General features: G+C 48.2%; 3 protein-coding genes across 14 annotated transcripts; 2 read left to right on the top strand and 1 right to left on the bottom strand.

Moving 5' to 3' along the window:
- The first annotated feature begins 35,064 nt into the window (after nt 1-35,064).
- Nucleotides 35,065-40,333, top strand: ISLR2 (immunoglobulin superfamily containing leucine rich repeat 2). Of its 3 annotated transcripts, none has more exons than XM_007059904.3 (2): nt 35,065-35,157; nt 37,076-40,333. In XM_007059904.3, the coding sequence occupies exons 1-2, from the start codon at nt 35,120-35,122 to the stop codon at nt 39,117-39,119; spliced, it is 2,082 nt and encodes a 693-aa protein (XP_007059966.1). In that variant the 5' UTR covers nt 35,065-35,119; the 3' UTR covers nt 39,120-40,333. The 3 variants fall into 3 exon arrangements, with proteins under 3 accessions (XP_007059966.1, XP_037767522.1, XP_037767521.1); XM_037911594.2 differs by lacking the exon at nt 35,065-35,157 and adding an exon at nt 35,556-35,832; XM_037911593.2 differs by lacking the exon at nt 35,065-35,157 and adding an exon at nt 36,248-36,270.
- A 6,376-nt stretch (nt 40,334-46,709) lies between these two features.
- On the top strand, nt 46,710-59,547 carry ISLR (immunoglobulin superfamily containing leucine rich repeat). 4 transcript variants are annotated; one of them, XM_027822366.3, is made up of 4 exons: nt 46,710-46,867; nt 47,229-47,269; nt 50,948-51,441; nt 55,054-59,547. In XM_027822366.3, the coding sequence occupies exon 4, from the start codon at nt 55,059-55,061 to the stop codon at nt 56,325-56,327; it is 1,269 nt and encodes a 422-aa protein (XP_027678167.1). In that variant the 5' UTR covers nt 46,710-46,867; nt 47,229-47,269; nt 50,948-51,441; nt 55,054-55,058; the 3' UTR covers nt 56,328-59,547. The 4 variants fall into 4 exon arrangements, 3 of the variants coding, with proteins under 3 accessions (XP_027678167.1, XP_043379687.1, XP_043379686.1); XR_006284219.1 differs by lacking the exon at nt 55,054-59,547 and adding an exon at nt 51,524-53,177 and having other exon boundaries at nt 46,853-46,867; XM_043523751.1 differs by having other exon boundaries at nt 46,853-46,867; nt 50,948-51,119.
- Nucleotides 59,548-70,466: 10,919 nt separating this feature from the next.
- STRA6 (signaling receptor and transporter of retinol STRA6) lies at nt 70,467-125,048 on the bottom strand. 7 transcript variants are annotated; one of them, XM_043523749.1, is made up of 20 exons: nt 124,445-124,553; nt 124,036-124,116; nt 115,288-115,416; nt 100,749-100,827; nt 99,344-99,429; nt 96,332-96,471; nt 95,151-95,317; nt 94,587-94,709; nt 90,409-90,476; nt 88,450-88,520; nt 87,798-87,859; nt 86,887-87,070; nt 82,905-83,003; nt 82,433-82,508; nt 81,983-82,116; nt 75,926-76,043; nt 74,568-74,669; nt 73,516-73,679; nt 72,449-72,586; nt 70,467-71,838 (listed from the first exon to the last, which is right to left on the bottom strand). In XM_043523749.1, exons 3-20 carry the CDS (start codon nt 115,395-115,397, stop codon nt 71,660-71,662), a joined length of 2,100 nt encoding a protein of 699 aa, XP_043379684.1. In that variant the 5' UTR covers nt 115,398-115,416; nt 124,036-124,116; nt 124,445-124,553; the 3' UTR covers nt 70,467-71,659. The 7 variants fall into 7 exon arrangements, with proteins under 7 accessions (XP_043379684.1, XP_043379682.1, XP_043379685.1 ...); XM_043523747.1 differs by lacking the exon at nt 124,445-124,553 and adding an exon at nt 124,197-124,369 and having other exon boundaries at nt 115,288-115,418; XM_043523750.1 differs by lacking the exon at nt 82,905-83,003 and having other exon boundaries at nt 115,288-115,418; nt 124,445-125,048.
- Nucleotides 125,049-129,802: the final 4,754 nt, after the last annotated feature.

The following is a 129,802-nucleotide window of genomic DNA, read 5'->3' as shown; positions in this document are numbered from 1 at the left end:
CATGGAACAAGCAATGTAAGTCCCCTCTCCCTTCCCAGTACAACCAGCACAGGCAGCCCTCACCCGTGCTTTGGTAATCTCCAACTGTTGGCAAACCCCCTCTTAGAATCATAGAATATCAGGGTTGGAAGGGACCTCAGGAGGTCATCTAGTCCAACCCCCTGCTCAAAGCAGGACCAATCCCCAATCAAATCATCCCAGCCAAGGTTTTGTCAAGCCTGACCTTAAAAACTTCCAAGGAAGGAGATTCTACCACCTCCCTAGGTAACGCATTCCAGTGTTTCACCACCCTCTTAGTGAAAAAGTTTTTCCTAATATCCAACCTAAACCTCCCCCACTGCAACTTGAGACCATTACTCCTTGTCCTGTCCTCTTCTACCACTGAGAATAGTCTAGAACCATCCTCTCTGGAACCACCTCTCAGGTAGTTGAAAGCAGCTATCAAATCCCCCCTCATTCTTCTCTTCCGCAGACTAAACAATCCCAGTTCCCTCAGCCTCTCCTCATAAGTCATGTGTTCCAGACCCCTAATCATTTTTGTTGCCCTTCGCTGGACTCTCTCCAATTTATCCACATCCTTCTTGTAGTGTGGGGCCCAAAACTGGACACAGTACTCCAGATGAGGCCTCACCAATGTCGAATAGAGGGGAACGATCACGTCCCTCGATCTGCTCGCTATGCCCCTACTTATACATCCCAAAATGCCATTGGCCTTCTTGGCAACAAGGGCACACTGCTGACTCATATCCAGCTTCTCGTCCACTGTAACCCCTAGGTCCTTTTCCGCAGAACTGCTGCCTAGCCATTCGGTCCCTAGTCTGTAGCTGTGCATTGGGTTCTTCCGTCCTAAGTGCAGGACCCTGCACTTGTCCTTGTTGAACCGCATCAGGTTTCTTTTGGCCCAATCCTCCAATTTGTCTAGGTCCCTCTGTATCCTATCCCTGCCCTCCAGCGTATCTACCACTCCTCCCAGTTTAGTATCATCCGCAAATTTGCTGAGAGTGCAATCCACACCACCTTCCAGATCATTTATGAAGATATTGAACAAAACCGGCCCCAGGACCGACCCCTGGGGCACTCCACTTGACACCGGCTGCCAACTAGACATGGAGCCATTGATCACTACCCGTTGAGCCCGACAATCTAGCCAGCTTTCTACCCACCTTATAGTGCATTCATCCAGCCCATACTTCTTTAACTTGCTGACAAGAATACTGTGGGAGACCGGGTCAAAAGCTTTGCTAAAGTCAAGAAACAATACATCCACTGCTTTCCCTTCATCCACAGAATCAGTAATCTCATCATAGAAGGCTATTAGATTAGTCAGGCATGACCTACCCTTGGTGAATCCATGCTGACTGTTCCTGATCACTTTCCTCTCGTGTAAGTGCTTCAGGATTGATTCCTTGAGGGCCTGCTTCATGATTTTTCCGGGGACTGAGGTGAGGCTGACTGGCCTGTAGTTCCCAGGATCCTCCTTCTTCCCTTTTTTAAAGATTGGCACTACATTAGCCTTTTTCCAGTCATCTGGGACTTCCCCCGTTCGCCACGAGTTTTCAAAGATAATGGCCAATGGCTCTGCAATCACATCCGCCAATTCCTTTAGCACTCTCGGATGCAACTCGTCCGGCCCCATAGACTTGTGCACGTCCAGCTTTTCTAAATAGTCCCTAACCACCTCTTTCTCCACAGAGGGCTGGCCATCTACTCCCCATGTTGTGATGCCCAGCGCAGCAGTCTGGGAGCTGTCCTTGTTAGTGAAGACAGAGGCAAAAAAAGCATTGAGCACATTAGCTTTTTCCACATCCTCTGTCACTAGGTTGCCTCCCTCATTCAGTAACGGGCCCACACTTTCCTTGGCTTTCTTCTTGTTGCCAACATACCTGAAGAAACCCTTCTTGTTACTCTTGACATCTCTTGCTAGCTGCAGCTCCAGGTGCGATTTGGCCCTCCTGATTTCATTCCTACATGCCCGAGCAATATTTTTATACTCTTCCCTGGTCATATGTCCAACCGTCCACTTCTTGTAAGCTTCTTTTTTATGTTTAAGATCCTCTAGGATTTCACCGTTAAGCCAAGCTGGTCGCCTGCCATATTTACTATTCTTTCGACTCATCGGGATGGTTTGTCCCTGTATCCTCAACAGGGATTCCTTGAAATACAGCCAGCTCTCCTGGACTCCTTTCCCCTTCATGTTAGTCCCCCAGGGGATCCTACCCATCCGCTCCCTGAGGGAGTCGAAGTCTGCTTTCCTGAAGTCCAGGGTCCGTATCCTGCTGCTTACCTTTCTTCCCTGCGTCAGGATCCTGAACTCAACCAACTCATGGTCACTGCCTCCCAGATTCCCGTCCACTTTTGCTTCCCCCACTAATTCTTCCCTGTTTGTGAGCAGCAGGTCAAGAAAAGCTCCCCCCCTAGTTGGCTCTTCTAGCACTTGTACCAGGAAATTGTCCCCTACGCTTTCCAAAAACTTCCTGGATTGTCTATGCACCGCTGTATTGCTCTCCCAGCAAATATCAGGAAAATTAAAGTCACCCATGAGAACCAGGGCGTGCGATCTAGTAGCTTCTGCGAGTTGCCGGAAGAAAGCCTCATCCACCTCATCCCCCTGGTCCGGTGGTCTATAGCAGACTCCCACCACTACATCACTCTTGTTGCTCACACTTCTAAACTTAATCCATAGACACTCAGGTTTTTCTGCAGTTTCATACCGGAGCTCTGAGCAGTCATACTGCTCCCTTACATACAGTGCTACTCCACCACCTTTTCTGCCCTGCCTGTCCTTCCTGAAGAGTTTATAACCATCCATGACAGTACTCCAGTCATGTGAGTTATCCCACCAAGTCTCTGTTATTCCAATGACATCATAATTCCTTGACATCACCAGGACCTCCAGTTCTCCTTGCTTGTTTCCAAGGCTTTGTGCATTTGTGTACAAGCACTTGAGATAACCTGCTGATCGCCCCTCCTTCTCAGTATGAGGCAGGAGCCCGCCCCTCACAGACATTCCTGCCTGTGTTTCCTCCCGGTATCCTGCTTTCCCACTTACCTCAGGGCTTTGGTCTCCTTCCCCCAGTGAACCTAGTTTAAAGCCCTCCTCACTAGGTTAGCCAGCCTGCTCGCAAAGATGCTCTTCCCTCTCTTCGTAAGATGGAGCCCATCTCTGCCCAGCACTCCTCCTTCATGGAACACCATCTCATGGTCAAAGAATCCAAAGCCTTCTCTCCGACACCACCTGCGTAGCCATTCGTTGACTTCCACGATCCGACGGTCCCTGCCCCGTCCTTTTCCTTCCACGGGGAGGATGGACGATAACACCACTTGCGCCTCAAACTGCTTTATCCTTCTTCCCAGAGCCACGTAGTCCGCAGTGATCCGCTCAAGGTCATCCTTGGCAGTATCATTGGTGCCCACGTGGAGAAGCAGGAAGGGGTAGCGGTCCGAGGGCTTGATGAGTCTCGGCAGTCTCTCCATCACATCACAAATCTTAGCCCCTGGCAAGCAGCAGACTTCTCGGTTTTCCCGGTCAGGGCGGCAGATAGATGACTCAGTCCCCCGGAGGAGAGAGTCCCCGACCACCACCACCCGCCTCCTTCTCTTGGGAGTGGTGGTCGTGGAACCCCCCATCTCAGGACAGTGCATCTCATGCCTTCCAATCGGTAGAGTCTCCTTCTGCTCCCTTCCCTCAGACGTATCATCTGGTCCACTCTCCGCATTAGTACCTGTGGAGAGAACATGAAAGCGGTTAGTTACCTGTGTCTGCGTTGCTGAAACCCGGACATCCCTCCTTCTTCTTCTGGAGGTCACATGTTGCCAAGCCTCTTCACTGGCCTCTTGGCTCCGCTGTGCAACCTGCTCTAAATTTTTAGAGCTTTGTGCCCATAGAAGCATATCCTGACTTTTGTCCAGGAAATCCTCAGTTTCTCGTATGCAACGCAGGGTCGTTATCTGTTGCTCCAGACCTTCAATCTTCTCTTCCAATATGGAGACCAGCTTGCACTTTGTACAGACAAAGTCGCTTCTGTCCTGTGGAAGAAAGACAAACATGGCACATCCAGTGCAGGTCACAATAGCTGAACCCCCCCCTTCCATATCACCTTCCTACTATGAGCTTCCTCAGAGAAGTTGGCAAGATGTAAGCCTCACTGGGTTCACTCCAGGCGAACTCCCAGGCAAACTCCTGCTGTGTGCTGCTCTGCTGTCCCCCGCTGCTCAGCTGGTTCGCCGCTCTTGACCCAGATCATAGAATCATAGAATACCAGGGTTGGAAGGGACCTCAGGAGGTCATCTAGTCCAACCTCCTGCTCAAAGCAGGACCAATCCCCAAATAAATCATCCCAGCCAGGACTTTGTCAAGCCTGACCTTAAAAACCTCAAAGGAAGGTGATTCCACCACCTCCCTAGGTAATGTATTCCAGTGCTTCTCCTTGTGAAAAAGTTTTTCCCAATGTCCAACCTAAAGTTCCCCCACTGCAACTTGAGACCATTACTCCTTGTTCTGTCATCTGCTACCACTGAGAACAGTCTAGAGCCATCCTCTTTGGAACCCCCTTTCAGGTAGTTGAAAGCAGCTATCAAATCCCCCCTCATTTTTCTCTTCCACAGACTGAACAATCCCAGTTCCCTCAGCCTCTCCTCATAAGTCGTGTTCCAGTCCCCTAATCATTTTTGTTGCCCTCCACTGGACGCTTTCCAATTTTTCCACATCCTTTTTGTAGTGTGGGGCCCAAAACTTGTCACAGTACTCCAGATGAGGCCTCACCAATGTCGAATAGAGTGGAACAATCACGTCCCTCGATCTGCTGGCAATGCCCCTACTTATATAGCCCAAAATGCCGTTAGCCTTCTTGGCAACAAGGGCACACTGTTGACTCATATCCAGCTTCTCATCCACTGTAACCCCTATGTCCTTTTCTGCAGAAATGTTGATAGCCATTCGGTCCCTAGTCTGTAGCGGTGCATGGGATTCTTCCATCCTAAGTGCAGGACTCTGCACTTGTCCTTGTTGAAGCTCAGAGTTCTTTTGGCCCAATCCTCCAATTTGTCTAGGTCCCTCTGTATCCTATCCCTACCCTCCAGCGTATCTACCACTCCTCCCAGTTTAGTGTCATCTGCAAACTTGCTGAGGGTGCAGTCCACACCATCCTCCAGATCATTTATGAAGATATTGAACAAAACCAGCCCCAGGACTGACCCTTGGGGCACTCCACTTGGTACCGGCTGCCAACTAGACATGGAGCCATAGATCACTACCCATTGAGCCAGCTGATCTAGCCAGCTTTCTATCCACCGTATAGTCCATTCATCCAGCCCATACTTCTTTAACTTGCTGGCAAGAATACTGTGGGAGACCGTATCAAAAGCTTTGCTAAAGTCAAGGAATAGCACGCCCACTGCTTTCCCCTCATCCACAGAGCCAGTTATCTCATCATAGAAGACAATTAGATTAGTCAGGCATGACTTGCCCTTGGTGAATCCATGCTGACTGTTCCCTACCCCTTAGCCCAATCACTGCAACTCCAATGTGGTGAGCCAAGTGGCTCCACCAGGGGCCAGATTTGCCACTGTGTCTTGTGATGTCACTAACACCTGTGCAAAGTGGGCGTGAACCAATACCATTCGGATCTGCTCTGCTCACTCTGCCTCAGTGTAATTGACTATCAGGTACAGGGCAGCAGGGAACCTGGACCCACATGTTTCGTGAATGCTGCTGTAACTGTCTCAGACATTTTATCTTTCAGGGGATGTGCCAGCAAGTACTTTGAAATGGTCTCACATCACATGGAAATACAGCTTTGCAGCTGGCGCTGCAGAAGTGGCCCTCTCAAGTCAATCTGTGTGAATGTCCCCCTCTCTCAGGGAGTTCATTTCCTCCTTTGTGGGTGTTTTCTTTTCCTGGTTTGTAAGAAACGTAAGTGACCAGCGCTTAATTAGAGATAGCCCAAAAAAAGTTAAGATCTGGATTCAGGTCCAAACTTTGCATCTTTCCTGGGATTTCCAAAGGAGTCTAAGGGAACTGACCCAATATGGCCGTTCTGAGGTTCTTTTAAAAAGTTAAAAATTTAAAAGATTGAAATCAAACCAAAACATTTCAAAAGATGGTCAAAATAAAACGTTTCAATTGACCTGCCCTGAAACCATTGTCAGAATATCGGGTCATGGAAAAATGTGAGTTTTCAGCTTTTATCCCAATTTGGGATGGGAACATTTGTTTTTTAAATCTCAGAGAGCTCACAGGGTTGGAGAGAACAATTTCCCACCCAGCTCTAGAATGAGGTGCACTGGCCGAGCTGGGGTTAGGGGGGAGTCCAGTACTAGGATAGCAGGCGGGCCTTCAGGTCAGCACTAATCGGAAAAGGTGTGGAAGGGAGAAGACGGCAGACCTCATTTGCAGTGCATTAAAGCCCAAGATAAATCATTAGCAGGCCCAGCCCAGCCTTCCTAGGGCTGGTTAAAATGAATATCGAACCAAAATCAAAGCTGTCAAGAGTCACACATAGGCTGGTAGAAGATTAATTATTTCCCCCCCTATCAATTTCACTCTTCTGTTTCCCCAGTCTTTTGTAGGTGTTGAAATCTCAACACAGACAAAGACAGATTTAACAACACATATCATAGCCATTTAATAACCCTGACAAGTTAATGTTCAGGTGGTTGACTTGCAGGAAGAAATGTTAGATGGGGTGGGATCTGAGTTACTACAGAGAATTCTTTCCTGGTTATCTGGCTGGTGAATCTTGCCCATATGCTCAGGGTTTAGCTGATCGCCATATTTGGGGTCGGGAAGGGCAGGGGAGATTGGAAGAGGCCCTGGGGGTTTTTTGCCTTCCTCTGTAGCTTGGGGCAGGGGTCACTTGCTGGAGGATTCTCTGCACCTTGAAGTCTTTAAACCATGATTTGAGAACTTCAATAGCTCAGACATAGGTGAGAGGCTTATCACAGGAGTGGGTGGGTGAGTGAGATTCTGTGGCCTGCATTGTGCAGGAGGTCAGACTAGATGATCATAATGGTCCCTTCTGACCTTAATATCTATGAATCTATGAATCCAGAACTATGTCACTGCGAGAAACAAATAAATACACCTGCATTCATGACTTCTGCCTGTGATAAATAAAGCAGGGGGATAGCTCTCTTTGTTGGACACCCAGCCAGCCAGTTAGCTGTAAAATCCCTCTTGGTAGCTGTTCTTTACTTGCTTTACCTGTAAAGGGTTAAAAAGTCCCCCAGGTAAAGAAAAAAAAGTGGGCACCTGACCAAAAGAGCCAATGGGAAGGCTAGAACTTTTTAAAATTGGGAAAGAAACTTTGCCTTTGTCCATTGTTCTCTTGGCTGCAGGGATGGAGCAGCAATGCTATAAGCAGAAATGCTGTGTAAAGTTTGAACCAGGTATGAAAAAGTATTTTCCATACCTAGAAGGAATAATTTGGATAGGCAATGTTTAGTTAGAATTGGTTAAACAGAATTAATTACATACAGTAATGGCAAAGTTCTTGATTCAGGCTTGTAGCAGTGATGGAATAAACTGCAGGCACAAATCAAGTCTCTGGAGTAGATCTGCAGTTGGGAAGGTCAGCTCCCAGACTGTTGCACTGGGCAACACAGTATGGGGAGGAGGTGAGCAGCCCTCAGTGGTGAAAGAACAGGTGAAGGACAATTTAGAAAAACTGGATGTGCACAAGTCCATGAGTCCAGATCCAATGCATCCAAGGGTGCTGAGGGAGTTGGCTGATGTGATTGCAGAGCCATTGGCCATTATCTCTGAAAATTCATGATGATCGGGGAGGTTCCAGACGATTGGAAAAAGGCAAATATAGTGCCCATATTTAAAAAAGGGAAGAAAGAGAACCCAGGGAACTACAGGCCAGTCAGTCTCACCTCAGTCCCTGGAAAAATCATGGAGCAGGTCCTCAAGGAATCCATTTTGAAGCACTTGGAGGAGAGGAAGGTGAGCAGGAACAGTCAACATGGATTCACCAAGGACAAATCATGCCTGACCAACCTGATTGCCTTCTATGATGAGATAACTGGCTCCGTGGATATGGGGAAAGCAGTGGATGTGATAAATCTTGACTTTAGCAAAGCTTTTGATACGGTCTCCCACAATATTCTTGCCAGCAAGTTAAAGTATGGATTGGATGAATGGACTGTAAGGTGGATAGAAAGCTGACTAGATTGTCGGGCTCAACAGGTAGTGAAACGGCTCAATGTCTAGTTGGCAGGCGGTATCAAGCAGAGTGCCCCAGGGGTAGGTCTTGAGGCTGGTTTCGTTCAACATCTTTATAAATGATCTGGGTGATGGGATTAATTGCACCCTCAGCAAGTCCGCAGATGACACTAAGATAGGGGGAGAGGTAGATACACTGGAGGGTAGGGATAGGGTCCAGAGTGACCAAGACAAATTGGAGGATTGGGCCAAAAGAAATCTGATGAGGTTCAACAAGGACAAGTGCAGAGTCCTGTATTTAGGAAGGAAGAATCCCATGCACTGCAACAGGCTGGGGACCGACTGGCTAAGCAGCAGTTCTACAGAAAAGGACATGGGTATGGAAATTGTTGAAATCATGGTGGAATTCCACACCCCTGAAACCCCGACCTGGGATATTCTATCTACTACCCAAGATCCATAAACCTGGAAATCCTGGGAGCCCCATCATCTTAGGAATTGGCACCCTGACAGCAGGATTGTCTGGCTATGTAGACTCCCTCCTCAGGCCCTATGCTACCAGCACTCCCAGCTGCCTTCGAGACACCACTGACTTCCTGAGGAAACTACAATCCATCGGTGATCTTCCTGATAACACCATCCTGGCCACGATGGATGTAGAAGCCCTCTACACCAACATTCCACACGAAGATGGACTACGAGCCGTCAAGAACACTATCCCCGATAATGTCACAGCTAACCTGGTGGCTGAACTTTGTGACTTTGTCCTTACCCATAACTATTTTACATTTGGGGACAATGTATACCTTCAGATCAGTGGCACTGCTATGGGTACCCGCACGGCCCCACAGTATGCCAACATTTTTATGGTTGACTTAGAACAACGCTTCCTCAGCTCTCGTCCCCTAACGCCCCTACTCTACTTGCGCTATATTGATGACATCTTCATCATCTGGACCCATGGAAAAGAAGCCCTTGAGGAATTCCAGCATGATTTCAACAATTTCCATCCCACCATCAACCTCAGCCTGGTCCAGTCCACACAAGAGATCCACTTCCTGGACACTACGGTGCTAATAAACGATGGTCACATCAACACCACCCTATACCGGAAACCTACTGACCGCTATTCCTACCTACATGCCTCCAGCTTTCACCCTGACCACACCACACCACACGATCCATCGTCTACAGCCAAGCTCTGCGATACAACCGCATTTGCTCCAACCCCTCAGACAGAGACAAACACCTACAAGATCTCTATCAAGCATTCTTACAACTACAATACCCATCTGCGGAAGTGAAGAAACAGATTGATAGAGCCAGAAGAGTTCCCAGAAGTCACCTACTACAGGACAGGCCTAACAAAGAAAATAACAGAACGCCACTAGCCGTCACCTTCAGCCCCCAACTAAAACCCCTCCAACGCATTATTAAGGATCTACAACCTATCCTGAAGGATGACCCAACACTCTCACAAATCTTGGGAGACAGGCCAGTCCTTGCCTACAGACAGCCCCCCAACCTGAAGCAAATACTCACCAGCAACCACATACCACACAACAGAACCACTAACCCAGGAACCTATCCTTGCAACAAAGCCCGTTGCCAACTGTGCCCACATATCTATTCAGGGGACACCATCACAGGGCCTAATAACCATCAGCCACACTATCAGAGGCTCGTTCACCTGCACATCCACCAATGTGATATATGCCATCATGTGCCAGCAATGCCCCTCTGCCATGTACATTGGTCAAACTGGACAGTCTCTACGTAAAAGAATAAATGGACACAAATCAGATGTCAAGAATTATAACATTCATAAACCAGTCGGAGAACACTTCAATCTCTCTGGTCACGTGATTACAGACATGAAAGTTGCGATATTACAACAAAAAAACTTCAAATCCAGACTCCAGGGAGAGACTGCTGAATTGGAATTCATTTGCAAACTGGATACAATTAACTTAGGCTTGAATAGAGACTGGGAGTGGCAAAGTCATTATGCAAGTTAACCTATTTCCCCTTGTTTTTTCCTACTCCCCCCACCCCCCAGACATTCTTGTTAAACCCTGGATTTGTGCTGGAAATGGCCCAACTTGATTATCATGCACATTGTAAGGAGAGTGATCACTTTAGATAAGCTATTACCAGCAGGAGAGTGGGGTGGGGGGAGGTATTTTTTCATGCTTTGTGTGTATAAAAAGATCTTCTACACTTTCCACAGTATGCATCCGATGAAGTGAGCTGTAGCTCACGAAAGCTTATGCTCAGATAAATTGGTTAGTCTCTAAGGTGCCACAAGTACTCCTTTTCTTTTTGCGAATACAGACTAACACGGCTGTTACTCTGAAACCAAGCAAGGTTGAGCAGTTCCTCTGGTGTGGCCTCATGCAGGTGAGTCATTGCATTGCAGCTCCTTTGCTGGACAATGGCTGTTGATGGGTTGTTTCACACCCTGCCTGGGCGTCAGTTACTTTCCTTGTTGTTGCCTCTGGGGAGCTAATATCTGGCTGATTCCCCCAACTTACAACATGTTTTAGTGACAACCATACTACACAATTCTCATAACATCATATGCATTAATTATATATATTATGATATATAATACCTTTCCCTGATACCTTACAAGGCATGCTTTATACTGCGACAAAGTTCCTCCTCTGCCTTGGTGGGTCCTGCGCTTATTGGTAGATTTGCTTGCCTCAGAGATTCACAGCAGCCCTCAGTTTGGCCACATTTGCTAGTGGCTCAAATCTGCTGCTCACTCAGCTAACTTCATCACTGGCCAGCATGGGAAAAAGGAAGAACAATCCCCGCAGTCTCTGCTGATCCACCACGTGTGTCAGGGAACAGCCCAGAGATCTTCCCCTCTTGTGGAACCCACAGTCCAGGTCAACTCCTCCTGTGTCTGATCAGGAGTTGGGAGGTTTGCGAGGGGGACCCAGGCCCACCCTCTACTCCAGGTTCCAGCCAGGACCCTGTGGACTGCAGCTGTCTAGAGTGCCTCCTGGAGCAGCTGTGTGACAGGTACAACTCCCTGGGCTACTTCCCCATGGCCTCCTCCCAACACCTTCCTTATTCTCACCACAGGATCTTCCTCCTGGTATCTGATAACACTTGTACTCCTCAGTCCTCTGGCAGTACGCCTTCTCACTCTCAGCTCCTAGTGCCTCTTGCTCCCAGCTCCTCACACACACACCACAAACTGAAGTGAGGTCCTTTTTAAACTTAGGTGCCCTGATTAGCCAGCCTGCCCTAATTGAGTCTAGCAGCTTCTTAATTGGCTCCAGGTGTCCTAATTAGCCTGCCTGCCTGAATTTGTTCCAGCAAGTTCCTTCTTGTTCTGGAACCTTCCCTGTTACCTTACCCAGGGAAAAGGGACCTACTTAGCCTGGGGCTAATATATCTGCCTTCTATTACTCTCCTATAGCCATCTGGCCCAACCCTGTCACAGTATGCTCTCTATACCTACATCCAGGTAATTAATAAAGATTTTAAACAACAAAAAAAAACCTTCCCTGTTACCTTACCCAGGGAAAAGGGACCTACTTAGCCTGCTCTCCTGCTGCTACCCTCTGGCCTGGGCTTTCCTTACTTTTTGCCCCTGCTTTCGGCTTCCCTCCCGACCGGGCCAGACGCTCCCCCCCTTCTCCTCCCTTTCTTTTTTTTGTTGTTTTTTTTTCTTTCCTGCCGTTGCTAGAGTTCTGGCCGCCTGCCAGCCAGCTGTTAGCGCCCCCCCCAACCCGCCCGCCCTCGGACGCTGCTGCCGCTTCAGCTGAAACCCCTCCCTGAGAGTGGGGGGGCCTGCCGGCCCGCTCCCCAGAAGGGGGGAGTGGAAGGACCCAGCCGCCAGACCCAGCCACTTGCTGTTTGTCTGCGGACCCGTTTTCAGTCGAGAGGATTCTTATAACTTACTCCGGCATTTCTGGAATGCTGTTGCTGAAAAAAAGAAAACCCGGAATAGACGGAAAAAAAGCCATCCACCAGAGGAACACTGCTCGGGGAATCTACAAATCGCCGTGGAGGGGGCCTAAGACTGAGTAACTTTCAAACTGTGCTCTTGTGTGGGGGGAGGCTTTGACTGTGTCTTAATTGTGTTTGCAGGGACATGGGGGGTGTGGCACGGAGCTGTCCCCTGATCCATCTGTGTCCTCCCAACCCCCACACTACGACTTTCTTCACTGCCCCCCCCCCCCGCCATCTTTGCTGGCTATCTAATATCTGCCTCTGGTCTCAGTTGCTCGCCCTGATTCCACCGCGTGGAGCAGAAGCACCAGCCAACCAAACAGGACTCTCTGGACAAGCGTATGGTGGTTTATGTGCGCCCCCCCCCCCCGAATTGTCCACCCCACAGTTTGTCCCTTTCTATCTGACCCCAACTCCTGTTAACCACCTGCCACCGCCCCCGCTGGGGCATCAGCAATGGAGGGCACCAGGGTGACCTCCACTGCTGCCATGCCCATCTCCTCCCCAGACTCTAGGGAAGCCCCTCCAGCCGGTGGGAAATGCCAGGGCAAGAAGAAGGGGAAGGGCCCCGCTAAAACCACCGGGCCCTCCATGGCAAGGGACACCCCCACTGCTGCGACCCCGCCACCGATCCCGGCAGGTAACTCGAGGGGGGAGCCAGGTAACTCAAGGGGGTGGAAGACCACGGGAGTCGATGAAGCCCCCTCGCTCTGGGCCACCAGGTAACTCGGAAGGGTGGAAGATCACGAGAGTCGAGGAAGCCCCCCCGCTCTGGGCCCAGGCAAGCTTGAACACTTCCCTCCCCTAAAGCTAATGAGAAAACAATTGTGATTGATTGCTGTGTTACACATTGCATATGCTGCTGTTTTTACTTTCTAAGTGTGTTATGCAAATAAAAAAACCATCTTTTGCTTAAAAAAAACCAAAAAAACACTCTCCTCTAGCCCTCTGGCCTGGAGGCAGAAGGAGGGAGAGAACTGCTGCTCCTGTTGCTGATACTGCTGCTGTTAGGCCCTGGGCTCTCCCTGCTGCTCCAGCTGCTCCTTTGGCTGGGCCAGATACCATCCCCCCCTTCTCTGCTGCTACCTGGTTGCTGGCCGGCTGCTGGACCCCCCACCTTTGGGTGCTGCTACTGCTCCAACTGCAGCCCCTTGAAGGGGAGCCTGCTAGCCCACTCCCCAGAGGGGGCAAGTGAGAGACCCCAGCCCCAGCCATTGCTGCTGTGGACACCACCAACACCTCCACCACCTGAGAGGGGTCCTTTCTGCCTGCCTGGACCACCACCTGGAGTTCCTGGAGCTGCTGCTGCAGAGTTTACTGCCTGGAGCCACTGAAGCCCCGAGGAGGAGAAGAAGAGGACCGTCTACCAGTGGGGGAGCACCTAGAGACTTTGCAGACCACCGTGGAGGGGGCCTTAAGACTGAGTAACTTTTGAACTGTGCTCTTGTGGTGGGGGTCTTGATTGTGTTTGTGGGGACACAGGGGGTGTGGTGTGGAGCTGCCCCCCGATCCATCTGTGTGTCCCCCAACCCCCACCACAACTACCACCACTGCTGCCCCCTCCACCACCCCCACTGGCTGTATACCATCTGCCTCAGCTCCCGCCTCTGGACTCAGCTGCTTGCTTGGCTTGCCATGCCCTGATTCCACCATTTGGGCCAGAAGCAGCAGCCAGCCTAAACAGACATTGTGCAAGCACACGTGGGTGCATGTGCCCCCACCCCGGACTGCCCACCCCACAGCTTTGCCCTTTGCTACCTGCCCTGTTTGCAACTTGCAGCCTTTTGCCCCCCCTTTTGCCCCAGCCCCCCCACCAGCTTCAGTTTGTTTGCCTGCCCCCCCATTTTCCCTCTACAGCCTTTGTTTGTTTGCCCCGCCCCAGCCTCTGAATCTAGCCCCTTGGTTTCCCTGCCCTAACTCCAGCCCGCTCAGCGCCTTGCTCCGTGTGCCCATGCCCCCTCCCATGCGCTTGTGCCACTCCCTATTTTAGTTTCAACCCTCTTCACTGCACCCCCAATGTTGTATCCCCCCCACCCCTAGTGCAGCTAGAGGAGCTGGAATTCCACCCCATGTTGGCAACTGACCCCTAACCCCTGTTTTGTCCCCCCACCCAGCCCACCCCTTTTGGTGCCCTCATCCCCTGCCTGCAGCCTAGCGGGGAGGAGTGGTGGACCTGCTTCCCCTTTTCCTTCCTCCTTCTGGTGTCTCCCCTTCCCTCCCTGCTCATGATGGCAGGAGACGAGATGGGTGGGGCCCCTCCAGCAGCCCCAGCTGCCTCTCCCCCGCCTGCCCCTCTGTCACCCCCTCAAGCCTCTACCTTCGCTGCCGCTGCCGAACCACCTGCCACCCGTGCTGACCTCCGCTGCCGCCATGTCCCTACCCCCCTCAGATTCAGGGGGAGCTCCCCCAGCCAGGGGGAAGGACCAGGGTAAGAAGAAGGGGAAGGGCTCCACAAAAAAGACCAGGCCCTCCACGGCAGGGGCTGCCCCCACTGCCACGGACCCACCACCGGCCGCGGCGACTCTCCCCGCTGTTCCCTCCACTAGCTCTGCGGGTGTCCCTCCCCCAACCCCCAGGGCGTATGCCCAGGTGGCAGCAGCCCCCCCGCCTGCTGCTACATCATCTCTCCCGCCCACTGCCTCCGCTACCATCTATAGCGGCCAGGGCCCCTTTCCCACCATGACCAGGAAGCACAGCATCCATTGCCTCTTGTTGCCCACCTTGCCCCACGTGGACACCTACGTGAGGGTGTTGGCGAGGGTGGTGGGGCCCACGGCCATTGTGGCGGCCTCCAAAATGTATGGCAAGGTCGTCTTCTTCTTAGCATCAGAGGCCGCTGCCCAGGAAGCGGTGGAAAAGGGCCTGGCAGTTGGGGGGGGTGTTCGTCCCCCTGGAGCCGCTAGAGGACCTGGGCATCCTCCTGGTCCTGATCTCCATCCCTCCCTTTCTTCCCAATGCTGCCCTGTTACCCACCCTCTCCACCCTGGGGAAACCCATCTCTGTGATCAGCCCTCTCCCGTTGGGCTGCAAAGACCCCACCCTCCGTCACGTCCTCTCGTTCTGCTGGCAAGTGCAGCTTCAACTGCCGCCGCTGGCGCGTGATGGAGAGGCGCTCGAGGGGTCCTTCCTGGTCCCCTACCAGGGGGCCCATTACCGGGTGCATTACTCTACGGGGGAGGCCCGGTGCTACCTCTGCTGGGTGATGGGGCACGTCCGGAGGGACTGCCCCTTGGCCCGGCAAGGAGGGGCGTCCAGGACCCCCAAGACCCGGCAGGGCACCGGCCCCATCATCGCCCGCGTCCCTAGCTGCCCGGCCCCCGAAGCCACCCTTCCTCCTTCCCAGTCCACCACTGCTCACGCTCGGGCCCAAGGGGCACCTCCCCCATTATGCCCAGATGAGTGGGAGAGCCCCGCCCCCGCTGCTTGCAATCTGATGGGGCCTGTGGAGGAGGGTGCAGCAGGGACACCGCCAGGCATGGGAGAGGGTCTGCCCCAGGGGGAATCCTCCCTCCCTCATGCTGCCCCACCATTACCCTCCCCGAGTCCCTGAGCCATAGCCTCTGCCCCCTGACACGACCCCTGCTAGCCAGCCCCCGGATGATGTCATGGAGGGCTGGGCCCTAGTACAGGGGAAGTGGGGCAAGCGGAAGCCTCGAGCTCCGCTCCTCCCATCTGATGTGGAGGTCCCCGGAAGACCAGGAAGGGGGGCACTGATGCCAAGCCTTCCACTTTGCCCACGGGTGTATTCCATCCACCAGTGCTGGTTGGGGAAAACGTGGCAGCACTGGAAGGCAGTATCTCCCCTCCACGGGAGTCCCTCCCCTCCGAGACCCCCGAGGGAGCCCCTTCTTCCCTGTTACCATCTGAAGCCTCTATGAGCCCTGAGGCAACCGTTGCGTCAGGTGCCAGCGGGGAGAACCCCGGGGTGGCAGGAAGCAATCTCTTCTCCATATACGAGGAGATCGAGGCCCTGGGTCTGACCCCAGTCACCCAGGAGGAGGACGACCCTATGCCAGCGGGCCTCGATCTGGGCGACCTCACTCCAGCCCCCCTTTTCCCATGCTCCCTCCCCCTAACCATTGCTTCCGCTCCCACCTCCGAGGAGCCCCTGGACTCCTCCATCAACCCGGCCCCAGAAGGCACCCCACTGACGGCCACTGAACCTGTTCAGGCGACAGCCAGTGCCATGTGGCCGGGACCCGAGCCACCAGGGGCACTCCTCGTTGGTGTGGAGCAATCGACTTCCTTCCCGGGTGGGGGCCCTACAGAAGATAGTACACCTCCTGATGCCATGGCTGCCAAACCCACCATAGAGCCTGCGCCCGGCATCGCTGAGAGCCCCCTCCCCACCCCCTCAACCCTTGAGCCTGATTGGGAGGTGCCACCATCCATCTGCTTGGCTCCTGAAGCCCAGAATCTCGCCTCTGCTCCTGCCCCTGCCCCATCCCTCATTCCAGCCCTCCCCTTGATGCTGACCTGTCCCTATCCCGTCCACCTGCCGTGATATTATTGCCGCCCCTGGAGCTGTCTCCTTCCCTTTTCCAGCAGATGACCCCCAGGGAGCGGCCTTTGTGTTTCCCTGTCCCGACCCACTAGGGGCTGCCATCTTCCCTCCGCTATCCGCTATTGCCCCAGGATTCGAGGCGGGCCTAGAGATGCCAGCCCATCTGGTGCCCCGTCGGGGGTCCGCACCCTGTCTGCCCGTCTTGGTGAGCCATGGGGCTGTACCAAGGGCCCCGTTGTGGAATAACTAGGAGACCGTAACCCCACCCCCCCATGCTCTGCGAGAGAAGTTGCGGGAGTTTTTAGAAGACGTCCGTGGCTCCCACAACAAGGTACAGCTTGCTCTCCAGTGATGGGGGGACTTTCATCAAATCCTCCGAGCTGCGAGGGCCCTCATGGGGGAGGGTAAAAGGACCGGGAAGCAGGCCGCCGCAGCCTACCAGTGGGTCCGCCTCTTCCGTGACTCCTTACTCACCTACGGGGTAGGTCATGGACTGTTGTGCTGCCCATCGGGAGCCACAAGCATCCCTGCCGGCGAGGATCCCCCCCAGACCTCCTCATGGCACCTCTTACCATCGCAACATTGAACACCCGGGGATGTAGGATGAGTCTCTGCAGGTCCCAGGTGCTCTCCTTCCTTCGGGAGGGGGGTACTCTGTGGTTTTTCTGCAGGAGACCCATACGGATCCAACTGCCGAAGACAGCTGGCGGCTGGAGTGGGGGGACAGGGTCTACTTTAGCCATCTCACAGTTCGTACGGCTGGAGTGGTGACCCTGTTCTCCCCGACCTATGGCCCGAGGTGCTGAGGGTCGCCGAGGCTGTGCCTGGCCGCCTGCTGCACCTCCGGCTCCATATGGAGGGTCTCGTGGTCAACCTCGTTAACATCTATGCCCCAACATCAGGCCTGGAGCGGCTGCATTTCTATCAGCAGGCATCTGCCTTCCTCGGCTCCTTGGATCCTCGTGAGTGCCTGGTCCTGGGCGGGGACTTCAACACCACCCTTGAGGAGTGGGACTGCTCAGGGACCGAGCAGTGCCCAGCCGCCATGGAAGTCCTCCAGGAGATAGTGGAACATCACTCCCTAGTGGACGTCTGGCACGACCACCACCCAGATGACATTTCCACGTCGCGCCACTCCCAGTTGGACCGCATTTATTTATCACGTTTCCACCTTTCACGAGACCACTCCTCCAGGATCCGGCCGGCCCCATTTTCTGACCATCATTTAGCCATCGTGACGGCCTCCCTCTGCACAGAGAGGCTGGGGCTGGCCTATTGGCATTTCAGCAACAGCTTGTTGGAGGATGTGGGCTTCGTCACATCCTTCTGGGAGTTCTGGCTGGCCTGGCGAGGGCAGCGGCGTGCCTTTCCCTCAGCGCGGTGGTGGTGGGACCTGGGGAAGGTGCGCGCCTGGCTTTTCTACCGTGAATACATCCGGGGCGCCAGCCAAAGGAGGGATGCGGTGCTAGAGCAGTTGGAACGGGAGGTCTTAGAGCTGGAGAGGCATCTGGCCGCCAGCCCCGAGGATCCGCCCCTCTGCAGAGTGTGCCGGGAGAAGCAGGAGGAGCTCCGGGCCCTCAAAGATCATCAGGCCCGGGGTGCCTTTGTTCGATCCTGCATCCATCTCCTTCAGGAGATGGATCACGGCTCCCGCTTCTTCTGCACCCTGGAGAAAAGGAGGGGGGCCAAGAAACACGTCACCTGCCTTCTGGCAGAAGATGGCACCCCCCTCATGGATCCGGTGGAGATGTGCAGGAGGGCGAGAGCCTTTTACGCAAACCTTTTCTCCCCGGATTCGACCGATCCTAACGCTTGCAGAGTGCTCTGGGAGGAGCTCCCTACGGTCAGTGTGGGCAACCGAGACTGGCTAGAGCTGCCTCTCACTCTGGCCAAGTTCTCGGAAGCCCTCCGTCACATGCCCACCAATAAATCTCCAGGCATGGATGGGCTGACCGTGGAGTTCTACCGCATGTTCTGGGATGTCCTCGGCCCAGACCTAGTCACCATCTGGGCCGAGTCTTTGCAGAGCAGGGTCCTCCCTCTTTTTTGCAGGCAAGTCGTGCTCGCCTTATTGCTGAAGAAGGGGGACCTCCATGATTTATGAAATTGGTGTACCGTCTGTCTCCTCAGCATGGACTACAAAGTCGTGGCAAAAGCCATCTCGCTGCAGCTAGGGTCCGTGCTGATGGACATGGTCTGCCCAGACCAGACCTACACCTTCCTGGGCTGCAGCATCTTTGACAACCTATATCTGGTCCGGGACCTTTTGGAACTCGGGTGTAGGGATGGTCTGTCATTCACCCTCCTGTCCTTGGATCAGGAGAAGGTGTTCTACAGGGTGGACCATGGGTATCTCCTGAGCACTCTGCAAGCGTTTGGCTTCGGACCCCAGTTTGTGGGTTTTTTCTGGGTACTGTACGCCTCCGCAGAGTGTCTGGTCAGGCTCATCTGGACCCTGACCGAACCGGTCAACTTCGGGCGAGGAGTACGGCAGGGGTGCCCCCTCTCAGGCCAGCTGTACGCTCTGGTGATCAAGCCCTTCCTCTGTCTCCTCCAAAGGAGGTTGATGGGTTTGGTGCTGTGGGAGCTGGAGCTGCGGCTGGTCCTGTCGGCGTACACTGATGCCATGCTCCTCGTGGTCCAGGACCCCGCCGACTTGGCGTGAGTGGAGGCTTGCCAGGCCATCTATTCGGCAGCCTCCTCCGCCCAGGTCAACTGGGTCAAGAGCTCTGGCCTGATGGTTGGGGACGGCTGGCAGGCTAGCTCCCTCCCACCCACACTTCAGGCCATACGGTGGAGCGCGGGTCCGCTGCTCTATCTCGGCATTTACCTTTCTGCCACGCATCCCTCTCCGCTGGAGAACTGGCACGATTTAGAGGGCAGGGTTATAGAGCGGCTCCGGAAATGGACAGGACTACTCCGGTGCCTCTCCCTTCGAGGGAGAGCACTGGTGCTTAATCAACTAGTCCTGTCCATGCTCTGGTACTGGCTCAACACCCTGTCCCGCCTCCGGCTTTCCTGGTCAACCTCCGGACATCAGTTCTGGAGTTCTTTTGGTCAGGACTGCACTGGGTCCCTGCAGGGGTTCTCCATCTACCCCTGGAGGAGGGAGGGCACGGCCTGAAGTGTCTGCACACTCAGGTCCATGTCTTCCGCCTCCAGGCCCTGCAGAGGCTCCTTTATGGTGCAGGTAGTCTGGCGTGCAAAGTACTGGCGCACACCTTCCTGTGCCGCTTCTGAGGGCTCCGATACAACCGGCAACTCCTTTATCTCCATCCAAGAGTCTTCCGCGAGACCGCTCTGGGCTGCCAGTCTTCTACCAGGACCTCCTCCGGACCTGGAAACTGTTCTCAGCGACCAGGTCCGTGGTGGCCACCGTGGGGGCAGATCTCCTCTTGGACCCCCTGCTACACAACCCCCAGCTCTGCATGCAGGTGGCGGAGTCCCCCTTGGTGCGCCAGAGGTTGATCCTGGCAGAAGTCACAAGAGTCCAAGACCTCCTGGACTACGACCGGGGAGACTGGCTGGATCCCCTGACGCTCGCTCAGAGCATGGGGTTCTCCAGTCCTCGTACTCCCCGGTGCATACTTCAGGAGGTGAGGGCTGCTTTGCCGTCCGCTGCTCGGGTTTACCTCGACTGGGTCCTGCACGAGGGCATGCCCTGCTCACCCTCCACCCCAGACCCTCCACACCTTTTAATTGGGCCCCTGCCCCATGGACCCAACCGACACCCTCCCCCCCCGCCCCTTCACCATGAGCCGGCTGCACGATCTGCAGCCGGTCTGCTTCCGGACCGCGCCAAGGAAAATCTATACATGCTCGTGCTCCACACCCTTGACGTCCTCACCCTCGCGTCCCACCCCAATACAAAATGGCAGGACCTCCTGCCACCTCTGGAGTGTGAGGAGCTCCGGTGGGCCAGCCTATACTCCACCTTGGTCCCGAGGCCTGCCAGGGATATCAGTTGGCAGCTCCTTCATGGAGCCGTGAGCACGGGCTTGTACTTGGCGTGGTTCACCCCTATCCCAGACACCTGCCCCTTTTGCGGTATGAGGGAAACCCTGGCACACATATACTTGGAGTGTGCCAGGTTGCAGCCCCTAGTCCAGCTCCTCACCAATATTTTGTTACATTTCTGGTTGCACTTTTCCCCTCACCTCCTTCTCTATGCACTCCCTATCCATGGCCCCACAAAGTCATGAGATCTCCTGGTCAACCTCCTCCTAGCCCTGGCTAAAGTGGCCATCTGTAAAACCAGGGTGAGGAGGTTGGCTGATGGAGTCTTCTGTGACTGAGTGGCCTATTTCCGATCCTCCATCCGTTCAATTGTCTGGGCAGAGTTCCTCTGGGCAGCGTCCACTGACTCCCTTGATGCCTTTGAGGAGCAGTACTGTCCGGGGTTCTCTGCTCGGTGTCCCCACCTCATTCCCTTCATTTGACCCTTTGACCACACTCCTGTCCCTGTTATTTCATTAGTTGTCCCCCGTACTCATTTGGTTTCCAGGTCCTGTGGATCCCCTTCTTAGGCTGTGGGGGGATCCTTTAGCAGTAGATCCCAATAGGATCCCAACAGGAACACTTCCTGGATCCCAATAGGAACACTCTCCTGTAGCCATCTGGCCTGACTCTGTCACAATACATAAGATCATGATTATGTGAAAATGAGGTATATGGGAGTTACAACATGCTCCCCCAAGGTATAGAATGTCACAAGGCTCCAATATTATCCACTTAAGATGGGTTGTTTCCATGCACAGTAAATGCACTAAGACAGTGGTTTGTCCACTTTTTTTATTTGCGGACCCCTAAACAATTTCAAATGGAGGTGCGGACCCCTCCGGAAATCTTAAACAGTCTGCAGACCCCCAGGCATCTGCAGAGCCCAGGCTGAAAAATCACTGCATTAAAATACGCATGAAAAGCAAAAGCACACATTCTCCTGCCCATGACAAAGACTGTGCAATCATGCACAGCCATACAAAGGTGCAGAGTTAAGATTACATGCACAAAAATGAAAATTGGGTGCTGCTGGATTCTGAATGCTTAACTGAGGAACCTTACGTTGCGCTGATGCAGGATTTTTCACTGAATATTGCATATATGAAATAAATAATATTCAAAGCTACAGAACTTAAGGCACTCTTTGGTAGGGAGCTAACAAAGGACTGTGGACCAAAGCCTCAACCAATGGAAATAAGCATAGCTCTGTAGAACTACAGCAGTTTACACTAACTGAGTAGCTGGACCTACATTTTTTCCCCAAGTCATCACAATGAGAAATGTGCACAAATTCACAATTATCTTAGAAATAACAGAAGGAGTCACCTTGGCTTTTTAGATCAATGAATAGCTTTGCTGCATTAAATTAGTCTCATGAAATCACATGTAATATGCTTCTCATCTGATTGGTTATTAATAATGCATTGCTTAATTTAAACCATTCATAAAATACCTCTGTGTTAGCCCAGAGCAAAGTACTATGGGAGCCTCAGTAAGAAAGCTCAAATCCTCTGTACTTATGAAAGTGGATTTTTCAAAAAAATAATTAGAGCCAAAGGGCCAGATTTTGTGCTAATTTACACGCCGTGACTTTGATGGGATTGGACGCCGGGACGTGTCAATCACCCATAATCACCCATGTCTCAATTACAAGAATCTGGCTCACACAGCCCAATAAATGTTTAACTGGAAGGATTATATTTCTAATAAAAATTATGCTGATACCCGACTAGAATTCGCTACCAAACATAATTCTGAGCAGACGCCCCGTCAGCTGCAGGATATCTGGAGGAGGTGAGTGTGACAAGATGTATCCCCTGGGGTAAAACCTGGAAGCTGTGGGAACCACTGTACCCCCAAACCATTCAGCTGGGCTGGCCTCTCCCACCCTGCTCTACTGGTGTGCCTCACAACAGGGCCTGGAGGGGACTGGCTATCACCCAGCGCAACAGCAGGTGGTGCCACACACCCAACTGAGTCACCTGAGTGCTTTACCTAAGCCACTCATGGATTCACAATGGAGGCACCAGCAAAGTTCCCAGCTCCCTAGCCTTGCACCCCTACTGGAGTATAAACCCAGAATTATACCACCTTGTACTGCACAGAGATCTGTATGATGCAATCTCATTAAATAGTCTGCTCCTCCCTCAGTGTGGGGAAGATATGCAACAGCCTTTGTTACCAGAGCTAAGATTCCCTAATACTTCATTCAATAACACACTGAGTAAGATAAAACATAAAACAAGTTTATTAATTACAGAAAAATAGATTTTAAGTGATTATAAGTGATAGCAAACAGATCAAAACAGGTTACCTAGGAAATTAAACAAAATCACAATGTAAGACTTAAACACATTAGACAGGATTTGAATCAGCAATATCTCAGCCCAACTGATGATACAAGCAGGCTTTAGCTTCCTTACACAGGAAGAGCTTTCTTCTTTCCCATCCGGGACCCTCTTCCCCAGTTCAGTCTTTGTTCCGCAAATGTTTCCAGGTGTTGTCTTGAAGGGGAGTTAGTCCTAGTCATGATGTCACTTCTTCCTTCTGTAGTTTTTCCATGGGGCGGGAACCCCTTTGTTCCTAGCCCAGTTTGTGGAAAAGTGCAGGTACAAAAATGGAGTTCAGTGTCATGTGATCTCGTCACAAGCCCTTGCAGGCTCCCGATGAATCATGGCAGCCATTGCCCATAGGCTGACTTAAGCATCCATAAGATCTTCCATGGTCCATTGTCTTAGTTGATGGACCATTAGCACTATCTAGCTTCTTCATTGTTGTACTTGAAAGGCTAGTTGTGGGTGTTTCCAACTTCATAGAATCATAGAAGATTAGGGTTGGAAGAGACCTTAGGAGGTCATCTAGTCCAACCCCCTGCTCAAAGCAGGACCAACACTAACTAAGTCATCCCAACCAGAGCTTTGTCAAGCTGGGCCTTAAAAACTTCTCAGGATGGCGATTCCACCACCTCCCTAGGTAACCCATTCCAGTGTTCTACCACCCTCCTAGTGAAATAGTGTTTCCTAATATCCAACCTAGACCTCCCCTACTGCAACTTGAGACCACTGCTCCTTGTTCTGTCATCTGCCACCACTGAGAACAGCCTAGCTTCATCTGCTTTGGAACCCCCCTTCAGATAGTTGAAAGCTGCTATCAAATCCCCCCTCACTCTTCTCTTCTGCAAACTAAATAACCCCAGTTCCCCAAATCATTTTTGTTGCCCTCCACTGGAATCTCTCCAATTTGTCCACATCCTTTCTGCAGTGGGGGGCCCAAAATTGAACGCAATACTCCAGGTGTTGCCTCACCAGTGCCAAATAGATGGGAATAATCACTTCCCTCGATCTGCTGGCAACACTCCTACTAATGCAGCCCAACATGCCATTAGCCTTCTTGGCAACAAGGGCACACTATTGACTCATATCCAGCTTCTTGTCCACTCTAATCCCCAGGTCCTTTTCTGCAGAACTGCTGCTTAGCCAGTTGGTCCTAAGCCAGTAGCAGTGCATGGGATTCTTCCTTCCTAAGTGGAGGACTCTGCACTTGTCCCTGTTGAACCTCATCAGATTTCTTTTAGCCCAATCCTCCAATTTGTATAGGTCACTCTGGACCCTATCTACCTCTCCCCCCAGCTTAGTGTCATCCACAAACTTGCTGAGGGTGCAATCCATCCTGTTATCCAGATCATTAATGAAGATGTTGTACAAAACCAGCCTCAGGACAGACCCCTGGAGCATTCCGCTTGATACCTCCTGCCAACTAGACATCGAGCCGTTGATCACTACCCGTTAAGCCTGATGATTGAGCCAGCTTTCTATCCACCTTATCCATTCATCCAGTCCATACTTCTTTAACTTGCTGGCAAGAATACTGTGGGAGACCATATCAAAAGCTTTCCTAAAGTCATGGTATGTGATGTCCACCGCTTTCCCCATATCCACAGTCAGTTACCTCATCATAGAAGGCAATCAGGTTGTTAGGCATGACTTGCCATTGGTGAATCCAAGTTGACTGTTCCTGATCACCTTCCTTTTCTCCAAGTGGATGGCACAGCCTGTGGCTCATGACCTGTTAAGTGTTTCTACTGCTAAAGGCCTTAGCTGGCTGTGTGGAAGCAGGCCCCATCTGGAGACTCATCACACCCAGGTTCTAGCCCTGACGTTCCTCACAGTTATGCTGATTTATACCCACTATAGCTCTGGCTCATTGACTCTAGCAGGGACACAGTGATTTACACAGTTGGGGATCTAGCCTGCTTATTTCATTAGAGCTACACCATTCACACCAGCTGGATATCTGGCCCACAGTCCATCTTCCCCTTGGTGTGCATCAAAATCAGTGGTTCTCAACCTATTTACCATTGTGGGCCCCATCCACACAATATATGTACTATCTTTACAGCCCTGAGGATGTCACATGGGCTGCAGCTGTGTGCTGATTGGGCCGCAAGCAGCCCTCAAGCCCCAGGTTGAGAACCACTGGTCTAACCACATTTCTAAAGCTTCCAAGTGATGAGAACTCTAGGGCGCTCCCAGAGGTGAGGCAGTAGGTGACTGCCAGAAGCAGGACATGTTTCCAGCAAGAGGGTCCATGAGCTGTCAGTGCATCCTCTTTAATTATCACATGTGGCACTTCTCCAGAGTTTTCCATCCCAGGAGCTTGTAAAATGGCCCAAAGCAGGACCTCGTGATCCTTATTTTACAAATGGGGAAACTGAGGCACAGGTTAGCAATGTGAATTCCCCAAGGTGAGCCCATGGCAGAATCATGAATAGCAGCTAGGTCTCCTGACTCCCAGGCTAATGTTCTGTTCACCACACCACACTGCCAGCAAACATTCACCTTTTGACCTTCTGTATGGGTTGACAGCTTGAACACACATGTTTTCATACTTATAGTTTCACTGCATCAAGGATTTTCTTTCCCCTCCCATAAAATACCAGGGTCAGCTGAAGGTGCAGCTAGGAAAATATGGAAGCAATTGCACAGTCCATCCACCAGGAGGAGCTTTTGCCATAGGTCAGTATAGAACTGAAATAAAGAAATAAGAGTATCAGGATTAGAGAAACAGGAAAAATCACCCTGCTATCTGCACTTGGAGAGTTCAAGAGGTCTTTTCCATGACCTGTTTCTAGCATCAAGACACCTCGCCCCATGCACACAGTCACCGGAACATGTCTTGAAAAACACAGAGGCAGTATTTCAGCACCTTGTCTCTGGTCACTTGATGGACTAATTTCAGAGTAACAGCCGTGTTAGTCTGTATTCGCAAAAAGAAAAGGAGTACTTGTGGCACCTTAGAGACTAACCAATTTATTTGAGCATGAGCTTTCGTGAGCTACAGCTCACTTCATCGGGTGCATACTGTGCATAGGCAGTTTCCACAGTATGCATCCGATGAAGTGAGCTGTAGCTCACGAAAGCTCATGCTCAAATAAATTGGTTAGTCTCTAAGGTGCCACAAGTACTCGTTTTCTTTTTGATGGACTAAGAAGTCTTAGTAGGAGGTAGAAAAGGGGTCAATGAATTACGGTAACTATCATCTTGGTCAGAGCTCATCCTCTAGAAAGTCCCATACAAAATTGCTGAGGATCCAATCAGCGGGGCATGGTGTCACCTTTCCAAGTCCTGGCCCAATGTACTTGGTAAAAAGTTGCACATGGTAATATATGTACTGCTAGCAATAGGTGTCTGGGTCTAGTGCTGGCTTTCCATACAGGGGTGAATTTCATCCCAAAGAAATACAGGTGGGGTCTTGGTCAGGAGTTCCGTAGAGGGGATCTGGTAACCTCATATGCCTGGGCAACCTCTGCACTGTTTACATAGATAAAACTGCCTTGGACTCCTAGGCTGGGTTTTGCCTGAGCAAAGACTGCAGGATTGGGCCACAAAAGGAGGAGGCATCGATAATCAGAGTGGAATTCAGTTCTTCATTTGTGTGTTTAGGGGTGGTGTTGGGATATATATATATATATATATATTTCAGCATTACCCCCTCTTGATACATGATTATGCCCTTAATTATTATATCACTTTATAATTTTGCAAGCAATTCAATTTTATATATCACTTGCTCCAAAACTTCTTGTCGCTTTCTTATTCAGCAGTATAAATATAGCATAATAAAGGTTAACAAAATCATTAATGCAAATAATATCACGATAGGATTTAGCATTAAATTTAGAAGAGCTGTGACACTGGGAGACCATCCTTTAAAAACATCATACCAATGAGAAATTACCAATTCTCCTTCTTTCCCCAATTTTAATATTTGACCATTGTGGATCAAAATGTTTATTTTTCCCAGCTGAGCAGACTTAGATATATCTTATGTATATTGCCTGATTTTTTCACTTTCATCCATCAGTTTTTCCCAATGTATTCCCAATGTATCCCCAAATCAAAGGACCAGTCCACATCTTTTGGTTCCCAAACAATTTCCTTTTTTTTTAAATAGAGGACCTTGGTAAATAATTCCATTAACAATGACCTCTGTTACTATACATTTACATGACTCAATTGGCCTTTTTCTGTCATAGTTCCCCAAAATAAATGTTTTTCAGTGGTTAATACACAAATACACCCATTGCCTAAACCAAACATTCTTGTGCCATTAGAGGCTAAATATTGCATGGTACATTGTCCGCTTGAATGGTTCAAATGACATCCCTCTAAGGACCAAGTTAGTTGTGGGCACACCTATTTGCTTCTTCCCCACTCTTCATGATATTTTGTTAATTCTACAAATTTATAATCCCCTTCTTCTTGAATCAAGCATGTCCCACTTATTTCTATTTCCCATAACTCTTCATTAATAATTTTTGGCAACACCCAGGCCATTGCTGCTTTTCTTTGCTTCCCTGTGTTGTATAACAGCATTCTGCCTTTCCATTCTCCCCTCAGAGTGGCTTGATCCCATTAAACTCCATATATTTCTTCCATCCTGTAATTCGTTGATTCCATGTATGAGGATCTTTGAACCATTCAAAAGGCCATTGTCCATTACTTAACAGATTAACCATTCTCTGTATGTATTGTAACCCATAGGTTTGTATCTGTACTATATTGCTAATACAGTTTTATTTTCAATTTCAGCTACATCAAACAGATTTACATTTAGAGATGTTTTCAAGGCTTGGGCTTGTTTCAATTGGAGTTCCACACTTATTCCTTGTTCCGATAATGCACCAAAATTCTGTGGCACATGTCTGTATAGCCCCCAAAATCTTACCCAAAGCTGATATTTTCCCTTGTAATGTCTCAATATCAAATTAGTTTAAAACTCCAGCTCCAATACTATCTACGATATATTCACCTACACCTCTCTTATTTCATATAGTCCCATCTCCCCATCGTTGTTGCCACGCTTGTAACAGAGGCAAGGCATATGGCATACACTCTGGATGTTGTGCACTTATGTTTACTTGCGCTCCTTCCAATCAGATTGTTAGATCCACAATAGTTGGGGCTTCCCTCCTATATGGGTGTTCATCTGCCTTGATTCTTGGTGAATCTTGTTTACTCATATCTGATTAATAAACAATAAAAACCCAACCATATCCCCAAAACTGTATTCCCCAAATATTCAAAAAACATAAAAGCCATAAACCATATTTCCACCCTTTTCTCTTGACTCCCTTGCAGGTCCTCTCCGTAACAAATATCATTGGAATCCAAATCCAAATCACTCTCTTTTTGACACACAGCCGCAACTTGCAGCTCCTGTATTTTCATTTGCTTTTTCACTGCTGCTATAGTTTTCTGGCAGAGGCTGTGAGAAAAGCTTGTGATTTCCTCTTCCTTTTCCTTAGTCAAATCTCAAATTAACTGTTTTATTCCTATCACTTGGTCTAATTTATCTTTGTGTGCTTTAATCTTTTCCCAACCCATCATTCTTTTCTCTAATTCCCTATTTTGTTTCCCCATTTGTTCTCAGTTTGTATTATCTGTGCCTTGCTCACTTCCCATTACAAATTTTCCTGGCAAGTTTTAAAATTCTCTTGTAATGTTTGTAACTCTGCACAGACTTCCCCCTTACATGCAATTGCCTTTTTTACAGCTTGCCACAACAGCCATACTATGGCCATTTGCTTTTTACGGGCATTAGGCTTGTACAGCTGTACATATTTCTCAAACGTGTTTTCTAAGGTATCAAGTGTTACATCCAGTTCCACCACACCTTCCATCCAAGGGCATGTCCCAAATGGAATAATCTCCTTCTCTAACAGACTTTGGGATCTGGTATAGGAGGGTGGTGAAGCACTGGAATGTGTTACCTAGGGAGGTGGTGGAATCTCCTTCCTTTGAGGTTTTTAAGGTCAGGCTTGACAAAGCCCTGGCTGGGATGATTTAGTTGGGGATTGGTCCTGCTTTGAGAAGGGGATTGGACTAGATGACCTCCTTTCCAACCCTGATATTCTATAAGTCTATAGTATGTTTGGGGTGTGAAAGTGGAATGAGTAAGGTTTGTTTTGTAATCAATAAAGAGCATTTAGCGTATTATATACCAACACTGTGTCCAGTGTCTGCTTGGTCCCCATCCCATAGGGAGGCCTCTATTGCAGGTCTATATTAAATTCCAACTGTCCCACCAGCCCACAAATCCATGTGTTGGTCATCTTCTATCCCACCTCCCCCCACGCCTCATCCATCTAGGTACCCATTTGTATATAATATGGGGATTCTGGTGGTACCTAAGGGCCAGCCAAGAGTGGGAAACCATTGTGCTTGGTACTGTACAAACACCCAGTAATAGATGGTCCCTGCCCCAAAGAGCTTGCAGTCAAAATAGATAAGACCATAACACATAGGGGACATCTGCGGGGAGATACAAGAAGGAGAGAGGGGGCCAGGAATGTAAGCTAGGTCTCCTCAGTGACAGGACAGAGCCTTATCCACTAGGCCTTTCTTCCTCCCCACCCCCTTTTGTCCTCCTCCCCCAACCCAACGTGGACCGAGCCCAAGCTTCTGACATGAGTGAAAAACCTCCCATTGGCTTCAGTGGGCTTTGGATTGGGCCCTTTGCCTCTGCCTGCCCCAAGCCCAGCAGTTGGAAGGACAGGGCCATGTCTGTTCCAGGAGGTGCAGCGGCGTTTTCCGCAGACACCTGTGGAATTGCTGGAGTGGGTCAGAGCCATGGGCCAGCTCCCTTAATGTCCTGTCTCTAGCATCGTGGGATGTGATCATTAACACTAACGAACGCCCCTGCTTCCCCTTGTGAAATGGGTCCCTGCCGACTGGACACAAACTGCACTCCTTCTCAAGCAGGTCACTCGTTAGCCGAAAACCGCCCACCGCCTCTATTATGAGTAACAGCAGGTACCAGGCTGCGATCATAGAATCATAGAATCATAGAATCATAGAATATCAGGGTTGGAAGGGACCCCAGAAGGTCATCTAGTCCAACCCCCTGCTCAAAGCAGGACCAAGTCCCAGTTAAATCATCCCAGCCAGGGCTTTGTCAAGCCTGACCTTAAAAACCTGTAAGGAAGGAGATTCTACCACCTCCCTAGGTAACGCATTCCAGTGTTTCACCACCCTCTTAGTGAAAAAGTTTTTCCTAATATCCAATCTAAACCTCCCCCATTGCAACTTGAGACCATTACTCCTCGTTCTGTCATCTGCTACCATTGAGAACAGTCTAGAGCCATCCTCTTTGGAACCCCCTTTCAGGTAGTTGAAAGCAGCTATCAAATCCCCCCTCATTCTTCTCTTCTGCAGACTAAACAATCCCAGCTCCCTCAGCCTCTCCTCATAAGTCATGTGCTCTAGACCCCTAATCATTTTTGTTGCCCTTCGCTGGACTCTTTCCAATTTATCCACATCCTTCTTGTAGTGTGGGGCCCAAAACTGGACACAGTACTCCAGATGAGGCCTCACCAGTGTCAAATAGAGGGGAACGATCACGTCCCTCGATCTGCTCGCTATGCCCCTACTTATACATCCCAAAATGCCATTGGCCTTCTTGGCAACAAGGGCACACTGCTGACTCATATCCAGCTTCTCGTCCACTGTCACCCCTAGGTCCTTTTCCGCAGAACTGCTGCCTAGCCATTCGGTCCCTAGTCTGTAGCGGTGCATTGGGTTCTTCCGTCCTAAGTGCAGGACCCTGCACTTATCCTTATTGAACCTCATCAGATTTCTTTTGGCCCAATCCTCCAATTTGTCTAGGTCCTTCTGTATCCTATCCCTCCCCTCCAGCGTATCTACCACTCCTCCCAGTTTAGTATCATCCGCAAATTTGCTGAGAGTGCAATCCACACCATCCTCCAGATCATTTATGAAGATATTGAACAAAACCGGCCCCAGGACCGACCCCTGGAGCACTCCACTTGACACCGGCTGCCAACTAGACATGGAGCCATTGATCACTACCCGTTGAGCCCGACAATCTAGCCAGCTTTCTACCCACCTTATAGTGCATTCATCCAGCCCATACTTCCTTAACTTGCTGACAAGAATGCTGTGGGAGACCGTGTCAAAAGCTTTGCTAAAGTCAAGAAACAATACATCCACTGCTTTCCCTTCATCCACAGAACCAGTAATCTCATCATAAAAGGCGATTAGATTAGTCAGGCATGACCTTCCCTTGGTGAATCCATGCTGACTGTTCCTGATCACTTTCCTCTCCTCTAAGTGCTTCAGGATTGATTCTTTGAGGACCTGCTCCATGATTTTTCCAGGGACTGAGGTGAGGCTGACTGGCCTGTAGTTCCCAGGATCCTCCTTCTTCCCTTTTTTAAAGATGGGCACTACATTAGCCTTTTTCCAGTCATCCGGGACTTCCCCCGTTCGCCACGAGTTTTCAAAGATAATGGCCAAGGGCTCTGCAATCACAGCCGCCAATTCCTTCAGCACTCTCGGATGCAATTCGTCCGGCCCCATGGACTTGTGCACGTCCAGCTTTTCTAAATAGTCCCTAACCACCTCTATCTCTACAGAGGGCTGGCCATCTCTTCCCCATTTTGTGATGCCCAGCGCAGCAGTCTGGGAGCTGACCTTGTTAGTGAAAACAGAGGCAAAAAAAGCATTGAGTACATTAGCTTTTTCCACATCCTCTGTCACTAGGTTGCCTCCCTCATTCAGTAAGGGGCCCACACTTTCCTTGGCTTTCTTCTTGTTGCCAACATACCTGAAGAAACCCTTCTTGTTACTCTTGACATCTCTTGCTAGCTGCAGCTCCAGGTGCGATTTGGCCCTCCTGATATCTTTCCTACATGCCCGAGCAATATTTTTATACTCTTCCCTGGTCATATGTCCAACCTTCCACTTCTTGTAAGCTTCTTTTTTATGTTTAAGATCCGCTAGGATTTCACCATTAAGCCAAGCTGGTCGCCTGCCATATTTACTATTCTTTCGACTCATCGGGATGGTTTGTCCCTGTAACCTCAACAGGGATTCCTTGAAATACAGCCAGCTCTCCTGGACTCCCTTCCCCTTCATGTTAGTCCCCCAGGGGATCCTGGCCATCTGTTCCCTGAGGGAGTCGAAGTCTGCTTTCCTGAAGTCCAGGGTCCGTATCCTGCTGCTCGCTGTTCTCTGATCGCAGAGAACCAAGCATTGTAACGCGGACTCTTTCATCCCCTCCTTCCCACTTGGGTACCAGTCCAAGACAAAACAAAGACAATCAGGTCTTCAAGCTGCTGGGGATAATGAGGAGTCTCTCTCGGAGAGACAGGTCAACCACCGGCCCATCAGGGTGAGGAAAGAAGCCCTGAGGTCACCCCTAAACTGCTTGTGTTGTGGCGGGCGGGAGCTGTCTGCTGATTCCTTTGGTGCAGCCTGCTTTAAGCAGCAGCAACAGGAGACACAGTTTGTAAAAGCTTGTAACACAGCCCGGAGAGCTTCCTTTATTAAGCTGTTTTCAAAAATAAATTGCAGGTCCCTTAATGCTGACAGAGCTCGGGGGGCTAGGAACTGTCTGACTGGCACCGCGGAACAGCTGAGAGACGGAGGCATTTCGCTGTTTAGTGTTAAAGAAAAAGTGATGTCCTCAGCACCAGAGGAACTGAAAGCAACCCTTGTCTAACTAGCTGCTAATCAGCCCTAGTTTTGCCTTTCTAATCCTGACCGACCTGCAGTTCTCCTACAAGAAAGCACTGCACTATTAAGGAAAGCAACGTCCGAGCTGGAGCCACCTTAGCTCTAGACTCCATCATACGCAAGTGTAGATTTCCCTGAGTGATTAGGGGAGGCTGGGACTTTGGAGCCCAGAGGCAATTAAATTATTAGACTAGTCTTTCAGCTGTAAAGTAAGTTTCTTCACCTGCTTTTCCAGTCTATTGCATCTTTTCTACCGCCTCACCCCAGATGAGATCCCAAAAGGCAGATCCGGTAATAGGCAGGGCAAACTGTTGAATCCATCATCTCCATCTCGCCCTAAAGTCCTCAGAGTGTACTATAGCATCTGGATCAACATCATGCTAAGCAAATGCATCTCTAAGCTCTAAATCCTCTTATTCATGTTGTTAGTGGGCTCACTTCGGTCGGTGCTGTACAAGCACATCGGACATGATCCAAGCCAATAGGAATCTTTCCATCAGTTTCGGTGGGCATTGGATCAGGCCCATAGAAACAGACAGTTCCTGTGATAAAGGATTTACACTCTAAATAGGCAAGACAGAATTATTACCCTCTTTGTACAGATGGGGAAACTGAGACCAAGGGGAATTAAATAACTTGCCCAAGGTCACACAGGGAGTCAGTGGCAGAGCCAAGAACTGAGCACAGCTCTTCTGAGTCTTTATGCAGCACCTTTACTTAACCACAGGACCATGCACAATCCTCAGGGCAAAAGCTCATCTTCTTTCCAAAAGTTACAGGCTTGCTCAGGAGACAATAACGGATTTTGCTTCACCAGATTTTTGAGATCTTCACGGAAAGGCAGCAGCGCGCCAGGACCAATACTTCCTTTATGTTGCCAAAGATTATTTTACTGTTGTCGAGCTGACGTTAATCCCACCCTAGCCACTGCAGCTCTCTCTGCTCTGCTCTCCCCAAACTCCAGCCAATGACAGATGTCCTTGGCAGTGGCTTTATACGGTTTAATTTGCATGATCACGCCAGATAGCGTTCACCTTTGTACAGGCTGATTTGTTCCTCCAGGAGATGCATGCAAATAAACCTGGCGAGTTGGGACACTATGCTGAGCATTTTAGCACAGCAGACCCTCCGAGTGGGATCAGAGCAGGTAGGCAAATTTGGATTTGCCTACACAGGATGACACCAGTTTAACTAAAGGTCTGATTTTAATCTGTTTTATTAAACCAGTGCAAAAAATCAGGTGGAATGGTGGATCTTATTTCAGTTTAAACCAGGCTCATTTCGGTTTAGTTTACTGCAATTAGAAACAGGTTTAAACTAAACCAAGATAACCAATTTAAGAAGGCATTTATGTCAGATGAATTAAACTGGTTTAAGTAAATCAGCTTAACTAAAGTAGTGCAAATGTCTGTGTAGATGAGGCAAAGAAAGAAAGATGAGTTTTAGAACAGTTTCAGGGCACGCTGTTTGTTTAACAAAGCACTGTGCTCTGTGGATGTTAATATTTAATTTTAAAAGCTTCTTCCGAAGCAGAGTACCCTTTTCAGAGGTTCTTTTCAGATACCCCACCCCCTTTTGGGGGGCATTCATTTAAATCCTGGCCATTCAAATATGTATGAGCATGACAGAGGGTATTGATCTTATTAGAGACACCAGGCAAAACTGGATAAACTCTTATTCATTCACAGAGGGTCCCTCCGCACCCAAACGTGTGTGGCTGAATATGTAGACACATGTCGCACATATTCTATATACAATGTGTGTATATTCCCTGCACATGAGTGTGTGTGTGTGTGTGTGTGTGTATAATGTTTATGTATATAGATGTACAAACATGTAATGAATGTACCTGTATGTGTTCATAAGTGAGTGTATAAAATATTATAGTGGGTTTACCTGTGCACATCCACGTCTGATGGATGGATGTATTTGTACACACATCTAGTTAAGAATACACACCCGCACGTGAAAGGAGTCTACACCTACTACTATACAGTAACATTATATGGACTTACTGTACACCAAAATGTATATTTCTATCCTGCATGTGGGTTTTCCTTCATCAGGTCATTTCTCCCTTAACATAATAAATCTGAGAGTATATGTACAGAGTATATCTCTGATTACATATGTAAAATGGTGATTCAAACCATTTTAGATGATTTCGGGTTGATTTTTCAAACATCCATTTGTGTACATGCTGAATGGTTAAAACTTAACAATCGTTTTATTGTTTTCCCTGTTGCCTCGTTGAATTAGAAAACGTGCTCGGCGGAGGTAGCATCATTTCCTTCTTGTTTTCAGATGCTGCCGGTGCCTCCAGAACTACTTGGAGAAGGGGGATCAATTCTACTGATAAAATCAATTATGTATTTTGTTTAATATAGTTCAAAACCCAACGAGCTCTGGGCGGAAAGGACTAGCAGCCGCAGGTCGAGAGAGATGGAGCTAAAAGACTTTATGCAAACACATGCTTGGAGGTGAGGTTGATCACGATCTGTTCTCACTGAGGCTGCATCAAATCATCTGCATGTTTATTTTTCTTTCAAAAGAGTTTAAACCCTTCAAAAGAGCAGACTCGTCCCAGATAATCTAGTCCAGCCCCCTCCTTTGTTTCTCCCCACACTGAAGTGCTTAGAAGCTATTTGCATTCAATTAGTGCACAACAAATAGATTCACTAAATATGGAATGTGGGGGAGGAGGGCGGAGAGTTGAAAGATGGCACATGTACGGGGAAACATATTGACATGATAAATATTGCATTGGATTTGGTGAGAGTCCCTGCGGCTTTAACACACTCAGAATATGCAGGAGGTGGGAGAGGCTAGGCGCGCTCCCTGGCGCATCGGGCGCGCGCACCGACTCTCCAACCCAGCAGCAATTAAAAAAAGGGAGGGGGCCAAGGGGGGATCAGTCATCAGGATAGTGGGACTTGCAGCCTGGGCAGCTCAAAGCTCCAAAAATGTGTGCTGCCTCTGCGACTGCAAAATTAAAGCCAGCCACCACCAGGAGCAACAGATCCACAGCAGCCCACCCATCTCTGGGGCTCCCTGTACTTCCCAACTAAATGCCTGGAGTTCAGACTGGTTTCTGCAGCTGGGTGCTTCCCTGGAAGCTGCCCCCATAGAGACACTCCAGTTCCCAAGCTGAGCAGGTAAGGCTGGGCAAACTTCACCTGCGCATAGGACGTTAGCTGGAGGGGATCCCTTTCCTTTTTGGCTTTGGGAGGTGCTTGCAGTTATCCAGATTGTGGTAGCTTTTGTGTGCCACGCGTGGCATGGTTGTAAAGGCATGGCAGGATGGACTAACAGTGTGTATTTCAAAGAAGGGACCTCAGGTACAAACAGCTTTGCTATCGGAAAAAGGACAAGATCTCTTCTGATGCTATGGTAGATAGGATCCGTGCTCCCTTGCAGTCAATGGGAGTTGTGCCATTGGCTCCAGTGGGGCCCGGGTTTAGCCCCAAATGTTAGATCTGTCTGTTTCTAGAGGGGTGTTTGTCTTCGCATCTGAAGCAGGGAAGCAGCAGGGGTACATGTCAGAAATGCTAATGTTTCCCTAGCTTTCTGATCTGCAGCCTCTACATGGCACGGTTTGTCTTCAAATTAATACCAGCGAAACTACAGGTTATTAGGGTAAATCTGACCGTGGTTTTACACAGGAGGTTTTTTTATATACATATACATTTATATTTCCATATTCATGTATTTGTGGTCAGCAAAAGACAGACCTAGCTACATGCTTTTTATTGTCAAAGTTTGTAATCATTGCTTTATCAATTGTTCTGTTATCAATCTAAGACAGCACTTTTGGGGGAATGTATTTCTTCTCCTGTGAGCTTTCTCATGGTGTTCAGTGCCACGCAGCTTCAGGACCAATTCAACTGGAAAGTCTAAGAAAGGGATACCGGGGCTTTTAAAAGGAAAGACTGGATAATGTATATTTTTCACGCAATATGAAAACTGCACGGTGCTGTCTGAGTTTCGGGTGTGCCGGAAACGTGGTTCAATGACGTGTTATATAGAGTCCTTGCAACTTCCAAACGGCATGCGATCCGATGAAAGAAAGGCAGACAGAGAAACAGACAGGCAGGAAGAAAACGAATTGAAACAATGATTTGTTGGCTCTGATCTCTGGTTTGGGTGTGTTACTGCTTAGGCTGATGTTATCTTGCGCATCACACGTGTCCGGGGGTCCGCGTGCGCAGCGCGCTGTCCCCTGAGCAGGGAGCTCTAGCTAACTTGGATTTTCCGTCGGGGGCAGAGCGCTGCTCTCTGTTCTCCCTGGGCTAAGGGAAAAGCGGAGGGACCAGGCTGCTCCCAGCCGGAGAGCGCAGCGGTGTCTCCGAGTCTAGGAGCGGGTGGGGTAATCGTGCATGTCTCTGTCTCTGGCTGCAGGAGGAAGATGGACCCGTTGCTCTGGCTGTGGATCGCAGCTTTCCTGGGGGTGAGCCAGGGCTGCCCGGAGCCCTGCTCCTGTGTGGACAAATACGCCCATCAGTTCGCAGACTGCGCTTACAAAGATCTGCAGGCGGTCCCCGTGGGGCTGCCCTCCAACGTGACCACCCTCAGCCTGTCCGCCAACAAGATCACCTCCCTGCAGAAGAGCTCCTTCGTGGAGGTCACCCAGGTCACCTCGCTGTGGCTGGCTCACAACGAGATCAGCGCCATCGAGCAGGGCACCTTCGCCATCCTAGTGCAGCTGAAGAACCTGGACATCAGCCGCAACCAGATCGTAGACTTCCCCTGGCGGGATCTGTACAACCTCAGCGCCCTGCAGCTGCTCAAGATGAACAACAACCACATGGTGAAGCTGCCCTGGGAGGCCTTCCACACCCTGAAAGACCTGAGGTCCCTGCGCATCAACAACAACAAGTTCACCACCATCGCCGAGGGCACCTTCGATTCGCTGACTTCCCTGTCTCACTTGCAGATCTACAACAACCCCTTCAACTGCACCTGCAGGCTCCTGTGGCTAAAGAGCTGGGCTGAGAACACCCTGATCTCCATCCCCGAGAAGGACTCCATCAGCTGTGCAGCCCCGGACAGCCTCCGAGGCGTCCCACTGAGGAGAATCCCAGACCTGCAGTGCGCGCCTCCCTCAGTGCAGCTGACCTACCACCCCAACCTGGACAACACCGAGCTCTACGACGGCTTCACGCTCCTGCTGCACTGCAGAGTCAGGGGCAGCCCCCAGCCGGAGGTCAGCTGGAAGGTGCAAACCGCCAGCCAAGCCCTGGAGATAAAGGGGCCCGGCGTGGAGAGGGCTGGGAACGAGCTACCCGCTGGCAGCTCCAAGCAGAGTGAAGAGCGCTTTGTGGTCTACGGGAACGGCACCCTGGTCATCCCTCACCTGAGCAAGCGAGAGGAAGGGACCTACACCTGCCTGGCCACCAACGAGCTGGGCAGCAACCAGACCTCTGTCAACGTGGCTGTGGCCGGTGCCCAGAAATACCCCGCCCGCCCCATGGAGGATCCCCTGGCAGGCAAAGCGCAGCCGGGGGAGAGGAAGCCGGGCCCCAAGGGCTCCAAGAACAGCGTCCTCAGCCCCGAAGAGAGGCCCAAACCCCTCAGCCCCACCCGGCACAGCTCCCACTCGCCGGGGCTGGAACAGGTCCCCTCCAAGCGGCCCCCCTTCGAGAAGAATTGCGGCTCCAGCGCGGACACCCAGTACGTCTCCAACCATGCCTTCAACCAGAGTGGCCAGCTGAAGCAGCACACCTTCGACCTGGGCGTCATCGCGCTGGACGTGTCGGAGAACGAGGCCAAGGTGCAGCTCACCCCCTTCTACGGACAACCGGAAAAAGCCCACCTGCGGGCGCTCTACCTGTGCGCGGAGAGCGGCCACGGCCACTCCATGGTGCAGTGGTCCAGGATCGAGGAAGGTGTGAACTCCTACTGGTTCCAGGGCTTGACCCCCGGCACCAACTACTCGGTCTGCCTGACTTACCTGGGGGAGGATTGCCAGGTGCAAGTGGTCTTCACCACCAAGAAGGAGATCCCCTCCCTCATCATCATCGTGGTGGTCAGCATCTTCCTGCTGGCCCTGGCCACCGTCCCCCTGCTGGGGGCCACCTGCTGCCACTTGCTCGCCAAGTATCAGGGCAAAACCTACAAACTCATCATGAAGGCCCAGAACCCAGATCAGATGGAGAAGCACATGGAGGCCGACTTCGACCCGCGGGCCTCTTACCTGGAGTCGGAGAAGAACTACAACCCAAGTGAGGCAGGAGAAGGTGAGGCAGAGCGGGAGGCGGAGGGGCAGAGGGAGCTGGAGCGAGACGAGAGCCTAGTGGCCGAATCCATCGCCGAGTCCCAATCCAAAACCAACCCAGAGGAGTTTGAGGTGGGGTCCGAATACAGCGACAGGCTGCCCCTGGGGGCCGAGGCTGTGAACATCTCCCAAGAGATCAATGGGAACTACAGGCAGCCAGCTCGCTGATCCGACCCCTGGCCACCCCCCAGCCACCGCCCCAACCTGTATATTGTATAATACAGTAAGATACAAACTCGATGGGGGACCTGAGACATTCACTGGTTGATCAGCTACATCCTTCCAAAGACACTTCTGCCAACAGCCCAGCGTGGGGGAAACCCAACAGAATTCAGATCCCAACCCGTTTTTCTGGCCTCACTAAGTACTTCAGGGTGGGGTCGAGTTTTTAAACAAAATAAGTGGAATGAATTGGCCTTTAAAAAAGTATTTAACACACTATTTGAAATACAAAGTTTTTAAAAAAAAACACACCATCTGCTCCCAACATATTAATCCTAAACGGAGGCTCTGGTCTTTTTTAAAAGCTATGTTGGTTTTTTATAATTAAAATACAATGGATTGACTATTTCTCCCTCTTTTACATAAGAAAATCTGAAGATATCCTGATTTAATTTAATCAAGGCCAGTTGTCAATTTCAAGCGTGAGTGTTGTCAATTTCAGCAAGTTTTTGTGCTGGACAGCTCCCAACCCCGTCCAATGCAAACAGCTGTGCCCTTCCCACGCTGGGATGTACAAATCCCTGTATGGGGAGGATGGGCGAGTGGGTAACTGAAACCCACACCGGTCCTGACAATCCGATCAAAGATACGCAAGGTGATCTAGCGGGTCACCTGTACCTAGACAGTGTTAATAGAGCCGTGCTGTAGAATTTGAGATGTGTGTGTGACTTGGTCCTCTCTTAACTTGTGGGTGCTTCTCATTTCTTTAGAGGTAGGGGAAGGAGTGTGGAAATAACCCCAACTCTGATCTTTGTTGTCCCTTTTTCCCAGACCTTCTGGGAGGCATGTGACTCACTGAGATTTCCTAGATGTTTATTGAATAGAGTAGCGTGCTTATAGAGAAATGTATGTACCCTTGATGTGAGTCTGTGATGTTTAAAGGGGAACGGGAAATGATAGGTAACTTTTGCCGTGGAACTGAGAAAAATCTGAAATGTATATGCAGCAGGTGCATCTGTGAGTTTTTTATTTTTTGCCTCTGTATTAAAAAAGCACCAAAAATCAAAATGAAATCAGCACAACTGTCCCCAAGGCGCAGAAAGGTTGTTTGTTAATTGATTGTTAAATACTTTCAAAAGCAATCTTAAAAACAAACCGAACCGTAACCTTTTCTAAGCGCTTATGTATGTGAAGAGTCAATAAAACAGATTTAAAATGGAGTTTTTGTTCATTATTTATGGGGGGATATGGGTAGATTAATGGAAAATCAAATCCATATTTCAGTTTAAATTAAAAAGCTGTAGTATAATTATTTCCCCTACAATATTCTGTTTTTTCTTAAACTGGGATTTTATTTTTCAGATGCAGTTATTTTTAAAATTGTGGTTATAATCATTCTAATTTCTCCAGAGGGATGTTTTTTCCCCCCATGGTTTCGTTTGTTTTTGTACCATTTTCTTTCTCTTTAAAGAATTTGGGGTCGTCGTTATGAGTGGCAGTTTCAGGGAATTCTAGAATTAGTCACTTAGGTTTCTGAATTACGAAGCGACAGCCTGCTTTGTTTCACAGGTACCTTTTGTCTGTCTTTACCTTTACAAGCACAGGGACATTTGGAGAGTTTATTTGATCGCCAATAACATGTTTTGCTTTGTTTCACCAAAGTAATTAAAAAAAAAAAACCGGAGACACAAATAACTGGGAAGGAAATAACCCTAACCCCTATCCCAACATTAAATTAGTTTACGATGCAGAGAAAACATTGAGACAATTGTCTCATGGATGGAGCAAGAATAAAACTAGACTGGCCACCACCAGCTCCGCGTAGGTTCAAATAAGCTGGTGCCTGCGGGAGGAGAGAGACGGACTGACTCCAACACACAGGCCAGAGTAATATTTAACTATGGCCCCTTCACTGATGATGTGCAGCCCCCAAACTACCCGCATGAACATTCTATGTACTGTGTGTCTAGAGGTACGTGCTTCGTGTGTGTCTGAAGATGTGCGTGCAAATAGGGCACGTTTTTATGTAGGTAAATGTGTATACTCTGTGAGTGTGCATGAAGATAAATATACAACCCAATTATTTATAAACATACATCTACTTTATGAAATAAGGTAAATGCAGGTATTTTCGCTGTGTGGATGTATACACTGGCAGATTATTTATATATATGTTTTGCTCCTGTAGATAATATATATACTCTGTGTGTGTAGAGATATAAACACACATTTATCTACACCCGTACACGTCAGCTTTGTGAATAAAGGTAAATGGGTGTACCTTGTGTGTGGATATGTACACAGATTATTTATATACTTGTTCGTGTAGGTAAATGTATATACTCTGCGTGTGCAGATATAGACACACACACACACCCACTTAGCGAATAAAGGTAAATGTATTTTGTGCGCGTGAACATATACACAGATTATTTATATACATATTTTGCGTATGTAAATAAAAGTATGTACTCTGGGTGGGCGTGCTCAGATATGCACACAATTACTTTGTGAATAAAGATAAATGTTTATATTTTCATGTGTTTGTAGACCTACACACCCACATTATGTGTACCCACATTTTGTGTATGTAGGTCAATGTACATACTTGGAGTGCAGCTATGATTATTTAGACACGCACGTTAACAATATATAGTATATAGACGCATAGGTCCGCTGTAGCATACTTTGCAGACATGCATATAACTGGGTGTGTCTATATACACATGCACAGCCTCTGTATGTAAGATTTTATGTAAGCCCAAGAAACCGTGCACTCCTGTGTGCGGTGTGGGGTGGGGCTGGGAAGAGTTGGTCCATCTGTTTTATTTGAGCCCCGATGTAAAGATTTCAGTTTCCTGTGCCCCTGGCTCGCTGAGCTTCAGGAAGTAATCCCTGACTCCGAAAACAGCCCCCCCGCCCCAGATCTAGACCCTCCCCGCCCTTCCTGGGACAGGACTGGCGCTTTCTCCTGGTGTTTCCGCTGAGGCAGACACACCCTCCCAGACACACGCCCCCCGCAGGGTATATTCCTGAAAGCCAGGCTCTGTTCCAAGCCCCGAGTCACTAACCCCTTGGCACTGTTGGACATCCCGGAATCCCACAGTTTAGAAGCGTGACCGACCCCAGGGGCGATCAAAAGGAGCCATATGCCCATGTCGATTTCACCAGCGGGGGGGTAGGAAAGCAGCCCAACCAGTAAGAACGAAGGACAGCAACTAGTTTCCATGTAAAACAGGGCCATTTCAGAAGCTAGCAACGCCGAACATCCCCACTGAGGTGTTTGCAATCACCTTCCCCACCCGAATGGTTTTATCCAACAATTACGCTAAGATCAGTGGTTTTTTGTTTTGTTTTTTCAAATTGCCGTTATCATCTAGAGCTAGCCAGTTTATGCTTTTGCACATAGACATATATATCGAAGATTGTGTGCTTACATATATATTAACGCCTGTGTGTGTGTGTTAAATGGGCAGGAATGTACTCACACACACACACACACATAAATACCTACCCATAAACATACTTGCATTCATAGATTGATAGGATCCACAGATTTTAAAACGAGAAGGGATCATTGTGGTCATGTAGTCTGACCTCATGTATACCACAGACCCAAAAATTTCAAAAAAGCAGAAGGGAGAGAGAAAGATCACACACACTCACACACACAATCTGTGACTCTAGGAAAGCATGTGTGTTTATGTGTATATATATTTTTACATACAAACACAGAGGACAGAGAAAATATTCTATATTCATATGTTAGAATAATGCTCATTTTTGGTATAACTAAGCAGGTGCAAAATCCGTGAATAAAGCATGTTAATAAACCATTTTCAGGAACTTGTATTTGCCACGCTTCAGGCACACGTACAATTTTTTTTTTTAAATTTCAGCCTTTGTCAACATTAAGTTTTTGTAGACTGCTATATTGAAAGAAAGCAAACCTGGACTATAAAAATAAAAGACATAGTCAAGACAAAAGAATGGATGGATTAAATCTCTTTAAAATTAAGAATAATATGGTTTAGACTCTGATCTTCAGAATGACTCCACTGTAAATTCATTAAAATCACCGGAGTTAATCCTGATTTACAGCAGTGTAACTGAGACCAGAAATTAGCCCCAAATGTTTTCTCTGCTTTAAGCTATTAGGATGTTGCCACTTCAAGAGATATTAGGGATTCAGAATTCCCAGTATAGATCAATCCCCTTTTGTGAATACATTTTAATTGAGTTTTATGCTTTAAAACATACAAAGAATAAGGAAGTACAATCATTTCTGCATCCGATTAATTATGGAGTAATAGATTTTTTCCCCTAATGTTTCTACAGGGAATCTAGTTATGAGGAGAAATTCATTGGTGCTGGATTATGCTGAGACTTTTCCTTTTTGGAGGGTATTAATTAGCATTTGGAGAGGGAGAGATCAGAAAGGCTATGACAGAAGATGGAGTTTTAGATCATACAAAATCATTATTGCAATAATCAAATTGCATAGGTAATTTAGCCACACTTTATATTGTCTCTGTTTATAAATAGTTTATAAAGTGTTAATAAATTATTAATAGATATTTTAATAAATAGTCAATGGTTATAAATTGTTATAAAGGCCTGCATGTTGCTTATACCCACCTATAGCCCCTTCAACTGATGTGCTCATAACCTTCTACAACATATATACTCCTGTCTCTGACATGTGTATGACATCTCTGAATCAGTGTTAAACTCCTTATCAATGGAAAGTTAATATGAAGTGTGACTGAGGATTTTTTTAAAAAATAGTGATGCAGCCTCTGCAATGATGACATGACCCCTGGCTCCACAAAGAACAGATTTAACTCTGAGCTCAGGGGGCCCTTCCTGTGCTTAGATTTAAACATGGGCTAAAGCATTTTGCTAACCTGAGGCCTTGGCTAGAAGCTGAATGGATGCAGGAAACAGGCACTTAGCTGTCCTGTTTGTGAAAGGTAATTCACCTGCTGCTGAAGGATACCAAAAATTAATGCCAAGGATACCAGGGGGCTGTTTTCCAAATGTGGTCTGGAATCTGACCTGCAGTGGAGAGGAAAAGACAAGAAAAAGAGGAAGGAAACCTCCTGAAAGGAACTTAGCAAGGAATCTGCTGCAGGGGAAGAATGCTAGAAGATATTGTTACAGGTTGGGGGCCAGATCCTCAGCTGGAGAAAGTTACAGTAGCTCCATTGACTTAATATCTGATCTACACCAGGGGAGGATCTGCCCCCTTCAGAACAATTGGAAGAGATTGTTTCCATTTTGGATAACATGTGAACTGCAGTGGCTACTTGGAGCCATCTGCTGCCGTTGGGGCTGTGACTCTCCTCTTGGTTTCCCATTGAGTTCAGTGGAGTTATTCCCAAATTGTACCAGGTGGAAGTGACAGCAGAATCAGACTCTAGATTACTAGATCCCATCCTAATTTGGGATGATGACATCCATTTATTAGACTTTCAGCTGCACCATCCAGTTCCTTAATTTCTTCATGAGCATGGGCAGCGTACAATTGGAGGGTCTGATCCAAAACCCATTGAAATCAATGGGAGTCTTTCTATTGGCTCCAGTGGGCTTTGGATCAGGCCCCTAACCTTTCAGGGCTAGATCCCCAGCAGATGTAAATCAGCATAGTTCTATTGACTTCAATGGAGCACAGCCAATTTACAGCAATGGAGGGTCTGTCTCTGAGACAGACCCATAGAGAGATGAGCTCACATCGTTCTACTGGCTAAAGGACACCAACAAGAAATTCCAGTGTTATTTTGAGCCTTCCAGGGCCTAATTCTGCTTGGATTTACACTGGTGTAACTACACTGAATTCCATGGACTCAGTTCTGATTTACACCAGTGTGGAAGAAGGATGAGACCCGCAAGCATCCAGCAATGGAGCCAAGCCACTGGGAAAGTATAATCATTTGGATGCACCGACATGCTATGGTATGTTTAGTCTGCTGCATAGCACGTGTCTGTCCTGAGCTGCACTGATGTGATCAATATCAGCATTAGTAGCCATAAAATGGCTTGTTGAGTTTCATTGACAAGAGGAAGCAATAGTCCACTGCACTTTTGCCTGGTAGTTTATCTTCCCCTCACAATACTAAGGGCAGACAGGTAGAGTATGTAAGAGAGAAAAGAATCCTTCTCCCAGATCTTTCCCCCCCACCACCAGTGTTGACCAAGAGAATTATAAACATGCTTTCCCAGCAAAGATGCACCAAGAGAGAGAGATTTGTGGGTCTCTCATGCAATTGAGGGAATGCAACTTGTCAGGCCTGATTCTCCACTGCCTTGAGTCTTTTGTGGGCATTTCCCCATGAGCAAAGTGGGCAGTTCTGGTCCCCATGCCCTCCCTGTGACTTACAAAAGAATCTGACAAATCCCTTGCACATGGCATTAAGCAGGTATATGCAGCTCTAGAGTAGTCACCCCTGCTCCTCCCCCTCCCCCACCCCCGCCCTGGGTAGGGAGCCTCCTGGAAGAGAAGCCTCCATGTCTTGTTGTTTGAGTCACTGCAAATTCAAGTGGTCTTGAGGCTGAACACATGCACACTGGATTAGTAACCAAGACATAACCCCTCCATAGGGTTTGCCTTCACAACCCTTAACCCAAGCTTTCTGATGAGCTTGGCTTGTTCCCAAAGTTTCTATCCTGCTCACCCTAGCCCTAGTTCCCCAGAGGGAGAAACAAACTCTTTTCTGTCAGTGATTACAAGTAATGAGACCCACCTGGTCTGGCTTCCAGCACAAGGCCCCCTACGGCAGTAAAATAGCCTTGCATTTCCCTGCACAGTCTTACATGGAAATGACCAGAATATTGTAATGCCAAACAAATTCAATATTGTGAAAATGTTTGCTATCCCCCGCCCCCATCCCTACCAGTCCTAGTGCTAAAGTCTGGCATCCTATCACAGTACTACAGCTAATAATAAGAAAGGGTGAAATTCACCCCGGGGTAATCTTATCAATTGTAATGTACTTCTTAGCCCTGTAGCGTAGTAGATTAATTTTTATTCAGAGCCTGCAACTGCTCCTGAATCTTGTACCAATGAAAAAGTGCATATAGTGTATTCCCATGAGATTGGGAGGCACAGGGCTTAGACTATCCCACACATCAGAGGGACTAACCAGCTCTAATTCTTTCCCCGTCCTTTCGTAAAAATAACCGTGCGGCTTGTATATTAATGAAGAGCATGCTCAGTGCTACCCCCGGACACTTGGTCAAAGAGCTCTCAGAAATAGCTCTCACTCAGATTCCTGGGATCTTTACCATCAAAGACTAAATACACAGACAGCAAAAGGTACACAATAAACGCTTCTGTCTTGGGTAGTGTTTTTTATTACAGAAGCTTTAATATCATTCATTGATTCAACTCCAGAACAAGCCTATGTGAGGTAGGTATTATTACCCTGTAGCGGGGTAGTCACCCCACTCCGGCCCTGAAAGGGTTAAAGCCCACCCTGGGAGAGGGCTGGGGCTGCAAGAAAAGGCTAGGTTGATTTGGGGAAACAGCCACAGCTGGGGCCACACCCCAATCAAGCCACAGCTGGCCCTATAAAAGGGCTGTGAGCCAGGAGCTCAAAAAAGTCTCTCTCTAGCAGTAGAGAGAGAAACTTCTGGTTGTCTGGGAGCTGAGCAGGGTATCTCGAATGGAGTAGGGCTGGGGGAAGGCCAGAGGAGCTGGGGAACTCCAGCCTGGTAAACCCCCAGGCTGCAGGCCTTGCTAAAGGCCAGGAAAGGTACTGCAGCTACAGAGGGGTAGCCTGGGAGTAGGCAGAGGCAGCTGGTCCAATGGCCCTTGCCGATGATTTGCAGTCTGCCCCAGTGAGTGGGGGCTAGATTGTGACTGGCAGTAGCCACTGAGGCAAGGTGGGGATAGAGGGTTGGGGGTTCCCCTGGGTGGGGAGACCCAGATTGTCGGTTACCCCTGGGGGCAGAATGCTGATGTAGAGGGATACCAAGAGGGACGGGGGGGCCAGTGGCAGGCAAGACACCAGCTTGCAGAAGGTGATCTAGGCTGGAAGAGCTAATTCCCAGGATGACCAGCAGGAGGTGTCACACCGGTGAATCATTGCTTCACTACATACCCCTTTTTCACAGGTGGGGAAACTGAGGCACCAAGTGATTACAGATTTGAGCTGGTGAGTTGGCTTCAGAGCGTAGAATTATACCTTCCATTTATATAGTACCACCTATGCAAGGATCGGAAAGTGTTGCACAACTATTAACTGAAGCCCTGTTTCAACTGTCAATCCTGTTCAGCAAAGCACCTACACACATTGATTATGGGACTTAAACATGCTTAAGTGTTTTGCTGAAATGGGGGGTCTATGTCCTGAACCCCAGGTTCCTGCTCCAACCAGCTGGTGACACTGCCTCTCACGTATTCCCCCATCTTCTGCTCTCAGTGACCTGTACCTGTCCAACCCACTGAAGTCAGCTGGGTTGCTAAGGTGTGAATATCAGAGTAGAAGTTCCCCCAGTGGGTGCATAAGAAATGGGTTGAACAATGCAGGCGATGTGCCTGTGTATTAAAGAGATGACATACCTCATGGACAGAGATGCACTTGCCACATCAATAAACTGTCCTCAGTGGACCAGTTCCTCAGCAATAGCTTAATCTAATTGCTGTAGCTCCTGTAACTTCAACAGAGCTAGGCTGATTTACATCAGCCAAGGATCTGGCCCTGTAAGCCCATGCATGCCATTCTGCTCAAAACCTTCTTCCTCTCTAGAGGATTTCTCCCCTGCCTTTTCAGCCCACCCCATCTGTTTCTACACATCCATACTAATATCAGCAGGGTCAAAAATCACAGGCCTAGTCACCACTCAGATCTTATAAACACACCAAAATTCCTCTATGGTCAAGGCACTTGGCTAAATCTAGTTGTCAACCTGTGTCTCAGTTTCCCAGTCTAAAACAGGGTGGCAACACAGCATATCAATGTAAAGAAATGCTGTGCAGGGCAGAGGTGGTAAAGAGAGGCTTGTGTGACCCTGGAACTGCAGCCTTTACACGTCATCTGCACAGGCTCTGGGTTGGTGTCTTGATAAAATGTCAGAACATGACCGAGCCAGTCTCCTGGCTAGACTTGTGGGTGCAGCATACATGGCCTTGTAGTGTATTGTGGCACTGTCTCTTAAAATAGACATGCCTAGTCACCAGAGGGCCTTGTAGTGTAAGGGGTGTCTCATGTGATGGAGGCATGCACAGGCTCTGCAATCCCTGCTCAGAGCATGCACGAGCCATCTTGTTATGTATCCAATAAAAAGAGTTTTGGTTTAAAAACTTTATAGCACTGGTCTCACTCTGTTTCCTAAAGTACAGTGGCTGCAGCTGACTCTGGAGGAAGATGCTCTCAGCTGCCTGATAGTGCTAGACAGCAGGACAGGCCTGAATCCCAGAAGTGCCAAGTGCTATTGACTTCAGTGGAGTTGTATCAGCCCTGTACTATGCATTGTGCCCTGTACACATCCTTTAAGGCTCCCAGCCCCTTGGGAAATGAAAGGACAGCCTTGTGCGATCAGCTACTCTCTCTCGTCCCTCCCTCTGCAAGCTCACGCACCCCTGGCAGGCGGGGAGGGAATAGGAGCTGAGCAAAAGTTCTAAGGTCGTTACCAGAGAGTTACTCACTCTCTCAAGGAACAGATAACTGGCCTTCTCCAAGATTAGCTGGTTTCAGTCCTGACTGCCCTGGAGGCCAGGTAATTGGAGAAGCAGGAAGCAAAAGGGGTGTGATTGGCTGACCTCAATTTCCCAGTAATGGCGGAGAAAGAGGAGCCAGGCAGAGACAGATCAACCAGAGGCTGATGTGCTGGAGGAGAATGGAGGATGCTGGTTAAATAGAAACTAGACCCAGGAGAATGCAGCAGAGAGAGGAGTAGAGGGCAAACATGGGTCATAGAATATCAGGGTTGGAAGGGACCTCAGGAGGTCATCTAGTCCAACCCCTTGCTCAAAGCATTGGCCAAGTTTGCCTCTTGTTTACACCACACCTGTGCCTGAATCTGGCCCTAAGTGGATCAGCAATCAGAATAGCTGCATTGCTCCACGAAGTCCTACAGCTCTGGCTAGCGAAAACAAAAATTGGCCAAAGCCTTGCTGCTTTTTCTACATCCCTGGTTCCTATAGCTTCAGTGACTTCATGGAGGCTTTTGGCTGAAAGAAGCCTTTTCATTTCTAGTGCAGTTTGTTTGTACACTGGTAGGACTCGGGCTTGCTGTAAAGTTACAGAAGGGCTTCTGGCACATTAAACATTGATTCGTTGAAGCATAGTGTCTGAGGCTGCATTAGCTAGGATTAAAATAGCAATTCTCATGCTTCAGGGCATACAGCAAACAATGGGCTGTTTGCTGGGTCAGGAAGGTTTCACCACCCCACCACAGTATGATGCATGTTGGAGGGTTTGTATGTTTATCTGCTACGCCCTGGATAGAGTGTTATACAAAGACTGGGTCCCTCACTGCTCTGTTGAATTTCTATGTTGTCTGCAACAATTACATTATGGTGATGCCATAGCAGCCATTTTGGTGTACACATCGTTGCTTATGGAAGCTCCTAGTTATTATTTATTTATTGTACCTGGCTGCTTGCTAGAGTTTTGTACATTACAGACATTTTTATTACCTTGGCTGTACAGCATCATGTGTAAGTTTAGCATAGATTCTTTTTCACTTCAGACCTGTCCCAGTCAGGGAAATGGACTTTAATCTGTCCTTTCCTGGGAATGAATGCAATTTAGCAGGTCTTTTCAATCGCTAAGATCTGTGAATTATCAGTCTTTCATCATTTCCAGATGCTTCAAAGGAAGGTGAACAAAACTCATAGTGGACAATTATGAAATAACCTGCCCATAGAGGAACTTTCTTCCTGACTCCTAGCTGTTAATAGTTGGCTGATGCGCTGACGAACGAGGGTTTATATCCCGTATATTTTTATCCTAGCTATTGTAACCATGATTGTTCCCATTACTACTTAGGCAAAATGTCCCAACTCTTTTTTTTTTTTAATCCTGACAAACTTTGGGACTCAGTTATTACTTTTGGTGATGAGTTCCACAGGATAACTGAGATAGCACACTGATTTATTGCCTCCATGCAAGTGGGTCCCAGAGGAAGTTAAAATTGCTCACACTATGGCAAGAAACCAAAGGGAGAGTGAATACGGAACCACAACTTGGTTTCTCTCAGGGCAAATCCCCCACTCAGTGCAAAGGGCTCAGCTACTGCAGGGAAATATAACTTACATTGTGCCAGATCATGGAATTTGGCCCTGCATGTCTAATATTTCACCATGGGCATCATCAGTTCTTCAAAATTAATGTATAGAGTTCTTGGCTACTGATCTGAAAAGGGGTTACCCTCTGGCTGACAGTATGGCTCAGACTCAGGCATTTTGGCCACTAAATCAGTAGCAGAGGCACTGAGGAGAATTTATATATTTCATAGCAGAACCGTACTAGCTACTTAGCACTAGGAATTCAGAGAGGGGAATGGACCATTTACCAGAGCTTTGCTTCATCAGTTACTCATTAAAAAAATTCTGGAGTTATTTTTCCTTCAGATCGCAGAGCACGGAGCAAGGAAAATAGAGATTTTTAAGGGGGTTTGTGCTGTTAAAAAAAGGGGGGAGGGGCAGAGAAAGAGAGAAATCAACTGAAAATCTGCCCTGGAAATGGGAATTGCAGCTCAAAGGCTCAGAGTCCTGAACTCTCATAACAAGCTGGTTTTGCCATTTATTGTTTCTTTAAGAGATTCCTAGCTGTATCACAAGAGAAGAGGAGGGGAAAAAAATAATTTGGCATCTTTTTCCATTTAAGTTTCTAGAGTCACTTACGAAAGGCAGGTCCTTGCTGCTGAAAATAAGTTGTCAGTTATGTCTTCAGGATGAGCCTGGTAGGACACTGAAATATTATACACTATAAGCTGCAGGAAAAATCAGTTGAGGAGCAGGGATTCAACTGGTTCACAGGACATCGCTTCCATTTAAAGGTGCTTTTAGGCCTCCCTGCCCATATATCCACAAAGACAACACTGGGCAAATAAACTCTGTTGTTTGTAAATACACCAGGAATAATGGTACAACTGTTGTAGGACCGATAGCAAAGAATATCAATTCTCCCTGTGGCATGCAACCAGCAAAGGGTGATTGTGCTTTGTTCGGCACTTTTTCGCAAGGGCAGAATTGTGTGGAGTTTTTTTTTTTATTAACATTTTTGGACTGCGTGACTCTGACAGGACCCAGAACAATGTTTACAGAGTTTGCCTTGAACTGATTTGCTCTGGAAGACAGAAGGGGAAGCAGCAAAAAGAGGTAAGGGTCTGCCTTTTAAGTGATCAATATGGGAGCCTTTATATTTAAATAAGACTATTAGCATTTAACCTTATTTTCCCAGGTAATCATTTGCAACACTGGCCCATTTATCTGCAGAAAAATCTTGCTTCTAAAATCGTTTCCGAGTGGGACACACGGGACTTGCTGAGCAACATTACTTGGGCTGATGCTGGAATGTTGGTAGAGGCCCAAGCGTAGCTGAGAACTCTTTGATAAGCCGATATGTGGGCCAGACAATAGCCTGAAATCAATTGTCCTTGTGGCTTTAAAGCCAGGTCTCTGACTCCCCTGCAGAACAGGGAGATTTTATTTACTGGAAACTGAAGCCATGGATGTTTCAATTAAAAAAAAAAAATGTAGTGTTTGTCAAAACCTGATGGGAGGAAAGGACAGAGCTGTGTTTGAGCGGGGTGGAGACCTGTATTGCTATCAAGTACCTGCAAACTCCTCAGGATGTCCTGGCAAGAGGAGTGGATGCACTGAATGTTAGAAGAAAGTATTCTTCTTGGCCCAAGTGGCTGGGAGGGGGCTGAGAAAAAATCCACAGGCCAGGACTGGAGAGGCAAATGCCAACAGTAACATCCAGACACATTCTTAATAACAGCTGAGCAAAGCATAAGGCTTGAGCTGTGGGAGGCTAGGAAGGGGAAAGGGGGATGGGAAATGGGAAGCAGACAAAAGCCAGGTTTTGAAGCAATGCAGCCATGTTCCAAATACCGCTTCCAATCCCCTCCTCCCCACCCCACACACACTCTGGGAACATCCCCACTTAGTGGGTTCTTAAGCAGATTGCAATATACTGTCTAACGCTGGACAGTCGAGCAAAGACAGAACACAAACGTTTGTGACCAGTTGTATTCTTAGCCCAAGCCTGAGAAATTGAGCAGCGCTTCAGCCTGAGCTAACATACACCTCGCAACAGACTGCCTGGCACCACCAGCATTTACAGGCAGGTTAGTTATCATATGTGAACGTGTGACTTGGAATCCCAGTCAGGCCTGAAGCCACAACTCTTCCTTAGGCCACAGTCCCGCCGAAGTGCACATTAATTTTGTTCCAGAAAAGACTACAGGATCGGGCCCTTTGTTGACCAGAAATGAAAGGGTCAGTCCTGGGCTCCGTACACAGCCAGGCTCTGTATGGCATGAAAAGCCACTGCAGGGGGGTCAGGTAGAGGAGAGGCTATGTAGGGAGCTCCACACTAACTCTCTGTGCTGGTATGCAGCTCGCTGAAGAGTGGAGGGGCCACAGCCAGCATAGATTCACTGGGACTCAATCACACTGTGCGGGGGAGCAGGGTGTCTGAGCAGAGGATCATTGCACCTGCTACTTTGTTACTGCAGCAGTTCTGGCCTGAGTACCCTAATGCTTGTGTGCAGGAGGTGACCTAAGGAGTCCGTAAGCCAGCAATGGCAGAACCCCCATTCACAAGTCTCTTCTGCTCATGGACCCTGGTGTGGCCCTGATTAACGGTTGCTGTGCATAGTAAGATGACGCATTTAGCGCTGATTTTTGTTCAGGCAGTGTTTTTATTTTTAAAGAAATGATTCAAAATGGCAACGGCTTGTACTGCTACAGAGCCTTGCTAGTTAAATTGTCTTTCATATTTTAGTTACCAGTGTGTAACCGGTGGTGGTGGTAGGGGGGGGAACTGGGTTTTCCATTTTGTGGGAAATTCCACAATGTCAAAATCTCTTCCCTTCTGAAATGGAATACAAAAAACTAACAAAAGAAGAAATTTCCCATGAAATGACTCATGCCAAAGTCATTTCATTCCAATTTCAACCATTTAAAATGTTATTTTATACAAAAAACCAAAACTCTAATGTCAAAAAGTAATTTTGAATGAAAAATCAAAACATTTCATACTGAAAGTGTTGTAACAGGCTCCTAGCCTGCAGGTTGACCTTGGGCAAGTCATGACCCCTCCCCATGCCTCAGTTTTCCCAGCTGCAAAATGGGGATAACAACACTGACCTCCTTTGGAAAGCACTTTGAGAGCTACTGATGAAAAGTGCTATGTAAGAGCATCATCAAAATGCTTTGTTTTGGGGATTTTCCTAAACAAATGTCATCAAAATCCCTTTTTTTAAATGTATAATTTTAGACCAAAAGGACAATTTTCATGGAAAAACTGTTTTGAGAAAAATTTTCTGCCCATCTCTGGTAGAAACTTCACTTCATTATGTAGGGGCACTTCAGTTAGCTGGGGCGCTGCAACATGTACACAACCAGCTAATGGTGGGATTCGCCTACCTGTGTAGCCATGCTCGCAGTGGCGCTCATCTAGCTGGCATGAGTAGAAATAGCAGCAGAGTGCAGTAGCATGGGGAGTGGTAGCAGAGCCACGGGTACAAACCTGATTGAAACTGGTGGGTACGTATTCAGTGCGGCTAAGCCATGCTTCCACATCTGCTACCTGTGCCACCATGGCGACGCTGTTATTTATACTTGTGCTAGGTCCATGAGAGCTAGTATTAGTATGTGTATGTGAGAAAGAGAATCACAGCCTAGTTCCTAGTGTAATCAGAGCCTCTGCATCCAGGCCTTCTGCCAGGCTCAGAAACGCATCGACTAGAGCAGAAAATGCCATCTGATTAGTGTGAAATCTTTACTGTCCTTTCACATTTCTCTCTCCGACAGACAGACACAGACTGAAGCCAAACTCCTCGCACCCATCTTGTGATAATACCCATTGAATCTTATGCTTTCTTGGTCTCATGCTGTCTCACAGTTTGGCAAATTGGCCCTATCTTTTGCATTGTCCAACATCATTTTGCAAATCTTACAGTAATCATGACATTGCATATATATATTTTTTTCTTTTTTTGCCCCTCAAAGATCTGCTTTTAAATGATAGGGAGAGGGAAGGAAGGTAGCGGCTAAAACTGCCTGTAGAAAAAAAAAGGAGTACTTGTGGCACCTTAGAGACTAACCAATTTATTTGAGCATAAGCTTTCGTGAGCTACAGCTCACTCACGAAAGCTTATGCTCAAATAAATTGGTTAGTCTCTAAGGTGCCACAAGTACTCCTTTTCTTTTTGCGAATACAGACTAACACGGCTGTTACTCTGAAACCTGTAGAAAAAAAGAGATCTCTGAGTCTGCTTGCGAAACTGGAGAAGAGGGAAATCTGAGCTGATTTTGTTCTATGTATTATTAACTATTTGTACTCCAGTGGCAGCTAGGGGACCTAGCTGAGATCCAGGCCCCCTTGTGTTAGGGCTGTGCCAACATAAAGGCTCAGATCTTCAAAGTTATTTAGGAGCTACAATATGTATGGATTCTAAGGATCTGTTATTGGATTCTAAGGATCTGTCATTGGCTTCTAAGGCTCTACTATTGTTAGAATGTAAATATCTTATTCAGATCAGATTTAAATCTTCTTTTCATCACATTTATCATTTAAACATTATAGCTAGCCATGAGTGGTACTGTAATCATCTGCTGTTCCTTGGGTTGATTGGCTAAATAAAAACCAGAGGGGAAAATGCTGCTCTAAGATGCAGCCCAGAGGAGAGAAGCGGTGATGTCTCAGAGAAAAGATGCAAGCAAAATAACTTGTGCCAATCTTGGTCTCTTTATCCACAGAAGAAATGATGGGTCCATTTCTCTGCCTGTGGATTGCAACTTTCTTTGGGATGAGCCAGGGCTGCCCGGAGCCCTGCACTTGCGTAGAAAAAAAATACGGCCGCCAGCTAGCAGAATGTGCTTACAGAGATCTCCAGGGGGTCCCCGCGGGGCTGCCCTCCAACGTGACCACCCTCACCCTGTCAGCCAACAAGATCACCTCCCTACAGCAGAGCTCCTTTCTGGAGGTCACCCAGGTACAGTCGCTGTGGCTGGCGCACAACGAAATCTGCGCCATTGAGGAAGGCACCTTCGCCAGGCTGCTGCATTTGAAAAACATAGACCTCAGCAATAACCAGCTTGCAGACTTCCCCTGGAGGGATCTGTACAACCTCAGCACTCTGCAGCTGCTGAAGATGAACAACAACCAGCTTGTGAAGTTGCCCTGGGAGGCCTTCCACACCCTGAAAGACCTGAGGTCCCTGTGGATCAATGACAACAAGTTCACCACCATCGCCCCGGGCACTTTTGATGCCATGAGTTCACTGTCCCAGTTGCAGATCTACAACAACCCCTTCAACTGCACCTGCAGGCTTCTGTGGCTAAAGAGCTGGGCTGAGAACACCCTGATCTCCATCCCCAAAAGGGACTCCATCAGCTGTGCAGCCCCGGAAAGCCTCAGAGGTGTCCCCCTGGGGAGGATCCCTGACCTTCAGTGCGCACCTCCCTCTGTGCAGCTGACCTGCCACCCCAACCTGGACAACACCGTACTGTATGATGGGCTCATGCTCATGCTGCACTGCAGCGTCACAGGCAGCCCCCAGCCAGAGATTAGGTGGGAGATCCAGACCTCCATCCAAGGAACAGAGATAAATGGGCCCAATGTGGAAAGAGATAGGAATGACCTGTCTGCTGGGGGCTCCGAGCAGAGTGCAGAGCGCTTCCTGGTCTATGCAAACGGCACTCTGGTCATCCCCCACCTGAGCAAGCGTGAGGAAGGGACCTATACCTGCCTGGCCACCAACGAGGTTGGTACTCGCAAGGTCTCAGTCAATGTGGCAATGGCCAATTCAGAAAACCCGGCAGAAGATCTGCTCAGAAACAACCTTGCAACCAGCAAGCTTGGAGCCAAACACTGCAACAAGGAAGCCCAAGCCAATTCCTCCCAGGCTGGAGAAAAGCTTGTGATCATTTACCGTGTTCCTGCAGGGATGGGGAGCAGTGATGGAGGCACTCTTCTGGAGTCACGTCTCTGGGCTTGCATGTGCTGTTTAGTTGTTTTCCTTTATTGCTAAGGAAAATGCCAAAGGGTTTCTCTGTATTTCTGTATCATTTATATTGACGTAGTGTCATGCATGCACTGAGCTGCTGGGAGCTGTCTGAGGCACTAATCAAAGCTGGGGCTGAGATGCAGAAGCCAGGTCTGACTTTCAAATCTTCCTTCACCCCCTAGTTTCGTGGCATTCAGAAACAGGTGCTTGGTTCAGCCAACTGTATTAAACAAGCCAGCTGGGAAACCTGATCCAGGATCCCAATCCCACCTCCAAGTCTAAGGTGTTTAGATCTGCAGGCAGGGGTTGATTTCAACTCATCTTTGGTATGAATGTGCTGTTTCAGGATTAATGGCAACACTGGTGCAATAACCCATATCTGGCATGACCCCAGCTTTAAACTAAATAGACCCTCTATTTTTTATTAGCTGTCAATGTGTGCAATGATGGGTGAACCCTGGAACAGATCCAGAGGTTTGGTTCAGATAGAAGCCAAAAGCATCCTTTCATCTACCTTCATTAGGGGAGATAAGTCCACCTCTGAATGGTAATACCAGATGGCTGAATAGCTGGCACCTTCACCAGCCAGTTAGGTGCTTCCTTTCAAATTATTACCCAATCAGTTTGTTAGCTCCTAGAAGATAATATGATTGTAAGGAATAGCCAGCGTGGTTTTGCCAAGAACAAATCATGCCAAACCAACCTAATTTCATTCTTTGAGAGGGTTACTGGCCTAGTAGATGGGTGGGGGAGCAGTAGACGTGATATATCTTGATTTTAGTTAGGCTTTGGACACCATCCCACATGACATTCTCATAAGCAAATGTGGTCTAGATAAAATTACTATATGGGGGGTGCACAACTGGTTGAAAGATCATTCTCAAAGAGGAATTATCAATGTTTCACTGTGAAACTGGGCAGGCATGTTTAGTGGCGCCCCTGCAGTGGTCAGTCTTGCAGAGGTCAGTCTTGGATTCACTACTATTCAATATTTTCATTAGTGATGGATAATGGGAGTGAAGAGGACACTTATAAAATCTGCAGATGAAAAAAAGCTCAGAGGTGTTGCAAGCATTTGGGAAGGCAGTGTTAGAATTCAAAACTACCTTGAAAAATTGTCCTGAAATCAACAAGATGAAATTCAATAAAAACAAGTGCAAAGTACTTCACTTAGGAAGGAAAAATCACATGCACAACTACAAAATGGGGAATAACTAGCTAGACAGTCATATTGCTGAAAAGGGTCTGGGAGTTATAGTAGATCACAAATTGAATATGAGTCAACAGTGTGATGCAGTTGTGAAAAGTCTATCATCATTCTGGGGTGGACAAACAGGAGTGTCATGTGCAAGACATGAGAGGTAATTGCCCTGCCCTACTCAGCACTGGGGAGGCCTCAGCTGGAGCACTGTGTCCAGTTCTGGGCACCATGCTTTAGGAAAGATGTGGACAAATTGGAGAGAGTCCAGAGCAGAGCAACTAAAATGATCAAAGGTTTAGCAAACCTACCCTATGCAGAAAGGTAAAAAAACCTGGGCATGAGAAAAGAAGATTGAGCGGGGGTGGGGACTGATAACAGTTTTCATAGAATCATAAAAGATTAGGGCTGGAAGAGACCTCAGGAGGTCATCTAGTCCAACTCCCTGCTCAAAGCAGGACCTTTCAGATAGGTTAAGAGCTGTTATATAAAGAGGATGATGATCAATTGTTTTCCATGTCTTCGGAAGGTAGGACAGTAAGCAATGGGCTTAATCTGCAGCAAGGGAGATTTAGGTTAGACATAAGGGAAGACTTTTAGCTATAAGGGGAGTTAAGTTCTGGAACAGGCTTCCAAGGGAGGTTGTGGAATCCCCATCATTGGAGGTTTTTAAGCGCAGGTTGGACAAACCCCTGTCAGGGATGGTCTAGGTTTACTTGATCTCAGTGCAAGGGGTTGGACTTAATGACCGCAAGGTCTGTTCCAGGCCCACATTTCTCTGATTCTAGAATACCATCTTCATATTAATAAATAAGAGCCTAAGGGTGAATGGCTGAATGGAGAATCATGCTAGTCCCTGGGGGAGCAGCCAGTTGAGATGACTATAAGTAGATGATCATGATCTATGGGAAAAGGGAAAGGAAGGATGGACTCACCCACAGCAAATCCCTTTAGCCAGTCCTCAGCCAGTGTTCTATCCCCTTATTGCTGCCCTGAGACTTCATTCTGATGATCTCTTTGGATTGCACGAGGGGCAGGGGTATCTGGTGCAGTTCACACCACTAGATGGTGACTCAGAGGCAGACATGACAAAGCCCCGGCTGGGATGATTTAGTTGGGGTTGGTCCTGCTTTGAGCAGGGGGTTGGACAAGATGACCTCCTGAGGGCTCTTCCAACCCTAATCTTCTATGATTCTATGCTTTGTAGGTGGCAGAGGATGAGCGTATGGTTGAGCTGAGGCAGAGGCTGGGCTTCCAGCACTGACCTTTAGACCGAGGTGCATGCATGAGTATTCCAAAGCTTTTCCACACTTCTATTCCTTTTGTTTCCCCAAAAGGCCCAATCCTGCTAGAATCTGAGTCAAGGATGCTCAGTGTATTGCAGGGAGTGCTCAGCACTTTGCAGGACTGGGCCCTTCAATCACAATTATCCTCCTGTCCTACACATGATGCATCAATTATACCATGTAACTGACTGATCCTTGACTCACTTTTCCCATTGAAGTCAATGGGCCAGATCCTTAGCTGGTGTAAATTGTCAAAGCTCTGTGGAGATCTAGCATCAGCTGAGAACCTGCCCCACTGAGTTACACCACTGTAAAAGTGAGAGGAAAATCACAGCCCAGACCCTCAATCTTCTCTTCATGCTCATGTCCAAATGGGGCTAAGCAGAGACACCCCCCCCCCCCCACAGTGCATGGGGAGAAAGAGAGATGGGAAGATAAGATGAGGGAGAGTAACTGAGCTGTACTGCCATGGATGTGACATCAGAGCTTTGTCACATGTACTGGGGGCAGGGGGGGACCAGGATATGGGCTATAGCCCCTGCTGTCCCAGGGACCTATGAACAATCCAGCTGTTCTACAGGGAAAGGTCAGGGTACTGTACAGCTGTTTCTCAGATACTTAAAGCTCTCTTTCCCAGTGTGTTTTTCTAACACTATCACCATAGGAGCTAGAGCAATATCGCTGTATCCACCTCACATTGTTATTTTCAGAACTACGTGGCTGAAACATACAGAGTGCAATAAAGATCTCTCTAAAATGACTCTCCCCTCTGGCTGTGTCTCAGGGGGTGAGGGTGAGGGCGCTAAAGACAGCACACCCTTGGCCAGTGGACATGAGAGCAGGATCCGCCACCTTGGCGGCAGTAAAACTGACTGAAATCCTGACACCGCCGTGAATCACCAGCTGCAGGCTACAGTTAAAATGTGGGGTGGGGTGGATCTGACACCCCTTGGAGAGGTCCCATGGGAAAATACCCAGCCATGGCTTATGGAATAAACAGGGAATTCTCGATTCAGGTGTGATGGCTGAGACTGAAGGGAAGTAACCTGGGCTGTCTCTGCTCCCTCACTATGCAACAGAGGGGTCGGGGAGAAGGGGAAAACATCAAACCCCGGGGCTTCATGGGGAGGGCAGTCATCAGCCCCACCCCCACTTGCCTTCTGGGTCTGAGGGGCCATGGGCATGGAAGGGGGAGGGGTGACTCTTCAGGGCCTACTAACCCTGCCAGGAGAGCATGCTGAAGCCTCACCCTTTGTGTGTGCCACCAGGGACACATGAAAACAAGCTGGGGCCCTAGACCCCCTGGGACTCCACCCCCACTTGGAGTGATGGTTCCCCACACTCCCTTTAGGAGAGCCAGGGCAGCAAAAGGGGTCCCTTCACTGCCACACCCCAGAAGCTGTTAACACCCTAAAGAGTTGCACAGAGCAGTTTACCCATCCCAGCTAACTGCAGACTCAGGCAGATGGTGCTGCATTGGCTACAAGCCTGTCATGGTCCCAAGCATGACTATAACGTTCACTTAGAAAAGAAAAGGAAGTTGAAATTCTCATACAGTCACATGCCTCCAGGAGCTGGGGGCCCAGGTAAAGCTAAGCGGTGGGTGGGCCCAGATGCTGCCTACATAGAAGCACAGAGGAACTAGCCTTTCACCTGGCACTCCACAAGCCCATGCACTTCCCCTACTATCTCATATGACAGCACATGCTGGGCATTCCCTCAGTTCTGAACTAGGGATGGCTGGGAAGTGTCACACTGAGAGGCAGATGCTGGCTGCTCACACTTTGGGCAATTTGTTACTTGCTAGATGAAACTCCAGTCTTGTACCAGCAACTGCTAGTGAGCCGGGGTCAACCTGAGCATATCCCCACGACAGCAAACAGCTTAGAATGCCACACCCCAAACTGGGACCTGGCCTGGGCCAAGCAGGGCCCAACGCAGGATCAGAACGAAATACTTTGTGAGGGCAGCTTGGTGATTAGGGCCATTCATCTCCAGGGTGTAATGCAGCATGGCAGCTAAGTTAGAGCTGTGCAAAACTCAAATTTCCATTGCAGGGAAAATATTGACAGTGTGAAGTTTGTTTTCATTTCAAAATCACAATGAAAAAGATTTTCAAGATTTCCTGCAAAATGCAAATTCTGAAGAGTTTTGGTTTTAGAAAATTTGTGATTTTGAAATTTCATTTAGAAATTTATTTTTATATTATTTCATGAGCACGTCAGTAGTACATCATACATAATACTACTGACATGTCAGGAAATAATATTAAACTATAAAAATGAGAAACCCATTTTAGTTTAAGATGCCAAGCTCTTTTGAAATTTTCAAAAACAATGTTTTTCAAAATGAACCTTTTCATTTCAAAATATTTTTCCATTGCAATTTTTTTTGCCAAAAACAAAACAGTTTTTTCCACACAAAAAATACTTTTAGTCAAAACAGCTTTTTGCAAATGAAATACTGTTTAGACTAAAACCAGCTCTATGCTGAATACCTACTTCAGGGGTGGCCAACCTGAGCCTGAGAAGGAGCCAGAATTTACCAATGCACATTGGGAAAGAGCCACAGTAATACGTCAGCAGCCCCCCATCAGCTTCTCCCCTCCCCCCATTTCCAGCGTCTCCCGCCCACTGGCAGCCCCGCTGATCAGCGCCTCCCCCTCCCTCCCTGCATCTCCCAATCAGCTGTTTCATGGCATGAAGGAGGCTCTGGGTGGGTGGGGGAGGAGCGAGGGCATGGCAGACTCAGGGGAGGGCACGGGAAGGGGTGGAGTGGGGGCAGGGCCTGTGGCAGAGCCTGGGGTTGAGCAGTGAGCACCCCATGGCACATTGGAAAGTTGGCGCCTGTAGCTCCAGCCCCAGAGTTGGTGCCTATACAACGAGCCGCATATTAACTTCTGAAGAGCCTCATGTGGCTCCAGAGCCACAGGTTGGCCATCCCTGACCTATTTCAAGGAAACCACATATATTCCAGTGCGAAAGCTGGAAAATAATGTGACCACAGTTTACATAGGATCTAACCAAAACCAAATTGGGGGATACATGCAATTCTTTTGCAGCCTTTTTTGGCTGTTATCAACAGCTTACTGCATGGTTCTGCCAGCATCATAGATGTGTTTGTTTAAAGCAGGAGGAAATAGGAAAGACATTAATTTCAAGCTCCATCAAAAACATGAGGGGAAATATCAATATCTGGCAGACTTAAAAATAAAAATAGCAGCTTCTGTTTTCTGCAAGACCTACAGTGTTTTCTGGCTTGCTGCATGAAAGGGAAGGATACAGTCAGCAAAGGGCTGTCATTGGCAGCCCTGTCTGCAAGATGTGCCCCAAGTGAGTCACTAACTAGAGGACACAGTCCTGCAATGCGCTCTGCAGCCCCTAGGAGGTGCTCAGCACCTCAATGGATCAGGCCCCAGAAGAACCATGGGACTGTCCCGCTCCTATGAAAACCCAGAAGAACAAGCTCTGCCTTTGGGGGAAAAGGACAGAACAACAAGAGAATTTTAAAAAACCTCCTTGCTCAGAGTAACTCTTTAAATTACACCTCATAGGTTGTACTGATAGACGGCAGCATGGTCCATTTCCATCGCATGCCCCTCACAGTGGGGCTGGATTTTCAAACTTGGCCTCCATGTGTAGGCAGATTTTTGCATCAACAATCCACCATCCTCCAATACATAGAAACAAGGTTCTAGGCAAAGATACTACAGTCTAAATACCCTACTGCACCTGGAAAGTGAGGGAGATGTCACAAGACAGCACTTGTACAACAGTGCCCCCAAGAATGGAGGTCCAGATGGGAGTTCTGAGTTCTGCTTCCTATAGTCACCCATTCTCCACTCTATCCCAGCCTGATGACACTTGAAATGCACACAGTTTAAGGGGCACTATTAGTGCAAGGGTGTTGACACCTGAATACCTGCTGGCTTGGATTTTTCATTAACCTGACTAGCTCCTTCCCCCAAAAGAGGGCTGCACAGCTCTTCACAAATGCTGGCTAATTAAGATTCCCAACAACCTCAAGGCTAGGGCTGGGTGGAAATTTTCCATCAAAACAGAAATTGGGGTCTGACTATATGAAATTGGTCATTGAAAGTGACTGCTTTGGGGGGATTTTTTTTTTTAATTTCCATCAAAAAACCCAAAGCACCCAAGCAAACAAAAAAAAACACCCCACAATATATTTTGTTTTGGCTATGGTACTGCAGTGCCTTATGAGAGCTGCAGTTCAGGTGCTTCAGTCCTCTCACATAAAACAACATGTGGTTGGACAACTAGCAAGGTTACCATAGACAATAAAGGGGAAGGGAGGCAGATCACGATAAGTAAAGAATGCATCAGAGATCTTCTGACCAATTTGAATGAATTCAAATCAGCGTGACTGGATGTTATTCACCGCAGGGTGCTAACGGACTTACTGAAGACATCTCAGAGCTTCTGGCAATAATATTTGCTAGCTCATGGATGACAGGAGAGATTCCTGGACACTGGAGAAAGCTAACATAGTGCCCATCTTTAAAAAGTGGGGAAAGGAGGAGCCAGGAAATTAACTATAGAACTATACAACCTGACCTCAGTACCTGGGAAGCTACTAGAGCAATGTATAAAACATCCCATTTGCGAATACCTGGAGGATGGAGGGGTGATCACTACCAGCCAGCACGGATTTACTAAGGGCTAGTCTACACTGGCAACGCTAAAGCGCTGCTGCAGCAGCGCGTTACCGTGCCTTGTGTGGTCGTGGCACAGCGCTGGGAGAGCTCTCTAAAAAAAACCTCCACGAGGGGCGTAGCTCCCAGTGCTGGGGCACTGTCTACATGGGCGCTTTACAGCACTGAAACTTGCTGCGCTCGGGGCGGGGGGGGAGGGGGGTTTCACACCCCTGAGCGAGAAAGTTGCAGCACTGTAAATTGCCAGTGTAGACAAGCCCTAAGAACAAATCATGCCAAACCAGCTTGATTTCCTTCTTTGGCAGGGTAACTGGTTTGGTGGATGGGGGAATGCCGTGGACATCATATACCTGGACTTCAGCAAGGCTTTTGGCACAGTCCTACATGGCATTCTGATAAGTAAGCTGGAGAATGCAGGCTTGATAGAACTACCATTAAATGGATACGTAATTGATTAAACAACCACAAACCAAGAGTAACTATTAATGGAATGATGTCAGATTGGAGGGTGGCCTCAATTGGGGTTCCACAGGGATCTGTTCTGGGTCCAGTTTTGTTTAAACGTCTTTATTAATGATCTGGATGTAGACAGTCAGAGAGCAGACTGACCAAGTTTGCAGATGACACAAAGCTGGGGCAGGGCGCCAATACTTTGGACGAAAGACCTAAAATTTAAAGGGATCTTTATTAATTGGATAACTGGGCTATAGACAACGAAATGAAATACAATAAAGAAACACGTAAGGTGCTACACTTAGGGAAGAAAAACCAAATGCACAAATACAGAATGGGGGATAACTGGCTGGGCAGCAGCACTGCTAAGAAGGTCTGGGAGTTGTGGTGGATCACAACCTCAACATGAGTCAGCAATGTGCTGCTGTTGCAAAAAAAAAGCAAATGCAATTTTAGTTTAATTAACAGAGGCATCGCAAGCAATTCACAGATGGTACTGCTCTACTCAACACTGGTTAAGCCTCAGCTGGAGTAGTGTGTCCAATTTTGGTCACTGTTGTATAGAAAGGACATACAGAAACTGGGAAGGATCCAGAGGGGAGTGACAAAGATGATCAGAAAGAAAAGGAGTACTTGTGGCACCTTAGAGACTAACCAATTTATCTGAGCATAAGCTTTCGTGAGCTACAGCTCACATCCATCCAATGAAGTGAGCTGTAGCTCACGAAATCTTATGCTCAAATAAATTGGTTAGTCTCTAAGGTGCCACAAGTACTCCTTTTCTTTTTGTGAATACAGACTAACACGGCTGTTACTCTGAAAGATGATCAGAGGGATGAAACACAAGCCATAAAAGCAAAGGCTGCAGGAACTGGGTATGTTTAGTTTGGAAAAGAGATTAAGTGGGGATATGATAGCAGTCTTCAAATACTTGAAAGGCTGCCCTAAAAAAGATGGAGAAAAGTTGTTCTCTTTTAACACAGAGGGTAGGACAAGGGGCAATGGGTTCAAACTACAGCATAGCAGATTTAGATTGAATCTCAGGAAAAACTTCTTAACTGTAAGAACAGTAGGACAATGGAACAGACTGCCTCAGGAGTTCGCGGAAGCTCCATTACTGGAAGTTTTCAAAAGGAGGCTGGATAGCCATCTGTCCTGGATGGTTTAGGCACAACAAATCCTGCACCTTGGCAGGGGGTTAGACTAACCCTTCCTCTGCATCATGGGCAATTCTTGACCAGTTCATGGCCATAGAGCACAGCCTTCAGCAGATGATCTTGAGGCATGCACTCCATGTGTTCCAGCCAGGGAATCCTGCAAGCGTCCAGCATAGTCAGCATAGACTGTAGGCCGGTGATCTCAAGGATCTCAGTATTGGTGATCTGTTGGTCCCAAGTAACTCCAAGGATTTTTCTGGGACAGTGAAGGTGGAAACTGTTCAATCTCCGCTCCTGTTTGGAGTATGTTACCCAGCTTTCACAACCATAAAGGAGGGTGCTAAGGACACAAGCCTGATAAAGAGACATCTTTGTGTTCAGGGTTAGCAGCTTGTTGTTCCAGATACATGAGGTAAGTGTGCCAAAGGTGACAGAGGCTTTGCCTATTCTAGCATCACTTTCCCTATCAAGGCTAACTGAGCTGGTTAAAATTGAGCCAAGATAGCAGAAGTGATTCGCATTGTCAAGAGCTTCATTATTGAAATAGATTTTAGGATTTTTATTACCTAGAGGATTACCTGTAGTAAAGGCACTTACATTTGCTCTCACCAATACAGATGGAAACAGAAATATACTTATGATTTCTTAAACTAACTTCCATTCCAAGCCCCCTCCCCCAACCCATGTGGCTAACTTGACTCACATTTAAATGGCTTTTCTATATAATTAAATACCAAAACCAAAAAAAACCCATTGTTGATATTCCCCTGGTGTTATCTGGACCGGTGATCTGCTAGGTCACGCCAATCCTCGACTCTGGAAGCCAGCTTTACCCTGCTCTGCTGTGAGAACCCGCACTCCTGCGCTGTTCATGCACAGCCTCTAACATGTAAGCTGTGCCCAGTGAGTGAGCACTTTTGGCCAGCCGCTGCTTGGATTGTGCAACCAAACAACTCTAGCCAATATCTCTGGTCCCAGACACAACCCTAGGAGCCTCTGTCTTGCAGTGTCCAGTTATGCCCACTGGATGCTGCAAGCTTATATAAGTTTGTCAATTTAACAAATACATTGATACATACCAGGCTTGTTATCCCAAGGGGAGTCTGACACACTTCAAAACCAAATGCACTGTTTCAGGTAGAATAAACAAACAAATTTATTAACTACAAAAGATAGATTTTAAGTGATTATAAGTCAAAGCACAAGAAGTCAGATTTGGTCAAATGAAATAAAAACAAAATGCATTCTAAGTTTAAGATTCAGAATGTGCATTTACTTTTTATTTTCTTAGGTAGCTATCCCTGACCTTTATACCTACCACTTATAATCACTTAAAATCTATCTTTCTGTAGTTAATAAACTTATTTTAATGTTTTATCCTTACCAGTGAGTTTGTCTAAAGTGCTTGGGGAATCTGCTCAGATTACAAAGGCTGGTGCAAGTCCACTATCCTTTGATGAAGTGCCAAACTAATTAACGAGCTTGCATTGTTCAAGGGGAGGTCTTAAGCAGTGTAAGACAGTACATTTTCTAGGGTGCAAGGCTGGGGACTCAGGCAGATTTGCTGGTGTTTCCCATTGTATAGTTCACAAATGGCTTGGAGAGCATACATGCAACATAGCTGGGTGTGTCTCTTCATGCTGGTGGCTGAGTGATAACAGCTCCTGGAGGGGGTTGCTGTTTGTCACTAGCAAAGCATTTCAAGAGACAGCCCAGGCTGGAGAACTCAGAGGGCACAGCAGTATCCCAGTTCCAGGTTGTACACTGGGGATCCCATCACAGCCATTAACAACTATCCACTAACCAGGCAACCCGGTCCAGCAAATAATTCCATGTAGACTACACTGCAGTGTAGAGGACAGCACTGTCACTACATCCACTGAATGAAAAGTTATATAATGTATTCTCCATTTCCACCCACAGAATTCAAAGCCTTTTACAAAAGGAGGGTGAATAGCTGTTTGAATCTTACAGATGGGTAAACTGAGGCACAGCATAGCAAGATCACACAGCAAGTCAGTGGCAGAGCTAGGAATAGAATTCTGATGTCCTGACTCTAACCACCATCTTGCTGCCTCTCGTGGTACTTTCCATATACCATATTCAGCACACACACGCCTACCCCCAGCTTCTGAGTTGCAGAGGAGTGAACAGTTCAGGGAGAGAATCCAAATCCATCGGAAGGAGCTACACTAGAGGCTGCCTGCCAGCACCAATGGTTCAGGGGAGAAAACAAACTTCAAACACCCCCTTGTGTCTCCACCTCATGACAATGGACATATGACCAGGGAAGAGTATAAAAATATTGCTCGGGCATGTAGGAAAGATATCAGGAGGGCCAAATCGCACCTGGAGCTGCAGCTAGCAAGAGATGTCAAGAGTAACAAGAAGGGTTTCTTCAGGTATGTTGGCAACAAGAAGAAAGCCAAGGAAAGTGTGGGCCCGTTACTGAATGAGGGAGGCAACCTAGTGACAGAGGATGTGGAAAAAGCTAATGTACTCAATGCTTTTTTTGCCTCTGTTTTCACTAACAAGGTCAGCTCCCAGACTGCTGCGCTGGGCATCACAAAATGGGGAAGAGATGGCCAGCCCTCTGTGGAGATAGAGGTGGTTAGGGACTATTTAGAAAAGCTGGACGTGCACAAGTCCATGGGGCCGGACGAGTTGCATCCGAGAGTGCTGAAGGAATTGGCGGCTGTGATTGCAGAGCCCTTGGCCATTATCTTTGAAAACTCATGGCGAACGGGGGAAGTCCCGGATGACTGGAAAAAGGCTAATGTAGTGCCAATCTTTAAAAAAGGGAAGAAGGAGGATCCTGGAACTACAGGCCAGTCAGCCTCACCTCAGTCCCTGGAAAAATCATGGAGCAGGTCCTCAAAGAATCAATCCTGAAGCACTTACATGAGAGGAAAGTGATCAGGAACAGTCAGCATGGATTCACCAAGGGAAGGTCATGCCTGACTAATCTAATCGCCTTCTATGATGAGATTACTGGTTCTGTGGATGAAGGGAAAGCAGTGGATGTATTGTTTCTTGACTTTAGCAAAGCTTTTGACACGGTCTCCCACAGTATTCTTGTCAGCAAGTTAAGGAAGTATGGGCTGGATGAATGCACTATAAGGTGGGTAGAAAGCTGGCTAAATTGTCGGGCTCAACGGGTAGTGATCAATGGCTCCATGTCTAGTTGGCAGCCGGTGTCAAGTGGAGTGCCCCAGGGGTCGGTCCTGGGGCCGGTTTTGTTCAATATCTTCATAAATGATCTGGAGGATGGTGTGGATTGCACTCTCAGCAAATTTGCGGATGATACTAAACTGGGAGGAGTGGTAGATACGCTGGAGGGGAGGGATAGGATACAGAAGGACCTAGACAAATTGGAGGTTTGGGCCAAAAGAAATCTGATGAGGTTCAATAAGGATAAGTGCAGGGTCCTGCACTTAGGATGGAAGAATCCAATGCACCGCTACAGACTAGGGACCGAATGGCTAGGCAGCAGTTCTGCGGAAAAGGACCTAGGGGTGACAGTGGACGAGAAGCTGGATATGAGTCAGCAGTGTGCCCTTGTTGCCAAGAAGGCCAATGGCATTTTGGGATGTATAAGTAGGGGCATAGCGAGCAGATCGAGGGACGTGATCGTTCCCCTCTATTCGACACTGGTGAGGCCTCATCTGGAGTACTGTGTCCAGTTTTGGGCCCCACACTACAGGAAGGATGTGGATAAATTGGAGAGAGTCCAGCGAAGGGCAACAAAAATGATTAGGGGTCTAGAGCACATGACTTCTGAGGAGAGGCTGAGGGAGCTGGGATTGTTTAGTCTGCAGAAGAGAAGAATGAGGGGGGATTTGATAGCTGCTTTCAACTACCTGAAAGGGGGTTCCAAAGAGGATGGCTCTAGACTGTTCTCAATGGTAGCAGATGACAGAACGAGGAATAATGGTCTCAAGTTGCAATGGGGGAGGTTTAGATTGGATATTAGGAAAAACTTTTTCACTAAGAGGGTGGTGAAACACTGGAATGCGTTACCTAGGGAGGTGGTAGAATCTCCTTCCTTAGAGGTTTTTAAGGTCAGCCTTGACAAAGCCCTGGCTGGGATGATTTAACTGGGAATTGGTCCTGCTTCGAGCAGGGGGTTGGACTAGATGACCTCCTGAGGTCCCTTCCAACCCTGATATTCTATGATTCTATGATTCTATGAATGCACACTGGCTGGGTGGGTGGAAGGGCCAACAGCATGAGCAGCACCAGAACACACCTGCCCATTGTGGAAAGGGGTTTTGGAGCCTGCAGGCCCCCCAAAGCTAGATCCATTGGTAATTAAAAGGTCTGGTGGGATTCAGGGCCCTGTCTACACTGCAGCATGGACCATGTCAGGCAGGGATGCCTTAAAATGCTGTTCTACTTTGTAGGCCTCCAGCAACCTTTGCTGGGTCCCCAAACTAAAGAGATAACTGGCTTTTTAACAGACAGCTCTAATGAGATCTGATGGCAGGAAGCTGGACAAATTTAGACTAAAAATAAAAGGGGCAAAGTCTTAAAGGGGTAGTTCTTTACTGGAACAACTTACCCAGGGTCACAATGGGGTCTCCTTCCCTTACAGTCTTTCAGCCAGGATGTCTTTCTAAGATGTCTTTCTAAGAGAGACATGCTCTAGCTCAAACAGCAGTTATGGGCTGGGTGCAGGAATCACTATTCGCAGGCCATTGTTATACAAGAGGTCGAACATCATGGTCTATTCTGTGAAGCTCTGGTGATGGAAGTAGACCCGGTTAGAATAATATGCCCCCTCCCCCGCCCATGAAAGATGTGGGGTTTTCAGTAAAAAAAAGTTCTTCTGAAATGTCGCCGTCATGCTCCATACTGAGGTGACCATGGCTGCAGGGAACCCAGCCCACAGAGAAGAATGAGGAACCCAAACTACATCTCCCTTGAGGCAGCATTTCAGAAACAAAACCATTTCAGTTTTCAGGGTTGTTTTCTTTAAAGAACAAAGTTTCCCCACAGCAAGCAGCTGCTTCTCTCTCGCACACGCACACAGTTGAAACAGAAAAACACTTGAAGGAACATTTGCAGCCAGTCCTACTGTGAAACCTTGTGCTGTCCGTGGCTTAATGGACAATGGTTAGGTCCCATCTACACTAAATCATGGAAACCTGCTTGTGTCTGGCTTTGCTTTCTTTATGGTTTGGGATTGCTGTTGTGGGGTGCAGAAGAGTGTAACAATGCCCCCAGCCATGCACCAAATGGCCACACTAACCATGGCAAGAGAAGGTCATATACAAGGGCCCTGATACGTCTCTTCCCACTGTTCTCTGCCCTTCCCCCCTCCATTACCTCCATCACCCTTGTGCTCACCCTTGCTTTCACGGGAGACCAAAAACAGAACAGGCACTCTCCAAGCAGTAGGAAAGAGGCATATTATTTATTATTCCCATCTCACCATTCCAAGGGGGTTTAAACTCACTGTACTCTACAAATACTAGCTCAGCTCACTCCCAATCTGACCTGCCCACCTCTCATAGAATAAGAACAGAGGCCAAGGAATTATTAGTTTAAAAAAATAGAGCAGGGGGAGCAGGAAGACAGACACCTCCTGTTTGCCAGAAAAGTGGAGGCAAGGACATGAGCAGAGTATGAGAAGCCAGAGGGACACGCAGCATAGAGGATCCACACAAAACAGAGAGATCGCTCTGCCGTCTTGCTGTGAAAGCATCAAGGGCACATTTCCAATTTTACAAAGCTACAGTACCTGCAGTCTATTTATCAGCAACTAGGACTAAAAACTATAGAAAAGACGTGAACAATATATTTAAAAAGTTATTCTTTTTCTTTAAAGGCATGAAGACATATTCCTTCATAAATGCTTCATCAGAATCTCTTTAGTGCTGGGCTCTTCTGTGGAATGGCTGTCTCTGCATGAAAGAGAAAAGTTACCCTGACACAAATGCAATTTGAAAAAACCTGCCACTACCTGGTGTGTTGAAGGGGATCCAGGTGAGACTCCAATGCAGGCTCTTGAGGGGCTGGTGGAGAGGAAGATGGTGGTGCCTTCTGAAATGCAGAGTAGGTCATGCTGGTTACGGGCAGATCCAGCTTCTTCCTCTCAGTTTGGCTAACACCCCGCAATTCTGTAGCTCCCCTTCTCTCTCCCATTCAAGCTCCCACCTCCTCTCAGCAGGGACTCAAATGTGCCAAACTGCATGGTGGAAGGGCAATTGGGATAAAAATTTGGAGACCACCAAACTCATTTCACTTGTGAGCCCAGCAGGATTTGAATCGGAAAGATGCCTAAGGGGGACCTTTGAGCTGCTTCAGGTTTCCCAGAAGCATGAGGGGCAAAGACTTGGCTTCGGGTGGCTTTAAAGCTCAGTCTCTGGGCAAGATTATCAGGCAGCCCTTCCCCCTTAGCTCCGGGCTGCCCTAAGGAAACAGCCCTGGTCTCAAAGGCAGGCAGGCAATGGGGCGCAGCCATGCTCTAGGGCTCCGCAGAGCCAAGGTCGCTGCTGTGGGGTGGTGGGACACACAAGAAGGAGAGAGGAGGCAGTGAGCAGAGCTGGAACACTTCCCAGAGAAAGGGGAGGGCTCTTCTGTGGAGGTCAGGGCTTGGCAGGGCGAGACTGGGTCCCGTTGGCTGTGGGGTCGGAGAGCACAGTCTTTCGGCAGGCCAAGAGTGATGGGTTGTTGAGGAGGGTGTAGGCCAGGCCCCACCGGGCTCTCGTCTGCTTGGACTTGGATGCCTTCAGCAGCCCCTTCACAGGCTGCATCAGCTGGATCCCTGCAAAGAAGGAAACCTCAGCGTCACTCCCTCCTCCTGTCTGCCTACAGGGCGGGCTCACCATGTCTCTGGGTGAAGGGGGATTGTTCTCCCTGCCCTGCACAAAGATGGAAGGAGGAGAGGAACCCACAGCCTGGCAGTGCAGAGCCAGGAAGGAATCTGCACTGATACCCCATATCGCCAGGCTGCCAATCAACCATGTCACACTGCAGAGAGGAAGAGGACATGCAGCACTGAGGAGAAAGCATTATGCAGGGCATGAGACAGTGCATGAGCATCCCCCAGCCAGGGGGAGCAAGTGGGGCATTTCTACTGACACTGCCCTTGACAGATTGAATTCTGCACCCTCCTTTGTTCATGGCACCTCCTGCTCCTTTGGTGAAAGGGTGAAACCACTCCCCAGCCCTCCCTTAGAAGGACAACCAATGCGTAGACCCAGCCTGTGAATGAGACCAGAAATTTTCAACATGAGCTCCTTGCACTATTAGCACCCAGCATGGGAGTCTGTCCACAGACGCTCCCCCTGCTACCAGGAAATTCTGCTTCTCTTGGCTAGCAGTTCTTTAGCACTCACTTAAAGCTGGGAAGTGGGGAGGAAGCAAGATCTCACCTTCTTCCACATCAGTGGGTTTGAGTCCTGTCTGCCCCTCTGGGCCAGGTACTTGGAGAAGCAAGAAGCAAAAGGCTTTCATCACAGGGTGTGATTGGCTGACCTCAATTTTCAAGTAATGACAGTAAGTGCGGTAGCCTAGAGGGAACACAGGCCATGTATCATAGAATCATAGAATATCAGGGTTGGAAGGGACCTCAGGAGGTCACCTATTCCAACCCCTTGCTCAAAGCAGAACCAATTCCCAATTTTTGCCCCAGATCCCTAAATGGCCCCCTCAAGGACTGAACTCACAACCCTGGGTTTAGCAGGCCCATGCTCAAACCACTGAGCTATCCCTCCCTCATGTATCCAGAGCGTGTGCACGCTCATACAGGTACACACACATGCACACGGAGGAGAGCAGAATTCAGGGTTGCATCAATTTGGTTTTTTCCTCCTCCACAGACAAATGGACTGCAGGGGGGCGGGCAAATCTCAATTTGAGCTACTGCTCTGTAAATCCAGAGCAGTTCTGGAGTTGCTCCAGATTCACACCAATGCAATCAGATATTAGAACCTGGGCTGTGGGCTTCACCCCCTAGGCCCCAGCAGCTTTGGGTTTCAAGAGAAGTCAAGTTTCACCAGAAACAGCCAGGGGGGACAGGAAAACCTACAACATTTAAAGGAAGCAGGTTTTCAATAGCAGATAATCGTGCAGTGGTGTTTGGGAAGCCAGATTCACCCCCACAGAACCCCAGGCAGGCAATGCCAAGCTGCCCAGGCCCTGTTTCTCATTTAAATATGGCAGGATGGCTAGCTAGGTTACTCCGTTCCCAGGTTCCATGTCCAGGGACAGTCCAGGAGTGAGATCCCTGCATCAGATGTGATGCACAGGATCCTTAGGTTCGCCTCACACAGACATTCCTTGTCAATGACCCGGATCCTGCCAGAGTCATATTCCCCAGGAGCTCCCCACTGGCTTTACAACATTGGGCCCAGGGGAGGACATGCCCACCATGGGTAATGCCAGGACATGGAGGTAGCAGTGTATGTTGGCTCCAGGAGGGGGCTCTCGTGTCCTTTACCTGGATCGAAGGCCTCGACGCCCCGATTCAGCAGGCTGAGGTCCAGTTGGCAGAAATGGACAGCATTGTAAAGTGCAGAAATGAACATTCTCCAGACCCCGGCCAGGACCCCCACCAGGACATTGATGGGGAAGAGCAGGTAGGTCACGATGCAGAGGGCTCGCCTGGGGCAATGAGGCAGAGATGAAACAATAGGGCCAGGAGGCCAAGGAGCCCACCCCACCCTGACAAAGAGCCACTTGCTGCAGTAGTGATGCCCAGCGTTAGTCCAGCATACAGCCTGCTAACCCTCCCCAAACTTTCCACACTGCCAGGCTGCTCGGGGAAGCTGAAGGAGGCTGGCAGTGGAGTTTCTGCAGCACCTTTGGTCCTCCGGGCATCTCAGAGGACTTTACTGACCCTCCTGTCAGTGACCACACAGACAAACACAGCAGCATTTAGGAGGCTAGCAAGAGCTCACAGGCATGCTGGGAAGTTAGACCTGGTTTCAGGGAGGGAAGGGTTGTTGGCCACTGCGCTCGGGTAATGTCCTGGGCTCACTGCATGAGGTCTCAGGCCTGTGTTCTGCAGGGGACCAGACAATCAATGGTCCCTTCTTGCCCTAACATCGTGGGAAAAGATAAAATCCCCATTTGTTCTTTACTGGAAAGGCAAGACCTTGGAGTGGTGATCACACAGGCCTAGGGATCCTGAGACTTGGTTTGAGGTCCATCCACTGGCTCCACCTCAGCAGTTACCATCCCCTCTGACAGGGCATTGGGAAGCTTCACCAGTGCTGGAGATGTGGGGGTCCTTGGATGGACGGCACTGCCTCATGGGCTCACAGCGAGACCAGGAGAGCTCTCAAGCCTTGTGGCGAACACAAGGTAAGGCAGGCCTGGGGGAACTGGAAGCTCAGATGCAGCTCCGGCATTTCACACAGTTCAGCCCTGTGTCACCCGGCATACAGGTTTGTTCAAAACCACGTGCACCAAACCCAGACTAGGTGTCCTACAGCCCCTTAGACCAGAGACAAAACAGTGCGCATGTTTAGCTACTCAGCAGCCCTTCACCTGTTGGTCAGCTCCTTCTGCAGGTGGTGTTTCTCTAGGAAGTAGAAATGAGCAAGCAAGTTCTGCATGACCACAGCAAGCACCAGCGTCAGCCAGAACGGCCTGGGCAGGGGAGAAGACAAGGAAGGGGCAGATTCCAGTCAGTGGGTTTGCCTGACAGTTCTTCATAGAGCAGATGATCTGAATGTTTGGGCCAGATTATGGCACGGCCTGGAGGGGCCAAATGGGAGGCAGGAGAGGTACAAGAGCCCAGCACATGTGCTCAGGGGCTAGACAATTTGCAGCCCCTACGATTATGAGAGCACAGAAATTGCCACTTGCCAGCGTCCTCTGGGGAACAAGGGTGAGTGAATTACAGCTCCCTCACAGTGGCATTCGCCTGCCCTTGGGAGGGCAACAATGCTGCTACCCCTTAGGAGCTCCTGGGGGCAGGGCAGCCCTGATGCTCAGAGCTTCACAGTACAGTCTGACCCTTGCTGACTTGTCTGCCCAGTATTATTCCACAGTACCTGCCACTGGAGGGTGAATCAGTGCTTAGAGCTAGGGGAACCCCAAACCATATTTTGATGGTTTGCCATGATGGCCCAGATTTGGCAGAGAATGTGGATGGGGAGGAGAAGGAAGAGAAAAAGACCACCAGGCCATTAAAAGCATCCATAAATATCAGAGTCAATGCGGCCAGTGTTAGGCCCAATCCAAGCCCCAGGATCAGAGCAGCCCTGAAAAACAGACTTTGGGAAGCTTCAGATCTGGAGCCCTGCTTCCCAGGTCAGGCCAGTCTCTCAGCAGCCTCTGCATGGGGTCCCCAAAACACACAGTCAGTCATGGCTGTGTGAGAATTGTAGCCCATTCCTTCAGCAGGCAGCAAGGGCCTGATTTTCAGAAATGCTGGGCACTGGACAAGTCAGTCTCATGGGTGATCAATGCCTCCTGCACAAGGAGGGAGCTATGCAGGGTAATAATCAGGATGGTGGAATAATCTTTCATTTAGCTTGGAGTCCTTGCCTGCAGCTGGAAGATGCAGCTCTAGGATTACTACCTGTCTGAAATCCATGGGACAACCCCAGCTTCACCAGAGCTGATCCTATTGTGCAGAAGGGCAATTGAAGAGCCCCAAATATACCTCCCCCTTCCCCCATGGCATTGCATTAGGATGCAGAACCGCAGTGATTTGTGGATGGAACATCCTGACATGATGCAGCTGGGCTGTTAAGTTTGTTTCTTCAAGGACAGCTAGTTAGTTTGTCTTTATCACTTGCCCACCTGAGGTAATTTTGTGGCTTGACTGAGTATCCCATCCCTTATCTCCTTAGCCCAGAGCTCCCCAGTGCCTCCTGCTGGGTCTGAAAAGTACTTACCACATGTTCTCCAGGATTTTAAACAGATGCATATTTGTGCCTGACTGGAGTGGAATGACCACTAGGAAGGTGAAGCCCACGGTGCAGACAAAGAAAATCACTTGCTGGGTGAGGAGACCTTTGAGAGACAGAGCATCAGCCACAGTGGAAGGGGTAAAAAATTGCCAGAAGGGTGGAGGAATCACTATCAATCTCTAATAAGTGGGTGCACAGCCACGGAGGGTGTTAAAACAGACATTTCCTCTAACCCTATTTACTCCCTCATTTATGTTCTTCAGAGCTGCACCATCTTTCCAAGCCCCCCCTCCTTTACACACTACATATCTATACTGGGGTTATTTCCAAGGAGCCTAAGTGAGATAGGCACTCTGTTTCCATTAAATCTAATAATTGAAAATCTAAATAACTGAAAATCCATAGGAATTGGCCCCTAAATCACCTACATGCTTTTGAAAGTCCCACCCTATGCACCTAACTCCTTTACACTGCTTTAAAAATAAAAACCCTCAACCTAATTCCATTGACAACCTGTTACTTCCCCTCCCACCTATGTGTTAACTTACTAGGTCTACTCTGTCATGTTCACACTCACACACAATTCATTATTGGATTTAATTGGGGGTCAGCATTTTCTTACCATGTGGCTCATTAGTCACATAGAGAAGAGCCAGCTCTGGGGTCTGGAACTGTGATTTCTAATAACAATCACACCAACACCAGCAGGGTCCACAGGACCAATGATTCATTTAACCTGATCTAAGAGGTGAGCAGCGGGATACCGTACATCACACTGCTAATTCATTCAGCTCACCAATGTAAGGACATTAAAACTAGGAGTTCAGAAAAGCATCACATTCCCAACATCAGGATATGTGACTCGTGTGTGTTCTTTCAGGATCCCTAAGGCAATCTGCCCCAGCCCCCGCCCAGATCACGATGGCTACAGGCCTGCCACTTCACTGCTAGGGAAAGTGCAGCTTGACAGCCCTGCAGACTGAAACCCACCACTTATCTACCAGTCAGATGTGGAAGAGGCTGGGCAAGCGTCCCCTCCCACTTCTGCAACACATCCCATCTGACTTTGAAGGTTACTTTTGGGTGGTGGGAAGGGAGTTCAGGCTCCATGGCCAATGCAGCCCTTGGTCTCACTGCTGAAATGGCCAAAAAAGTCAATTAGTGCCTGCCCATTATGGTCAACCTTTGTTCTTGTTCCATTTATCAAAGGTTAATAGGGGTTTAGTATAGTGTTACTAAGGGTATGTCTACACTACGAAATTAGGTCGATTTTATAGAAGTCGATTTTTAGAAATTGATTTTATATAGTCGTTCGCGTATGTCCACACTAAGCGCATTAAGTCGGCGGACTGCGTTCTCACTACCGTGGTTAGCATCAACTTACAGAGCAGTGCAGTGTGGGTGGCTATCCCACAGTTCCCGCAGTCTCTGCCGCCCATTGGAATTCTGGGTTAAGTTCCCAATGCCTGATGGGGCAAAAACATTGTCGCGGGTGGTTTTGGGTACATGTCGTCAGTCGCCCCTCCCTTCGTGAAAGCAACGGCAGACAATCGTTTCGTGCCTTTTTTCCATAGGCGCCATACCACGGCGAGCATGCAGCCCGCTCAGCTCAGCGACACTGCCGCTGTTCTGTCTTGGGTGCTGCTGTCAGCAGACGGTGCAGTACGACTGCTAACCATCATCATCCACCGCTTCCGCTGCAACTCTGCTCTCCTGCAGCTCGGGGGATCCGTTCTGGTCCTCCTGGGTGCTGCTAACCGTCATCATCCACCGCTTCCGCTGCAACTCTGCTCTCCTGCAGACGCCATACCACGGCAAGCATGGAGCCCGCTCAGCTCACCGTCACCGCTGCTGTTGTGAGCACTGTAAACACCTTGTGCATTATCCTGGAGTATATGCAGAATGAGGCTAAGAGACGCCACCACGAGGAGGATTTTGATGAGGACATGGACACAGATGTTCCTGAAAGCACAGGCTGTGGTAATTGGCACATCATGGCGGCAGTGGGGCTGGTTGATACAGTGGAACGCTGATTCTGGGCCAGGCAAACAAGCACAGAGTGGTGGGACCGCAGTGTCACAGACAGTGGCTGTGAAACTTTCGCATGCGTAAGGCCACTTTCCTGGAACTCTGTGAGTTGCTTTCCCCCACCCTGAAGCTCAGGAATACCAAGATGAGAGCTGCCCTGACAGTTGAGAAGTGAGTGGCAATAGTCCTGTGGAAGCTTGCAATGCCTGACTGCTACCAGTCAGTCGGGAATCAATTTGGAGTGGGCAAGCCTACTGTGGGGGCTGCTGTGATCCAAGTAGCCAGGGCAATCATTGACGTTCTGTTATCAAGGGTAGTGACTCTGGGAAATGTGCAGGTCATAGTGCAATGGGTTCCCTCACTGTGGTGGGGCGATAGACGGAACGCATATCCCCATCTTGGCACCGGACCACTTTGCCAACCAGTACATAAACCGCAGTACATAAACCACAGGGGGTACTTCTCAATGGATCACAAGGGACGTTTCACCGACATCAACGGGGGATGGCTGGGAAAGGTGGGATGGGATTAGGAACTCGAGGCTGTTCGAGCAGCTGCGAGAAGGGACTTACTTCCCAGACCACAAAATTACCGTTGGGGATGTTGAAATGCCAATAGTTATCCTTGGGGACTCAGCCTACCCCTTGCTCTCATGGCTCATGAAGCCTTACACAGGCAGCCTGGACAGTAGTAAGGAACAGTTCAACTATAGCTGAGCAAGTGCAGAATGGTGGTAGAATGTGCCTTTGGACATTTAAAAGCTCGCCGGTGCTGTTTGCTGACTAGGTCAGACCTCAGCGCAACCTACATTCCCATTGTTATTGCTGCTTGCTGTGTGCTCCATAATATCTGTGAGAGTAAAGGGGAGACGTTTATGGTGGGGTGGGAGGTTGAGGCAAATCGCCTGGCATCCAGTTTTGAGCAGCCAGACAGCAGGGCGATTAAAAGAGCACAGCTAGGCATGCTACACATCAGAGAGGCTTTGAAAACCAGTTTCATGACTGGCCAGACTACGGTGTGACTGTTGTGTGTGTTTCTCCTTGATGCAAACCCACCCCCCTTGGTTGATTTTAATTCCCTGTAACCAAACCACACTCCCTCCCCCCCTTCGAAATAAAGTAACTATTGTTTTGAAACCATGCATTCTTTCTTTATTAATTAAAAAAAAGTGAGATAACTGACAAGGTAGCCTGGGTAGGGTGGGGGAGGAGGGAAGGACAAGGCCACATTGCTTTTTGTAACCACACTACAAATCAAACTGTTTGAATGACAGCCTTCTGTTGCTTGGGCCATCCTCTGGAGTGCAGTGGCTGGGTGCCCAGAGCCTCCCATCCCCTGCGTTCTTGGGCATCTGGGCATGGAAGATATGGAACTTGGGGAGGAGGTCCGGTGGTTGTACAATGGATGCAGCGGGGGTCTGTGCTCCTGTTGGCTTTCCTGCAGCTCCACCAGATGCTTCATCATGTCTGTGTGCTCCTCCATTAGCCTCAGCATCGCCTCCTTCCTCCACTCCTTGCGCTCCTGCCTCTGCTCTTCGCGCTCACTTAATGCTTTCCTGGCCTCTAACACTGAATGAGTCCATGCATTCTGCTGTGCCCTATCAATGCGGGAGGACTGCATGAGCTCGGAAAACATGTCATCACGAGTGTGGTTTTTTTGCCTTCTAATCTGTGATAACCTCAGGGATGGAGATGATGCGGGAGCATAGAAACATTTGCATCTGGGGGGGGGGGGAGATAAAAAGGGAGAGTAAAATTTAAGATGATACATTTCTGAGAACAAAAGGGATACTCTTTCACATTGAATCAAGCAATTCACAGCAGACAGCACATGTGCTTTAGGTACAAGGTCACATTTTGCCTTTTATATTGATCGCCTGCTGGTATGGTGAGACATCACACACAGCTGGGCAATAGAATTCAGTTTCCAGGCAGCCATGGTAAGGCACAGGGTATGCAGGGTTGGCTTCTTATGCATAACATGTGGGAATGGTTTCAAACTGCAGTGCCATCCTTTCCCATAGCAAGCAATGGGTTGGGTTTCACATTTAAAAGGAGGGGCTGCAGTTTTCGGGCAGCACACACCTCCCCGCTTCCCACCGTGTGGCTATTCTCTGGGATGATCCCTTCACCCCTTCCACCGCCACATGGCAAAACAGCCCAGCATGAACAGGGTCCTTTTACTGTTCCCTAACAAAAATTCCCCTATTTCAACCAGGTGACCATGAATGATATCACTCTCCTGAGGCTAACACAGAAAGATATAGACCAAATGTTGCTTGAATGCGACCAAAACCCAGGACCATTTGCTGCCACGCTTTGTGCTGCAATGATTCCAGAATACTTGCTAGTGGCTTGCTGTGGTAAAGTGTCCTACCGTGGAGAACGAAATAAAGCAGCCCTCCCCAGAAACCTTCTGCAAAGGCTTTCAGAGTACCTCCAGGAGAGCTTCATGGAGATGTCCCTGGAGGATTCCCCCTCCATCCCCAGACATGTGAACAGACTTTTCCAGTAGCTGTACTGGCCGCGAATGCATCCCAATTCTTCAGGGCAAATCAAACATTAAACACTATTGCTTTTAAACCCTGTACTGTAGTTACAAATGTGCACTCACCAGAGCTGCCTCCTCTGGCTTCAGGGTCGGGGATCCCGCCTTCGGAGGGTATTGGGTCCAGGGTGATGAAAAGGTCCTGGCTGCTGGCGAGAATGGATTCACTGCTTGCCTGCTCCACATTCTCCTCCTCCTCTTCCTCATCGACAAAATCCTCCTCCCTGTTGCGTGAGACTCCCCCCTTGCAGGTGTCCACGGACAGTGGTGGAGTAGTGGTAGGGTCCCCCCCTAGAATGCCATGCAGCTGATCATAGAAGCGGCATGTATGGGGCTCTGACCCGGAGAGCCTGTTTGCCTTCTTTGTCTTTTGGTAGGCTTGCCTGAACTCCTTAACTTTCATGTGGCATTGCTGTGTGTCCCTGTTGTATCCTCTCTCCATCATGCCCCGTGAGATTTTGGCAAATATATTTGCATTTCTTCTTTTTGCTCGGAGTTCTGCCTGCACAGATGCTTCTCCGCATACAGCGATCAGATCCAGTGTCTCCCTTTCGGTCCATGCTGGAGCTTGTTTGCGATTCTGGGGGGACTGCATGGTCATCTGTGCTGCTGAGTTCGCCACGCTGACCAAACAGGAAATGAAATTCAAAAGTTCCCGGGGCTTTTCCTGTGTACCTGGCTAGTGCATCGGAGTTCAAAGTGCTGTCCAGAGCGGTCACATTGGAGCATTCTGGGATAGCTCCCGGAGGCCAATACCATCAATTTGCGTCTGCACTACCCCAAATTCGACCCAGCAAGGATGATTTTAGCGCTACTCCCCTCGCTGGGGAGGAGTACAGAAGTCGATTTTAAGAGCTCTTTAAGTCGGCGAAACGGGGTTGGTTGTGTGGATGCATCCATTTTTAAATCGACCTAACGCAGCTAAATTCCACCTAACCCCATAGTGTAGACCAGGGCAAAGTCTGTTGGATTTGCCAAGGGGTCAATAGATTGCTCATAACCATGTGTAGCTTCTTCCGATAGGCTTAATGCCATCTATAAATATACCCTACTTATGTCTGGAACATGCTCATGACATCTATTAACCAGGGCTGCTCAAAAGATTTTCCATCAGAGGGGTAACCAGGCCTACTAAACAAGATTGGGGGGCATTTTAAACAAAGGATTAGTCTTCCACAGAAGATTCCACTTTTACTGACAAACCGAACTATTTCCATTTCCGTATCCTGGTGTGGTGCTTCCTGAGTGCTTCAGTTGGTGTCAATCCTGGCAGTTGCATTGACTGTGAGTGGAGCTCTGCCAATTGACACCAGCTGAGGAGTTGAGCTTATGTATCTCAACTATGCCTGAGCATTTACCTAGAGCCTGTGAAAATTCGACTCTTCCCTCCAAAGCCCCAGCCCATGACACCATCTCTTAGGCCTAAGGACCAAAAGAGTGTTTGGTTCCTCTTTGAGGAGGAGTTACCCAAGCAGGCGAATGCAGTCTGGAAGCTGGCAAAGCTCATCCAACAGACCAGAGCCTGTTGGGAAGGGCAGAGCATCTGGGCACGGCAGAAGACATCTAGGACAGCCCCTCGGTACAAAGCCTTCAGATTGGCCCTGTGGAAAGAGAGGCCAGATAGACCTTTTGTACATCCAAAGGCAGCATGGGAAAGGTGTGTGTAGGGGAGGCATTTTGGTTCTATGACCAGGGTTATCCCAACCCCTGAAGGAGTTCAGGGCAGATGGGTAAGCAATAAAGCTAGTATGAAGGAGAGTATGTGAGAGTCCCTCATTCCACCCGCAGGCCCAGTCTCCCCACGTTCCACTATCTGGGGAGATGTCAGACAGGGAATAGGGTGGGTAAGACGTAGAAAGCTCTCTCTGGTCCACCGTGCTGAGGCTTGGGAACAGAAAGTCAGAAACATGCTCTCACCTGTGCATCACCAGGGACCTCATCAGCATGGAGAAGGTGAGCAGGCAGGAGAGCACAAGGGAGCAGACATAGCACACTGTAAGGGAGCAGACAGAGACTGCTGTCATTTGAACCAGAGCAATACAATGGATTGGGCTAGATCCAGAACTGAACCCAGCCACTGCCCACCATTCAATGGACCTTCCCCACCCCACCCCCCGCATCTTCCTGACACTGATTTACAAGTTTATTGTGACATTTTCATTGCTGCATCTCTAGCACTGGTGCCAGAGGGGCAGAACTGGATGACTTCTGGCTCTGTTTATGCAATCACTGCAACATATGCAAGGGCAGCATAAGGCTTCCCAGCACTGTCCTGTTAGCACACTTCCATCCTGCCCCAGAGGGATCTCCACTAGCATCCATGGACCATTCAATCCTTGGCCACCTTGCTAAAATTGGAGGAGGGAGGTGTGATGTGGTTGCTCATCACCTGGAGAAACCACCTGGTGGTTAAGGCACTGTACGGGACTCGAGTTCAGTTGCTGGCTCTGCCTGTGTGACCTTCCATAACCTCTGTGCCTCAGTTTCCCTACATGTAAAATGGGGAGAATATTTCACTCTCTCACAAGTGCATCACATGGATACATTCAGCAGCCTCCCACGTGCTTGGCTCCTCCATTGATTGGGTGGGGTGCAAAGAGCCAGGCCAACCTAGCTTGTATCATGGAACAGAACTCCCACCCGATAGGAATGACAGCCAATAACTACAGATCCACACAGACACACACCATCACCCTAGGGTTACAGGCTCCGCAGCCACAATACGCAGTCTGGCTTTGAGCTAGCTGCTGCATGGTTAGACATCATAGAATCATAGAATCATAGAATATCAGGGTTGGAAGGGACCCCAGAAGGTCATCTAGTCCAACCCCCTGCTCAAAGCAGGACCAAGTCCCAGTTAAATCATCCCAGCCAGGGCTATGTCAAGCCTGACCTTAAAAACCTGTAAGGAAGGAGATTCTACCACCTCCCTAGGTAACGCATTCCAGTGTTTCACCACCCTCTTAGTGAAAAAGTTTTTCCTAATATCCAATCTAAACCTCCCCCATTGCAACTTGAGACCATTACTCCTCGTTCTGTCATCTGCTACCATTGAGAACAGTCTAGAGCCATCCTCTTTGGAACCCCCTTTCAGGTAGTTGAAAGCAGCTATCAAATCCCCCCTCATTCTTCTCTTCTGCAGACTAAACAATCCCAGCTCCCTCAGCCTCTCCTCATAAGTCATGTGCTCTAGACCCCTAATCATTTTTGTTGCCCTTCGCTGGACTCTTTCCAATTTATCCACATCCTTCTTGTAGTGTGGGGCCCAAAACTGGACACAGTACTCCAGATGAGGCCTCACCAGTGTCGAATAGAGGGGAACGATCACGTCCCTCGATCTGCTCGCTATGCCCCTACTTATACATCCCAAAATGCCATTGGCCTTCTTGGCAACAAGGGCACACTGCTGACTCATATCCAGCTTCTCGTCCACTGTCACCCCTAGGTCCTTTTCCGCAGAACTGCTGCCTAGCCATTCGGTCCCTAGTCTGTAGCGGTGCATTGGGTTCTTCCGTCCTAAGTGCAGGACCCTGCACTTATCCTTATTGAACCTCATCAGATTTCTTTTGGCCCAATCCTCCAATTTGTCTAGGTCCTTCTGTATCCTATAACTAGGTCATTAAAGACAAGAGTCCATCCCTCCTGGGGTATCCAAGTCCAAAACAAACACAAAAGAGTCAGTCACCCCAGTCTCAAAACTGTGCCCAGCCACTCCAAGTCTCTTTCACCCCTCAAATCAAGCAGTGAGTGACTCCCAGGGCTCGCTACCCAGAATCTCCCTCTGGGTCTCTGGCCCCCACCCCCCTGGCCTGAGTTAGCTATGTGATCTACCCAGCATGTGACTTCAGTTCTTTTCTCCACCTGAAAGATGAGCTAAATGTTACAGGTGGGACAGAACCTATCTCCCTTTAAAGGGCCACTCACCCAGAGACAGTCTCGATAGCCATTACCAGTCACCCCAGTCAGCCACTCTCTTCCCACCCCCACTCCCTCCCCAAGCACTTAGTGAGTCTACAAAAACAGTTAGACACATTCGAAATGTCACAGCAGAAATCAGCCAGCAGAAGTGTGAAAGGAATGACAGGCTGTAAAAATATCTTTGGAAGGGGGGAGCTGGGATGGGGAGAGAGATGTCAGGAAGACAATCGCAAGCAGGATTTTTAATGTGTCGCTGTTTGCAAAGAAGTGCTGCCATTGTTCTAAGTGCATAAAGGAGAGGCTGACTGAACAAGGGGGGCACCATGCTAGCCAGAGGCAACAGGGCCAAGAACTCATCTGCCTGTCCTCCTGTTGGGGGCTTTGAATTAGCCAATTCCCCACCCCTCCACACCAGGGCTTTGTAGTTACACACTCTAGAAGCCATCTGCTCAATTCCAACACATATCAAAGTCCCCCTGAACAATAGCATCTGTAGCATGGAATTGCTGGCTGTGGATACATTTCTCCTCTTGCCCCCCTTCCCTGCTTGGCATTCACAGCACTCTTCATTTGCTGGCACGAGACCAGGGTTTTCTTTTCATGTCTCCATCTCTCTGCCTTTTGCAGCAGCATCCACATTTTAGAACTTTGCTATGCGGCCTGGTGGGGGTTTTAGTGACCAGGCCTAGAAACTTCAGGCCTGGAAAGTGTCAGGAAAAGAGCTGACAGTTCCTGCTTTGAGTAAGAGGCACACAAACTATTTCAAACAGGGCCATCTCTGGCTCTCCATCACCACCATATCTCACACTCTTTAGCATCCGAAACCCACAATGAGGCAAAGCAGAGCTGTTATCCCCATTGCATAGATGGGAAATAGGGGCAAAGAGAGACTAAGTGACTTGACCAAAGTCATATAGGGGAGCGTGTGGCAGAGGAGGGAATTGAACAGGGGTCTCCCAAGTCCCAGGTTACTCCCCTAACCTTTGAGCCATCCTCTTCACTCTCCAAGACTCCTTTCCCAGCAGCCCCATATTCCAGTTTCTAGAGTTTCTCTGTGATTGGGACCCATTACCACAAACTGGAGGTACAACCCCTGCATTGAGCCAGCCCACATGGCACACCTGTGCACCTAATGCTAAGAGAAAGCAGGGGAAGAGTGTGTGTGTCGGGGGGAATGAATCAGAGGGGAGGTGAAGGAGAGACTTCAGACAGATCATAGCAAAAAAACACGCTCTGGGCCTTTTAGAAGTTGTTAGTGGAAGTAATTTTCAATGGAATCAAAGCACTATTAGGCACTCACCTCCCAGCGACTGGAAACTGGAGTCCTGTTACATTAATTTTCCTGGCATCCTTCCAGGGGACCAGGCCCCTTCTAAATTTCAAACCAACCTCTAGGAAAGACTCAGAGGACAGTGCAGCATTTCAGATTGTCCCAATTCCCAGGACTATGCTTCGGTCTGAAAGTTTCTCCTATCAAACCCTTCCCACCAACACTACCACAGGGAGCCCATGAGATCAGCTATTGAACCCCAATTCAGCAAGGTATGTACGTACATGCCTTACTTAAGCACTTGAGTAGTAAGACCCCGCGTATGCTTCTCTAGGCATGTGCTTCGATACCTTGCTGAACTGCAGCCTCAAGACAGACCCACAGTCCAATGATGTCAATGAAGAAACTCCCGTTGACTTCTTTGGATCAGACTTTTGAACTTTTAATCTCTTACATCCAGGAACTTCCCTCCCAACACCAACCACACCCCACCTCCCTGCATACCCACAAACAATGGGATTAGCAACACACTCAGGAGCAGGGACAGAACCCAAGATTCACAGTGTTCACACTCCTGTTTTAAACATTACATACCGCTATGTAAGCCAGTCTAGCTGATGGTCACTGCCCTGCTACGCAGGTGTCTCTATTACCATGGGACAAATGGCTCAGTGACTGAGTGGTGCCCCTTAGTTATTTTTACTCATTAAAAGAAGAGAGAAAAAACAAACCCAAGCAGCTGTTGTCCTCTCACTCTGGGGAGCTGGGAATTTGCTTTGGTCTGTGCAGCTCTGCTCTAGTTGAAGGGGAAGAGTTGATACTTAAATGTTAAGAGGTCACGAATTCTTTGGTGCATCTTGATCCTGAGGGTAAGTTTCAGTATCACAGACCTTTGCTGTCACCTAGACAAATTGCCTGTTTCTTGGGTAGTCTCAGCAGAGAGCTCCGGGACAGAGAAGTGTGTATAGTGTGGGGAGGAAGGAGAGGCATACAGACTGAACACCCCCTTCAAGACGTCACTCCAAAGCATGGCAGTTTGGAAGCTTTCCTTGCCATCGTCCATGCTGTACCAGACAGAGGCCTTTGGGCCTCTTACACAGACAGCCCAGGATTTAGGCAGGGAAAGAGGACTGGGATCATGGGCACCCCCAGCATCAAGCTTGACAGACTTGGAGAGACTCACCTTCCAGTGACCAAAGATAGTGTCTGACTGTGTCCAGCTCCCGCTCCATGTCTCCAGGGACACTCCCCGGGTTCTCTGAGGGCACAATACCAAACTGAACCAGCAGGACAGTGATTTCCTTCGTCATCCCTGCTCTCACTATCTGAATGTTGGGGACGAAGACGACGAGCAGCAGCAAGGCCATCTGTGAACCAAGAGCCTGGTGAGCGCTACAGACAGTGTGCAAGGGAGTGTGCTCATGCATGTACACCAGCAACCTGTTCACCACCACTGTGGTAAACTCCCGCCCCACAGCAGCTGCTGACCACATCCTGGACACTGCCATGGAGTGGAGGAAGCAAGGGGGACATGGGTGCCAGAGCCTCAGACACAATGGAAAGGTGACAACAAGAAAAGGGTTAAAAACTCCAGTCTGTTATGCAGACTGGGACTGGCCTGAGGCTGCCAGGGCAGGAGTCCTCAGTTCCAGTCTCTCGCCCACTGCGCTGGCAGGAGCACACAAAATGAACACCAACAGAGAGAGCTGTAGGCAGCTGCCACGTCTGGCCCTGCTGCAGATGGAAAGCAGGGCTGTGATCAGAGCCTGGTCCTTGCTGAAGCTGATTACCCTGCCACAGAACAGTGACAGCTGCAATGAGTACAGAGGGGTGCTGCAGGCTCCGTCAGCCAGGAGTGACCCTTGGGACAATGCAGCCTGTCACTGAGATTAATCCTTCTTGCTCCTGGGAGAGCCCTCGCAGTGCCCAGGGCAAGTCACAGAATGGGTGGGATGGGTGCGGGAGCCTGGCAGTTGGATGGGGCTGCCCATCTTGCTTCCCCACTCACACAGAATGTAAGTAGGGCATGGGAAACAACAGGACAGGCTAGCAGGGCCATCCACAGGCCCAGCAGGGGCATTGCTACGGGCTTACCTGGTAAACAGCAATCACGGCTGTGGTTACAGAGAGAACCAGCTTCAGAGGAACCTGGAACCCTGAAATCCCAGAATGATAGGGGGACATAAGAGACAGGAGACCAATTCCAGCCTGAGGCTTACGAGCACCAGGGTGACAAGTTAGCAAAAGGCATCCATCTGGGCTTCCATTCCTTCACAGTGTCAGTCACTCTCGCCATCCATCCAGTTTCATTACATCCGTTCATAGCTGTCTGACCCCTCTCCTTCTAGCCAAAAGCATCCCCACCACTATGGTTTCATCCAGGCCTTCCTCAGCACATCTAGATTCCAGATTCCACCCATCCACTCTGTCGATACAACAGTCAACTGAACTGCTAAACAAGTACATGAGGGAAGAAGCCTAACAACACAGAAACCTTCATGCAATCTGGGACACAAGGTTGTCATGCCAATGGAGTTAGCACTCTCCTTGCAACACCCAAAATTTCCTTTCACAAAGATGACAATTCATTCAAATTGAGTTGTGCATATTTAGTACGGCAGCTGCCTCGGCATAGATGCTTTGAGAGAGCGAGCCAAGAAACACAGTTTCTTCATGTGGGAGGAAGTCTGGTGCCAGAGACCCTGCTATGCCTAAGAGCGCATCAGAAGATCTTGTCATACAGTACCTTCCTGGGGTGTGTAGATGTAAGAGCGTAAATACATCTGGGTCCTCGAGAGGAGACTTACTTTCCTGGAGCTGGAAGAGGAAGAATTGCGATGAGTCAGGTATGAAACGTTGGCCCAGAACAAAAGCACTGCTTTGATTTTTAACACTTATCGATCAGCACCAGCAGCCTGCCCTTTTGGGTGGAAGTTCTGATGAAGCTAGTACACACAGTTCTGCCAATACACCTCAGTCCTGACTTGTAGCATGCATAGCCACTCCAGCCCCAGGCTCCCCATGCACAGCACAGCCAGTGTATGTGGTCCTGAGCTTACCACCACTTCGAGAACAGCTTCCTTTCTAACAGCCGCAAATAGCACTGTTCAGAGCAGCATTTCTCAACTTTTCTAGGCCAGCCACCCCTCATTTGAAGTCAAAATTGTCAAAATGCCCTTACATTTGGTATAAGAGTAAAGAAGTGTCAATGATAACAAGAGTAATGGAATCCAAAGTCAGAATGGATCCAGTGGGATCGTCTAGTCTGACCCCTTGTATGAGATGGGCCATAGGACTGCCCTGAATTCCTGTGTGAACTACAGCATGATGGTCATGTATGAAACCCAGTAAAGATTATATTTACATCCATAATGTGTGTGTTTTGAGAAGGTGACAGAATACTTGATGTTGGAGGGTAAGTGTGTGTGGGGAGGGGAGAGAAAGATTTTCTTTGCTTTAGACTAATGAAGTTTTCAATGTCTCACAAGTAAGGCTGTGAGAGTTTGTCACGGAGGTCATGGAATCACGGAAAGTCGTGGAATCCCGTGACTTCTGCAGCAGCTGGTATGGCTGGCCTGGGGGCTGCCTGAGCAGCTCGGGCGGCCCCTGGGCCAGCTGCACTGGCCGCTGCTGGGGCAATCTTGGGTCATTGCTCACCCCACCACCCAGCAGGAGTTTGGGTAGGGGGCTCAGGGCTGGGATTGGGGCACAGGAGGGGGTGAGGGCTGTGGGCAGTGCTTTGCAAGCTCCGACTGGGGGTGTGGGCTCTGAGGTGGGGTTAGGGATGAGGGGTTTGGGATGCAGGAGGGGGCTCCGGATTGGGGCAGGGGGTTGGATGTGTGTGGGGGGTTCGATGTGTGTGGGGGGTTCTGACCCGTGGCAGGGGATTTGGGTAAGGGAGGGGGTTCCGACCTAGGGCAGGGGGTTTTGGCTCCGGCCGGGCGGCACTTACTTCAGGTGACTCCCAGTCGGTGGCACAGCGGGGCTAAGGCAGGCTCCCTTCTTGCCCTGGTTCCACGCTGCTCCCAGAAGCAGCCGCCATGTCCAGCTCCTAGGCAGAGGGGCCAGGCGACTTTGCTCAGTGCGTGGTGCCCGCATCCACAGGTGCTGCCCCTGCAGCTCCATTGGCCATGGTTCCCAGCCAACAGGAGCTGCAGAGGCGGTGCTCAGGGCGGGGGCAGCACGCGGAGCTTCCCTGGTTGCCCCTGCACCTAGGAGCTGGATATGCCAGTCACTTCCGGGAGCTGCATGGAGCCAGGGCAGGCAGGGAGCCTGCCTTAGTCCCGCTGCGCCACCAACCAGACTTTTAACGGCCTGGTCAGTGGTGCTGAACAGAGCTGCCAGGGTCCCTTTTCGACCAGGCATTCTGGTCAAAAACCGGATGCCTGGCAACCCTAGTCCCCCACTCTCATCCCCCAGCACCCAAGCCGACCCCCCCCAAGCACCCATGGCACCCCCAGGCTGCCCCCCCACCCCAAGATTTAATCAGGGGTATATAGTATAAGTCATGGACAGGTGATGGGCCATGCATTTTTGTTTACTGCCCATGACCTGTCCTTGACTTTTACTAAAAATACCCGTGAATAAAACGTAGCTGTACTCATAACCCCCCATTGTGTTTACTGACCTACCCCCAGGCAAGAAACACTGGATTAGAACCAAGCAGAGTTCCTGCAGAAGAGGAAGAGCATTGTTTTGGCCGTACCTTCTTTTGTGTGTTCTTTTGGCCAGGATAGTCTTCAGGTATTCATTATAATAGCCATTCCCTACAACCTAAAGAAAGCAGCACAAAAGCCCACTTGTTATTTGGATACAGGACACAGTCAGATGCTTGAATCAACGCCGTGGTTCTCTCCTTAGAGTGGTTATCTACAAAAGCCCTATAGGTAGCCCTGTGCTCAAAGGTTCTACCTTTGTCCAGTTCTTGCTTCCCTTTTGTTCCCTGGCCGAAGAAAACCCTTCCATATATACATTCTTTAGGGAAAGCATTGCACCATCTACTGGCAGCCTCCAATATTGAATTCATTCAACACCTAGCATCTTCTTTCAAATAGAGAGTCATTAAGCAGTTGCATTCAGCTATAGGAATAAAACTTACACACCAAGAAGTGTTACACAATCCCCTTTTTAGATGAACAACTTTTATTGACATTTTGCAACAAAACATTTGAGTTAATCACTCCAGAAGAACACTGACTCATTCACTAGAGCCTAAATATCACTCTAGATGCGAGAATCACAGGCTCCAGCCTGAAAGACCATTTTGATACCAGACTGACCAAAAGGAAAACACTCAGTCCAATGCTAAGAAATGCTGGGAGCAGGATTTAGGTGAACTAGAGGGTTCTTTAGACTAAATCCAGGATTTGGTATAACACTAAGAAATCTGCAAGGGATGAATTTGTTTTGGTTTTGTTTATTTGTTTGTTTTTGGTGGGGGGGGGGGGTGTCAGGGAGAGAGTTTGTGTTATTACATTTTTAAAATAGGTTTCCCCCCATATCCTCCAAACAAAGGTTGTCTGATCCTAAGGGATTATCCCCTACTGCCATGAAAACCTAGGGGGAAAACAATGAGACACCAGTTCTGGGCTGAATGGGACCCATTGATGCCTAAGCTTCTTGAGCTAAGGAGTTTACACAGAAGAGAGATTTTCTTTCCCTCCCAATACAGCAAGATAAAAAAAAACCAGAACCATCAAACCCACTGCCCTCTGGGGCACTCGTGGGCACAGCCAATGTGCCAAGAACTGGCAGCTAGGATGGGGATACCTGGAGAACCTGGGAAACAGAGGTGGCAGGGGCTCAGCCAGAGGGAGCAGGTAGGGAATAGGCAGTACTCCCAGCAAAGGTTCAAGGATTATTATTGACAGCACCTATGCTGAAGTAGGAGGGGAAGGCATTTAGAACAAGTTAGACCAATCACCTTCTTTCCTCAGAGCCTGGAATGATGGCAGCAGATGGCTTCCATAGCCTGGATCATTCCAAGACAACTCAAAATGGGAGCCTTCCCTTGCTGAACAACAGCCAGCTGCTTTGCTCTCATCACAGGAGGTTTGTTATGCACCAGAGGTGCCAGAACAATTTTTATAGTGGGAATGCTGATGACAGAAACCATGGAAATCACGTTTTTTTATTACTACTTCAAGCCAGGGGGTGCAGCAGCACCCCTAGTTCCAGCACCACTATTATGCACTGAACTTCAGCCACACTCCTCTTACTCTGGGAGATATAGGGAAGGACAGGAGCACCTTGTGCATTTGTAGGAGCAACTAGAGTGCCAAATGGCAGCATTAGAGGACTCCGGCTGAAGCTGAGTTCCAAGGGGTAGGATCCTGGGAGGTGACCAGGCACCAACAAAACTGATGCATTAAGGACTGATAACTCAAGCTTGGGAGATGAGCACCTTCCAATTCCCCTTGCATGTAATGACACTTGGCTGGAGTGCAATCAGGATGTTGCAAGGAAAGAGGAAGTTGAGCATCTCAGATCCCTTTTCAAACAGGGCTGACGCTGGATGTGGAGGAAGGCTGCCTGCTGGGCCCATGACAGCAGAGAGGAGATAAAATAGGAAGGTTTGTTTGCTTGGAAGAATAATTAAAAGTAACTTAAGTGATTGCAAGCCCCAGAGTAGGGGGTGGGTGGGAAGTGACGAACACAGAACAGGGTTTACTGGAGAGTCAATAGCACTGAGTGAAGAGGCTCAGCAGGTTGGCTCAAATGAACATATAAAAGCTTGATGTTCAGCTGACACCCTTAGGTTTGCAAGCTCATGGGGACATTGACTTCCTCTGCTTTCTAACTCTGGACAAGCCAAATGTGCCCCTAGAACAGCCTCTTCCCACCATTTCAGCTTCTGATCTTGGCTGGAGCCCAGAAGTAATGAAATACCAGGGGGGAAAGCCAATAAAATATTTGCAGAGTTTGGACTAGAGCAGTGGTTCTCAAACTGTGGGTCAGGACCCCAAAGTGGGTTGCAACCCAGTTTTAATGGGGTCGCCAGGGCTGGCATTAGACTTGCTGGGGCTTAGGGCTGAAACCAAAGTCTAAGCTCCGCCGCCCAGGGCTAAAGCCCTCAAGTTTCAGTGCCCCGCAGGGCGGCAGGGCTTGGGCTTTGGCCCCTGAGCCCGGGGCAGCAGGGCGTGGGCTTTGGTCCCCCTTCCTGGGGTCGTGTAGTAATTATTGTTGTCAGAAGGGGATTGTGATGCAATGAAGACTGGGAAAACCTGGAGTAGAGGCTCTGTTCACAGCTTAGTGTTTAGCTAAGTCAGTTCCTGAAGCCTAACCCTACAGAAACACTCAGGGCCACCTTTGCAGAGCCTGCCTCTGGTTTTCACCCAGCCATTTCTATCTGCTCAGCTGATTAAGCCTGCAGACAAGATACAGACATAAATATCCATGTGAGCAAGTGACGCACTCGGGAAGTGAGGAAACTGACTTACATGCACAGACATGGGGTTTGTGCACACAGACAATCATCCCAGTGTGCAAAGTTGGATGCGGAAAGTGTGCCTTACAATTAGAGAACTTGTGTGGCCCCATTCGACCCTAAGGGCTTGTCTACACTTGAAAGTTATTTTGGATTAGGATGGGATGTGAATTTTAAAAAGTCACACAGTAGCTATTCAGGAGCAAGAGAGTGTCCACAAAGGGAACTACTGCAGGTAGTGATATATGCCATCATGTTCCAGCAATGCCCCTCTGCCATGTACATTGGCCAAACTGGACAGTCTCTACGCAAAAGAATAAATGGACACAAATCTGACATTAGGAATTATAACATTCAAAAACTAGTAGGAGAACACTTCAACTCCCTGGTCACTCAATAACAGATTTAAAAGTAGCAATTCTTCAACAAAATAACTTCAAAAACAGACTCCAATGTGAAATTGCAAAACTGGAATTAATTTGCAAACTGGACACCATCAAATTAGGCCCGAATAAAGACTGGGAGAGAATGGGTCATTACAAAAACTGATTTTACCATACTAATTTCCCCGTACTGTTACTCATACCTTCTTGTCAACTGTTTGAAATGGGCCACCCTCATTATCACTACAAAAGTGATTTTTCCTCCCTTGGTATTCTACTGTTAATTGAATTGTCTCGTTAGACTGACCCCCCACTTGGTAAGGCAACTCCCATCTTTTCATGTACTATGTATATATATACCTGCTACTGTATTTTCCACTCCATGCATCTGATGAAGTAGGTTCTAGCCCACGAAAGCTTATGCCCAAATACATTTGTTAGTCTCTAAGGTGCCACAAAGACTCCTTGTTTTTACTGCAGGTAAATTTCCCTGTAGACAAGCTCTAAGTAGAAGGCCAGACAGATGTGGAAACAATATGAGAAAACCATCTGGCAGAGCGATGACCAGTCAAAAGCATTTAGTGACCATGGATTTCAGAGAACCAAGATCAGTACCTCAGGCATTTTCACTACAAAATGGGGATGATCTATTTCGCACATAAATAGAGAGACCTGCTATTAAGGAAAAAAATTAATACACATGGCATTTAAAGTATTGCAAAACTGATCAGTTTCCATGCCAATAAGACAATACACTCCAAAATGTTTTTTAAAAGACATAAAATACAGGGAATGACATATATCTTGAAAGTTGTCTGATTCATGCCACATTCTGTGTCTCTTCTATAGCCACATCTGCTCTGCTGGGCACATCTTCAGCTCTGATTACAGGCACTAAAGTCTTATTCACTAATTAATTAGCTCACACACACGATCAAAATTTGAACCAATAACTGGTACATAACTGTTGCAGAGGAGTGGAACTAACATAAGGGGGAAAATTTATGTTTTCTACACAATGCCCTTAGCGGAGTCAACACAGCATGGATTTGAAAGGAAGCTGCAGTGCATTACCTCTCTAGCAGTCGGTTTCTCCTGTGTGAAGCTCCTGACAAGCAGTACTGGATACCAAATGCTCAGGACTATGAGGCAGAGGATAATAGGAACATAAGATAGCAGGGAATAATACCTGTAAATCTGGGGAGAAGAGGACAGTTGCTAAGTGTGGTTATAACTTCATACTTCAGCACAAGCCTGTACGTAGTATTCTATGTACTGTGACCTACAACTTCCTGCTCCTGTTGCCCCTCCGTCCAAAGAGTTCAGATTCACAGTTTAGGATTCCTCAGATGCCTGCAGATGCCCAGAATGCAGCAGTAGCCCCAAAAGCCTTATTCTGTCTGCATTAGATTAGGAGATTGCAAGGGCTCTGCTCCGATGTGGCCTACACTACAGTTATCCACACCTTAGGCTCAAGAAGAGCCTGACTTGAGACTTCACCGTAAAAGAGTGTCTCCCAGTTCCAAGCACCAGCCATTCATCCCCGCTCCCTTTCCACTTACCTGGAGATGTCTTTAGTAGCTGATATGACCAGGAAGGAAGAACAATACCCATGTTATGCATCTCATTTGCATTTACCTTGGATGACTGAGGGCAGTCCACTTTCTGCCAGATATGGACCACACAGTGGCACCAGGAGAGCAAGCAGCCTACGAAGTACCCGGCTCGGTGTCTGATTGTGGCGCATGCAATTAAAGGATAATAGAAGGCAGGGTAATAGAGCAAAGCCATGATCTTCCAGTACTCTAGACAAGGGGCGGGGCGGGGGGGAGAGAAAAAACAAAATTGCAGAGCTCTCAGTACAAGGATTAATAGGCAAAGTGATGCCCTTGACTTGCATATTGGCTTAAGAGGAGACATTAAGCCACCCAAAGCTGGAGACTGGAAATCCAGTCCATGCTAATGGCATGCAGGGACAGCCAGCCATGGCACCTCTCTTCCCCTTGGCAGCACCATCACACGAGGGCTTCCCAGCAGCCTGCCCATGCAAAATGCTCACTGGATGAGACCTTAGGGTGCTGCCTCTGCTTAGCAGAGTTTAACTGCTGGGATGCCTTCACTTTGCCATATGAAGCTCAGATGAACCGTCACTTTTTAGATCAAGGCGCTTCCCCTCCAGCCCCAGTTGGCTTTGTCTGGTTCAGTTCAGAGGAGCTCAGCATCTGCAGCTCCCATTCACATCAGCTGGAGCTCTGGCTTCCCAGTGCCTCTATGGCAGGCCCCACCAGTACTAATGCAAGTGATGGAACAGCAGTACTAGGCAGGGCCTGACAGAGCACAAGGCTGCTTCACAAAGTTTTGCCCAAGTCACAACAGCACTGGCTTTTTCAACGGAGCCCCGCCCAGCCCTGCTGGAGCTGCAGTCCCTTTCCCCGCTCCCCCGATTGTAACATAGTCCATTGTTAGCAGTAGCACACGCTGTCTGGAAATCTGGAGTATATTTGCACTGATCTGTGTGCAACAGGACATGCAATAGATTGGCCAACCATTGCCTGGGGAAGGGCCAGGGGAGGCCCAACACATTTTAAATGTTAAAACAAACAAATGTGTGCATGTGGGGAAAGGTAGCCAAAAAATGAAGACAGTTATTCAGGGTGTCACCCAGTTAGGGGAAAGCCTGCACTGGGTCTGAATGAGATCCCTGTGCCCACCTGGGACAGCCTGTGGGGAAAGCCCTGGCTTCTGAGGGGCCCAATGGACTGAAACAGCAAAACACCCGCAAACTTCAGAAAGGGATGACCCAGCACCACCTGCATTACCTCGACTGCGTGGGGAGGAGCTGGCAATGAAAGGCAGGGGGTCGGTATCCAGCACCAGCACACAAACAGAAGAGAAGAGGATTCCAAACACTGCTGCCACAAGCCCCTGGTGGCCCTCTGCCTCCAAGAAATTCACAGGGCTGCAACAATCGGGGGGGTGGGGGGTAGAATGAGAATAGACAGGGTGCCCCTTACCCGCACCTCCCCATGGAGATCACCCTTCCCTCCACTGCAGACAGCTTGAGAAAGAAGGGCACAGTGGTTTGGGGCACCACATCCACCTGTCTCTGCCACAAAGGGTAACCACTAGGTGCATCATACAACAGCTGGGATAGGGGAGTTACCACAAAGCCCCCACCGAATGGCCAGTGGGATGTACCTGTGTGTCCCATTTGCCAGCATGGCTCACCACCAAGGTATCTGGATGGGTCCCCCATGTCCTCTGTTTAGCTGGAAGAAACTGATCCCCAACCTGACCCTGCCACAGCCATACCCTGGGCTTCTCTGAGCTGCCCTAAGGACTCACGTAGTTCTTCACGGTCTTTGCTGAGTGTCCCTGTCACATTTGCAGGGAACATGGAGCTGCAACCTCTCTCAGGGATGGAAAATTCTTATTTCTACTGTCCCAAAGGCATGCATGGTGATTTAGACTAAAAGGTGAGATCATGGGAATTCATGATCCATATGGCTCTGTGGATATGGGGAAAGCAGTGCATGTGATATACCTTGACTTTAGCAAAGCTTTTGATACGGTCTCCCACAGTATTCTTGCCAGCAAGTTAAAGAAGTATGGATTGGATGACTGGACTATAAGAAAGCTGGTTAGATCATCGAGCTCAACAGGTAGTGATCAACAACTCGATGTCTAGTTGGCAGCCAATATCAAGCAGAGTGCCCCAGGGGTCAGTCCTGGGGCCAGTTTTGTTCAATATCTTCATTTATGATCTGGATGATGGGATGGACTGCACCCTCAGCAAGTTCGCAGATGACACGAAGCTGGGGGGAGAGGTAAATACGATGGAGGGTAGGGATAGGGTCCAGAATGACCTAGACTAATTGGAGGATTGAGCCAAAAGTCATCGGATGAGATTCAAGAAGGACAAGTGCAGAGTCCTGAACTTAGGATGGAAGAATCCCATGCACTGCTCCAGGCTGGGGACCAACTGGCTAAGCAGCAGTTCTGCAGAAAAAGACCTGGGGATTACAGTGGACAAGAAGCTGGATATGAGTCAGCAGTGAGCCCTTGTTGTCAAGAAGGCTAAAGGCATATTGGGCTGCATTAGTAGGAGCATTGCCAGCAGATTGAGGGAAGTGATTATTCTCCTCTATGCAGCACTGTGAGGCCACACCTGGAGTATTGTGTCCAGTTTTGGTCCTCCCACTACAGAAAGGATGTGGACAAATTGGAGAGAGTCCAGCAGAAGACAACGAAAATGATTAGGGGGTTGGGGCACATGACACATGAGGAGAAGCTGCGGGAACTGGGGTTATTTAGTCTGCAGAAGAGAAGAGTGAGGGGGATTTGATAGCAGCCTTCAACTACCTGAAGGGGGGTTCCAAAGAGGATGGAGCTAAGCAGTTGTCAGTGGTGGCAGATGACAAAACAAGGAGTAATGGTCTCAAGTTGCAGTGGGGGAGGTCTAGGTTGGAAAAACTAGTTAGGAAAAACTATTTCACTAGGAAGGTGGTGAAGTACTGGAATGGGTTACATAGGGAGGTGGTGGAATCTCCTTCCTTAGAGGTTTTTAAGGCCCGGTTTAACACAGCCCTGGCTGGGATGATTTAGTTGGTGTTGGTCCTGCTTTGAGCAGGGGATTGGACTAGATGACCTCCTGAGGTCTCTTCCAGCCCTAATCTTCTATGATTCTATGATGTTAGAGATAACAGTAAGGAATGATGAACAGGTGGAAGTAGTCAAAGGACAAGGGGGTGTCTACTGCACTAGAGTTTCTAAATAATTGCCCAAGTCACTCCAAACCCCTATCCAATGGCAGATCAGATGCCCTCCCCCCACTCCAAGTTCTAGAACACAGATATCAAGGTCAGCTGGTAGCAAAGGTCCCAGAGTCACCTGGCATAACAGTGTGAGCAAAGGTCTGGGATCCTGGAGGAGGATACCAGTGGGAAGGGTTCCAGTTACTGACTGAATTTCAAATTTTCTGTGCCTGGGGATAGATTGTTTAGTCTTCTGGTATCACAGTCAACCCCCGCTGCTGGGAGGAGAATGGCAACATCATTGTTTTGCACAAAGAGGTGCACAGCAGGGTTTCCTTGGGAGCATAGGCCTCTCTTCAGTTTGGTTTTAGTCTAGTCTGCAGCCATCTGACCGGAACAGTGTTGGGCTAGACCACCAGGCCAGCCATCAGGGCTGCCACATGAATGGCAGAGTGACTCAGAAGCAACCATCCTGGTCATAGCTCTTGTCATAGTTTGTCAAAAGAAAAGCTGCCCCATGCTCTTAGGTCAGCCTGCTGGGGGAAGAGGAGTGGTAGGGGTGAAAGCCATGAAAGCAGTAAAGAGAAGAAGGTTCAGGTTAGGTTAGGTAACGCTCCCAAACTTTAAGATTCTTATCGTGAACTTGGAGACAGCTGAAAATTTTGACCAGAAAGAGCCTGATCCAGCCCTTTCTGCCTCTAGCCTGGGGTTTGAAACGCAGCCTTGAATTCTACACCTGCCATTTCACCTCCTAGCCTAGTTACATGCCATGCTGTAAAGTGCCAAGGTGCCAAGCTACCCAACAGCCGACTTTCTGCAAATCAGAACACTAGATATACCAAGGGCTAACAGGTACACCCACAAAACTGTGCTCACAATAATTTTGGATGGCAAAATCAGAGACAGTTGAGGAATCGGGGTCATTGAGAGATTTCAGCAATTCCAGTCTGAACAGCATCAGGGAGTGCAGAGTCACATGAAAACAAATGTAAACCTCAGGCAAGGTTGCCTGCGGGGCAAAGGGAGCAGTGTTGTTGGATGAGTGCAGAGGTGTGGATATGGGGTTATTCTGGGTACCTCAGCAGTCCAGGTGCTCCATTCCAACAGCATTTATAGAGGCTCTTGCGTTTCACCAACAGAGACAAGACTATCAGCACAGCTAGCTGCAAAGAGAGCCAATGACAAATAATCAAAACAGTAAAAGTACCTATGAGGGTGCAAACCCCTGGCCCCATCTCTTTAAACTCTGGCCTCATGGGTGGATGTATGGGGATATCAGATACCCAGTGAGGTGTGCTGCTGTGCAAGAAGGTGCCAAACAGAGAGATGCTTATAGGTCTAAGTAACAGGGAATCAACAGTGGGCAATAAATCAGTCCCTGCCTGAGAGGGCTTGCAGCTCCCATGTGCAGGTAGGTGAAGCAATAGAATAAAGGGCAGGAACACAGTTCGTGTGGCACGGAATGAACCAAAGAACAAGAAAGGGAGCTAGAGCCTCAGCTGATGTACGTCTGTAGCTCCCATTGACTGTACCGGAGCCAGGCTGATTTATACACACGAGCCGAGGATCTGGCCCTTATCTACACCCCAGTATTTGAACAGATATAGAACAAAGTGGGTCAATACAGTCTCTTGCCACCCTATTCCTTGTAACCTCTCTTCCTTCCTCCATCACTCCAGCGGTTTCACCTGAGAGGTGTTGTCTTTTGTGATAATAGTCCCGTTTTCAGGACACCAGATTCGTCTCTGCGCTGGGTGGCTCTACCCAACCTTGTGGATATACAGGCTCAATCAGCTTCTGCTAGGGCCACCTAGGCCCTAGCATGAATTTCTAATTCTCTCTGTTGAAGGGAAGCATGATCAGCGATTGGGGAACTCCAGAGAGGTCCAGAGGAGTACCCAGTCATTTGGGTCTTTCTCCCAACTATTCCAAACTTCGGGTGGTGATGACCAAATGTCATTACCAATTAGTGCCAAGTGAGTGGCCTGGGTGAAGATTTGTGGGCAAAGAGGATTTCAGTGGAGTTCTAGTGAACAGGCGTCTATCTTGCAAAACTACTACTGTTATTGGCATGCTTCCTGGGAACCTCTGAAGAGGGGCCAAAGGCTGAGTGGGACACAGGAAGCAAATTACCCTAAAAGCGACCCCTTGGGCAGCAAGTGGAAACGTGAAGTACAGGCTGCAGCAGAGCATCTGTTCTTCTGATAAGCTAGGGACTTTCAGCACCTAAAGAGGTGCTTGATTGACAGCTCTGCTGAGTTAAACCTCAGGCACTCGTATCACACTCATGAGCACGGCTCACAGATTAAGGCCAGAAGGGCCCTTGATGATCATCTGACCTTCTGCATGGTCCCCGCCGGAGAAGCTCCCCCATCTCCCAGTAATTACTGCCTCAACGACACAGACAAATGGATGTGACTTCCCTCAGAAGGCTGCACAAACCCCAGCCTCATCCAAAGATGGAATCTCGACAGATACTTACAGATACAGGAGCCATGCAGGTGTGATAAAGATGGTTGGGGATGGTGGGATCGCAGGCTGGGATAACACTAGGAAACATACTGAAAGAAGAGAAATAAAGCCACTCAAAATATATTCATTACATAAAGGAGAAGCGAAGACTTAGGAAAATCAAATGTAATGACATGCTGTGCCTAGAGAAGCTCGAGGAGAATTCTGCAGTTGGTGTTCTTCCAGCCTCAAGGAGAAAGTATATTTTTTATTCCACATCGATTGCACTTGTGTCAATATCTTAGCCATGCCTACAAAAAGCTTGCCTTCTGCGGAGCAGACCAGGGGGATGCGAGGCAGATTTTACATAGTAGTTTAAATATATTCTACTAATGGGAAAGGATCCGTATTACAAAAGGAAGAGCAACCAAATGATAGAGGGGCTGGAAGGGCTGATGTATGAGCAAAGATTAAAAGACACTCAATATGCATAGCTTGGCTCAGTGACTCAGAGAGACTGATCATCATGTAAAACATGTTTGACAGGAGTAAATAGCACAGCCAGGAAAGAGAAGGGGAATTGTTTAGGGTGGACCAAGGCAAAATAACTAGGAGTAACGGGTTCTAATTAAGCAGAGGAAAGTTTAGGTTGAATATAAAGTCAAGTTGCTTAACAACGAGCCCAATCTTGCCAGCACTGAAGTCGATGAGCCTTTTATCATTGACTTTAATGTGAGCAGGACGGAGTCTGATGGCTGTGAAAGAGGCTGCTGAGGGAGGTAATTAGAGACGTAGTCCTCACATAATCTGGACAAAGCACTGGGGAATGTTTAGAGGAATGGGGTCAGAGAGGTTAGGTGACGCTCCTAAGGTCCCAGCCAGACTCAATGTCAGAGTCATCCCCAAATGCTGACTCCCAGTCCTATGTTAATTTCATTAGGCAACAGCAGCTGGAGGATTTGAGTAGGGATAGCAATCAAACATTCAGATGTTTGTGAACAATCTGGGGGCACACAGTCTACAATTCAGTATGAGTTGCTCACAAAAGTTCCCAGAGCTGGGACAGAAATACCACAAAATGCACTTGGGGGGCAGGGAGGAAGTGTTTTAAGAACTTTTCGAAACATTTATAAAGGTTCAGGAAGAGTTTTGGATGAAACCTTGGTTCATGCATCCTTAGTTTTAATGGAATTCTATGTGAGGCTCGAAAGCCTCTCGGTTTGAAAAACATTCCTGCTTCATGTTACATGTCCCACCGGTCCCTTGACTTTGATGTAGCCTCCAGAGAAGAGTTATCCTGTGACAATACCCCATTCTATTGATGTTACCTCTTAACTATAGTTTTATGACACATATATCCAGCCACATTTGAATGTTTAAAGGCCTCTGAAACACAGCCAGGAGTCTAATGGCCCAAGCACAGAGCTAGAGACTTAAGTTCTAGACTTGACTGCCACCAGTTTGCCCAGTGACAATGGACAAGTCACTTAATCTCTCCATTGCATCAGTTTCCCAATCTGTAAAACAGGGATTGTGCTTCATCACTTTTATAAGGTGCTTTGAAAGCCACATCTGTGCAGTACTCTGTAATGACTATCATCATTATTGAACATCATTTGGTTTTAGATAGCCAGTCAGAAAGCATACCGACCTTCAGCGATCTCGGCTCTTTTCTGTGCTGACTGCAGGCAAACTGTAACATACGTACTTGAGTCTTCCCAAGCAGATTTCCATTTGCTCCTGCAGAGCTGGGTTTCAGACCGGGAAGAACCCATATTTTCTGCGTTTATTAAATTGTTCTGAGGTTACCATTAATGCAGTTATAGATACAGCTCTGGAAGTAGAACTGAAAATCTAAGTCAGACGGTCTGAAAATCTAAGTCAGATGATGATCAGAGTGTAACAGAGGAACCCTATACTTTAATTAGTGCTAAACACACAGCAAGTGTATAAACCATTATAAAGCAATCATAAAATGCTTCTACAAGCAGTCTGCATTTAAAAACACATTCAACTATTCCTGCTCCTCTTCTCTGCTAACTGCTCTCCTTTGCCATATTTGAAGTCTCCCATCATCTCAGGATTCCCCACCCCACAGAAGCACCACACACTTTCCATCTGAATGGCTTTTATTTTAAAAGTAAGATAAACAAGAAAGAGCAAACATAAAGTCTCCAAAGAGCAGCGTGTCTCCTCTGTAACAGGCAAAACAACAGCTGGCTGTGCAGTATGAGTTAAATTCCTCTTCACCCATAAGCCACTCAAAACAAGGTCACAAGGTGATGTGAGATATATACCCCACAGCACCCAACACCCTCATAAGCAGTTACAATGGAACAGTCCATCATTAACTCACAATGTAGAGTTAAGGATTGTTCAGCAAAGGAAGTTATTTAATCAGCTGAACATTGCAAATTGTCATACAATAGTAACAGCCTCCACTTATACATGAATTGTCATCTGAGGACTTAAAATCAGCCTACAAAAGGTGGGTTGGAATCATTACCCCATTATACTGATAGGTAGACTGAGGCACAGAGAGGTAGATTATATGCTGAACATGACAGGACAAGGCAATGCCCTGCGCACATTGCCTCGATTTTGGAACAAGCAGAGAAATGACTGACCTGACTGAACTCAAAGACTTAATCTTGAGCCCAGTTCATGTTGGGACAGTTTTGGAATAGCAGGCAGTATTCGTGCAGTGCAGAGAAGAGCAAGACAGTTTCCTTTATGTATCTCTGTCATAGAATCATAGAATATCAGGATTGGAAGGGACCTCAGGAGGTCATCCAGTCCAACCTGCTGCTCAAAGCAGGACCAATCCCCGATTTTTGCCCCTGATCCCTAAATGGCCCCCTCAAGGATTGAACTCACAACCCTGGGTTTAGCAGGCCAATACTCAAACCACTGAGCTATCCCTCTGCTTTGCAGAGCATGTGGCATTAGTACTTTCTTCTTTTCTCCCTGCTCACTCACTTTCATGTTCTGTGGAGTGTTTCTTGCACATGGGCGAACATTTAATAATGTTATGCTGACAGGTACTGGTGAGTGCAGGAATCACAAATGTCTTTGAGACAGGATGTGAACGCAGCCTTTAATTAGTGCTAACCACACAGCAAGTGTATAAACTTAGATTCATCTGTCAGGATGAATTAATCAGAAGATTCCCCCTGCCCCATGTAACACAAAAGGAGGTTGTGAACCTGCACAGGAGTTTGGACTGAGTGGGCCAGGGAATTGCTGAGAGGTGTGTGTGTGGACGTGTGTATCTATCTATATACATTGCACACAAACTGAGACTGGATAAGAACAGAGAGAGAGACGCAGGTAAAAAGCAAGAAAGCCAAGCAGCAGCTGGTGAGCAGAGCATGATCCTGGAAAAAGCTAGAGAGCCGTTAGGTCTGTTGGCTAAAGAGGCTTGGGCCTGTAAGCTAAGAAACTGCTCCTTTTGCTCTTGGTTCCTCCTGCATTTGGATAAGCTTCATTTGTTCATTCCTTGTACTGAAACAAGACTGCATCAGAGAAAACACCACACTCCATCAACTTCTACTTCCATCTGGAACATCCCCAGGACAAGGGCCCATTGTACTAGCATCTGGGCATACACATACTGAGAGATTTTTTATTATGGGACTGTGATGTTGCACCCCATAATGCTTTATGGAAATATGCTTATGAAAGTAAATATGACATAACCGGAATATGTTTTATGCTAGATATGCCATGTAATGTACCTCTACAAAGGTTATGATCTACTGAATATATTCATCCTATTTGTATGCATGTATCATTTTTGTATTTGAAGTTATAAATATTGGCTGTGTACTTGTTTGATTTTAAGTAGCCTTAGTAAGGCATTTGGTCAGCTTCTTTAGAAAGGAATTTGCCAGTTAAGTACCCAATCAAGAAACACTTAACAGACAATGGATCTTGGAAGACTCCAATCCACATAAGAAGTCTACCTGAGGACATTCAAGGTAGCATGGGAACAATGGCTGCTACCTATAAGTTGAGTCATGCATGGAAATGTGACTTGCCCATGTGACTCCAAAACTCCATCTTATAGCTGGGATTCTACACAGGGGGAGGGAGGGGTATCCACCCACAAGAGAAAGTCTATTTAAACCCCTGGGAGACCCCTCCATTTTGTCTTCAGCTGGCTGAAGAGATAGCCTCTCCACCCCCAAAGGTTACCTGAAAGAGACTGGAACAAAGGACAGTAACCACAGTGGTGTGAGTGATTGCTGGACCCAGACTAGAAGGAGACTAGTCTGTAAAAGGAAGCTTACTGGGTGAGGATTTTACCTGTATTCAGTTTTATTACTGTACTAGACTTAGACTTGCATGTTTTATTTTATTTTGCTTGGTAATTCACTTTGTTATGGCTGTTACTACTTGGAACCACTTAAATCCTACTTTCTGTATTTAATAAAATCACTTTTTACTCATTAATTAACCCAGGGTATGTATTAATACCGGGGGGTGGGGGGGGGCGGCAAACAGCTGTTATAGAGGGTGAACAATTTATGAGTTTACCCTGAAAATCTTTATACAGGGTAAAATGGATTTATTTGGGGTTTAGACCCCATTGGGAGCTGGGCATCTGAGTGTTAGAGACAGGAACACTTCTTAAGCTATTTTCACTTAAGCCTGCAGCTGTTGGGGGACATGGTTCAGACCTGGGTCTGGGTTTGCAGCAGGCTAGCATGTCTGGCTCAAACCAGGCAGGATGGGGTGGGATCTGAGTTACTAAAGAGAATTCTTTCCTGGGTGTCTGGCTGGTGAGTCTTGCCCACATACTCGGGCTTTAGCTGATCGCCATATTTGGGGTCGGGAAGGAATTTTCCCCCAGGGCAGATTGGCAGAGGCCCTGGGGGATTTTCACCCTCCTCTGCAGCGTGGGGCACGGGTTACTTGCTGGAGGATTCTCTGCACCTTGAAGTCTTTAAACCACGATTTGAGGACTTTGATAGCTCAGACATAGGTTAGGGGTTTGTTACAGGAGTGGGTAGGTGAGATTCTGTGGCCTGCGTTGTGCAGGAGGTCAGACTAGAAGATCATAATGGTCCCTTCTGACCTTAAAGTCTATGATTCTATGATTATTTATCCCTGGAGCTGCTAGGTGGTGGGCAAGGCTCAGCCCAGTTTGCCTTCAAGGGCCAGCCGGTCCATGGCATCATCCCATCTTCAACAGTGTGCCCTTGTTGCCAAGAAGGCTAATGGCATTTTGGGATGTATATGTAGGGGCACTGCCAGCAGATCGAGGGATGTGATCATTCCCCTCTATTCGACATTAGTGAGGCCTCATCTGGAGTACCGTGTCCAGTTTTGGGCCCCACACTACAAGAAGGATGTAGAAAAATTGGAAAGAGTCCAGCGGAGGGCAACAAAAATGATTAGGGGACTGGAACACATGACTTATGAGGAGAGGCTGAGGGAACTGGGATTGTTTAGTCTGCGGAAGAGAAGAATGAGGGGGGATCTGATAGCTGCTTTCAACTACCTGAAAGGGGGTTCCAAAGAGGATGGATCTAGACTGTTCTCAGTGGTAGCTGATGACAGAACAAGGAGTAGTGGTCTCAAGTTGCAGTGGGGAGGTTTAGGTTGGATATTAGGAAAAACTTTTTCACTGGGAGGGTGATGAAACACTAAAATGTGCTAGCTAGGGAGGTGGTGGAATCTCCTTCCTTAGAAGTTTTTCAGGCTTGACAAAGCCCTGGCTGGGATGATTTAGTTGGGAATTGGTCCTGCTTTGAGCAGGGGGTTGGACTAGATGACCTCCTGAGGTCCCTTCCAACCCTGATATTCTATGATTCTATGATCCCTGCTTCAAAGACACGACAGACAAAGGGTGGAAGGAATTATTCCCATTTTTATAGCTGAAGAGTTGAGTCACCCAGAGATTAAGTGAATGACCCAAGGTCACCCAAGGAGCCTGTGGGAGAGCGAGGATTAGAACTCAGATTGTCTGAGTCCTGGTGCAGTGCCTTAACTATATGTTAAGAGGAAGCCTGATCACCACAAGCATGAGAGTTACGTGCCAAGCTAGCAACATCCAGTTCTCTTCCCTAATAATTTCCCCATATGCTTTAGATCAGAACTGGAGGCAGTACTTGCCCCAGCATTCCAGTGAACCAATTTGTATGTTTTAATATGCAAATTACACCCCCAGATTCCAACTGACTAAGCCTCCTCAAAAGGCTTCAAAGAGGCTGAGAAAGGTCTCCATTCTCTTGCAGGAATGGAAGAGAAGCAAAGAGAAAAAGACGGCAAGATAGGAAAATGACAAAAATCAATAGAGGCTTCTACAGGGCCTCAGAATTCCTTGGGCTAGCCTTCTTACAAGGCACAGTCACAAGTGAAGAGAGTACCTATGCAATAACGCTGAACAAACATGGAAAGTTAAAAATTAAACAAAAATCTCCTCCAAGAGTGAATTTTTCTAGGCAAACTTGAATTTAAAGTGCTAGACAACATTGTGAGTTGCCCTTACTTTTATTAGCTTATAAGTACTTTTTGCAATATCAAGACCTCAGACCTTATGGTGATTCCAGCTTGTAGTAGGGCAGTCACCCAGCTCTTGTCAGGAAGGGGTTAAAAGCCGGGGTAGGGGGAGGCTGTTTGGGTAACAATTAGGATCCAGCTGACCCTGATAAGAGGGCAGGCTGAGGGAGTGAGAGAAGACTCTTGTTCCAGCTGAGGAGCAGAGAGGACCAGGCTGCCTGGTAAAGCAAGCAGGGTACCCGAGGCAGGACAGGACAGAGCAGAGCAGGGCAGGGCAGGGCTGAGGAGCTATGTCCTGGTGAGTCCCCAGGCTGAGGCCTTGCTAAAGGCCAGGGGAGGTACGAGGGCTGCAGGGAGACATCTGGGGCTGGAAAGGCTGCAGGTCCAAACCCCTTTGCTGATTATGAGTGGCCACTTCAGACTGCAGTTTGCCCCTGAGGGAAGGGGCTAAATGAGGACTGGCAGTGGTTCACTGAGGCAAGGTGGGTTTAGGGTATTGGGATTCCCCATGGAGGGGAGATTCAGAGTGTGGGGGCACTGCTGTGGGGCAGTACCCCAAGGTAAGGGGCACCGGGGTCCGGGAGGGACATGGGGCTGGAAGTGCTATAAGTGGTGGAGATCAGGAGGAAGCAGGCATGGGTAGGAGGCGCTCCGAGGCTGGAACTGAACTAATTCCTAGACAACCAGCAGGAGGCACCGCAGCAGCTGCTACACAGCTGCATAAATAGCAATCAACAGCTGTATAAATAGCAATCAAGTATTTCCCCTAGTGTTGCTGAGTTCTGCTTTAAGGTTAAGCACATTGATATGGAGATCAAATGTGCAACAGGAGAAAGGATTTGCTTTCACACACTGATAGCTTTAATGCAATGGGTTGCACCAGACATATGGAATATTCTTGCCTGCCTCCATGACTCATCAGCAGTCCTCTTCCAAAGTGTTTAAAATACATGATGCCATCTTAAGATTGTGTGTTTTATATATTTTATATACTTAAATATAGATTGTTTTGCATCATATTCTATGACCAGCGTTAGTGGGTAGCAAGCAGGTCGACTGCCTGGGACCCCACACCACAGGGGACCCTGTGAAGCTAAGTTGCTCAGGCTTCAACTTCAGCCCTGTGTGACGAGGCTTGGGGGCCTGGGCTTCAGTCCCATGTGGTGGGGCTTTGACATTCTGTCCTGGGCCCCAGAAAGTCTAATGCTGGCACTGCTTGGCAGACTCTCTTAACCCTGCTCACAGCCCTCTAGGGGGTCCCAGACCCCTTGTTGAGAACCATGGCCTAGTAGATACATCATTGGACTGTGACTCAGGAGACCTGAGTTTTATTCCCAGCTCTTCTACTGATTTGTTGAGTTAAGTCATTTCACTTCCCTGTCCCTCAGTTTTCCCTTCTGTAAAATGGGGGTAAGTTAAATGCTATGAGCTCTAGGGATAAAAAGCACGTTATCAGAATAAAGTTCATTTGAATGAGTTATTAGACCAGATTTCAATGAGACCACGGAGGGGCTGGGGATTTTTTTGGGTGGTTTGGGCAGGGCAGGAAAGTAAGAATGGCTTTTGGATCAGATTGACAATACTCTGCAAGACTTTCCATTTTAGTAAAAATGTTTTGTTCTGTTTTTTAATGAAAAAAAATCAGAAAATTTTCTTGGTCAAGATTCTCATTTTATTTTCAAAACCTGAACATTTTTACTGAAGATTTTGGCAAGGTGTGTTTAGACTTTTGATTAAGGAAAAAGGAATGATTTTTTTCCCCAAAATCTCCCCACAAAATTAAAAATTCTCACCAAAAATTGGCATTTTTCACCAAGATCTGGTTATGACAACCTACAGCACAGATTAATGTTCAGTAGCATATTTTGTAAATTAGTGCATCTTCCATAATTCAGTCTTAGTAAATCTTTGCTGAAAGATTGGGACATAGTTTTCATAAAAAATGGCTGTCAGATGTGTGCTATGGCAAAGTTCTAATGAATTTATGATATAGATATAAAAAGAAAGCTGTATTTTTTTAAACTTTACCCCCAAAATGTTTACTTGTGACCTGAGAGTAAGAATGAGACAAAGTTAGAAGGGGTCAAGAAGAGAACTGGAATGGAATTGGTAACAAAAGCTTCGATATTGCTTTTCATAAGAGCCAGGGGTGGAGTGACAGACATTCTTGGCCCAAAGTTTTCATTGAAATAAACAGATAATCTCAGAGCAGCCCTGTGAGCTACTGGAAATAAAGGAAACCTTTCTTCAGAAAGATGTTGGCACAACAAGTTTCTGTCTACTTGGATTGTCAATTGCTTGGGGGCAGGGGACACCATTTTGTTCTGTGTTTGTACAGCCACTGGCACAACCCAGGGCCCCACGGCGCTGCTACAGTACAAACAGGTAAATGATCCCCTCTCCCTACCCCCACGTGTGGGGAGGCAAGGTGATTGGCTCTAGTTCTCATTCACACAGAGGCCCCTTAATGAGAATCAGGTCTCAGAGCTTAAATCATTTTGATGATGTGCCGCAGGTAGCAGCCCAATGGCACTTTACAGTGCAAGGGGTGGGTGGGTTACACAACATGTTCATCAAGCAATGTGTTCCAGCAGAGGAGCTGGAAGAGCCATTTAACAGCTGACATCTTGTTTGCACTTTCAGTGTGAGGGCAAAAACAATATCAATCTCCTCACACAGCAGAATTCTTCCGGCATCCTTACGGCATGATATGCCCTCACCATGCGGTAATGCCAGGAGATAGGGGGCAGAATTACATTAATCTGAGAGGTTTTCATCTTCCTGAGAAATCATCTCATAGGACAGAGCCAAAGAGATTTGGCTTAAGTGGCAGCCACAGGCATTAATAACAAATGAACATTGGTTTTGGTGTCTAAGCCAGGACAGAAAATCTGCTCCCTACTCACTCCTCCTCTGCTTGCGTGTCCCTGCCTCTCCCCCTGCTCTTCCCTCACCCCTAGCTTATCAGTGAACCCTCCCCATTTTTGGGGACCCTAATTACCACTGCACTCCACCACCAGCTCTTGCCTCCTTTCTTTCCCCTCTCCCCCCCACCCAACACTCACTCTAGCTGTGCTGAAAGCAACTCCTGCTAGAAGAGGGCACAAGGCCTCCTGGGAGGACGATCTTGTGGTGAAGGCACTGGAATGGGGCTCTGGAGACAATGCTTCAATTTTCTGCTCTTCCACAGACACCCTATGTGACCTTGGGTAGGTCACTCAGTGTCTCTCTAGCCATCTGTACAATGGAGATAACAGGGCTTTCTCGGGCTTGCCCTGAAGGGCTTACAATATAAATAGACAAGGCCTGGCTCTCAGTAGGTTTTATACAGCACCTAGCACAATGGGACCCCTAGCCACTACTGTAATACAAAGATGAATACTTTGTCATAGACCCATAGGAATAGAAGGGACCGCAAGGATCATCTAGTCTAATCCCCTGTCAAGATGGATGATTCAGACACAACAAATCCTGCAAGACAGATGGCTGCCCAGCCTCCTTTTGAAAACCACCTGTGAAGCTGATCTCCCCCATGCCAAGTTCTCCAGCATGGAACTGCTTCTCAGCTCCATGCTGTGTGGTTCTCCATGCTGCCCCACTAGACTGCTGAGCCCCTTTAGCTTCCCAACATGAGGCAGGGAGCCAGAGCAGCAGGAGGGGCCAGGTGAGAGGCTGTCTAGGAAGCTAGCTGGGTAGGGAACAGCATTAGCCGTATATCCCACCCACAACATCTTTAGTACATGGGCAAATCATGAAGGCTCAAAAACCCAGGGATAGCCAATGCCCTTATGGGTTGGCCAGGAGAATGGATGATTGGGCACATGGTTCAAAGAGGAGCCTGGAGTTCTGAAAAGGCTGCTGGAGAGATGGAATGGGAGGCAGGTTGGCTGCCTCTTTTAGGGGCCTGTGATAAATGAAGCGGGGGTAGCTCCCTTTTATGGACACCAAGCCAGCCAGTTAGCTGTAAAATCCCTCTTGGTGTCTGTTCTCTGTTTGCTTTACCTATAAAGGGTTAACAAGCCCACAGGTAAAAGAAAAGGATTGGGTACCTGACCAAAAGAGCCAATAGAAAAGGGCTAAAACTTTTTAAAATTGGGAAAAACCTTCCCTTTGTGATCTATTGTTCTCTCTGGGGTGCAGTGACATGGAGCAGCAATGCTATAAGCAGGAATGCTGTGTAAAGCTTTAAGCCAGGTATGAGAAATCATCAGATCATACCTAGAATTACATATTTGGGGGATTTCAAAGTAAGTAAGTAAATTAGAAATGTTTAAATAGATGCAATCAGGTTTATTTCTTTAGTTTGGCTTGCGGATCTCCTCTGTGCTAACCCCAGATGGTTTTGTTTGCTTGTAACCTTTAATCTGAACTCCCAAGGAAGCTATTTTGGGTGCTTGATTTTTGGAATTGCCTTTTTAAAATCTAGCAAAAGCCTAAGTTCCAGATGTTTTGTTTGTTTGTTTTTTTTGTTAAGAAAATTTACCTTTTTAAAGAACAGGATTGGATTTTTGGTGTCCTAAGAGGTTGTGCATGTTGTTTGATTAGCTGGTAGCAACAGCTAATTTCCTTTGTTTTCTTTCTCAGCTCTTCCCCGAAGGGGGGTGAAAGGGCTTGAGGGTACCCACAGGGAGGAATTCCAAAGTGCTCCTTCCTGGGTCCAAGAGGGTTTTTTGCATTTGGGTGGTGGCAGTGTTTGCCAAGCCAAGGTCAGAGAAAAGCTATATCCTTGGGAGTTTAATACAAGCCTGGAGTGGCAAGTATTAATTTTTAAAATCCTTGCGGACCCCCACCTTCTGTACTCAAAGTGCCAGAGTGGGGATTCAGCCTTGACAGGGCTGCTGCTGAATAAGAAGAGATGATGATTCAGGAGCCAGCCATCAGCAGCAAAGCTATGAGCTGCCAGTGGAGGAGGACAGACCATAGGAGAAAGAGAGCAGGTGGGAAGGAAGAGAGAGAGGAACAGAACAGGTGACAGCAGGGTGTGAAAAGCAGAGCAGTGGAGCGAATACAATACACGCTTTAAACAAACGAAGGCCTGATTTTAGGCATCTTACTTTGGAGTTGTCCAACTTGATTATCACGGAGGGCTGAACACCCTACTTGTGACCATAAGCCCCCTTTAAAAGGAGTCCCAAGTTATGCCCCTTAAAATTAAGGCACCTAAAATCATTAATGACTGTTGAAAGTTTGGGCCCAAGACAAACCCCCTCTCCATTACAGACAATAGAGAATGTTACTTTCAAGGGACAGTGCAATGGCCACAGTGAACAGGAGGGAAAGCAGGGCTGGGCAATCCCACCTAGATGACGCATTTTGCAGACACATGCACGCCACACACTGACATTTGAGATCCTCATATCCTGAGCTCTATCAGACCTGCCTTCCTCATAGAAGCACATGTCAGTCGTGTAGTAATAATATCTAGCTCTTATCTAGCACGGTACAGTTGTCTATCTCAAAGCACTTTACAAAGGTGGTCAGTATCATTACCCCATTTTACAGATGGGGAAACTGAGGCAGATTCAGAGGAAATTACTTGCCCAAGGTCACCCAGCAGGCCAGTGGCAAGAACCAGGAATAGAACTCAGGTCTCCCAAATCCCAGTCCAACACTTTATCCACTAGGCCACACTGCCTCCCTAAGTCACACACTGAGGGCTTGTCTTCATGTACAGTGCTACAGCGGCACAGCTGCAGCACTTTAGTGAAGATGCTACTACACCAACGGGAGAGCTTTTTCCGTAGATGTAGTACATCCATCTCCCCGAGAGGCGGTAGCTATGTGGGAGAAGCTCTCCCATTGACATAGCACTATATACATGGGGTTAGGTCAGTACAACTATGTCACTCAGGGGTGTGGATTTTTTACACCTCTGAGTGACTTAGTTATACTGACACAGATCTGTAGTGTAGACCTGGCATTAGGTGTCACTGACTTATTTGGTCGTTAGTGGAGGACTAGTGAAGCATTCTGAAGATACTTCCCTGAATCTCCCTCATCTGCAAGAGTCTGCTCATTAGGTCTTGGGCTTGACCGGAAGAAGTGGTGTGTTTTTAAATCAAGGGCGCTATCTCAACGTAAAATTCTAGTGCAGACAAAGCACTGTTGTGTTTACCTCAGTGTAGCTAGCCAAGGTAAACCATAGGCCTCCTGCATCAGGGTAAAAATCTTCCTGGGCCTTAGGTCTGTTGATGTAACAACCCAGTGGAGACATCACCATGTAAGACACCCCCTCTTTTGCAGTGAAGACAGCCTATAAGAGCAGGTGTTTTAAGAGATTTGGGAGACTTTGCTTATTTCACAAGGGTAGAAATACCCATGGAACAAAATTTCAGCACCTTCGCTTCTTCCAAATCGAGAAATGCAGAGGAATATAAAATCAGAGTCAGTAAATAACATGAATGTTCTAGAACCTTCAAAGCAAAACAGTAATTCAAAAAAAAAGTTGTGTTTAGTTTAATCCAACCTTTTTTGACAATTCTCAGTGATCAACCTCCAATCAACATTTCAATGATATTTACCCTGATATGAATCAAGATTTAGAACCTCAGTCAAAATATTATCAGATTCTGCAAACTTTAGAGGCTTTTTGTTCTATACATGGTGCTAACCCCTATTCTTCTTGGCAACCCTGGAGCAAAGGAGTTAATTGTATTTCCACTGGGAAAGAATAAAAATATTCCATTCCCCATCATCCTTACATAGGAAGGATCAAATTCAAGAATGCTTACTGTTGATCATGTGCTTGAGTGCTGTCCTAAATCAGGGCAATAGAGCCAAAACTTGACAGTGCATGGAAATGAAACAACACTTTGTGCCTAATCTTGCTCATATGGATTGCAGGGGAGCAGGATCAGGTGGAAGAGAGAAAGAAAATGTGCTTTGCTAAGGCATGATGGAGCAGATGCAGGGGCTGTTGTCTCTGCAGTTTGCATGGTAACAAGGATTTGCCACAAGCCATAGCTCTTGCTAGCAACACACTATATAAATGCATCTAAATATGCAGTTCATCCAAAGGGATAATATTTTTCCCAAGACAACAGATACATCGTAATGCTGCAGTAGTTACTGAAAACATCAACTTGAAACAAGTGTTAGATGGCTAAGTAGCAAAGGACTCCTTTGAGAGCACCCTGCACATAAACAATGTCACCAACATGGACATACAAGACTGGGGTACCCACAGTGCAGTTATGGGATTGTCTCCCCCGGCAGACACTTGGGGACTGCAACAGAGCCCTCCGGAGCTAAAAGCATGAGCTGCTACAACTTAGGCTAAAGAGCCAAGGTTCCTTAGCTGTGGGGTTTAAACTCACTCATACCCTCTGCGGATTGGACACAGACTTGGACCTGTAGCACACATACCAATGTGGTTACACAGTCAATGCATTGTAATGGAGAACTCTGTCCCATATGGCAAAGCAACTGTCTTAACTGGCCTGGGTGGTATGTCCCAACCTGCAGTTGTCAACAGGAGCCAATTTAAAGTGCCCATGCCAGGAAGTAGGAAAAGTTGGAAAGAGGAAGTAGAGAGGTCCCTTAACGATACCATGGGCCAGCTGTGGTGTCATGCAATGCTGCATATCACAGCCTCTCATCCCCAAAAATCAGATGTCGTGAGCAGCAACAAAAAGCAACACCAGTGCAGTGATGCACAGATAACACTAACATAGCGCTTTGCATGCTGAAGGAACATCAGTACATGTGCCAGGTAGCTGGAGGTTATTAGTTCCATCTTAAAGATGGGGAAATTGAGGCATAGAGTGGTCAGGTTTTATAACCAGAGTCAAGTGTTGCTATTGACAATTTTTTATTTGGTCATTTTTCTAAAAAGTCACTAGTGGGAAGTAGCGGCGAGGAGAAAGTTGGGAGGGTGGGGAGACGGGAAGAGTTGTGCATGCATGGAGGGGAGTTCCTACTTTCCTTGATCAGAAAAATAAAATTTCATTCCAGGAAAATGGGAATTTGAGACAAAAAATGATTCCTCTGCCTAACTAAGGTCAGGGTACCCTCCAGCTGCAGGGCATAACTGGGAAAAAAAACCCCAAGGGTTGATCACTCACTCATCTTGTGGCATCTCGGGTTCCATGGATTCATACATGTACCAATCAGAACTGGCAAAGTCATCATAAGCAAGGGAGCCGTGGGCTGCCAAGGAGCTGTCGTTCGCCATTCTCTTCTCTCTCCACCTCCTCTGGGAAAAAGAAAGAAGAATTAAAAAAAAAAAAATTCTTGCCTTCTGTTCTTGGTAGAGCAAAAATACCCACAAGGATTGCAACAAGTATTTTCCCTGGAGTTCTCTAGGGTCAGTTCAAAATGCTAAGTTTGCACAGGCTACTTTATGCTCTCTGTACTGGAGGGTCACATTGACAGATTGGGAGGTGGGGCGGTAAGAATCTCTCCCTTCCAGTTAGGACTCTTTGCCATGTGAATTTGCATCATTTCAACAGCTGATACAAACAAAAGTAAAAAAGCCAAATCTCTACCGTGAAAAATCCAGTCTTGATTGGAGATAAAAAGATTAAAGAGCTCAAGGCATGTTTAACTGGGTCCCTTCCACTCTCTCCTCCACCCCTCCTACCCAGCCTCGGTGCCCAGAGAATCAGAGCCTTTGTTTCAGTTACTTAACAGTATTTACATGAAAGCCTGGGAGTTGTGCAAGGGTCAAGATTTGGCTCCCTAGCAAGACACAGGCTAATCTAGAAAAGAATCAAGAAGGTCAGTGCGGTAACTGTCTGAACACAGGATTGAGCCAGGCTCTGCTCCCTTCCTGGGGCATTTTAAGCTGCTGTACCACATAGTACATGGCTATACCAGTCAGAAACAGTCCCCTGTGCTTTTCACTCAAGCTGATGCTGTAACTCCACTGCCTCTAGCCTTCACTTCATCTGGGACATTTCAGACCCTGGAGATGAGTCAGCAATGACGCTGCTTCTCTCTGTTCTACTGCTGAAGAGAAAGACATCAAAGCAAAGGGATGGAGAACAACCTTCCTTATTGGCAAAACAGAGGCCCAGAAATAGGTTTCCAATTGCAGAGCAGAACGAATGCCAGACAAGCACTGCTAAGCTCCTTGAATGGACTTTCTGTAGAAACTTCTGTAACGCCAACAGTTGCTCAATGCAGCATCACAGCGGTTTGTAGAGAGGCAGAAGAGGTCATTTAGAAGCAGACTGCGATACCCTTCCCCGCTTGATTCCAAAGAGTCATCCCACTCACTTGAGTCAGGCACTGCTCAGTACGAGCAAGGGGACCAGCGGTTTGCCCTTATCGAGCAGCCTGACAGAGGTCAGAAGCAGAGCAGAGGAAAATAGAAACAGGCCAAGATTTCGAACTGGGATTCTAAAGTTAGGCTCCCACATCCATACATTGGCATCTAAATAAAAGCGGCTTGATGTTCCGGAGGTATTGCATATCCACAGCGCCTGTTGAAATCAACGGCAACAGGAGATGATCAGCACTTTTATTTAGGTCCTGTGGAGTCAGATGCCTAACTTTAAGCTCCCAGGTTTGAACATTCTTTTTCCATGGTTCCTTTCCCTGATACTTGGAATAACCCCCCTGCTCAGAGAAAAAAATATTGTGTTCCTCAAAGTTGCTTGTTGCTGCCACAGATTGGCCTGGACATTTACCATCTCTCTTCAATAATAATAAGAAATAGCAATTTATTACAGTATTGAATTTTTGATGACTTTTTTCCCCCAGCACTTTCAGCATTTTTTTTTTTTTAACTAAGGCACCATATGGCTCCCACGACCACATTATCTGAGCACAATCTAATGAATTTCTGATCATGATACCCCTGGGAGGTAGAGCAGTGCTCTCATCCCTGTTTTACGGATGGGGAGCTGAGGCACAGAGACTGAGACCCTGATCTGCAAAGGAATTTAGCCTAATTTCCATTGAAATTAACAAACCTCAATTCATTAGTTTCAGTTGAAGTTGGGAGCCTAAATATCTTGAAGAGTCTGGGTGACTTGCCCAAGAGCACAGAGGGAGTCTGTGGCACAGCTGGAAATTGAAAGTGTTTAGTTAAAATAAGACATGACGCTGGTCCCTGTATCTGACTTCCCTGGTTGCACCTGGGACCAAATTAACATCCCAAGAGATGCTTTTCTTATTTATCTCCAGCCCCGTCAAAACAAAAACCAGGAAGTGCTGGAAATACCCCAAGGCAGCTAGATAGGAGAATTATAGCCATATTTGCAGACTCCTGGTTCAATTAGAGGCTTCTGGGGCAGCGGACACACACACACACACACACAAACTAAGAGTTCAGTTAGTGACATTTCAGGTTCCTCTAGACTCCCCCATAACCTGCAAAGCATAGAACCAAGGAAAAAATCTCCAGCATTCCTTGCCACCTTCATGTTGCCTAAAATGCTGCTAACACCACACTGGATGAGAAATTATATTATATATCCCAGCTTCTAACCACTTCATGCTCCAATGCAAACTTTAGCAGCAACATCATATACTCTTGATCAACAGATGTGCACATTTGACCGCCCCGCATTTATACCGTTGAGAAGTTATTCTCCTTTAGTGGCACCAAGGTTGCTATTAAGGTTTTGCATTAGAGCATGTTACTCCCTGGAGAGACCAAGCCAGGAATCTTCTCTGGGGCAGCTGCTGAGGTTGTTCCATGGCACCATTGCTCTTTCTGTGGAAGGCACAAGAAGAGTTGTAGATAAACATTGCAACACAGCAACAGTGCACACCAACACCCATGCTTACATAGCAAGTGTTTGTCAATGAATAATACTGCTCAGCACTCACTTTATTTTCTAGACACAACAAATCCTGCATCTTGGCAGGGAGTTGGACGCAGTGACCCTGGCAGTCCCTTCTGACCCTATGATTCTATTTGGCATCTTCAAAGCACTTTCCAAGCAAGTCCCCATTTGTCCTCTCATACAGATAAGGGAACGATCACCAGCTGCTTCCATCTGGTGCCACTCTGGAGCCTAGGTAGCTGGTGCAGAATGATGCTTTGCCTTCCACAGTGGCAGGCCCAAAGACACCCCAGACTTGGGGCACGTTTGGATTCAAGTCCCAACATTGCAGCTGCCCCTTTATTTCCATAATGTCCTGAATTGAACACTCAGTCTGGAACACCCCAGAACGTTTACACCATCCAGATTAGCTGGGCCCCATCTCAACCCATTGGCTCCCAGAGCCCCTACCAAGGGTGGGGCGCTCTTGTGCTATCTGCTGTACATGCACATAGTGAGGCCAACCCTGTGCTGAGGAGCTCTCAGCCTAAATAGATGAGGCAGACAAAGGGTGGGGGAGACAGAACCCAGCAAGAGCTGAGGCACAGAGGCATTAAGTGGCTTGCCAAGGTCACACAGGAGTCTGGCAGAACCAGGAATCAAGCCAGGCCTCCTGAGTCCCACTCCCGTGTCTTAGCCACAAGATTCATCCTTCCCTCTCATAAGGAATCCATTGTACTACCTCCTGCATCATCATTAGTTCTCCCTTTACAGACCCCCACGTGGAGCCAGGACGACTGAGACCATCATGTTTGGTTCAGCCTGCTCTGAAGCCAGGCCACTGCAGGTGTGATTCACCTGCCAAGAATGTAGCACTCAGTAAAAGAAGGAGCTTATAAAACCCATGCAGCTCCTTGCAGCATCATAAAAGAATCAGTTCACCCTGGAAGGCATCCTGAGGGGAAGCAATACCAGGTGTGCACCCCAGGGTTTACAGAACGGATGGACCAGGGCAGCTTTTAGTAAAGCACCTGCATTTGGAAACTAGGCTTCAACATGTGTTGCAACTGCTGCTGCTAAAACATATGACCAGATGTTCAACTGGCATACGTCAGCATTCATGGAGCATTGCCAGGCTGCACCAGCCAAGGATCTGGCCCATGGTATTTAAATTAAACATAGCTCCAAGCCTGGCATTTGAGAATAGTCTCTATCTCCTTGCTTTCAGACACACAACACAAAGAGCTAGAGAAAGTACCTGCAGAGGATGTGTGGCTACAGAAACACTGGAGGGCGGGGTAGAAGAGAGGAATGAACCTTGATTAGCAGCTCCATTTGTACGAAACCAACAACAATCTCTAGCTCTTATATAGCTCTTTTCATCAGCACTTTACAAAGGGAAGTCAGTATTATTAGCCCCATTCTTCAGATGGGGAAAAACTGAGGCACAGAGCAGGGAAGGGAATTACCAAGGCCACCCAGCAGGCCAGTGGCAGAGCTGAGAATACAACTCAGGTCTCCTGCATCCCAGTTCAGGGCTCTAGCTGCCTGATGTCACAGCCCTAATGCAACTCTGTAAGAAAAATCAAGTTACAATTCTTGCAAGTTGGAAACTCCTCCTTACCTAGGGTGACCATATGTCCCATTTTGGCTGGGACAGTCCCTTTTTCTAAGCCCTGTCCCAACCATCCCAACTTTATATATATTGACAACTTGATCACTTGGCAAGAGCAAATGGGACAAATGCCCACTTTTGTCAACAAAGTGGGGTGCAGTGCGGAGGAACATGCCGGGGGGGGGGGGGGGAGTGAAGATGCCAGCCCTGCACAGGCAGGGCGGCAGGGCTGGAGGGTAGTGTTCCAGTATGTGGGGGGTTGGCAGGGTTCCAGCAACAGCCTGGCATGGGGTGGGGGGAGCGCACTCAGGCAAGCGGCTGGGGGCATCCAGTTTTCCCTTTGGGAAATATGGTCACCCTATTCTTACCTGAAGTACCTTGCAGGGTTTATACGTCACCAGTGGTCAGGGTCTTGGCTTAATGTACAGTCTTGAACTACAGCAAGCAAACTCTAGAACCATGCAGCCACAGGGTCAGCACTGACCCAGAAGGCAGAGTTCCACCTATTGATCCCCAACAGCCCATCCTTTTAGGAGGTCTCCCATCCACGCACTGGCCAGCCCAAGCGTCTTTAGCTTTTGAAGGCTGGGGGCAAGGGGGAGGCCAGGGGAGGCTAGTTTTGTTCTGTATCATTGGCTGATTGGAGTCCCACATCTGTGACTAAGGAACAGCTGTTGAGGACAAGCAGGCAGGGGGAGCCTCAGAGACTTTCCAATGCTGTCATGGATTTGGCTGTTCAAGGCTCTTCTTCCAGGGCTAAGTACAATGATTCTTCAGCGCGCCCATCCTTAGCCAGACTACTGGGGTGAATCAGATATAGGATTCACTAGCTGACTAATCTACCAATGCAGTGCTGGCTCCCTGGGGTCATGCGCCCAGGAGAGAATCTTGCACTTACACCAGTTTGCCTCTGGAGAAGAGCCAGAAATGGGGGGATGGGGTCTGGTTTCTAAGGACAGTCTCTTCAGCACAGCTATCAATGGACGCTACATGCCTTAATGCTTGAGGACCTGGGGCATTAGGTGTTAGCAGTACACTGGTGGCATTGCCTTAAGGTGGGATAAAGTTTTGCACTGCTGTATGGCACCATGAGGATTAAAGAAATAACAGTGGGAATGGGGCTCACAAAACAGCCTGTCTGGGCCTGTGGCCTGCGGCCTGCAAAGCAGAGGCTATGCAAGAATGAGGGGATTATCAGGGCTTGGGTGTGAAGTTGCTGGACTAACAGTGTTCTGTTAGTCCAGCAACTAAAGAGTTAGCCTCTAGGTTGCATGCAGAGGGCCTGTTGCATTCAGGGCTCAACCCTGCAGGCCTGGCCAACTTCAACATGAATCTTGCTTAGTAAAGATTGCAGGATCAGGCCCATACCCGAATTGGAAATCCCAGTGAGCCCAATGCTAGTGAGAGTAGCTAGAGTGATTGAGCGACTCCAGTTGAGGATCAGGCTCAACATATGGAGACAATGTCTCCACACGGACCAATTTGTTTTGGAGCCCTGTCAAGCCTCCGCTGACCAATCCTGAGCCTGGACCTCTCCCTGGCTCCAGGCATTAGGAGTAAACATTACCCATCCCTCATTCCCCACTGAGCTTGGAACACAGAGATTCTTGTGCTCTCCCACCGCACAGAGCCCCACTCCACCCAGCCTTTAACCGAAACCTGATCGCTTTGCTCCTCTAGCTAACCTCTGCCTGGGAAGGCTGGGGCTTTGATCACAGCAACACCAGTGAGATTGATGGTCTCAATAAAGGCCCTTCATAGTCTTCATTTCCCACTATCTATCACTCCCTGGGGAGCTTTTGCATCTCACCACTATGAAGTGTGTGTATGGGGGGTGGGGGGGATGTGAGGCTGGGAGAGGTGGACTCCCCCCCTCCCCCCGCCCCCCGTGTAATGACAGCGTATTGTGCAGCTTTTAATAAAAATGATAAAGATCCATCTCCAGAACTGTTCTGGGAGCCTTTTTTATTTTTAAAAGGGATTTCGTTTAATTCAATTGAGCTTCGCACAGAGCTGAGGCAGGAATGAAACAAGACGGAGGGATCGGCTGTGGCTCATCCAGAACTCCCCACAGCGCCTGCCGCATTTGTCTGTGCTGGGTTTGCTTAGTCTGTTAGATTTATTTATTTGCACCAGGGAGGGGCAGCTTTTCACACACACTGTTTGCACAGGTGCCAGCTAAGCAAAACAGCTGTCAGCTTACCAACGGTTAAGCAAATCCATGAAGAAACCATTAGCCATTTGCTCTTAAATTCAATCATCCCCTACTGGCATCAAGATGCAACCTAATGATGTAGTGTAATAAATCTGTGGCTGCACAGGAATTCATGCTAATCACCATAGTGCCTGTGATATCACTGTGGTAGTGGCGGTAGAACTCAGAGCCTCCTGCTCCAAAATCACCAACCCCTCCCCACTTTTGCTAAAGGAGAATCTCCCCATTAGCTGTTAGCAGTATAGGGTCTATGATACAGCTGTGTAGCTCTGATTCCATGCAGTAGAGAGCAGAGGAATATCCAATAAGGCCAGTACAGGCCAAATCCTGAAAGGTATTTAGGTGAACAACTCATTGATTTCAAGACCTTTGAGGATCAGGGCCTATGTTATGTAACGTGGATATATTAGCATACTGCCTATTTTTTAAGAGGTGGGCCTCATCGGCCACTGCAGGGCAGCCCCTGCCACACCCCATGTGAGGGGAGAACAGGGGTGATTTCCTGGAGGGGGGACACAACTGGCTCTGTGCCTGAAGTAGAGGCCCCCTGCACTGAGGGCATTCTCCAAGACTGTCCTTATGCCTGCCCTATGGCCTCTGCTCCAACCTCGCTAGCACAATGGGCTTCATGGAAACACTGAATCAGGCCAAAGTGGCCAAGCATAGCTCCTATGAAGCCAGCCATCTCTGCACTAGTGCTTTAGGCCCAGATTTTTGAAGCTATGTAGACACTACTGCGCTTGGCATCACACCACCACACCAATTTAGGAGTATAAATCTCTCTTTCAAAATGGATTTAGACACCTAGGCATCTAAACCCCATCAACTAGAATTCTGGCTCCCCAGTTCCTAAGTCCCTTTTGAAAGGAGGAGTCAGGCGCCTCAATCAATTAGGCATTGCGATGCTGAGCGCAATGCCTACATAGCTTTACAGACCTGCGCCTTGGTGGCAAGGGGGCATGGAGACACCAGTGATCTCGGTAGCCCATGAAGTCCAGAGCCTTTGGAATTGCCCCAGTACAGCACTAGTGAGAGCGAGAAACACATTCATGGGGCAAGGGAAGTCCCAGAATATTCCATGCCCCTGTCACCCACATAGCATTCCCTTGCACACAGGAAGCCTCCTGGAGGTCAGCAGCACCCCCTACCCCCACTGCCTCCAGCCTGGTGGGAGTGGGAGACCCTGAAAGGACAAGCGCATTTACTGTTGTGGCAGTCTGGGCAAGAGGGCACTTCTCTGGCTGTTTGCAAGCAAGTTTGGTGTTCATAATGGAAGCACTCCTGGCTGGGGCCAGGCAGAGTGTGTTCAGGGGCTGTGCAAGCTTCCCACACTCATCTCTGCTGAGACACTTCACTGACTGCACCCCCTGCTATACCTGCCCTGTACCCTCAGCTTCCCCGCGGCTCTGCCAATCCTCCTCAAGCCAGGCCAGTAGCCAAGGCTGGATCCACCAACCAAGCAGCTGTATGCCAGTCCCCACCTGCGCTATTAACCCTTCAGCCCCTGACTCAACATTAAAGCAGCACATGGTGAAATGCTCAGAGACTGAAGGGAGACAATGGTGCCACCACTCCATGGAGCACTGAGCTGCAGTGCCTCTCCTAGGCTGCTCAGCACCAAACAGGCTGGTCAGCTATGGAGAATCTCCTCACCCCACCATCTGTCCTCACCACTGATCACCCAGCCTGCCAACAGTCCAAATAGCAGCCTGCAACAGTCACTGCACCCTAAGCCCCCCACTTCAGAAGCTAATTAGCTCACATGCCCCTGCTTGTAGCACATTTCCCCCTCCCCCACGCACCCTTGAGCACCGAACCCATCCAATGACTGAACTGCAAGGGAGTGGGGGTGCATGGCAAAGCATGAGCCCCCAGTCTGGACAGCCTCTGAATGTTAGAACAGCTGCAGCTGGACTGGGCAGCTCAGACTAGCGGTTCTCAAAGTGACACTTGAAAGCTTATAATGGTGATTAGAAATTATTAGCTAAGCAAACTCAAGGAGGGTTCTAAATGCCTTTTGCTCATGTGATATTTTGAGCATCAAGAACGGAATTAAGTGCCTCAAACAAACTCTCCCGCAGCCAGGAGCAGCAGATTAAAGTTTGCATTTATGAACTGGAGTAATAAATAGTGGAACGTCACTAGTCACATGCAGATTCAGTAGCCTGAATTTCCCTTATAGTTTGTCAGGCTAAAGTTTATAAACAAAGTCCCCCCTGCAGCAGGGAACAACAACTTAAGACAGCCCAACAAAGTAAAATGTTACCTTCTTCAGTCAACTCTTCTGAGAGGAGAGCAGATGCACAAAACTTCTCCTCTCCTCCGCAACAGTAGGAAGATGGTAATCCTGTTAAAAATACAGTCTCATTGAGAGAAACTTACAGATCAGCCACTTTCCTGCTTTCTCTCCCTGTATTTCAAAGTTACCTCAAGAGCTAGTTGTCTGGAGGCAAGTGCACTCAGCAACTGCTGCAGCTGCTCCTGTGTTTCCTAATCTGATCAGAGGATCCCAGCAGAGATGCAGCCATGCAAGCTTAAAGGCAAAGTTCAGCACACCGGAGAGAGGAGACTCTCTACTGCTGGGGAACTTTATCCCCTCCATTGCTAAGAGGGCTTGGCTCGGGGCCACCCCAGGGTTTAGAAAATTAAAAGCAACCAGTCAGTGCTTTGCTCACCCTTTTATTATCAACCACATTTCTGGAGAGTCTTCAGACAGCTCTCCGCCCCAGCACTTTGTCCACTCTGCAGTTCCCCCACCCCACGTAACACACACACAGACCACTAGGAGCTGTAGTGAACCCAGAGCCCTGAGGGACCAAACTCCAGCAAAATAGCCCCCACTTTCACCTGTGCTGGCCGACATGAAAGGCAGGAGAGCAGATCTCCAGCTGGGGTAAATCAGCATAGCTCCACTGGAGTCAATGGGCCAGCTCATCAGCTTGTGTAAATCAGAAAGACCCCCATTGATTTCAGTAGAGCTATGGCAATTTACATCAGCTGAGAATCTGGCCCAGGAGCTTCCCTCTCTTTCCTCTATGTCTGACTTGCTCTGTTCCTTTGCCCTGCTACCTCTAGTTGCTCCAAATATATGAGGAGGGCTTCTCTGGCCTAGCCCCAATTCAACACGGCTTGGGGACAGAGCTGAGTTAACTCAGTTTTTGGTTGTGTGTGACTATAGCAAGGGCGAAAGGGCCCGTTGACAGCCCTAGAGACTTAAGTCCTCTCTAGTCACAGGATAGGTACAGCTCAGCCAACAGCAGTGCAAGCTTCCTCACTGCCAGCGTAACTGTGCCCTGTCTGCTGTTAACTGACCTGATGGGAGGGCATTTGCAGTGCAGAGCACCCACATGAGTCATCCCACAACAAGTGCAAACCTGGTGCATTGCTACCCTGCATCCCCACTTGTACTGTTCCTCAGTCTTCCTCCTGTACCTAGCTATTGTAGAGATACCTATCTCTAGGTACCTAGCCCACAGAAGCAGTGGCTTCTGGGAGATTTCAGAAAGCCTTCTGGAATACTTCCGTGAACCCAGGAAATTTGTGTGGAAGAGGGCAGATTCCCCTAGTCTTTTGGGAAACTTGCATAATTCCCCACAGACCATGTGTGGAGACTGAGTCCAGCAGCCCATGCAGCTTCTCAGGAGGGCAGGTGACATTTGTTCACACAGAAAGGCCTTTTGACGAAACAAATCTTCATGAAAAGTGGTTGACGCAGTCGAACTTAGAGTCAAGCAAGCACAGGAAATGCAGGATATTCCAACATTGGCTTTTGTTCCAAATCAGGATGAAAAGTTGAAACATCTAATTTTCTCATGGAACAAAATGTTGATTTTGGAATTTTTCAATAGAAATTAAACATGTCAATATTCTCCAGTTAAAACATTTAATTTCAGTTTGTTGAACTGACCTGAAACATTTCATTTTGAGGCATTTCAATGTTAAATTGCATTTATTATTTCTCTTAGTATATAATTTATATATAGATAGATGTAATTTATTTATATGAACTAATGTTGCCAATTGTCTTGTGGTAGCTGTAGTTCAGAATGCCTGATGCCCCCATTCTCCTCTATGGACCAGTGTTCCCTGGACAGACTACATTTCCCATTATGCACTTGCAGCTGTATGACTCCCAAGATGCACTACATCAGAGGGAAGACTCTGTTGTATCATGGGAGATGTAGTCCAGCCAGGGAGCTCAGCCCATAAGAGAGAAAGGGGGCACCGAATCACATTCCCATGGGCAACATGTCACAATAGGGAACTGCAGATTAATGTTGAATGTTTCAGTTCAGTTCAACAAACCAAAATATTTCAGTTCAGGTTCCCCAGAAGAGCAGCCCACCCAGCAAATGAGGATCAGGCCAGGAGAGATGTCATTATGGATGAACTGAGCTGGGTGTGCCAAGGATGGACCCAGCGGCAGCTACTTGCACTGAGGAGGCAGGGTGATGTGGATCTCGTGACACTGGGAGGTGGGTGCCTCATGAGAGGCTACCTCTGTCCTTTTACAAACATGAGGGGTGGTATTTATAAGAACCCAGAAAACCCTTCTCCCATCTCCAGAACCTGCAAAATCAGTCCCCTTCTGTGCATATTAAAATAGCAACCTGCACATTGGCATATTAGCCCCCTTGTTTCCTACTTCCACCTCCCCATGCCAGCTGCCATCAGCACAGTTGTGTCAGGATCCTGGCTGTACCCCAGACAGATTCCAAAAATCCTGGTACAGTATCAGGCATGTCCCAGGCCCTTCCCTCACCCCCCTGCTCTGGAGGTAGTTTTCCTCCTCCCTGTCTTTTGTGATTATGCTGCAAAGAACTTCCATGTTGTGCTGGGTGTAATGCACAAAAGGCTGGACTGGGAATTGGGGTTCTGTTGTCAGGTCTGCCACTGATCTACTGTGTGACCTTGGACAAGTCACTTCCTCTCTTCCCCCTGCTTTGTCTGCCTGGTCTATTTCGACCAATCTCTTTAGGACAGGGACTGTCTCACGAAATGTGCCTACATCACCTAGCACAAGGAGGCCTGACTTCGGTTGGGGCCACTAGACCTTACTGCTGGGCAAAACCCTGCAGTCCTGACACAGGTTAAACTCCCTTTGAACTCAAAGGGCATTTTCCATGACTAAGGACTAGAGCAGGGATTGGCAACCTTTGGCACGCAGCCCACCAGGGAAAGCCCCTGGCAGGCCAGGTCAGTTTGTTTACCTGCCGCATCCGCAGGTTCGGGCAATCTCAGCTCTCACTGGCCACGGTTCGCTGTCCCAGGCCAATGGGGGCTGCGGGAAGGGCAGCCAGCAGATCCTTAGGCTCGCGCCGCTTCCCGCAGTCCCCATTGGCCTGGAGCGGCGAACCACGGCCAGTGGGAGCTGCGATCAGCCGAACCTGCGGACGCGGCAGGTAAACAAACCAGCCTGGCGCACCAGGGGCTTTCCCTGGTGGGCCGCATGCCAAAGGTTGCCGATCCCTGGACTAGAGAAATGCTACACGGTTTGGGATCATCAGATGTCTTTTATTAAAGTATCTGATCTTGCTTCCAGTTAAGTTTATGAGACGTCATTACATTACCGACCATGGGAGCCAGATAGGATCCACAGTGTTTGACAGAGATCCTAATGTTATGTAATTCTCCACCTCTAACTATCCCAAACTGTAATCATAGAATCATAGAATATCAGGGTTGGAAGGGACCTCGGGAGGTCATCTAGTCCAAACCCCTGCTCAAAGCAGGACCAATCCCCAACTAAATCATCCCAGCCAGGGCTTTGTCAAGCCTGACATTAAAAACCTCTAAGGAAGGAGATTCCACCACCTCCCTAGGTAACCCATTCCAGTGCTTCACCACCCTCCTAGTGAAAAAGTTTTTCCTAATATCCAACATAAACCTCCCCCTGCAACTTGAGACCATTACTCCTTGTTCTGTCATTTGCTACCACTGAGAACAGTCTAGATCCATCCTCTTTAGAACTCCCTTTCAGGCAGTTGAAAGCAGCTGTCAAATCTCCCCTCATTCTTCTCTTCCGCAGACTAAATAATCCCAGTTCCCCCAGCCTCTCCTCATAAACCATGTGCTCCAGCCCCCTAATCATTTTTGTTGCCCTCCACTGGACTCTTTCCAATTTTTCCACATCCTTCTTGTAGTGTGGGGCCCAAAACCGGACACAGTACTCCAGATGAGGCCTCACCAATGTCGAATAGAGGGGAATGATCACGTTCCTCGATCTGCTGGCAATGCTCCTACTAATGCAGCCCAATATGCCATTAGCCTTCTTGGCAACAAGGGCTCACTGCTGACTCATATCCAGGTTCTTGTCCACTGTCACCCCTAGGTCCTTTTCTGCAGAACTGCTGCCTAGCCACTCGGTCCTTAGTTCGTAGCAGTGCCTGAGATTCCTCCGTCCTAAGTGCAGGACTCTGCACTTGTCCTTGTTGAACCTCATCAGATTTGTTTTGGCCCAATCTTCTAATTTGTCTAGGGCCCTCTGTATCCTATCCCTACCCTCCAGCATATCTACCACTCCTCCCAGTTTAGTGTCATCTGCAAACTTGCTGAGGGTGAACTCCACACCATCCTCCAGATCATTTATGAAGATATTGAACAAAACCGGCCCCAGGACTGATCCTTGGGGCACTCCACTTGATACTGGCTGCCAACTAGACATGGAGCCATTGATCACTACCCGTTGAGCCCGACAATCTAGCCAACTTTCTACTCACCTTGTAGTGCATCCATCCAGCCCATACTTCTTTAACTTGCTGACAAGAATACTGTGGGAGACCGTGTCAAAAGCTTTGCTAAAGTCAAGGAATAACACGTCCACTGCTTTCCCTTCATCCACAGAACCAGTTATCTCATCATAGTAGGCAATTAGATTAGTCAGGCATGACTTTCCGTTGGTGAATCCATGCTGACTGTTCCTGATCACTTTCCTCTCCTCGAAGTGCTTCAGAATTGATTCCTTGAGGAAATGCTCCATGATTTTTCCGGGGACTGAGGTGAGGCTGACTGGCCTGTAGTTCCCAGGATCCTCCTTCTTCCCTTTTTTAAAGATTGGCACTACATTAGCCTTTTTCCAGTCTTCCGGGACTTCCCCCGATCGCCATGAGTTTTCAAAGGTAATGGCCAATGGCTCTGCAATCACATCCGCCAATTCCTTGAGCACTCTCGGATGCAACGCATCCGGCCCCATGGACTTGTGGACGTCCAGCTTTTGTGCACGTCCCTTCTTGTTACCCATCACATCCCTTGCTACCTGCAACTCCAGTTGAGTTTTGGCCTTCCTGATTACACCCCTGCATGCTCAAGCAATATTTTTATACTCCTCCCTAGTCATCTTTGTATATCTCATGAGATTAATTGAAAATTCATGTTTGATCACATAATTAATGACTGTATTCTAATGTATTTGCACAGTGGATTAAAGGAAATTAGCCAAGATGCTTAAGGAAATATAGGGGACAAGATTTTATATTTTCACACATTATAGCTTAATGGGGTTTCAATAACAGTTATGCACAACTTTCAGAGCAAATACCATTACAATCATGATCCCACACCAAAACTCTGGATCCTAACAATTTTGGCACTTGAAAGCAAGGATTATAATCCTCTAGTGATTTACTTAGATGGTATATTTCAGTCAAGCAGCAAGTACACCACAAACACAAACACACACACTACATACAACAAACTTATCCCAAAGGTCACGCAATCACTCCTCCTTCACCTGGAGAACTCCCTTGCAAAACTCCCCTGTTAGCCAGTCCTGTTCACTAGCTCCTCTCAAAAAATCTCTGGTTAAAAAAGGGAGATTCAATGTCTTGTCCAAGGTTACATGGAATCAGATTGGTTCTCTCATATCTTTGCTGTACTGAGGGCAGAAAGGGGGCAAATGTGGTTGTCATCTTGGCACCTCCATAATTCTGACACAGGGTTGGGGCCTGCCAGTGTCAGGGTTGTTCTTAATAGCAGCTATGTGTAATAGCCCCTGCCTATCCTCTATACTATCAGACAGGAAGCCATTCCTCCAT

The sequence above is a fragment of the Chelonia mydas genome, chromosome 10 (assembly GCF_015237465.2).
Source record: "Chelonia mydas isolate rCheMyd1 chromosome 10, rCheMyd1.pri.v2, whole genome shotgun sequence".
NCBI lineage: Eukaryota > Metazoa > Chordata > Testudines > Cheloniidae > Chelonia > Chelonia mydas.
The sequence above is the reverse complement of the archived record's forward strand: the minus strand, read 5'-3'. Positions and strand labels throughout refer to the sequence as shown.

What these genes read in the sequence shown, in the direction of transcription:
- ISLR2 (XM_007059904.3), top strand. Translation starts at nt 35,120, where the DNA reads ATGGAGCTAAAAGACTTTATGCAAACACATGCTTGGAG. An exon ending in ATGCAAACACATGCTTGGAG is followed by an intron (nt 35,158 to 37,075) that starts GTGAGGTTGATC and finishes CTCTGGCTGCAG; the next exon opens with GAGGAAGATGGACCCGTTGC.
- ISLR (XM_027822366.3), top strand. Translation starts at nt 55,059, where the DNA reads ATGATGGGTCCATTTCTCTGCCTGTGGATTGCAACTTTCTTTGGGATG.
- STRA6 (XM_043523749.1), bottom strand. Translation starts at nt 115,397, where the DNA reads ATGGCGAACGACAGCTCCTTGGCAGCCCACGGCTCCCTTGCTTATGAT. An exon ending in CCACCAGGTGGTTTCTCCAG is followed by an intron (nt 82,509 to 82,904) that starts GTGATGAGCAAC and finishes GCTCCCTTACAG; the next exon opens with TGTGCTATGTCTGCTCCCTT. An exon ending in CGTCGAGGCCTTCGATCCAG is followed by an intron (nt 72,587 to 73,515) that starts GTAAAGGACACG and finishes TGTTCCCTCTAG; the next exon opens with GCTACCGCACTTACTGTCAT.